The sequence below is a fragment of the Lontra canadensis genome, unplaced genomic scaffold (genome assembly GCF_010015895.1).
Source record: "Lontra canadensis isolate GAN:19392208 unplaced genomic scaffold, GSC_riverotter_1.0 scaffold3, whole genome shotgun sequence".
NCBI lineage: Eukaryota > Metazoa > Chordata > Mammalia > Carnivora > Mustelidae > Lontra > Lontra canadensis.
In genome coordinates, this window is record NW_022630997.1 from 44,570,053 (window position 1) to 44,691,948 (window position 121,896).

The 121,896-nt window shown below is 50.1% G+C and overlaps 2 protein-coding genes across 7 annotated transcripts; one reads left to right on the forward strand and one right to left on the reverse strand.

The window, feature by feature from the left end:
- The first annotated feature begins 49,904 nt into the window (after positions 1-49,904).
- On the forward strand, positions 49,905-53,904 carry PCBD1 (pterin-4 alpha-carbinolamine dehydratase 1). Its single transcript, XM_032841087.1, has 4 exons — positions 49,905-49,959; positions 52,630-52,761; positions 52,980-53,060; positions 53,604-53,904. Exons 1-4 carry the CDS (start codon positions 49,957-49,959, stop codon positions 53,700-53,702), a joined length of 315 nt encoding a protein of 104 aa, XP_032696978.1. The 5' UTR covers positions 49,905-49,956; the 3' UTR covers positions 53,703-53,904.
- A 4,317-nt stretch (positions 53,905-58,221) lies between these two features.
- On the reverse strand, positions 58,222-118,161 carry SGPL1 (sphingosine-1-phosphate lyase 1). Of its 6 annotated transcripts, none has more exons than XM_032841131.1 (15): positions 118,078-118,115; positions 108,114-108,175; positions 87,275-87,440; positions 81,350-81,417; positions 78,122-78,269; positions 75,656-75,732; positions 74,113-74,241; positions 66,792-66,880; positions 65,324-65,429; positions 63,835-63,933; positions 63,141-63,290; positions 61,700-61,938; positions 60,440-60,586; positions 59,382-59,502; positions 58,222-58,878 (listed from the first exon to the last, which is right to left on the reverse strand). In XM_032841131.1, exons 2-15 carry the CDS (start codon positions 108,138-108,140, stop codon positions 58,738-58,740), a joined length of 1,707 nt encoding a protein of 568 aa, XP_032697022.1. In that variant the 5' UTR covers positions 108,141-108,175; positions 118,078-118,115; the 3' UTR covers positions 58,222-58,737. The 6 variants fall into 6 exon arrangements, with proteins under 6 accessions (XP_032697022.1, XP_032696990.1, XP_032697005.1 ...); XM_032841099.1 differs by lacking the exon at positions 118,078-118,115 and adding an exon at positions 110,620-110,694; XM_032841114.1 differs by lacking the exon at positions 118,078-118,115 and adding an exon at positions 108,936-109,021.
- Between the last annotated feature and the right edge of the window lie 3,735 nt (positions 118,162-121,896).

Genomic DNA, 121,896 nt, shown 5'->3' on the forward strand with positions numbered 1-121,896 from the left:
AAATAAATAAAATCTTTAAAAAAAAAAAATGGGAGAGAGAGAGAAGGAGAAAGAAGTTCTCTCTGCTTGGTTCCTAAAGCCAATTCTGTGGGCGCTCTCCTCATATGCACTCCCCCCGCTTACCATTTCAGAGCTCACTGGCCCAATGGCCAGATGACATCATCTTCTTTTCTATGCCTAAGGATTTTCTCTGATTACTGACTGTGTAGGGAAGACCAGAAATGTCAGAGTTAACAGCCTCGGGAACAGCCTTCAACCGATGACATATGGGCGCTGGCTCATACACAGCCCAGCTCCCTTGCTCCTTGGGTGGTCCAAAAGTGGGGCATGGTCCATTCCAGGTCTCAGAGCTCCCCAGCAGGGCAGGGCCCCATTCACCCACCATGTTAATGGGCTCAATAATGGCCTACTATCTTTCTTTCCCTGCTGGTGTCCCAACAATGAAACAGGTGTCTCAGGGTGGGCTTCTGGAGGAATCCAAACTGACCCCCTTGCTCCACACTCTCAGCAGTGTCCTCAGCACCCAGAGCAGGAAAGCAGTGGGGGAGGGGGAGGATCTGATTAATGTGTAGGTACCATTCTTCTTCCCAAATCCCCTGATGGTTCCCTAGTACCCTCCCGCTGGGGTCCAGAGTCTCTAAGCTGGCATGGTCGGGCCTCCCACCCACCTCACCTTTAGATACCCCTCTTCCCAAGAGGCTTCAGCCCTAATGTATTTTCACACCTGCGTGGCTCCGCCCACACAGCTCTCCCCGCTCCCCTGCCCCACCCAGAGCTGGACTTCACAGAGCCCCCCTTCCCACCTGCTGAACACCTGCTCATCTATCAAGACTCCACACAAACCTTGCTTCCTCTAGTCACTTGGGCCCCAGAGAAGTGATCCTTCCTGCCAGGGAGCCCCCAGCAGACCTGAGCCTGCCTCTATCCCAGCCTCCGTGATCCAGCGAGGGACATATCTGTGTATGAGGCCGACTGTCCCTGCTCCAGCATCCTCACAGCTGGGCCCAGTTAGTCCCATGGCCCTGTGGCTCTGTCCCCCTTCCCCCTAGCCCTTGCCTGCCCTGCTCCATCAACCAACTTCTAAACTGGGGTCTCCGTACCCGCTGCATCCCTCTGATCAATGGAGAGGGCCTGATACTCTGAAAAGAGCACCAACTTAGATTTAAGCCCACCTGGAACCTTCAGCAAGTTACTTGGTTTCTGTTTAACACACTGAGCCTCAGTTTCCCCAACTGTAACAAGGGGAATAATACAACCATCCCCCTTCCAGGGGCGACATAAGCATTCAAGACAAGACTGCAGATGTCTGCCGGCCTCCCAGGATACCCTAGACTCTGTGCAAGGCTTTGGGGGTACCCAGAGCTAACCCAGTCACTGTCTACACTCCACGATGCTCAGGGTCAGGGCAAAGAAGCAGGCTGGCAAAGATGGACCTGCTTGCCTGAGAGCAAACACCCCTCAAGGCGAACCCCAGACACACGGGAGTGTAGGCAGCAGCAGTGTGACCCCCTCCGGGGCTCACAGCCCATTCTCCGTCTGGGTGTCACAACCCCACTAACAGATTCAAAGGGCCTAGCAACAAACTCTGGGTCCCCCAGGGAATGTCTGCAATGGGACCAACTTGCAGAGAGGGGCCCACTTCTGGAGAAGGAAGTTGGGGGCACTGTCCACTCCCTTCCCCCAGCCTTCTCCTTCCCTCCTTCCCTTCACCCTTCTCCCCCCTCCCCCGAAGCCCCAGCTCCTGCCCCTCCCCCTCTCCAAGAGTCCTATTAATAACTTGTGATACCATTAGCTTTTGCTGTCACCAGCACTGACAACTCAGAAGCCCCTGAGAGCTGTCTGCAAAGACACAATAAATGAGAACTCTTAATTAACACCTTCCTTAACTAAATAAATTAATTTTATGCGGTCATGATGTCAGCGATGTGACTTGCTGATGACAGAGGCAACTTGGAGAGACTCTGCAAGAGCTGTAGGGCAGGAGCAGCTTGTTAACCTCTGCAGGCCTCGGAGGGCAGCAAGACCATGGGCTGAGGGCCTGGCACCAGGGCAGGGGACCCGAGCCTGGGTGACAGCCAGGGGAGTCAGTGGCAGTGAAGCCAATGAGAAGACAGAGAACTTCCCAGGTCTCCCTCCTCCCGAGCAGCCTCGGCAAGCTGCTTAGTTTCTCTGGGCCTCTGTGCTCCTCATCTGTGAAATGGGCATCATCTCTTGTCAGGTCTCTTTCTTGGGACCATGGAGAAGACTAAAAGGTGCTGGAGAGAAGGGTTTTATAAACTGTAAAGGGCTGTGCACGTGTGAAAATGATAGCATGCCTTCCACCGCTGGAGAGCTAGGGCTAGTGGGGTCATTCTCCTGCACTTCCCTCACTGCACTCACACTCAGGAAGAAACGCTCCCTAGGCAGCCCTGAGCCTCCCTGAAGACACCCTAGGACAAGGAGGACACCTCCAAGAACAACACTCTCAGAAAGCCTCCGGTGTCCCCCAACTCAGCTGAGTGCTTAGAGCCGATGAGACCAGGATGGCGGTGCTTGCTCCCGGCCCCCATCAGAGAGAAGATCTCCCCGTGCCCCCTGGCTGACCCTGCCCCCATCTGCAGGAACCTCTCATCCAGCCCCAGGTCAAAGACCAGGAATCAGCCCCAGCCTCTGACTTCAAACAGACCTGGAAAACTCAGCCCTGGCTCTGCCCCAGCCCCTGACCAGTCTTCATCTGGGATCCAGCACGAGACCCCGGCCGTTGCTGGAGGCGGGCCCTGACTGCAACCCCTGGCCAAGCCCCCAACCAGCCCACGCTGATGCCCCTCTGTTTCAGGGCCAGTCTGTGCCCTGGCTGGGTGCCAGGCCCAGGACACTGTCTACCCGGTCCTCAGGACCATACTCTGTTCTAACCCATGTCAGCCTCACCCTGGGGGAGACCAAGAGGCCCCCCTTCCCCTGTGGTTCCCACTGCTGGCACCTTCTCCCCTCCTGCCCACTCTTTCCCTCCAACACTTGCATGTCATTAGCCACTCTCCACAGGTAGTGCTATTCCCAGGGATCTGAGCACAGAGACAGAAGGCAATTCACCAAGGACCACACAGCATCGCTGGGCAGAGCAAGGACTGAGAGTCACCTAGAGATTTCCCTGTCTGCCTCTGAGAAGGAGGCAGAGTTCACAATCCTCACTTCCCTGAGCCTGGAGAGCAGGAATTCCAATCCATTCATTCATTCATTCATTCAAACGTTTACTGAGTATCCTCTACTGGCCAGGCACATGGGGCAGGGGATGGGGTGGTCCAGGCAAGCACCTGCTTTCCCGTAGCTCACAGGCAGGGCAAAGATAAGACTTGTTCCCAGGAAACCAAACCAAATGTTTCACAATTGCTACTTCACTTCCTTCCAACACACACACAAACCCATACACACACACCCCTAGGCGGAGGAAGTGAGGACACACCTTCAGAGAAGTGTGAGGGAGAAGCTGACCTCAGGGAGGCCCTCCAGCCACTGCACTGGGCACAAGGGTCGGAGGGAGGTGGCAGGATCTCTTCCCATCACTGATACCACTGGGACAGAGGCCCTCATTGGTGGCTGTGGGGACACAGAGTGCTGTGTTAGTAATTGACCGCAGGTGGGGAGGTAACAAGCAACGATGTCATCACGTCTCCAGACCCAGGGCTGACACTCAGTGACCTGGTGCAGAGGAGTTGAAGCTGGGAGCAGAAGCTGGGCCAGCACAGCAGAAGAACGGCCACCAGCCTCTCCCATGTGTGGCCCTCTGAGCCAGGCAGAATCAGAGAGGCCGAGGCCAGAGCCTTGTGGTCTGCCTTGTGGATGGCAGAATCGGACTGCCTGGGCTTCTTGGCCTCATGGAGATTTCCCCTGACTCCAGTTCCCCTGACCTCCCAGGAGCCTCCGTGAGCCTGAAGTGATCAGAGCCCAGACCCTTCTGTCTGGGAAGGAGCAGAGCCCAGCTGGAGTCCCGGCTGCATGTGACCAGCTGTGTGACATCAGTGTCAGTGTTCATGTACTTCGGTGTCCCCCATCTAAGAAACGGGACTACTAGTGCTCTCCTTGCAAGGCTGTGGCATTAGAGGGGACACTGCTCTTGACTCAGGGCTGGGAACACAATGAGCGCCTAGCCGTTGGGAGTCACCCCATCTTTCCACCCCTTGCCTGCCGCAAAGCTGGCCTTCCAGCCCCAGAGCCCCAGGGACCAACCCCCAAAGAGGGAAGGGCCCTCGGGGTGCCTGATGTCCCTTTGCCCAAAGTCCTTCCACAGCCTCCCTTCAGGTGGCTCTTGGCTTCAGCTTGTATGCCCCAAAGGATGCAGCACTCACTGCAGGGCAGACATTGGGAGGGAGCTCAGCGAGAGGGAGGGTTCTCCTACTAAGTTGGAACGTGACCCCTTGGAACACCCACAGGTCCCCAGTAGCCTGTACCTGCCCCACTCCCGGTGAGCCCTGCACCTGCGGCCATGACCAGAGTCTATGCCTGAGTTCCGCTTCTCTGGTCTTTCAATCAGGGCTCCTTGGAGAAAGTCAACCCGAGGACCAAGACAAGCCAGAGTGTCACTCCCCTTCCCTTCACCCTGATATCATTCCACCTGGTCCCCAGTCATCACACTGAGCTCTCCCAATGCCCCAGGGTCTCCAGTGCCTCCAGTCACATGGAACTGGAGCATTACGGCGTTAATAAGTGTTCTTTCTCCTGTGATTCCATTTTGGAAGCTGGGACTGTTGACCTAATTCATCCAAAGGAATGACTTCCTAATGGTGGAATTATGGATGTCAGGGCATGTTGGTGGGAGGGAGATTTGCAGATAAGAGCCTTCTTCTTCTTCTCCTTTTTTAAAAAGATTTTATTTATTTATTTTGTTTTAGAGAGAGAGCGTGAGTGGGGGCAGCGTCAGAGGGAGGAGAGCATCTCAAGGAGACTCCACACCGAGCCTGGAGCCTGATGCGGGGCTTGATCTCACGACCCTGAGAGTCAGATGCTTAACCAACTGAGCCACCCAGGCGCCCTCATGAGACCCTCCTTAGTGCCCCTCCAGTCATTGGCTGGTAACCCAATGGGCTGCCATACTTCCCTTCCGGGTAAGATTTTTCCTACACAGAGCCTTAGGCATGCTTTGGAGCCTGAAGCCTACCCTTCAGCAGGAGGTCTCAGCCAAAGCAGCTGGGACAGCTGCGGCTTTAAGAATAACTTCTGAGCCCGCAGAAGGGAGGAGAGGAGGGCATTGATTTTGGGGCCTCTTGGAGACTGGGATCTGAAATCAATCTGGCAATTAATAGGCCAGGTGTGAAGTGGCTGCTGGATTCCAGGCTCTCCCATCCCCCGTCCCTAGGTTCCTCTCCTTTTCTGAAGGAGGGGCTCTGCTGCTCCTGGTGGTGCCTCTGCTCCCTGCCTCCTGGTGACAGCTGCTGAGGAGTCCCGCTGGCTGGACTTCTTTCAGGACGATGTCACTTGTGCAGGGCCATAGGGTGGGCTGGGAGGAGGGGGAGCCCCCTCAGGCCCACAACACAGAGGTTGGGGCAGCCTGGGCTCCCGGGATCACCCTGGCCAGATCCAGGCAGCCGCTAGGGACCCTTTCCAGCCCCACCACCTCCACGTCCACATCCTAGGTAGGGATGAGAGCAGAGCAGAGCAGGGGTTTCCAGGGACTGAATTTCCGGAGGGCCAGTGCAGGGGGAGCAGAGAGATGTCTGTCCTACATTCTCCACATGCCCACCTGACCAAGACTGGGGGCTGCTAGCAATTGAAACAATTTGGCTCGGCATCCCCCTAACGAACCCCCACTCCAGCCCTCCCACACCTGGAGAAGAGAGTGGCTTGTCAGGATTGCCTAAAATGGGGGAGGGATGGGGTTTCAGAGAAGTAGGGGCTGTCCTGGGAGATCCACAGCACTGCCTTGGAAAAGCTCAGGATACTGGAGGCTCTGTTTTCCCTTTCTGCCCCTCTCCTGTGCTGTGTGAACTTGGATGATTCCCCTCCCCTCTCTGAGCCTCCAGGCCCCACCTATACCAGGAGGGTGGGACCAGAGGATCTGTGGGGGGGAGGTAGGCTCTCAGGGCTTGGACCACGACCCTAGGGTTTTCCACAGTGGGCAGCAAGCAGGGGGCCTTACCAAACTCAGCACCCCAGAGGCCCCCAGAACAAGTAGGCTGGTTGCAGCCAGGTCCCTGTAGGTCAGGATTCATTTGAGTTCTTGCACCCCAGATCCTGGACGCCAGCTCTCTCCCCTCCCTCCTGAGCCTGGGTTGGGGTAGGAGGCTAGTATCTGGAAGGGCTCAGCTCGACCCTGGGCTGCTGCGCACCAGCACCCAGGGCCACCACAGTGAGCGGTAATGGAGCTTTGCGAATTTGGAGGCTGCTGGAGTCTCCAGAGCCGGGTCTTTCAATCAGGAGAATATCCTATTTCCCAAGAACTTCACGGGCCTCTCCTCAGGTCTGGTGGCAGCAGTCCCCACCCTTAAGCAGGAGCCCGAGAGCCCAGAAATCCAATCACAGGCCCCCACTGCCTCTCCTGATCCCAGATGGACTCCCCGAACCACGCCCCCACACATGATCTGAGGAAGTTCTGGCTGAGAGCCTCCCCTGCTGATTCCGCCTCCTGACCCCTGCTTCCAGAGCCCAGTCACCTCCTGGCAGAGGCCAATGGTGAGAGCCAAGGGGTTCTTGCTCTGGGAGGACTCGGGAAGGGTGTCTTCTTCTTCTTTAAGGACCTAGTAGCTCAGGTATGAGCCAGAAGTGTCTCATTCCTCCTCTCTTGTCCCTTATATCTTCCCTGTCTCCTCCTCATCCTCTCTGTCCTCCCCCCCAGTGAAAGATAGAATCATTCTAACGTAATTAACTATGGCCTTTGTCAGATGGCACACAGGTGGCCAGAGAGAAGAGATCCATCTACTCACCTACCTGCATTTTACACATCCATCCATCCACCCATCCATCTACTCCCCCATCAATCCATCCAACATACATCCACCCATCCATCTATGAATCCATCCATTTTTTCCATCCATCCATCCATCCACTCACCCACTCATCCATCCACCCATCCACCTACCCACTCATCCATCCATCCATCCATCCATCCATCCATCCATCCATCCATCCACACACACATCCATCCATATACACACCCATCCACCCATCCACCCATCCAACCATCCAGCATGCCCTCTGCCTCTAGTGTCAGACCAGGGGCCAGGCAGACCAAAAAGGAATCCAAAAGCCTCTGTAACCAGGAAACTCCAGGCCAACTGCCTTGGGGCAAAGCTGGGTGGGCAAGGCCCCAAGGCACCCAGGTACCCAGCAAACTATTCTTCCCAAAGAGACAAGGATAAAGCCAACCAGTCACCAGGGAGTGACTCAGGCATCCCTAATACCCACCACTCAAGGGGTTATAGAGTAGCTGAGAAGAAGAACAATCAGCCATATCCCATCCCCATTGGACAGGAGAAAAGCATTATGCCGAGCGAATTGTTTGAGTGGAGGTGAGGAGTAGTTCGGTAAGTAAGTCAGAGTACAGTGCCTGAGGACAGAACGGGGGGCAGAATGGCCCAGCTAGAGAGCTGGCATGCAGGGAGACTGGCAGAGAGTGTGTAGGATGGGGTCACCCCCTTTGTTACCACCCACATTCCATCACCAGCTCCTCTCTGTCCCGCACACATGCAGGGCGACCCCAGACCCTCTGATGTGCATCTCTTCTGCTCTGTCCAGGAGGCCCCCCTCTTGGGCCAGTTGGCTGGCAGTCGATAGAAGCAGTCACAACCCCCATTACATCTCCATTGCCCACATTTCTTTCCCTCATTTTTCTTGCTAAGAGACAGTTTTTAAAAATGAGTCCCTGAGCTCAGCCCTTTCCAGCCTCGTTAATTTCGTGCCCCACCTCATTTGTTCGGGGGACCTACTTTCCCCTCGCCCGCTGCCGCCTTCCTCCCGCCAGCTATATCGGGATCGCTGTTCCGTCCTCAGTAACCTTGTGTGCTGCTCAGAGTTCTGCGGCTGTTTTTCCCTGCCAAAGAGCTCTGGACTCGAAGGGACCGCAGAGGTCATCTGTTCACCTCCAACCCCCTCCCCATGCCCGAAACTGGAATCCCTTTTCCAGCATCCCTGCCCAAGGTTATCCTGTCCCAGGTGCATTCCTCCAAGGACGGGCTGCATACTGTCCACAAGACAGCCTCACTGCTGCAAGACAGCCTTCCCCAGGCCCGGTTGCTTCCAGAAAGGTGGAACCCACCTGGGGGTGACTCCTTGCCCTGGTTTCCTCTGTGTGTTCTGTCTGCATCAAGTTCCCCACACGCTCCCATCAGCCTCCAAGAGCAGGGCTCATGGCATGCATGTCTTGGACGTCCCTCGGACCACACATTCTTTGGGTACCTTGGATGTGCAGGACATGTCCTTTGCTTGCAGTCCTGCCAGGGATGGGGCCCTCGCTCCTGCCCCTGTGCCTCCAGCAGCCACTGGGGTCAGTGCTAACCTAGAAACTTCTTCCCCATTTCAGCTGAAAATTGCCTCTTTCTCCACCCCATTTCTGGAGCTAGCTCTGCCTTCAGGAGTCCCCCAGAGCAAGCAGAATTCCTCTTCTGTGGGGCAGACCTTCAGGTGTTTAAGAACAACCATCACCTTCTTTCCAAGTTCAATGCCAGAATTCCTTCAGTCATCCTACCTCTGGTCTGGGTTGTGTGGCCCAGGCACCTACGCTCCTCCTCAGTTTACCACTGTCGGTCCATGGGTGTGGTCCCTCTGGCCGTGGTGTGAGCAGAGCTGACGGATGTCACCTGTCACAGCTGCAGGAGCTTGCCTGCAGCCTCTCCCTGATGGCTCCGGATACTGTCTCCCCAGGAGAGCCAGGCTCAGAACAACTTCACCCACTCTGCGTCTCAGGTGGACAAAGCATGCAGGGATAGGGCCCCTTCTCACCCGTGAACCCCCAAGAGGTCTATGCCTGGCATCTCCGTACCTGAGTTTTCTCTCCCTCCTCATACCTGCTATCGGGCCTTGCCCATATACACCTGCTCCAAGCAGGTCTTCAGCCTCCGGACTCTTACCCTGGGCCCCGTACAGTGGCTGATGCTGCCGGCCACCTCTCTTTGCTTTTATGACACCAGCCCTGTTCCAGTCCTCCAGCTCTCAAGGGACTCTTGTCCCAGTCGGGTGCTCAGCCTCCCACTCCACCCCTGCAGTGCAGACCATCAGTGGATTTGTACCCTCAGCCCACCCCTCCTTACCCTGCACTGGCTCTGACTCCTGCCTGCTTGCAAAGACCCTCTGGGCGAGCTGTCCCCAGTCTACCTCGTGGCACCCACGGAGCTTTGAACAGGGCTTTCGCCACTTTCTGAAGCCCTACTTCTTCTTCAAGATCAAGCCCTGACTCGTGTCTTCCAGAAAGCATTGTGCGATGTCCCCATGTTACTCAGGGTCCCTGCCATACCCATGTCCCCTTCTAGCTACAGTGTTCATGCCCAGAGGATCCTGCCTGCTTCCAAAAAGCAGGATCCTGCCCACTTCCAGATGGCACTGATTGGACAGGGTGAAAACGTGGCCCTCGAGGGCAGCCTGGAGCAGATCGTACGACCTGGCACACGGACCTCGGCTCAGTGGGGGTGGAGACCAGCTCACAGGGCTCCTTGGGGTTTGGGCTGAGGATATGGCAGACTGGAACAAGGGTCCAGAACAGGGAGGATGAGCAGGCAAGCAGAGGGAGAGGCGGTCCCAGGAAATAGGGGAGGGGAGGAGGACAGAGAGACCACTGAGAGAAGCACCCCAGAGCTTCTGGCCCCCGGGTCCCCCTCACTTTCTGGCCAGGGAACCCCTTGGATGAACTTCTGGACTTCATGACAATGTTCTGCTGCCCCGGCAGATGGAAGCCCTTCGCTCTGCAGGCTCCTAGGCAACCTTTTTGTGTCAGGGTCCTTAACACAGAGAGGTTCAGGCTCCTGAGCTGCCAGGGGGCTGATTTCTTCCACTCACAGAGGGCCATCTGAGCAGCCCCAGGGCACTTTTGTGGGGAAAGAGAGCCAAGGAGACAGACAACCTGAAAACACCAGACAGGGGCACAGAGGGGATCACAAGGAGTTACAAGGTCATGTGCCCTCTCGGAGGACCCATCAGGATTACCCGCTGTGGCACTGAATTCAGGCTCCCTGTCCCCAGGAGCTCCTCCCACCCCACACCAAGTACCATATAGGAGACCTAGCAGCGGGGCACCCATCACAGCTGGGGTGAGGCTGAGGCTCTCTTGGGGGTGTCGAGGCAGGAAAAAGACTGAGAAGCATGGCCTGACCAGCCTCTGTGGTGGATTAAGGAGGAAACTAAGGCCCAGGGAGAGTGGTTAAGGCCAGGGATGGAGAAGGCCAGCCAGGCAGGGCAGGCACAAACTCTGGCTCCCAACAGAGGCTCGATGTTTCGAGCACATCTCGCAGCCTCTCTGGGGAGATCTGGTTTCCTTCCTGGTTTCTGCACGACCTTGGGCCAGTCACCTCCACTCCCCCCACCCGGTTGCCTCCTGCATCTTAAAGAGGCCTGAAGCTCCATGTCAGGTGTGGAGTTGGAGTCCCTAGCTGCTGCTTGGAACCAGGCTGTACTGGGGGGACTAGACCCCATGACCTTCCAGAGCCAACACCCCCTGCACCCCTGCAGGGACCCTCGGACAAGATGGCGCCAGGGGTCTGGGCCGGAGGAGTCCGCTCAGACTCCTCACCTACAGGGCGTGTGCCCGGCGGAGGCCTCCCTGGTCTCCTGCTCCCCAGGGTCTCGGGCCCCCCCGGGGCTCTCCAGCAACCATTCATCTGGGCCCATCGTCTCTGTTGCTCCATCCTAGTCGGGGGGCGGGGCTATAAGTGTGTGTGCGTGATGATGAGAACGGGTGCTGGTGTGCACACTTTTGTGAGGAAACCACGAGGGAATGTGTCTGTTGTCAGGACGCACCCCACAAAGAGCAAACCAGGGATTCAGCTCCTGAAAAATCGACCACCGCGTCTATCCCAGGTGTCTGAGCCTCACAGCAGATGACAGGAAGGAAGAGCGCTGGGGAGGACTCCAAGGATCTGAGAGGGGCAGTGGTTGGCCCGAGGTCCGTGTTGAGGTCACCACGGGGCCTGAGCTGTCTGGATCCCAGGTTGGCGCAGCCCCTTCCTCAGACCATCTGCTCCCCATCCCCCAGCCCTGCTGAGCAGCATGCAGCACCCTGGGCCCAGCTACAGTGAGCTCTGGGGCCCTGGCCCTGCCCCGCTGAGGACTGATGCCTGGAAGGGCCGCCCGGGGCTTCGCGCTCAGGCTGCCTCTCACTGTGCAGAGTGGCTTTGCCCAGACAGAGGCTCCACCCGGGGCCTCCCCACTCACCAGGCCTCTCCACCTTCTCCTTCCAAGGCATGAAGCCAGGACCTGAGGAATGGAGTCAAGGTTCTCATCCCAGCCCTCTCTCTGTGTCACCCCCAACCCTCCTGTCCCCATGTGCAGCAAGAAGGCGGCTGAAAGTCTGGCCAGGAGGACAAAGCAGAGGCTGATGTTTGAATGTCAGGGGACGGTGGATAACAAGGGCTGTGATGTCTTCAGCCGCCCATCCACACCCCTCCCCATTTTACAGAAAGAGAAAGAGAGGCCCAGAGGAGGGAAGCAAGCGGGCAGGGCCTCTAGCTGGCCTGGCCGATCATCATGGAGAATTCCTGGTCCAGAGGGTTCTCTGTCTGCTCTTCCTAACTAGTCAGGCTTACGTCAGGGAAGGAGGAGGTCCGGACCATTTCTGCCAGCCTCCGTGTTCATCGTGAGGACCAGAGCCATGCTAGCTTGGGAGGGGGATCCCCCAAGATACTCCCGTCCCAGAGTCCCCAGGATTCCCCAGGTTTTAGCAATGCAAGTTCCACATCCCTGGAAACCCCATAGTCCCAGGCAAACTGGGACAGTTGGTCCCCCTATTCTATCTAACCAACAGGGGACATCTCCCAGTGCGTCCCTATATTGTGGGGCTGGACTGGAGTCACAGAGGGTGGGGGAGAGTCATAGAAGCCATCAGCTTCACTGGCCTGCCTCTCAGCTCATCCTTACCCACCTCTGCTTGAATGCCCCCAGATCCCAGGAGCTCACCACCACAGTAGGCACCTTCATTTGTTATGGAGCCTCTCCAAGTGCCAGAAAGTTCTTCTTCCAGCAGGCTGACAGCTGCCTTCCTATGGCTTCTCCCACTCCCCTTCCCCATCTTCCTCCCACTCCTGAGAACATCCAGAAGACACATGCCTTCTTCTAGGTCCTCACCCTTCAGACACTTGAAAGCTGTGATCACACTCCCTGGGGTATCTCGGGCACGTCTTCTCCAGTGAGTGAGTTCCAGGCTCCCTTGCTTCATCCGGCCTTGATGTGTTGAAGATGAACAGACAGCAGTCACTGGGGTCCACCCCCTCACCCCACTCCCACCGTACTGTCCTCATGACCCGTCCCAGTTTCATGCCTTCCTGGGGCCTCTCTTCCATCGGCAAATCCCACTGGGCTCCAGCTGCTCCCCACTGTAATCTCACACATTAATTGAGCACCTACTGCATACCAACCCTGTCCAGGATGCTGGGGATAGGCCACCGAAGGGGACAAATACCATTCCTGACCTCACCAGAGCTGCCAGTCTCCTGCACATAGAATACAACCCTACGAACTGGGGTTTAGGATATAAGGGCAGGTCTGGGGAGCCGAGATGGGCCCCCAGGAATGGGGCCCTGAGCTGTGTCAGGTTTCCATGTCATCCTGAACCAGGTGAATGAAGGAAAGAGGGTTCCAAAGAGAGAGGGAAATTCATAGCTTAGAGAGCAGGGTTGGGTGGGGAGGGCACCCTAAGGGCAACAGGAGCCTTTGTGAGCAGTGGGACCTGGTCTCTGGGAAAATACTCGTTCTGGCTACCGTATGGAAACAGACAATATTGGGAGGGAGGGATGGAAGAAGGACACGGGAACTTGTGCTCTCACCCATCCAGCTCTGCCTTCATAGGCCCCCCGCCCTGGAGGCCCAGGCATAGGCAGGGTAGGCATGCAGCCCCTAGGGGAGGGGACAGGGCTGTCCTCCCCTAGCTTCACCTGCTAGTCTGTCACACTCCTGCCCGAGATCTAAACGGAGTCATCCCTCTCCCTCCTGCCCTGCATCCCCATCTCCTCCATACCATAAACTTGTCTCGTAAAAGCCGATGAAAGGCCTGGCCGTCAGCCACAAAAGCCTTCTCAGGGCCTTCTCTCTGGTCGTGTGTGGCTCCTGGAGAGAGCAGGAGGGGGCAGAGGCTGGCATTCAGCTGCTCCGTAAATCTATCGAAGCTAGTTTCTATCGCTTCCTGACATTCCTCTGTAAGAAGGCACTTGGCTGCGTTTACAAATTACAGAATTCATTTGATGTCAGGGACCTGGCTAATGGCCTGGGTAAATCTAGCAGAAGCCAGCGGGGCCCCTCCCAGCTCGGCTCTTGTCTGGCCATCCAACCCTGGCCACGGAGTCATGGTGTCTCAGCCTCTGGCTCCTTGTCTCTAGGATGGGGATGTAGGTGGCTGTGAGGCTCAGTGAAATCATAGATGCATGTGCCCGATTTGGGGGGGAGCACAGAGCAGGGCCCTAGTAAAGGACAGGGGTGATGGTGTGTATTGAAGCCTGCCTGAGGCCAAGGATTGGGGAAAGGCGATGGGGGCAGAACCCAAGCTCTGGAGTGGCTAGCCCCTGACTGGCATCTCTTTGCCAGGCGGGCCCTCCTGCATCACAGGGCACTCTCTGGGTGAGGGTACGCTAGAAACCACCAGGCTTACGCATGTAGAGAAATTCTCCTCCTCCTCCTCTTCCTCTTCTTCTCCTAGAAGAACCTTAGATCAAACCTTAGATCTTCTCCCCATATGGACTCTTCAAGCCTCCCCACATCAAGATTATTCTAGCCCTTAGAAGTTCATCTTAGAAGTTCAAGCAATCTGTGAACTTGATTGGGTGAGGATCCTGAGTTAAGAAGGATTCTGAGGCTGCTTCCTGCTGATGAGTGATGTATGCCATTGGCCTTGGACAGCATGATTTGACTCCAGGTACGGTCCCATGCTTTGCCATCCTTTCAAGTTCCAACGCCCTTGTCCTGCAGATGAGGCAGCAGATATATAAGGGCCTGGGGAATGAAGAAGGGGTGTGATATTCCCTAAGCACCACTGTGTGTTACATGCCAGCCCACATCCAGACCCCGTCCCATCGGACCCTCCAACAACCCCGACCATTTGACAGAGCTCTGAGGTTAGAGAAGTCACTCAGCCAGAGGGCAGAGTCGTGCCTGCTGGGAGCCATCGCACTGGATTCCGGGGTCTCAAAGAACACAGGACAGCCAAAGACCCGGTCCTCGGAGCAGAGGGGGACAGACGCGTGATGTGCGGATGGAATGGCGCTGCTGGAGGCCGCAGGGACCTCCCAGAGAGGGGATGAATCGTGGATCATGGCAGGCGGGAAGCTTTCCCTGACCGGACTTTCTTATTTATCACTTGAGCTGTGAAACAGAGTAAATTAGTAGGAGCGCTGGAAAAGCCGATCATCCTCCAGCTGGAGCGACGCCGGAAACTCAGGGGGGAGCTTCCACATCCCTGATGGTGCTGGAGCTGTGGAGAGACCCTGCAACGTGGAGAGCGGGGCTCAGCCTGTCGTGTCTCATCGAGGAGGAAGTGAGGCTCGGGGAGGCGATGTGACATACACCCCTAACTTGTTGGGCCACAGTGTCAGGAGTGTGTTCCCGCGCTGCTTAGCTTATCTTCTGGAGGAAGGGCATCCCATCCCCCCATTCTTCCTCCTCTTCCCCCGTCCCTCTTACCCGTGAAGGCCCTGTGTCGCCGGGCTTGACACACACCATCTCTAATTTTCACAAGGCCACCTGCAGAGGGAGCGCTCATCAGCCCCATTGCACAGATGAGGAGACTGAGGCTCAGAGCAGTTGCGGTGTAAAGGCCAACATGGCGACTCCGAAACCCATCTGGCATTGGGCGAGTGGAGAAGCCAGCAGGGCCCCAGAGGAGGATGGCACGCCGTGGCTGCCGCAGTCCACGCGTCCAAAAGAAGAAACACTGTGTTCTCTCAGCTACAAGCCTGTTGTCTTCTGCCATCCTGCTGCCTGTCTCAAGCTAAGGAAGCTTCTGCCGGGGCTCCATCCTGGTCCAGGAACTCATGGGGCAGAGACCGTCAGCAGCCAGAGGGGGTGAGGCTCAAACATGTCCCTTCTGGGGTCACTGAGTGAAATCAGGCCGCGGGTAGGAAAGCGAGCCTGACACAGGTAAGCAGCAGCATCCTTTCGTCGTCCTTGCTGCTGAGCGAGCACAGGGCGCTGATAAGCATGGGACCCAGCGAATGAATGACCGAAGGAAGGAACGCAGCGCCTGGCCCTCTGCTCCCTCATCGGGAAGATGGGACGGTAACATCGACCCCACGAAAGCTGTTGGAAGGCTCGGGAGCCCCATCCAAGCACTTCCCACAGAGGCCACGCTGAGCGCTCCATAAACAGAAGCTGTTATTTTAAGGGAAGACCTCGACCCTCTCAATGATCACAAGCTAATCGCCTTCCCCTCGTCGGCCTTCACCCCCCTCCTCCCGGAGGAACCGCAGGTCGGCCCAGAGCCCCTGAAACTCAGTCACTTCTGCTGAAGCCCAGGGCTTCAGGCTTCGGTGTAGCCACCACGTGCCCCCCCCCCCAAGCTCCCCAGACCCACGCACATCGGGAGCAGATGTCATAGAAAATCAAGGTGGCCTGGATTTGAACGGCTCAGCCTATATTTCTGAGTTTTGTCTCAGAAGATGAAGTCATCGTGTGTGACACAGATCGGCACAAGCATCAGTGTCCGCTGGGCTGGCCAGCCCACGGTGTGAAGGAGGTGACGGTGGTGTCAGCCACTGTCCCACCCCAGGAAGATCAGGGACGCTGGGGAAGGGGAGGGGCTCTCCCATATGCTCTGGCCCAGTTGCCTTCTGTAGCCTCGTGAGAAAGGAGCTGGGGTGGGGGACGTCCGGTCTGATCCCTTCCTGGGACCTCCAGGCTGGCCTGCTGCACCATGGAGACCCTCTGTGTTCTGGGCAGAAGTGGGCTTGGGGATGCATTTCTCTTTCCAGGTCTGGGCCATACTCCCTGTGGGAGCTCCATGTCCCCAGAGTCCCTTTGGTGTGGCTCACCACCTGCTCTGTGCCAGACAGAGGGGACCAGCCATGCCGGCCATCCTGCCCTGTGGGGACTCGTCACCACCCCTATGGGCTCCTGGTACCAGAAGGGCATTGAACAGGGACCTGGCCTCATCGGGCGGCGTGGCATAGCTGAGACAGAGGAGTCCAGGTGACAGGGAGGTGGACAGAGTCAGGTAAAGTTCAGGACATGGAAGAGAACAAGACACATTCAAGAAAAGGAAAGGAAGTCATGTGCTGGGGTGCAAAGCCAGCTATAAGACCCGTGCTGGGGGCAGGGGCTGAATCCCATCCCAGGTTCCCAGCTCCTGGACCCCCTTACCCCATCTCTGACCACCCAAAACACCAGATGCAACCCCTTGCTGATCAATTTATGCAAATCAAGTTACCGGTGCCTGATGCTGCTCTTGACCTCACCATCCAGCAGGTGCACTGGGACTTGGAGTCCCGGTGTAGACTTACCTGGGACCTGCACAGGAGAGCGTCCTGGCTACCACCGCTGCCTGCCTCCAGGACACCGAGCAGCCGCGGTCAGGAGCCAGCACCTAGGACTCAAAGCAACACGGCATGAACACACTGACATCTCCAAAGCCACGGACGCTTGGCTCACTAGCAACTTACCGAACTTGGCAGTAGACAAGGACTAGGTTAGGGGAAGGCATCAGGCGCTGAACGTTGGTGCCTCCTATTTCACCCCAGCAAAGAGACGAGGAAGGTCCTGGAGGCCTGTGACTTCCGATCCACCCCAGCTCCTTTTGAAACCAGAGCAGGGCCAGCTGGGCTCCTGGCCCACGCTCTCTGCAGCCCGACCTGAGTCTCCATCACCGCCTCCTCCAGGCAGGCTGACCTCCTCCCTCCACGTCCCTGGTCGCCTTTGTCCCCATGAAAGGCTGAGCCATGAACTTCACTAATCCTCAAGGGTCTGGGGGCCTGGACTGAGGGGGCCCCACCCTGCTCCCTAGGAAACTGGCCCAGGGGAGATTCACGCTGAACAATTCAAAATGAGCCCGAAGGCCATCACCTCCGGGGAGCTGTCCAGCCTCTTGCTTCTCTGTTTGAGAAACGGAGCCAGAGAAAGACAGGGGGTGGGGTGGCAGTGGGGACAAAGAGATAAAGAGGGAAGCAGGGAGAGAGATAAACGCGGCATCGTTGCTCACTACTTACACTCTGTATCCCTTAATGGGTATCCTGTCTGTCTTGCACGGCCCGGCACCTGGCACAGAGAGACCCAGAGCAGGGGGTTATGAATGTTTGTTAAATGAAGGAAGGAGAAAGATCAGAAAGCAAAGATAGCAGACTGAGAGGAAAAGGCAAGGAGCAGTAGCAGGCTGAGAGAGTTGCTGGGTGCCTCCGTCCTGTTACGTTTGTACATTTTTGCTAAGGACAGAGGCTGACAGTGCGACAGGCCCTGCCCTTCTACTCAGGACATCAGGTGTCAATAGTGAAAGGGAAGCCCAACGCCGAGCTCCTGGCCCTTCCCTCCCGAGCCACCCAGCTACCCCAGCACCCACAGGCCCAGCCACCCTCCGCCTGGCCGGGGCCAGACCTCTGAGTGACTTGGCACCCCCCATGTGCAGAGCAAACAAAGCGGCCACGTGGGCATGTATGACTTATGGCTTTAATCTCCCTGATAGAAGGCCTTTAAAGATTATTTCAGGGATGAAAAAAAAATAATCCTGGGTAATGAATCACGGCCTTAAGAAGCTGATAAGCAGCAGGGAAGCTGGCGGGGCCTGAGTTCCTGATTTAATTAAAGTCTTATGGGTACTCCCTGAAACAAAATCCATTGTAGCCATCAAGGTGATAAAAAGACTGCAGGTTACTTTAAACTAACTCACCTGCCTCGTGAATTTTCTTCCCGGTGGAGGGGACAGCTGAAGGAGCCGTGTTGTGAGGACCCAGGGCAGAGATCCCCGGGGATAGAAAGAAGCTCACGGATCCCAGGAGCTGAAGTAGATCAGAGCCTGGAGGAGGTAGGATAATCCACTCGGACAGGGAGTGGGGCCGCTGTGTGTCCTTAGGTCACTCGCTGGCCCTCTCTGGGATTCAGTTTCTAATCTAACATCCAGGGAGGAAGAGATGGGTCCAGCTGGTCTTTGAGAGGCATCCCCGAACTGACCTTCAGGGTCCTAAGTCCCACCATGTGTCCCCCCCCACCCGAACCCCCACCCATGGAGGTGAGGAGAAATGGGTGGTGTCCCACTGGGAAGGTCTTTCTCTCTGGATCCTGCCCCCAGCGCCAGCCTCTCCCAGCCCCTGCTCCCTCTTCCCTGCCCTTCTGGGTCCTACTCACACACACAACTACCTGGCAAAAGTACAATTGCCAGCCCTCTTGGAGATATTCTTCTGGTTCAGGGAGGGGGCGAGTGGGTGCATGTGTCCAGCCCAAAGGCACCATGGAAAGCTGGGCCTTCCGAGCAGGCAGGAGCCCGTGCACTCTTTCCCACTCCACCACCAGGCTCTGCCAAGGCTCCGGGGAGAAGCCGAGTTGGCTGGACCTGGAAGGACAGAAATAGAGCCCAGGAGAACGTGACGACAGCGCCCAGTGGTCCGTACATCCTTCGAGACCAGCCGGTCCACAGGGAGTGAAAACGGCAGCTGGCTGGGTGGCTGGGGGCGCGCACGGATGGATGGATGGGTGGAGAGACAGGTAGGTGGACGGATGAGCGAATGGCTGGACAGACAGATGGACACACAGATGAAAAGCATGCAGGGGAAAGGACTGACAGCTGAAGCTGGGTTTGGTCCCCTGGTGCCAACTCCCTCTCTGAAGCTCAAAGCCCTGGCAGCCGGGGCCAGTGCCCTGTGATCGGTGCAAATGCGTGGGTGACCCCGGGCCCTGTCACCCATGATGGCCAATGCCATGGGATCGGGGTTGCCAGATAAATGTAGATTTTAGATTAATTAAGAATAATTTCCAGCAAGATTTCGTCCCAAATACTGTGTCTAGTTGCTCCATAGGACAACCCTACACAGAGTGTCCCCTGGGCCCCATGCCCAGCAAAGGGTGTCCCAGAGAGAGGCCCCCATGGCGGGGGGTGTGCATGATGAATTTCTCAGCCATGACCTCCCCCTGGTCCCCCAGGCCCCAGAAGCCTCTGGCTGGTGAGTAAGGAGAGAAGATTCCACCCAGAAACTGCAGGCTGAGGGGTGGCAGTGCCAAGCCCGGCACCCTCCCCTGAAAAGTCCTTCGGGCCTATCTTGGCTACAGGTGGGGCTGCTGGGGACTGACTGCCACCTAGCGGCCAGTGTCAGAACAGCAGGCTGCATTGCCCCAGGGAAGATGGGAGGCTAACCGCCCCCACAAAACAGCCTCCTTATGCAAGGTTAAGATTATTATGCACTTGACAGAGAATGACACTGAAGTCTAAGGTCACTTAAAATGTAAACTCATATCTAGACTCTAGCATGGGTGTAGACTAGTCTCCAGACCACCCCTTCTAATCACAGCCACTGAGTGGGTCCCCAGGGCCCACCCCATCACTGGCACCTCCTGCTCACCAGCCTTCATCAGTAGCTCCCTGTTTTTGACACAATAAAGCAAGGCCTCTCCTTGCCGATGTTCAGAGCCTCTTCAACCCGTCCAAATCCCCTATCCCTGAGTTTTCCTCTGCCTTCTAAATCCTCCTGTGTTCTGCCACTTGGAAACTTCCCCAGCCCTCCCCACCCTCCTTCTCTCTTGGCCCCTCACCTGTGAGGCTGCTGTGCCCCTTCCCCTTCGTCTGCCCTGAGGCTGTTCCCCATCTCCACATGGCCCTCGCCTCCTCATGCCCTTAATAAACCCATCTAATTCCACACCTTCAAGTTCCATCCACGGACAACTCCAAAATGTCTCTCCCCTTGAACTCCAGACTCACACTGTGCACCGTCTACCTCCTGGGAGACCTCCCCTAGGAACCCAGCAGGCTACTCCCACTGAAACTGTCACAGTCCCAGGCCTCCCTCTGAAACCCACTCACCCTTAGCCTTTCCCATCCCAGTGGTGCCTCCTCCTCTCCAATTAGGCCAGATTTCTTTTGCATACACCCCGCGTCCACTCTGTCCACCACGCCTGTTGGTGCTGCTTCCAATATCAGTCTGAAATCTGACACTTCTCACCCACCTCCACCCAAGGAGGCCAGCCATGCACACACACCATGCAGGGGCACACGGCCAAGGGCAGCCTCCTGGGCCCACCTGGACCACCACAGAGGCCCCCTGGCTGGCCTCCTCACTTCCTCACCCACCATTCCCTGCAGTCTCGGCTCCCATTCATTCATTCACTCAAGGATGGGCAAGGCCCCCACCATCATGAAGCTTCCAGAGGGCGTGGGGAGGGGATAGGAAGGTGGTTCAGGAGGCAGAGTAAAAAGCCAATGAGACACAGCTATTACTTCATTGCGATCAAGATCACTGCTACAAAGCAGAAGTCGGGGGGTGGGTCACAAGGCAAAGAACAGGCAGAACCCGTGTGGACTGAGGCACAGAAAAGGTTTTCCCGAGGAAGGGCATTAAATCTGTGTTCTCAAAGACGGGTCTGTGTTTCGTGGATGAAGAGAAGGGAGGGCAGGGAGGTGGAGGGGAACGACGCACTGGTGTCAGAGCTGGGGCACAGGGGATCCTGTGACCCTCAGTGGCCCCACCCACCAACCAGATAGTTGATCCTCCTTCCACCAAGCCATGGTGGGTAGGGGGTGACACTGGCAGATGCAGAGCTATACATGCATGCCAGGCTTTCTTGGCGGGGGGCGAGGTTCTTGTGGAGGCTGGGGGTGAAGCCAAGAATTTCTTGATGTGCCTGCCTTTCTTCAACAGGAAGAATCAGGAAGGACAGGGAGCCCTCCTATGGTCTGGCCTCCTCCCCAGAATGCACAATGACCCCACTGTCCCTCAATTGCCCAGCCCAGCCCTGCCTCACCTGGGCAAAAGCGGGCTGTGTTTTCCTCTGCCCCCACAAGCTCAGGAGGAACCTGGCTTTGGACTCCTAAGGCCATCCTAGGGGCCCGCTGCTGAAGGAACTCCAAGGTCTTGGGCACTGGTTGGGCTCAGGAGAAGGAAAACTGAGGACAGCTTTCCTATCACTGACAATCTAAGAAGGCGCGCGGACTGAAGCTCTGTTCCTGGTTCTTGTCTCCAGGAGAGGAAGAGGGAGAACCCCCCTCCCCCAACCCAGGTCTCAAAGATTAGCTTGGAACAGGTACCGAGCGTAGCCAGAGTCTACAACTTATCTCTGAACCTGTAGCTTAGCCCCAGGCTAGCCTAGAACTAGCTCCTAGGTCAGCCCAGTCCCATACATGAATCCAGAGACACATGATATCCTAGAACACTTGGGTTGGTTTGGAGCACCTGTTCGCCCGGGATAGCCCGGGACTCAGAGGTCAGTTCAGAGCACACAAGTCAGGCTAGTTAGTTAGGTTAGTTAGTTAGTCAGGCAGGTTAGTCCCTGACACATGGGTGTTCTTGGCACACCCAGGAGAGATGACAAATAAGTTGGTCCAAAAGAGTAATTTTTCAAGGTGCCTGGCGGGCTCCTCTGCAGACACCCTGGGACTCGGCTGCTCTCAACGCTGAGGAACCCAGGTCTGAGACGCAGAGGTTGGCCCAAATCTGGGGGTTACAAGGCAGTTCCAGGCTTTCAGAGCCTGAAGGCAAGCCAGAAAAATGTATCCTGATCCCCGGCAAGTGTGGGGCAAGGGGAACGTGAAGTCAGTGGGGGAGACCTGGCCCCAAGAATTGCCTGTGTGACTTTGACCAAGTCCCCTCTGGCCTCTGCGTCTCAGGCTCCCCATCTGTACAAATGAGGGCCGTGGGGCCCCATTCTGGCCTCTGGAAGTCAGGTGAGCTTGCCTTGGTCACTTCCTTTCTCTGCCCCCTTAGCACCCCGCCCCGACAGAGCCCCAGGCACTGGGTCACTGTCCCTCCACCCCCAAACACCTGTCCTCAGCCGGCTGGCATCCGATGGAGTGTGCGGACCTGGACACAGGTCCCCTTTGTCAGAGGCGGGTCCCACATATGCCTGCACAGCCCTGCGCAGCTGGCTGGATCCACGTGGGGTTCCTGGAGGAGCCGCCCGTGGGTGGCCCCTCCCAAGCAGCCCAGAGCATCAGGAGAGCCCAATCTAGGCTTTTATTTTTCAGCTGAAAAAAAAGGTAAATTATGAAGTAGTCTGAACACTCAGAAAAGGACATCTAGCCACCACCCAGACTGAGATGCTAAGATTCAGCCAGCCTTCCAGGATTGGGACTTGCCTCTCCCCCTCAGAGCACGCTCAGTGTCCCACCTGGGGCCCCCTCCGTTCTCACGCAAGTGCAGGCGTGGGGGTGTGTCTGACACCTCTCTTCCAAGCGGGAGCTCACGGGGGAAAGAGTGGCTTCTCTGTGCATCGGGCTATGTTCTGTCACACTCACACCCCTCTCATGTCTCGTTTACCCTCTTAACCCCCGGTGAGGCATGGGAGAAGAAAGACTTATTCTCTCCACTTCACAGAAGAAACTGAGGCATAGAGGGTAAGGGAGTTACCTGAGAGCACACAGTACTTGGTGGCAGGTCAGCACTAGACCCAGGTCCATCCCTGAGACGAGTGGCCTCATCCCCATCCGCCTCTGGGGGGCCTCGCCCGCTCCCCGCCCCTCGGGTCCTCCAGGCGGGGCTGCAAATAAGCAAGCTCCGACCATGGGTCTCCATGGGGACTGTCCCAGGCAAACTGGGCCATACCCAACCCTACCTTTGAAAACCTACGCCAGGAGTTGGTAGAGAGCCAGCATTGCGTGAGGTACAGGACAGCTAAAACAGAGAGAAGACACCGTCCCGCCCCAGGGGTGCACACAGACACCCAGACGCACGCTTTTATGGTAGCCATTGGGCTGTGCACGCAGAGCATCCCAAACACAGAGATGGCAGCCACGGAGCAGGGAGCGGGAATGGACTGACGTTCTAGGGGAAGCGATTTGATTTAGGTCTTAGAAAGCAAGCCCGGCGAGACGGAGGAGAGGGTGATCTCACCTGGCAGAGGGCCTTCCACATTCCAGTGCTCAGTGGCGGGAACCTGCACCACTCAGGGAGGCCGAGTGAGGTGTGTGAGAGGATGGGAAACTGATGGATGAAGATAGAGAAGCACATCGCCTAGCTACATCCACAGATGAATCAAATCCAGAATATGTAAAATAAAAAAAGGAAGAAAGGAGAAAAAAAGAAAAAAGGAAAAACTCCAAATTAAGAAAAGAACCCAGCCCAATTAAAAACAGCACTGGCCAAGTCCTGGAACGGGTGCAGCTCCGTGAGCACGTGTCCAGCTGTCCAGGAGCACGTGAAAATTCCCCAATGCCATCACTCGCGGGGGAAATGCAGATTAAAGCTACAATGGGATCCCATTATACTCCCACCCCAGTGGCTAAAATTAAAAAGGAATGCTAGCTCCCCAAGTCGGCAGGAACGTGGGCCTCCCAGAACTCTCACATGCCGCTGGTGGGAGTGTTAATTAACCGCTTGGGCAACGGCCTGGCAGGATTTACGGAAACTAAACACATGCCTCGGTTACGATCTGGCAATGCCCCTTGCAAGTATTTGCCCAAGAGAAATGAAAGCAGATGAGCGCCCAAGGATGTGAACAAAAACGGCCATCACGGCTTTCCGCTGCGAGAGCCAAGAACAGAGAAGCGCTCTCTCGCCTACGGACTGTGGGGTGGACACAGAGCGAGGGCCCGGCCAGTCCATGGAATACTACACGGCGATGAAAAAGCTAATTGCGAGGCAGGTCAGTGTAGGTTGGTCCTCACAGCCGTGAGGCGGAATGGAAGAAGGCAGACAGAAGGGCCCAGGCGCTGTGTGGGTCTATTTGAATAACCCCGGGGGTAGAGGCAACAACTTGGGGGCTTAAGGTCTGAAGAGCAGTTACCTCTGGGAGATTACAGACTGGAAAGGGGCCCGGGGGAACACTCCTGGGCCGTTGGAGCTTGCTGTATCTTGATCAATGAGGCATTTACACTGAGTCTACACATGTAGAAATCCATCGAACCATGCCCTCTCAAGATGTGAGAGTTTTATACTAAGAAATATCCCCAATAAAGTGGTTTTTCTAAATCCCTCTAGATAAAGTTCGAGTCAGGCGGAGAGGGTGAGGGAGGGCAGGACGAGCACTGGGGAGGCTTTTGCAACACCCCAGGTGTGAGAGAATGAGCGAGGTAGCAGGAAACAGGTGCCAGGCGTGGGCTCAGCCGGTCAAGCTGCAGGAAGCTGAGGAAGATGTCAGCAGTGTGGGCAGCTTGAGGTCTGCCCTCAAGCTGTGGGCCCGATGTGGGCAGCGGTGGGGGGCACCTCAAGCTGAGGAAGATGTCAGCAGTGTGGGCAGCTAGGGGAGGCTTCTGGAAGGAGAAAGAGGGACTCGACCAGCAGGCAGAGGCAAGGACTCCTGGTCAACACGCCCAGACGTCATTTAGAAGAGGCACCCCTGCCACCCATCTTGGAGGGGTGAGCCCCCCAACATTGGCAGGCTCGACAGGTATAGTCAGCTCCATGTGCTGGGCCCTTCTGACATCGGTGGGGCCCTGCGGAGAGCTTTATGGGAACGTTCTCATCAAGCCCAGGAAGGAGGCCTTATCCTTCCTATTTCACAGATGGGCACACTGAGGCTCAGAGCGCTGAGCAGTGGCACCAGAACCCGCATCGGTTAGCCCTCCTTGGTAACGATGGCCACACACCAGAGTTGGATGGCCCTCTGGCAGGGAGGGCCTGACAGGGTTGCCGCATCAGTGGGGCAGCCGGGCAAGAGCGAGGTAAGGGAAAAGGCCTGGGATCTGCAGCTCCTCGGACTGCCCAGGAGTCCTGGGCACGACCAGGTCTGGGAATGGATGGGGATGCGTGACAGTGACAGTAATTCTGAGCCTGGGCAAGGAGCAGAGAAGGCTAAGAAAGTCGCCAGGCACTGTCCTTGGACATCTGCCTTCACGGTGGCCCTCTGAGGCGTGTGCTATTACCCCCACCTTACAGATGAGGAGTTGGAAGCCCAGAGCAGTTAGCCAGGGAACCCTCCTGCTATGCGGTCCCCCTGCCCAGCCTGCCACGCTAGCCTGTCACACCTCCCCCTGGATCCTGGGGGCTGGCACTGCCCAGTGGATGGGGCAGAGATGACAAATTCTGAGACACTCAGAGAATGAGAGGAAGGAGAAAGAACAGAGACCCCCAAGGAACTGAGAAAAGCCGCAGACAGGGCCGGTGGGGCAGGGAAGCAGCTGGTACCGAGGTGGGAGACGGAGCAGATGTTCCCAGCAGCTGTGAACTCACGAGACAGATGCTGCTGACACCAGCTTGCGGTGCCGGTCCCCACTCCTGCCTGTCCCCTGCACCCACAGAGCGGCCACCCTGGTCCAGGCGGCGAGGGGTGCAAGTCCGGGGAGGATCAGCAGAAGGCCAGGCCAGACTCTCCCAGGAAGCCCCCCACCCAGACTGTGTGCCCCGGGCCTCAGTGTTCCCATCTGGGCAATGGGCCTCAAAGACCCTGCCAGCACTGTCAGGCTCAGAGTCACACTCCTGCCAAGAGGACACCTGACAATCCTCGGTCCCCTCACCCAGGCTCCTGGCTCCCTGCAGCAAGTGTAGCCCACTCAGCTCGGTCACTCCAGCCTCCTCTTCAAAGGATGGGGTGTGCTCACTTCCGGCCACACACACACCGACACTGAAATGGGACGGGGAAGAGGAACATGGCCCCTGCCGCAGGGATGACATGCAAAGTCTTGAATGTTGCATGTTTAAAAAACGCAAAAACAAAAAACAAAAGTTGAGGCCAAAGACTGCCTAAAGCATCTCTGTCCTCCCCCTGCCCCCCAGGCAGGCCCTTGCAGCATGTGCAGGGCGGGAGGGGCCTTGGAGCTGACCCGAGGAGCCAATGTGACAGTAGCGGGGGGGAGGAGGCCAGGAGGACTCCGTCAACCCCATTGCCACCACCACCCAACCCCCAGAACTCCTTGGGCTCAAACCAAGCTTTGCCACCTAACAACTGTGTGACCTGAGGCAGGTAACTCAACCTCTCTGAGTTGCACATCGATAAGGTACTGATGAGCTCACCCACTTGGAAGAGGTGAAGTGAGAACTGGCCGACCCCGCAGCGGTGGGGGGCACCTACCCAGTGCCCCGCAATCCTTGGTGTAAGGACAGTTCCCAGGCATGAGAGAAAAGACAACCCTGGAACTAAGGAGGACTTCAAACTTCGCTGACCCCAGGCCTACCGAGCACCCACATAGGGCAGATGGAAAGCAGGCCACATAGCCCTTATGGTTCAGATGGCACGGAGCCCAAGTTTCTGGCTCCCAGGCCAGTGCTCCCTGGTCACCCGAAGTCATTCCTACCTCTTCTGCAGACGTAACAAATGCCTGCCCCATGATGGCATCTGGGGATGCCGGGTGAGCTTGGGCATGGGGAAGCACACCGCCGGCCTCTGGAATGCTGCTCTGTTGTTGAGGGTGAGAGAACCGTGCTCCCCGGGCCCCGAGTGGGGCACCTGCCCGAGCAGGCGTGGCCAGGGTGGGATTCAGGCTACTGGGGCTGTGCTCCCTCTGCCTGCTGTCCACTGGGTTCCCCCTTTCCCTGGTAGAAGCTCCAGGCTTGATGAACCGGGGACTATTGCTTGCAGTGTCACTTCAAATAGAGTCCAAAGGGGACAAAGGGACATAGGGGACAGGAACCACAGGTCCCTGAAACAGGCTGAACTTGATGTCAGCGGCCTCCTTGGGTCTTTAATGGCAGTCAGCTGCCCTGCGAATGCTCAGCCCAGCCCCTGCCCAACCTCACATGGAGGAGGGGGACACTCTACAGCCCCTTATTAATTTAACCAATAAACTACCAATGCAAATCAGGCCAAGGGCCAGCTCTTCACAGTGCTCCATGCTGAGGGAGGACTCCATGAACCACTGCAGCAGAAGAACAAGAAGAAGGGAGGGGAGACAGAGGAGGAAAAGAAGGAAGAGAAAGGCCAGCCAGGGAGGGGGCTCAGAAGCAGGCTGAAGGTCCTGGCCCCCAGATCTCCTCTCTGGACCACATCATGACCCATATCTGCAGCATCAGCATCCCCTGGGGTCCCATTCTCGCCTTCAGCCTCTCCTTCCCACTTCCTGCCAAAATGGCTTCAGGAAAAGTCCTCTATCAGTCATTGACACTATAGAAAGAATTTGAAGCTGGCCAAGACTGCAGGAATGCCCTGATCCCACTTCACTGGGGGGATGAGGCTGCTGAAGCTAGGAGGGCTAAATGTCCCCAGGCATCAGTGACCAATCTGAAAACTTCAGAGCACTAGGCCTCTACCTCTGTCTTCGTACCACACAACCGTCCCACACCAAGGTCTTGCTTGGGTGGAGAGTCAGTGTCTAACTTGGTGGAAAGTAAAGGTATAGACTAGTGCTGGCCAAGGCTGGCTACCACAGCAGGAGTCCCACAGGGACCCTTTCTTCAGTGTCTTTGGGTCTGGGCAGTGTGGGACCCTGGCAAAGGCCCAGGCAAGCAGCCCTGCTCACCCTCTATTCTGGATTCTCAGGGGGCCTGGCTGTCAGGAAGCCTGTCCATTAGGAGAGGCTGTGTGGCCTGGGGCCAGCCCTTGTCCTTTCTGGGCCTCATTTTCTCTGTCTGATCACAAGGGACTCAGAATTAACCACCTGTAAGTGACTGTAGCTCAGACAGTCTTCATCAGGGTCCATAAAGGGACAACTTCTTCGACAAGAGTGGGGTCTGGCCTGAACAGAGAGCTTATGTTCGGAGCCAGAGCCATTCTAGCCACTACCAGACTGCTGGATGGGCCCTGGGGTTCAAACACGAATCCCAAGCACCCTTCATCTCTCCATCTATAAAATAGGATCTCACAGGTGGGAGGATATGCACTAATGAATGCTTTCAGAGCCTCAGAAGAGAAAAAAAAGAGTCTGCATGGGGACCTAGGGGCTCCTGAGGCCAGGACCCTGGGCCCTGTCCCACTGATCCAAGAAACACCAGCAACCCAGAAACCTCCAGCCTACTAGAAAGATTTTCCCGGCATTCACTTCCTCTGGGACCTCGAGGAAAAGCTTCTGCACATCATGTCCCCTACAGCCCTCCTCTATAGATGGTTCTGAAGCCCTCTGACCCAGGTTCTCAGCTCTAGGGAAAGTGGCTGCATTGTCCTCATGCCCCCCTCTCTGGCTGGGGTTTGCCAAGTCTTCACACATCTACCACTACGAGAGACACGGGGGATACGTGGGAAAGGGCCAGCCATAAGAGGCTATGTCTCCCCTGGTAGACAGAGGGTAAAGCAATGAGAGAGGCAGAATGTCACTATGTGTGAAATGTTAGAATATAGCCACGTGGCCCAGATGCCTCAGCACAGAAAGCAAGCCTAAGGCCCTGCGGTCTTCTAGTTCCTAACCCTGGCAGACATCTCCAATCGGTCCCACAGCTCTTTCCAGCTGGGCCCAGATCCAGCCTCCCTGGTCTTTCTGTTAGGGTGCTCCCAGGCAGCCCCTGGCCTGATCACTGGAGTCAGCTGGCAAAATGGGGCTCCCCTGTCCCCAGAGGTCTAGGATTATAGCTGAGCCGGCTACAGGAGACTTCCTGGGGGGAGGAGTCTTCACCTTAGCCTTGAAAGAATCTGGATAGTTGATGGGAACAGAGAGATGTTCTAGGGTGTGTAGCAGTGTCCGTGGAGATCTGGAGGGAAAAATCTGCAGGACAGATTCAAGGACAGTGAGACTGGGGGGCCAGAGGGGAGAGATGCCCGGGAGAGCAGAGAGAGACAGAGCGGGAGTGGGCTGGGGTGCGCAAAGTCAGGCCAGTCCCAGCCCTCTCCAGTCTGGTTGATTGAACCTGAAGGCCCATCGCCTTCTGTACACACTCCCTAGCCTGGAGAGAGGCCCTGGAGGGGGGGCCTGTGGGGAGAAGGATGTGCTGGGTGACAAGGGAATTTACAGCCTCCTTAGAGTGACATGTCACCGCCCATCCGGAGTTGCAGGGCAGGAGACTGAGATGCAAAAACGTTCTCCTCCAGCTCCGCTCCGTGGCTGATTTACAGCCGCAACCACCCAGTCTGGTCACTGGTCTGGGGACAGCGCACACCCCAGGGAGTGGGGTCCTCCATCACTGCACACCGGGGGCCAAGTGCAGAACGGCCAACTCAGACACCAGAGCTTCTAGGGCTCAAGGACGCAAGGAAGGGGCACACCGGCCAAGGACAGGTGTACAATGCAACACCTCCTTAGAAGACAATTCACCCACACTTTCCTGTAGAACCTCTCTTACTTTTCACCTCTAACAGGGAACCCCTAAGTCTTGCAGGATTTAGCTGCAAGACCTACCCAACTGCACAGAATGGCAGGAAACCTGTTTATAGGTCCGACCCAATCCTAACGTGCTAAGGGATTCGGGCAAGCCATCTCTACCTGGGACTCAGTTTCTCCATCTGTCACCAAGGGAGTCAAACAAGAGAGCCCCCAGGCCTCCAGCAATAGCTCTCCAGAGCATCGTTTCTGTCTGGAGGAGGCCAGTTGCCGGGCTGGCCCAGGGCTACGGGGTCATCTGGAGTCCAGACACCTTGTCCTGCTCCCCTCAGAGCCTAGCCTGGGTGTTGACCAGCAACCTGAGGGGTTCAAAAGCCCAGGACCTTGGACTTCCATAGCTGGAGGGGTCTTCAAAGACCCTATGGTCCAAGCTCTGCCTTTCCCAGATGGGCCATGGAGGTCCAGAGAGGGCAATGACTTGCCTGAGGCTGCACAGCAAGCCACCCACAGCCAGAACTTGTACCTTAGCTGAGATCTTGGTGATGTGACTCATGGGAATGGAAGATGTGCTAACTGTCTCATCACTGCCACTCATAGGGAGTCCCCTGGGACAAGGGGGGTCACCCTCACCTGCCAAGAGTCCACAATCAAGACAAGAGGAAGAGATTCTAGCGGGGAACAGGAGCCAGAGAGTGTGCTGTGCCCTCCCCCATCATCTCCCCACTGCCTGTCATTCCTCCGTAAGTGAACTGTCGCTTTGGGTTAAACACTGCCCTCTTTATAGAGGAAATTAACAAAGTCATGTCCTAGCATCGCAGTATAAATGAATTTGTCAGAAGTCCTTCCCTGGGGCAACAGGTGCCTGAGATCAAATAAAGGATCCAAAGAGAAAGACCCCTGCTTCCTCTGGGGAGCAGACAGAAGTGCCTAGAATTCTCTGCCCACGGGCAGCCCTATGGTCTCATACACTGGTTTATAGCTTGTCCCAGCACATGCGCACGCACACACCACACCACACACACACACACACACACACACACACACACAGGCGCACACATCCCATGGCCAAGGCCAGAGAGAAAGCATCAGCCTAGCAAAGACCTTCTCAGTGTCAGAGCAGGCTTTCTCAGGGGTGGGGAGCTGCCCGACCCTGGAGGCATCCAAGCTGAGGCAGTAGAATGACAAGGGGACTCTTTCATCCCAGGGAGACTCAGACACTTGCCACTCCCCGCTTCCCCTCCTCCTCCATGAGCCTCCCAGTTCTGCCAGTCTGCGTGCAAGTCCACGAACGTCCTCCCTGCCCTTCCTTTGCCATGCTACCAGGGCCCTGGAATTCGAGGGAGTTCTCTGAGTGGCCAGTGCTGGGGTGACCCTTCACAGGAGCTGGTAGCCCCCTTGTCATGGAGCTCCAGGGCCCCCAGAGCCCCCACCAACCAGGCCATAGCCCACTCCTTAGTTGCTGGCCCCGGGCTGCAGGACTGCTCATCAGCACTCATGGGGGCACGAGGAGCCATGGGAAATGACAGCCCCCAAAGGCCCTGGCTCACAGGCAATCTCCCATGTGCCTGTGGGGACTCAAGGCAGGGCGGGCATTGCGGGGGAGACCTGGCCTTCAGCTCTCCTCCCTCTACTGCTCTCCACTGCTCATGGCTCTCCACTCTGCCAGCCTTTCCCTCCCCTCGGGCTCTTCTGTGTGTCCCATTGCCTCTCTGTCTCTATCCCTCTTTGTCTCTGTGCCTTCTGCCCCTCATCCCCCCCCCCACCCCAAGCCTCCCGCCCTCCCCCTCTCTGTGCCGGCCCCAGCCCTGCAGGGCTACATGCTGAAGCCACTGCTGACCAGTGTTTCTGAGCCCCTGTGAGCTAAGGGTACCTCTCCCTTCTCCCCAGCACAGCCCGCCCCCTGCCCCTGTGCCCTCCTCCTTGCCCTCCCCACACCATCTCCTGGGTGACCAACCCTGCGCCAGGCCAGAAGGCAGGCAGGGGAGGGGAGAGACAGCCACATGCTGGCGCAGGCACTTCCCTCAAATATCCAAGGTGGATTTTATGTACAAGGACACAGAAACACAGAGACATAAGGAGACCACCCAGCCAAGCTGCAGTTCAAACCCAGATCTGCCCGACTCCAAAGCCCAGGCGCTTTCTTATATCCACATCCAGGAGCGCAGATAGCTGGGCTCATGGGACAGCCAGGATTTGAACCTCCAGCCCTCCAGGCACACAGGGACTAGCTCTGAGCCCAGAGATGCTCACGGAGAGGTCAGGTACCTCGGGGCCCGCTGCTGGGGGCCATGCCGTCCCAGGCCCCAAACAGGAAGTCGAGGCTGAGTCCTCGGGGAGGTCAGGAGGCAGGGAAGACTTCGCAGGCGTGGCTGAGCCACAGCCAGGTGATGGGGGGGCTGGAGCTCTGCAGGCAGGAGGAATGTGGTGAGGAAAGGCTGGAGGGGAGCCCTGGAGAGCCAGGCAGCGCCGGCTGGGGCTGGGCTGGGGGGACCCCAGTGGTGTCGGACAGAAGAGTCTGGGGCTGTTTATTGCACTGCCCTCCCCAACTGCCCCAGAGCAGGACCCCACCTTCCTAGGCCTGCCGCATGCTTCAGGCGGGTGTTTCCACGGGCCCTAGCAGGAGCCCCCAACCTACCAGAGTCCCAGACCCTCATCGAAGCATACCACAAGGTGGGCTGTGGTCTCTGGCCATCCCCCCCTCCCCCAGGTGCACGATTCCTTGTGGTGCATCTGAGACAGCCTCCCACCTGGGGGGCAGCCAGCTGTGGGGTGTGGGGACAGGCACTGAGAACACCCCTAGTTGGATCCAGGTCCCGAGGGCTTGGAAATCCCTCTCCTTCTATTCTAGGGTTCTGTTCTCCTCCCTGCGGACCTCTCCCTCAGGCCGGCATTCCGTGCAGTGGGCCACATGTCCCCGCAGCTCCAGGTTGACATCCCATCAAGGGGAAAGATCCTCCTTCCCAGTCCAGCAAAGACCTAGGACGGGCATCCACGGGCGAGGCCTGGTCACACGCATGGTCTGAAGCCAGATGGGGCCCACAAGCAGAACAGGGACAGGGATGAGGCAGGTGGGTGAGGAGGAGGAAGGGGCATCCCCACGTTGGAAGCCAAAAAGGCGGAGGGCACTGGGAAGTCCTCCCCGCAGCTGCCAGATTTCCCAGCCGATGCCAGCAGCCAAAGGCAGGGAGCGAGTGGTGCCCACAGGCTTGTCCAGCAAGGTGAGGAGACCAGGAAAGGTCAATGTCTCAGACACTGAGAAAAGATCAGGTTCCCAGAAGGAGGAGAGGGAGGGCGTGGTCACCATGGCCGCAGTGGCCACAAAATGTCCACTAGATTGGCCACCAGCAGTCACAAGAGACGGGGGCAAGATTGGGCATTACTCAAATGGCTGTCACATGGGGGCACCATTCAGGACAGGGGTGGGGCGGGAAGAGGCAGCAGGGAGTGGGGAGATGAGGGACCCTGGGGGAAGAGCAGGAGGCAAGGAGGGGATGAACGCAGCAGGGGAGGAAGGATGGTGGGATGGGGGAGCAGGGGGGTGAGGGGTGGGGGAGGGCAGAGCAGGGAGGACCCAGGAGGGAAAGACAAAGGGAAGGAGACAGGAAAAACCGCTGCCACAGAGCCCTTCCTCCCCTCCCCTGACGCCGAAAGTTAAAAATAGGTTGTGTGGTGAAAGAGAGACAGAATGAGAGCAGGCATCTGAAGCAAGAGGTACGGAGGCCGGACGAGGAGGAGTGTCCCCGCAGGTCCCCTCCAGGACAAGCCAGTGGCTGTGTCTCCCTCTCCTGCCCCGGCCCCATCCGGGGGCTGAAGACATCCTTCCACCCAGAAATAACCCACCCGTGCAGCGTTCAGTGGGCTCAGAGCCAGGCTCTGGGCACCCAGACCAGGCAGGGTAGCCATTACAACCCCACTGTACAGATGGAGACACTGAGGCTCAGAGAGCCGCATGACAGGCTGACTCCTGGGTACCACCACAAGGACTGGGCCACAGAGAGGACGGACACCCTGTGGGATTCCCTGGGCTCAGAATTAAAGATGAAGCCCGCCACCCACCCCCCCAACCAACTCCAAGTGCTGTCCCTGGGCCAGCACAAAGCATCGAGGATGACAGAGAGGAAAGTTTGAGGGGCGAAATCCCAGGAGATCTGGCCACCCGTGCCATGATGCCCCACCGCCTTTCTGTGTTGGCATCTCTGGGGGAGAAGAGAGGCCCAGAGAGGACGAGCCGTTCGCCCAGAGGATCACCACGGTGGCAGAAGTAGTCGCTGAGAACCGGGAGAGCTTTCTGTTCCCAGCCTGGCCCTGCCCCTAAGCAGCTGGGTGGCCAGGTTAGACCCCTCCCTCCAGGAGCTTGAGCTCCCTCATAACCCCATGCCCTTCCTGCCTACCTCCTGGGCACGCCTGTGGAGGAGCTAATTAGTGGTTAGTTTGCAGAGGCAAAGCCCCACATGAAGACAGAGGGTTATTAGCCCTTGGAGCCTGAGAGGGAGGCCGACTAGGAGCTGCCGTGCTGACGGGGCTAGTTTCTCTGCCCAAGTTTAGGGCGTCATTACTTTTGTTAGCAGACAGTGTGATTATTGGATGTTGTTAATAATCTCTTAGGTTTATAAACAGCCTTTCTTCCAAGGATCTTAGAGCTCTTCCACATTTAGCTTCCCATGTTGCCAGCAGGTCAATACCACAGCACGGAGAAGCCCAGATCTGCCTGATAAAAGGCACAGAGAGGTTAGGCCTCTTGCCCAAAGCCACACGGCAAATCCGTGACAGAGCTGGAGTCGGTGGTCACAGTCTTCTGGAGCCTGGGAAGAACCTCTTCCATAGACTCATGGATTCTCCCGGTCTCTCTCTAGTTGTGTCAGGACAAGCCCACCCCTCACACTTGTCTGGGGCTTTCTATCAGAAGCGATCCCGGGTGATCAAGGCAGGGCTAGTGGAATCATTGTTACCATTGCGCAGGTGAGGCTCAGAGAAGTGAAGTGACTTACTAAAGATCCCACGGCTGTGGGCAGGTCTCTGGACTCCCCCTCCAGTGCTCTAGCCAGCTGAGCTGGGGAGGCTCAGGGGAGCAGGGAGGTGCGTTCTACAATGATGACAGGGGAGGAAGACCTTGCCCTGTTAGTCTTTCCCGCAGGGTGCAGGGGAGGGGGCTGAGCGGGGTCAGCCCTTGGCCATCTCCCTTCCTTGGCTCACAGTTGGTCCTGAGGGAGGAAAATGAGAGGAAGGAAGGTAGCGCAGATGGAGAGGAGACCCCGAGTGGCTGACTGAAGGTGGTGAGCTCCCCTGTTTGTGCCTCCATTTCCACAGCTGCCATATGAGGAAGGGACCGGGCAAGGTGAGCCCTTCTGTTCCTTCTGGTTTGGAGGCTGCTGAGGTCTCAGAGAGCCAAAGGTCTGAACCCCAAGTCCAGCCCACCAGAGCCCCTCCAGCCTGTCGAGGTGGAGGTGGGGAAAGGCCTACGGCCCCGACCTGTCTAGAGGGCCTACAGCAGAGGTGAGAACCCAGCCAGTAAGGCAGGAGGCCTGGCCTTCTTTCACAGCTGACAATGACCTTGAGCAGGTCCCTGACCCTCCAGGTATCTGTCTCCTCCTCTATCCAGTAAGGAACCACCACAAGGTCCCTTCTAGCCTCTGAGGCTCCTAGGGGGAGCAGGCACAGTTGGCTGGTTTGGGGATGCAGGAGTCTAATTCAGACATGGATAAACACCAGTCACACAGCTTCCCCAGGGCCACCAAAGGCTACAGAGAGACACCAAGGAGGCCCTGCTCATCTTCCTTCAAAGCCACAGTCCCCAGAGCTCTTGCCCAGGGCGGCCAGCTCTGAATAGCACTAGGGGCCCAAGTCCCTGGTTACCGAAGACAGATGGGCTCGTCTGGGCTGCAGGGGCAGGGGAGGTAGGAAGTGAGCAGGGCTAGGGCTAGGGGAGTGGTCAGAGGGGCAGGGGCTAGAGGGGAGAAGTGATTCCTAATGAGCTAAGATGAGGAGGGGGAGAGTCGCCGGGCCTCCTCCCAAGAAACTGCCCCAAGGCCCTACGGGTTTCCTGCTTTCTAGGCTCTCGGGGTAGGTGCGGCCCCATCCCCTGTGCCCTTCTGACTCTGGGGAGGGAAGCAACAGCAGGTTTGATCTCAGCCCACAGGTCCAGAAGCAATGGGGGAACAAAGCTGGCCATGACCCCCTCATCAACCAGGCACAGCGCTTCCGTTGGTCAGGATTTGCCAGGACAATCTCCCTGGAGTGGCCTGGAGACAAGTCCTCCCACCTCATTTCATAGCCAGAGAAACTGAAGCCCAGAAAGGGCTGGAGTCTCTTACCGCATCTCCCAGGATGGGCGTGAGCTTGACTTAGGGAATTGGGAAAGGGACGGCTCCTTCCCCCATAACTCACATGCCAGAGGCTCCCCCTACACCCCTGCACCTGAGCTCAACCCCACCTCCCACCCCCCCCCACCTCCCCACCCTCAGGCTTGGCACTCAGTTGCAGGGAGAGCTGCAGCGAGGCAGGGCTTGGGGAATGGTACAGTTCAGTGCCTCCAAGCTGTAGTCTCCTGACCTTGAATGAGAGTAACAATACCTCCCTCGTGGGCTTTGTGAGATTAAGACAACACAGTGCAGTGTCTGGCACCCAGATGGCTCTCCACCACCCCTCCCTTCACCGCTGTCCCTTAGCCAGGTTCACGTACTCACTGCCTCACCTCAGCCTCTCAAAAGGGTCTCCTGGCTGATGCCCTGACGCCAGCCCCTTGCCCGCCCCACCCCACCCCCCATCTCCTGTGCATATCCAGCCACAGTGAGCTTCTGGAAATGCTAACCCAATTCCCACCATTTCTGGGCTTAAAAATCTGTCAGTCCTGGGTATGAGATAAAAGTGAAGAATGCCTGTTAACTTTGTTCAGGTGTGCTCACGGTAGTGCGGTTGTGTTTTGCTTTTAAAGAGCCCCTAAGTTTTAGAGATCCAAGAATAATTTATATATGAAATGATATGTGATTTGCCTCAAACTAATCTGAGGGTTGGGTACAGCGGGAATGAGCCCAGCAAGCTGCTCATCGCTGAGCTAGGCGGGCAGTCGGTCTACGAGGTTCATTATACCAGCTCCCTGCTTTGGTGCGTGTTTGAAATTCCCTATAAGTTTTTCAGACGTGGAGGGACAACGGATGAGAACGTGGGAGAATGTGATCATCGTTGGCAGGCATAGGGAAGTCATTATACTACATGTTTGGTGTGTATTTGTACTTTTTCAGGATGAAAAGTTGTTCTGATGTTGTGTTCCTAAAGGCAAGTCTGTCTGCTCCTCCTTGCTGTCCCAGGATGGAGCACAGGTCCTCCAGGAGCTGCGCCCACAACCCCAGCGCCCTTGTCACTGTCCCAGCCCCCTGTCCCCCACACTTGCCTACACCTCATGCACTGGAATCCAGGACCACGCTCAACCTCCAGACATTCCTGTCCGTGTCCCGCCCACACGCACCTTGCCCTGTCCCTTCGGTGCACATCTCGAAACCCCGTCTGCCAAGAGGTCTCGGTTGAGCCCCCAAATGGCCTTCTCTAGGGAGCAGATCCGATGCTTCCTCTGGCCTCCACCCTGGTGGAAGTGATTGCTGCTTCCTTGCAGCCCCTACGACCCCTGTGGCCAGGGACAGGGAGCAGGGTGTGTCTTTGTCTTCATGCGTCCAGAGCCTAGCACCAAGCCTGAAGCTCAGTCATTGTCCCCTGAGTATCCTGAGGCCTCATGAAACAGCAGACATCCTCTGGCTGCCCAAATCTCAGAAAACCAGGATCATTTCCTGAGGTCGCCCTGCCCCCTGTTGGTGGAAAGCAGCTTTGCAGGGATGAGTGGACACAACGCGGGGTTCCTAGCACCTTCATAGCCCATAGCTGTGGTTCAGCGGAGATGGGGAAAGCAGGCCACAGAGGCATGCAGAGTCCATCTCCATCAGCCCCCTCACACCCCTTAGGGCTCCCATGTCGGCCCACTAAAGACTGTCCTTAGGGACAGGCCACACCTTCCCTTGCCACCTGATTCTGGCCAGGAGCTCCCCAAAGCATACATACCTTGTCTCTGCCTGGCCCGCTCCTGGTACATCTTCATGGCATACACTGAACATCCCTGCATGCGGGCACTTCATTGCCCCCGACATGTAGAGTTACTCTGTGTCCCTCTATGACAGCCCCACCACAGCCCTCGAGGATAGCACTTGTTGCCTGTATTACTGGGGTACCTGACTCCTTGCCCAGACCTTGAAAGAGGCCACTTGATCTCAGCATGGCAGAGACCCACTAAGAACCGAACTCGTGGGTCTGGTTTCTACCACCCCTGCCAGAGCTCCCCGCTGTCCTTGGGAAGGAAGGCTGAGTCATGAGACAGGAGCAGGTGGCAGTTTTTGTCTCCCTTGGGAAGAAATGAAGACTTTCTATTTCTAATGTCTAGAACAGTCCTGTCCTGTATGACAGCCCCTGGTCACCTGTGGCTCTCAGAAGGCTGCTGACCTACCCTTCCCTCATCAGCAAGAACTTCTGCCCAGATGGCAGATGTTCTGGGATGGGAGCCATCCCAGAACGGAGAGTATCATTAAGGGAGTGAGTGCCCCAAAACCGGGGGCATTCAGGACACCCCGGGGACACCTCATTCTAAAAACTAGTGGCCACCTCCAAGGGTGCTCAGGACTCTTGGGCTGCTCCGAAGCTGTCTTTCAGATCTCATTTCACCCAACAACATTTAGTGAGGGCTTGTCTGAGCCAGGCGCTAAGCTGAGCACCAGCAATATGATGGGGAGGGACCACATGATCTCTGGGGGACAAAATCGTCACCGTTGCCACCACCCTGATTGAGAACCATTGTCCCAGACCCTTCTGGTAGGTAAGCATGGTCCCTGTGAGAGATGGGTGGGAAAGAGGCATCTGTGTTAGGGGTGGGGGAGGGAGCAGCCCCCCTGCTGGGGTCTCCATGGGCTGAGGAAGGAGGGCAAAGGCGGCAGGTTTCAGGATATCCGCCAGGCAGAGCCTGCGGTCCTTGCCTCTCCCCCCCTCCCCCGTTCCGAGGCTGTGCGCCCTTTAGGAACTGCTGAGAGGGTCCCTGAGGAGCAGCCTCGGCTGCTGGGGGCAAGGACACCTGCACTTTTGCCTCGGAGAAGGCTGGTTGCTGGAACAGAAGCACGGATCAGCAGCAGAGCAGGGGCCCAGGGCTGGACAGCAGCGCCCTCTGTGGCAAACGTTGAGGCAAGCAACCTGGAAAAGCAAGACTGCTCCCGGGGAATAGAAGCTTTACTTTGGGAAGATGCAAGCCCCTGGGGTTTGTGCCTGGGGCTAGGGACATGCCTAGGGACATGTGGTGGAGGAGGAGCCCCCGGAAAATATATTGCACTTCGAGCCATTTGGGGGTGTGGGTCTCTACCATGCACTGATTGAAGAATATTTTAAGGGACACCACTTGCATCCTAAGGGTGGGAAGCATTTATACCTTCAACTATCATCTCAATATCCCTTTCCGCTCCCTCCCGCCCCTTGTTGCAGAGCTCAGCATGTAGAAATCCAAAAATAACAGAAGAAGAAGGAAAGGAAGATGGGAGAGAAGGGACCTCGCCCTTGATGATCCTGTGCTCAGGAAGATGGCTGAAAACAGACACGACGACCAGAATCACGAACTCAGGGAAGCTCACATCTGGAAGGGATCTAGGGCCGGAGGTGGAGAGCTCTGCCCCATGCAGCTGTCCCTACAGTAGCCCTAACCGGGTCAGCATTTAGCTGCTGCCAGCCAGGTACAACAGAGCCCTCTGCTCTTGAGGGAGGAAGCCCTTGTCCCCTGTGGGACAGGCACGGCTAGTTTAGAGTTCAGCTAACCCACAGGAAAACATTAGAACTCCATAGAGCAGCAGTGTGACTGCAGACAAGGTACCATCAAAAATTCACACCCCACCTGCCCACCCAACAATAGCCAATTAGAAATGTAATGGGAAAAATATCCCATGCACAATGGCCAACCGAGACTATAAAATACCTAAGAGTAAACTTAATGAGAAATGTCCAAGTCCTACACAAGGAACACAATAAAACTTTACTGAAGACATAAAGAAGGCTGAAGAAATGGAGAGATATATCATATGCTCCAGATGGGAAGACTCGATAATATGAAGATGTCAATTCTTCCCAAATTAAATCTATAAATTCAATGCATTTCCAATCAGAACCTGAAAGGGATTTTTATAAGAACTTCACAGGCTGGTTGTTAAGCTCATCTGAGAGAGTAAACAAGTAAGCAGCACCAAGAGCCTTTTGAAAAAAGAAGAAAAATGAGATGAGACTTGACCTACCAGATACGAAAACACGTCGTAAAGCCAGAGTAATTACAACAGAGCAGAGTTGATGCATCAAAGGAACAGAATGAAGACTCAGAAGCTGCGCTACGGGGATCATGGGAACTGGGTAAAATGTGAGAGCAGCATTCAGATTGGGGGTGGGGGGTCAAGATGGGCCAGTTGAGATATGAACAAAGTGTGTGGGATTTTCCCTTATCCACTTGGAAACAGGAACAGTAAGTATTGCTCTCCGGTTTTTGTTGTTGTTGTTGTTAGTATTCGTATATCTGACATGATGCCCAAAAGAAAATTCCAGAGAGATTAATAATCTGAGCACTTTTTACCAGCTGTCTAATATTTGTTCATTCTCAGTATGAGGAAGTCCTTTCTAAGCTAGACCTGAAATCCAGAAGTCACAAAGGAAAAGTCAGATAGATCTGCCTGTCTAAAAACTTAACATTTCAGGGTGCCTGGATGGCTCAGTCCATGAAGCATCTGACCCTTGACTTCCCCTCAGGTCATGGTCTCAGGGTTGTGAGATTGAGCCCTGCGTCAGGGTCTGTGCTGGGTGTGGAGTCTGCTGAAGATTCTGCCCCTCCCCTACCCCCCTCCTCAACACCTCCCCCCAAAATTTAACATTTCGCTGTGTCACTAAGCTAAAAAGCAAACGAGATTCAGAGAAATATTTACAACATCTGTAATAAATGAGGGACTATTATCCTACAAATCAACAAGAAAAGGACCATCTGGAAATATGAAAAACAAAGACTGCAGGCCGGTGGGTTGGTGGGTGGGGGGTGGGGAGGAAATCCAGGGCATGGGCTTTGAAGAGCAGGCAATGGGCTGAACCTGATAGGGACCCCTGAGGGACCATGTAGAACACACATGAGGATTGCTCCCCCAAGCAACAAGGGAGAGGATTTGACCCACAAAGCCCTGGTCCCCACTGGTGGAGAGTGGGGCATCACCCTCCCACTCTAAATGTCTAGATAGCTTGTTCTAGGGATGGAGAATGTCCTCAGGTGGAAGGAAGCAGAGAGCAGCAGCGGGCAGACAGACGGTGCATGTGACCTTCACCTGGGGTTGGGAGGGCACAGGCACGGTGCTGGGCACTTGCCACAGATTATCTCATTTAGTCATTGCAAAAAACCCTACAAGGCAACTATTATCATCATCATTATTATTATTACTCCCATTGTACAGTTGAGTAAACTGAGGCTCCAAAATGTTCAGTAACTTGTCCAAGATCCACCATTAGGCCAGCGGAGGAGCGTGACCTCAGAGCAAATGCCACTCCAGTTCCTGCGGCGGCCCCCACGTGGTGACCCTCAGTGAGCACAAGGCGGCATGGAAAGGTGATTTTTACCTTTCTCCTTATTATGCCCAGCCATATCGTCAACGCTCTTCTTGTTAATTTTTGTTGTGTGTGTGTGTGTGTGTGTGTGTGTTTTTACTATAAGCATGTGTTCCTTCCATAATTAAAAAAAAAGTTTGTGTGACTTATCCAATCACAATGTGTAAACCTGAAACTAAGTTATCATTGGATGTCAATTATACTTCTTTATACAATAGAATTAAAACATTTTTTCCTCAAGGTTGTGTATTTTTTGTGTTGTGTTTTTTGCTTTAACTTTTTAGATCCTTAGCCTAGGATCTGGCAAAAAAAAAAAAAATTAACGGTAGGGAAATGTGAGTCTGAGCGGTGTCCCTTGTAGATCCTACTTCTTGAATACGGTTGGTATGTCGCTCGGTAGCCATTCCAGCCAGCAAACAGACATGAATGTGGATTTGGGAAGCATTTGTTGAAAGCATCTTAAGCAGAGGGCAGAGTGCCAGACACCGTGGGGAATTCAGAGATGCCATGCTGCATCCTGCAGAGCAAGGGGAGGAAAGGAAATGTACCAAGGACACAGATGCAATAAAGCGTGGTCAGGAAGTGGGAGGGGCCCATGGGAAAGGCCCTGGGCAGGGGTGGATTTACTGGAGCAAACAGATTCTGAGCCTCAGAGCCCTGCACCTGAATGGGACCCAACCAGGAAGCAACCTGCTCATATCCTTTTGTGAAATTGGCAAAAGAAAGATATTTTGATATTTTAAATACAATGCGCTGAGTCCCTTGTCTTCTGTCTCTCCAACACCATGCTGAGGTTGCTCACCTCAGGCTGGGTTGTGTTCGGCCAGATGCTGGTTGGGTTTGGGGATCCGGCTAAGGGCAAGCTGAGTTGGGGATATGCTTAATTTGGCTTCAGAAGGAAGGGTACATGGATGTGATTCTCAGTCATTTCCATGTCTAGATGAGCTGCTGCTGGCCATTCTGGTTGTAGGAACGCCTTCCAGAAATATTCCCGCCTCCTGCTATGCTGAATCCTCAGGTAAGTGACAAAAAGGTGTAAGGCAAGACACTGTAAGTGACATGAATGCATCCCTTGGACCCTGGCAAAGGGCACATGGGTAAAGCAGGAGAGAAAAGTCTCTTTATGTACAGAGCCAGCATCTAACCTCTAGAACATTCTCCAGTTGTCAGTTGGGTAATATTTGTAAGTAGGCATCTTCATTTTCGTCAACACCTGGTAAAAAAAAAAAAAAAGAAAAAAAAAAAAAAAAAAAAAAAAAAGAAAAGACATCTCAGGGCACCTGGGTGGCTCAGTCGGTTAAGCATCTGACTCTTGATTTTGGCTCAGGTCATGAGGTCGAGCCCCGCATTGGGCTCCACACCAGGCATGGAGTCTGCTTGATAGTCTCTCTCTCCCTCTGCTCCTCCTCTCTTTCTAATAAATAAATAAATCTTTAAAAAAAAAAAAGACATCTTCTCCCTTGTTAGCAAAATTCTCAATAATGTAACATATTCAATTATAAATACAGTTATTTTTTTCTTTGTGTATTTCACAGATAGAATATATCAAAATTTCATTGTTGGTCAGATCCAACTAGCAAGTCTGCATATGTGTGAGGTCAGTTTGTGCATCTAAATTATCAACAAAATAATTAGTCTTTCTTCTAGCATAATGATCACAATTTATCTTCCTATTCTCTCTCTAAAAATGCTAATGGAACTATCATCATATGAAGCAATCAAAATGTAGAAGAAATTGTAGGAAATAAAAACTATTATAGGTGCGTGTCAGCCACCTAATTAAAATATTTTATTATCTCTATGAACTCTGTGATGTTTATGGCAGTTCTTTTAAATTTGCAATTTGTTGTGACTGCCTTTCTCCTTCTAAATAAATATTCACATTTGAGCTTAAATTTGTGTGGAGAGATTTTTTTTTCTATAATTTGTGTTATTTTGCTTAAAGAAGGCCTCCCCAATTGCATACACATTAAAGTTATACAAAAATTCTGGATCTGCCCCTACTTCTTGGAATAGGTCATTAATAAGTCATTTTATTTCTTTTTAAATTTTTACTTATTTGAGAGAGAGAGAGAGAGAGCACTAGCAGAGGGATGGGCAGAGGGAGAAGCAGACTCTCCACTGAGCAGGAAGACCAATACCAGGCCAGTCCCAGGACTCTAGGACTGTGACCTGAGCCAAAGGTAGATACTTAATCAACTAAGCCTCCCAGGTGCCCCTATTAAGTCATTTTCATGGAGGGGTGAAATTCTGGGACTATGTAGAATGGGAAGATCAGAAGATGGTCCAAACAAATCCAGACATTATGAACCTCTGGCCTCAACTAGGGAACCTCAGAAGTTTCCCTGGGCCGGACCATGCCCCTGGAGCCTCAGACATGCCTGACCCACTGTCTCATGCTATGGAGCCTGAAGGACAGCCTCCCTTTCCACCTAGGCCAGCATCCACCCTCTCAAGGTGCTCCATCATGGGGATAGTGGACTCTGGTCCTTCATGTAAGTCATCAGATACTTCCAGCATCACTTCCCAGGCATACGGTAGAATTGCACTTCCCCACTCCCTCCAAAGCTAGGCACAGCCATGTGAGCTGAAACTGAGGGGTCAGAACTAACCCATTCCATCCCCATCCCACCCTTGTAGTGATTAGTGATTGTGGAAATATGGAACACAAGAGACCTCCATTGGCCTAGGTCCCCATGTGAATACAATGGGTAGAATCCACCTGTCACCCTGCACTGGGCACATTGTGATAGGAGGGAGCTTTGGCTCTGTTAAGCCACCAGGAGTTGGGGTGCTATTTGTTATTGCAGCATAACCCACCCCATACTGACAGAGGCATGAAACGGAGGAGTCGAGGCTGCTCAGCCCAGCATGAGGCCCCAGACTGCTTGTTCATTCATCTGTTCACATTCCATCCCCTGAGAACATGGCTCATGAGTCAACACATACCCTGCTGGGGCAGAAGGGGCTAGAAGGGACATGACCCTTCCTGTAAGAAGATGACAAGGCATTTTCACCAGAACATCACCCTACTTCAAACTTTCCCCAAACATGCAATAGCAGGGATAGGATGACTGGATAAACACTCCTGCTCAAAAAGGGGAAGGAGAGGGAGGTACATAGCAGTCAGTGGGCCTTAGCAAGTCTGAAATCCAGCAGGGCATGTTCCTCGTAAGATCCTGGGTCGTAGCCCAGTCCTGCCCCTGGGAGTGAATCTTCATAGCTCTCGGCTTAGAGCACTGAGTTCTTGCCTCTGAAATGGGGCTTACTTTTTCTTCTTGATAAGAAATGCTCCTGTTTGTGCAGTCTGAATTCTGTCTGAATTCTACTCCTAGAAGGCAGGAAGTACATTGGACTCTTTGCCTTTTCAATTGTCTCTGTCTTTTTCAATCCAAGTTGTTAGTGCTATTACCAATACAATTCTCTTAAAAATTTGGTGAGGTTCCTATGAACATTATGGAGGTTTATTCTATCAGATAAAAATTCCAGCCACAAATCTCAAGAGAGGCCCCTCTCTGCCTTGGGCTGCGAGTCAGGGCAGGGCAGGATCCTGTCCTTCAGATTTTTAACAGCCCTCCTGCCTGACAAAGTTGGTCTAAGAATCACATCCTAAAGATTCTTCTAGAAGACCTATTGTCTACCTGAAAGTATGACACACAGCCTTAAATCTCTCTAAGGTCATAACAAAGAGTCTTAACAACTGCACCCCTGACTTGACCTTTACTGTGAAGTCATTTCTTTCTTTGAGAATCTTCTGCAACCTGGAAAGACTGTCCTGGGACCTCTCTGTTTCCTATAAATTCTGCTAAAAAACCCAAACAGGTCAGGGTTCCTGGCTGGCTGAGTCTGTAGAGCATGCAACTCTTGATCTTGAGGTTGTGATTTCAAGGCCCACAGTGGGTATAGAGATTACTTAAAAAACAAACAAACAAACAAACCACCAATCAGCTCACCATTCCCACTTTTCTTGATGTTATCACAGGCAGCTAGAAAGCTCAGTACAAGTTTATTAGATAACCCCTCTCCCCTCCAGGTGACTTGAAGAAATAGTCTTCCTAATTGCTCCTGAGTCCTCTTTTTTCCAAAAATTTATTCACTGTGCCTTTTAAAATAATTTATTGACATATACATATAAAACAGTTCATAACTCATAGAGGTATGGCTTAAAGAATTTTCACTAACTGACATACCCACATAACCCACACAAGGATTCAGGAACAAAACATTACTAGAAGCCCACTCACAATCTCTCCAACATTAACTATCACTGGGAAATGATTGTCCTGAGATTTCATACTCCAGGCTCATTTTTCTAATTCAAGTTTATTGAGATATAATTTACATACTCATACTTCTTGGCAGAAACACCTAGTCATGGGACACCACAATCAAAATATAATAAAATATTATAATTGCCCCCCCCCAAATTCCCTTGTGCCCCTCGGTAGTCAGGTCCCCCCACCAGCCCCTTGCAGTCAATCAGGAATGTTTGCTGATAGTAGTGTGGGTTTCAGAATGTTATATACATGGAATTATGTAATGTGTCATAAAATATGGTATGTAGACATCTGAAATGCTGTCCCTTAGCATAACGTGTTTGGGACTCACCCACTACACTGACCAGGTCCACGGTCCACTTCTTTCCCCTGCTGAGTACTATTCCACTGTCTGGATGGACCACCTGTGTTTATCCATTCATCTGCTGATGGACACTTGGATTATTTCCAAATACAGCTGCTATACACATTTGCATGGAGGTCTTTGCATGGACATGTTTTCACTTCTCTTGGGGTAGGATTGGTGATTTATAAGGTAAGGGGTGTTTAACTTCATAAAGAACGGCCAAAGCATTTTCCCGAGTGACTGACTTGTTTTGTATTTCCAGCAGTGCCGTGTGAGGTGCAGCGACCTGGGTTGTTCCTCCTGCTAGAAATGAAGCCACAGTGGGTCTTTACAAGGGCCCTGGGCGTGCTTGGTATGTGGCCCCTCTCCTAGTGACTTAGGCTTTTGCTCCTTTGCAACAAGGATCTGCAAGAGGAGGGAGGGGTTGGCCCTTTCCCCACAGCAGCTGCCAATCCCCTCCCACCCCTTCTCCATGGCTGGATCTTCCTCCCATCTTCCACCCTGCACCTGCCAGAGTTCCTCTACGCAAACTGTCCTGGTGTCTGCAGCCCCAGCTCTTCAGGCGGGCATGCCAGCACACACCTGGCTCCCAACTATTTGATAAGACTTGAGCTGATTTCCGGGGCCCCTGGGTGGCTCAGTCAGTTAGGTGTCTGCCTTCAGCTCAGGTCATGATCTCGGGGTCTTGGGATCAAGCCAGGGTCAGAATGTCTGCTTAGTGGGGAGTCTGCTTTGCCCTCCCCCTCTGTTCCTCCCTCATCCCTGCTCTTGTGCTCTCTTTCTCTCTCAAAAAATAAATAAATAAAATCTTCTTTAAACAAAAAAAAAAGATTTCACTGATTTCTTCCTCTCCCTGTATATGGAGGCTGTGTGTGTCCCCCTCCCTCCCCAAGGGCCATCACAGATGAGTCTGTCTGTGCTCCTCCCTTGGAATTCAGGCTCCTTGGCTGCCCTGTGAGCTCAGTTTCCTGGTGAACAGAAGAAAAGTGCTGATTTTGTAGTATATCCAGGCTTCCCCATGTTAGTGTGGGAGCAACACTCTGCAGCTTTCTACATCTGGGGTGGAAGCAAACCTTCTCGTCTTTGCAGCCTTCCTTCTACCTTCTTCCCACCACCGCTCCCAGGCAGCTTGTTTTCAGCAGTTCACTTCCAGGCGCCGAGTTTTGTTCGGGAATCTATGCGTCCTGTTCTCCGTTGCTGTGTGACAAGCCACCCCCCAAATCTGGTGGCTTACTAGTTCTCATGGTTCCATGGGTTGACTGGTCTCCGCTGAGGTCTCACATGGGACTGCTGGGGCTGAAGTCATCTGACAGTCTGGACAGCCGTGGAGCCCCCGTCCCACGCTGGAGGATGATTAGCGGAAGCCACAGGCAAGAAGATGGACAGTCAAGGTCCACTGGAGAACACTAAGAGCACTACATATAAAAGGGGACCTTTCACATTTAAGTCTTATGTTTATCTAACCATAAAGTTAACAGGAGAAAAGGAAGATTATTATTGTGGCAGGAAAATCATCAGATAAATCCTGAAAAGCACAATGTTGTAAGGCCAAGAAAAAAAAGAGAGAAGTCCCATACGCCAACATATAAAATTTCTACCAGCAAAGGACACTATGGAAGAAGTTAATATACCGATGGGAGGAGATATTTGCAATACTGAAAATGGACAAGTAATTAATGTCTAGATATAAACTCCTGAAAATCAACTTAAAAAAACAGAACACTGTATACTTAAAAAAAAAAATGGAAAGACTATTAAAAGGCAATTTATAAGCAATAAGCCCCAGGGGCTAACAAGCAGATGAAGAGGTGCTCAGAACCATTAGTCATCAGAAAAACAAAGTAAAAACAGTGCACTATCATTTTATACCTATTAACGTGTTAAAAATTAAAAAGCAAGATAATGCCAAGGATGAGTATCATGTGCGAGCAATACAGGGGAATAGAAACCCTCCCCTACACGATGCACATGACGTGAGGACCAGAGCAGCCCCTGCCCACAGCGTCTGAAACTATTTTGAGATACACACCCATGAGGGAATTGCAGGATTTATAGGGGATATATATATATGTGTGTGTGTGTGTGTGTGTGTGTGTGTTTATATTTACATATTCATATATATTTGTATATTTATATTTAAGCTGCATAAAAAACCGTCCACAGGCTGGAGAGCTACTGAGTTGAAAGAGATGTTCACTGGAGCAGCATCTTTGTTGCTCTCTTCTGCGTGTGGTGCACACTCACAGGCTGGGGGTGGTGGCGGAGGCAGGTTGTCGGAAGCGAGCTGAGCATCCACCACTGGAAGAATGAGAACTTATGCTGGTTGCTCCCCACGGAGCAGCAGTTAGAAGCTACGCACGAAGTGTATATACAAAAATGGCAAAAATAGGTGAAAGAAACAATGAGACACAGCACACGGATCTATTTACAAAAAATAAAGGGCACAGAGATGAAACAACAGCACCTGTTGCAAAAAACAGATACAAACAACACTACATATCAACACGTTAGATTTTGCAGAATAACGCACTGGGAGGAGAGGAGTAAAAGTGGACGATAGGGATGAAGGTTAATGGGAAGGAAAAACGTTTTTGACTGTTAGAGGACTTGTATTACCTGACTCCAAGACTTACATGGCTCCAGGAATCAAGATGTACAGCATTAGCATCAAGAGGGACAAACAGGTCAATGAGCAGGCTAGAGTCCACACATATATGTCCAATTATAAGGAAACTACACATATACCTTAAACTGAATTTTCACAAAGGTGTAAAAGCATTTCAGTGGAGAGAGGAAGAACTGGATATTCATATGAAAAAAGTGAATTTGGATCCATAATGCAATGCATAGGAAAAATTAACTCAAAATGGGTCATAGACCTAATTGGAAAACCAATAACTATAAAACACAGGGAAAAAAGTCACAAAAAGGAAACATAACAGAAAAATCTTCATGACAGTAGGGTAGGGAAAGATTGTTTTAGTTGCAACACCAAAACACTAATCCATAAAAGTAACATCAGATAAATTGGATTTCATCAAAATTAAGGGTGTCTGCTCTTTGGAAGACAGTGAGAAACACAAAGAAATAACTGGCAAACCATGTCTCTGGTAAAGTGCCCATATCCAGAATAAAGAACTCAAAAGCCAGTAAGAACCCAACTCAAAAGCGGGGGTGGGGGGGGCAGGACATTCGAAGGCAATTATCAGATTTACCAGTGAAAATAAACACCTGAAAAAGTGTTCAATATCATTAGCCATTAAGGAAACTGAAAGGAAAACCACAATGAGATACCGCTACACACCAGTGAGAATGACTGAAATGAAAAAGATTGACCGTAGCAAATATTGGTGCATCTTTGAGGATGTAGGGAAACTGGAACTCTCATACATTGCTGGTGGGCACCTAAAATAGTACAACCACTTTGGGAAGCGTCTGGCAGTTTCCTAACAAGTTATAAACACACATGTGCCGCATGAGGTAGCCATTCCACTCCTAGACCTTTACCCAAGAGAAATGAAAGCAGATATCTAAGTTGACTTGATGGGAAAGCACACAGCATCTTTATTTGTAATAGTGAAAAACTGCAAATAATCTAAATGCCTATCAACAAGTGAACAGATCAACAAATTGTGGTATAGCCATACACTGTAACACTATAAAATAAATTTTACTTAGCCATAGAAAGGAAGACACTATTGATACACGCAGCCACAGGGGCAAACCGCAAAGTGACAATGCCGAGTCCTAAAAAGCCAGACACAAGAGCGTACACTGCATGCTCTGCATTTACATAAAATTCTAGGAAATACAACCTAACATATTGTGCCCGGAAGCGGATGAGTGGTTGTCAGAGAAAGAAGGACACTTGTAGGGACGCCGGCTATGATATGTTTATGAGCGTGACTGTAGTGATGCTCGCAGGAGAGCTAACAGACGTCAAAAGGCATCATACAGTACATTTTAGTTCTGTGCGGTTTCTTCTAGGCCAATACCTCCATCTGTTGCCTTTAAAAAAGAAAAGCGTAATCTCGCGTCCAGGGTTACACGGCGGGTAAGCGGCAGAGGGCGATTCAAACGCAGAAGGCTGCACCTGGAGCCTGTCCTTCTCAGCCCCTGAGCTCCGGGTAACAGCAGCCCGGAAGAAGGTGCTGGAAGGGGGCAGAGGCCGAATGCGCGGGTCGCGGCCGAGTTAACGATTACCGGTGGGCGGGTCCTCTCGGCCCCTCCCCGCCCGCGTCCCCAAACGCCCGGCGCAGTCCTCCCGAGCCGCCGCCACCTGCTGCTCGCTCGCGTCCGCACCTGCGCCGGGTCAGCACCTGCGCCGCGCCCGCACCTGCGCCGCGCCCGCCATGGTGAGGGGGTCGCTCGTCGCCGCCCGCAGGGCCCCGGCGCGCGGGAGGGCGGAGGAGAGGAAGGGGCCGATCCCGGCGGCGGCGAGGGTGGGGGACGGTCCTTGCGAGCCCCCCCCGCTCGCCGGGCTCTTGCTAGGCTTGGAGAGCCAGGGCTAGGCTTGGAGAGCCGGGGTCTCCGCCCAGCTGCCACCCGCACCCCCTGGGGCGCGCAAGGGAGCTGAAGCCGGAGAGGGGCGGTGGTGCGGCCGAGGCCTGGCCCTGCCCCCAGGCCCTTGTCCCCGGGGCGCCTCGCAAGCGGGTCGTGGGCGGTGGGCCCAGGGCACGGGTAGGGGAGGCAGCTGGTGAGCCTGTAGATATCGCCTCCTCTCAGTGGCGGGTTCTAGTCCACATTGGGGTTGGGGGGCGTCCGTGTGTCAGAGCGTGAGTAGGAGGGAGGCTAGGAGTCTGTTTACCACCCTTCTGGCTTGCACTTCCGGCAGGGTCTGGCCAGGCCCTCGCGCACCCGGCGCTGCCCGGCCTCGTAGCCAGGCCCTGGTGCCTCGCTTGAGGCCTGCGCCCAGCAGTGGGGACCGATTGCTCAGGATCAGGCCTCCTCCAGGCTGGGTGTTCCCCCAGGAGGGCCTGGGCCCTGTGGTCAGCCCTGCTTCATCACCTCCACCCTCTGGCAGTGAAGGGGAGCCCTGGCTGGGGAGAAGTGTGTAGACCCAGGAGCTTTACTAAACAGCCCCTTTCTGATCCCAAAGCCTGAGGACCAGTAGAGACTGCGGTGACAGCTGAGAAGGCACTTGGAAAGCAGTGGCTTGGAGGGAGAGGAGGGGGTAGTGAGGCGGCTTGTGTGGTGCTCTGAGGCCCCAGACGTGGGGGGGCAGGGCTAGTAATCAGTAACAGGAGCGTATACTCCCCCAGAAGGCTCGGCCAGGCCTGGCCTGTGATTTACTAAGCAAACAGTGCCCCTGCCCCCGTCTGACCCCAGCTCTCAGGGGGGCTTGTTCTTTCAGCCCCAGGCTGTGAAACTTGGGGGATCCCAGAAGACACTAAGGGGCACGGGGTGCCTCCTAGGAGCTCCCTGTATCCCCCTACTTCTTTCTGGGCCAGAGAGCGAAGCAGTGGGTTCTGATCCCTGGGCTGACATCATTCCTCCAGTTGCCTGGATACATGACCAGGCTTATCAGCCCCAGAGAAAGGGCCAGCTCTGGAATGGAGCAGGGTTTGGGGGTGGGATGCAGGCTCTCAGAGCTGAGGAACCAGACCAAGCCAGATCAGTCCAGAGAAAACAAGTGTTTTCAGAAGGGAGGGAAAGATTGACTTAGAGGAGACTGTACTGCTTTTCTAGTGCGACCCCCACACAGGACCCCACACATGCAGGACCTAACAAGCCCTTTACAAATGCAGATGGCAGGCCCTTAATAAGGATGGACTTACTCATAGGTCCCATAGGCTCCTCTCGCTGATCTGAAATGGAAGTTCTGGGCCCCTTTTACCTTTCAAGCCAAGGGAGGGGACCATCCTGCTGGACAACACTAGAACTGGGGCTTGACCCAGTCCTGCCAATGCCCCCATGGCTGCCAGGCTGTGCGCTGCCTCATGAAGCTGAATTAGCCTCCCTCACATTCTCTCCCCAGACCTTACTGGTTCATTTTTCCTTCAACACTCTTATAGTTCTGTTGGAGAAATCACAGTTCTGGGATCCCTTCCGTGCCTAGGCCTGGATCCAACCCCCCAGAGAATGGAACCAGCCTTTGCTTCCATCTCTGAAGGTTCCACTCAACCCCTGAACTGTGCCAGCTCTGGCTGCCTGGAGGGCACTTTGCACAATAGGCAAACAGGCCGAGGGGCTAGGTTTGCCAGTCGCCCTTGGCCAAGTTACTTCCACTTTGGCCTGAGCTCTGTGGCTCAGCTCAGGCTTCCCAGGCTGATGGAGTAGACAAGAAGGTGGGAATCTGAAACCCCCAGGCCTAGCAGCTGGTACTCAGGGGCTGCGTGGTGGCATGATGAATACCCAGTGGGAGGTAGTACCAGTGGGGATCAGTTCTGGTAGGATCGCCTGGAAGGTGTTGTAAGCACTTGCTCCTTTTCCCTGGGCCCAGGATGCATATTCAGACCCCTTTGAGAACAATGTCTGTGCTCTGAGGACAGAGGGGGACATGAGGGGGACATGAAGGGAGAACCATGGTCATGTTCCCTTTCTAGGCCTCAGTTTCTTTGTGTGGGTGTGGGGGTGAACTGGATACAGTCCGTAACAGAAAAAGGAAGGTTCAACAGTCATGGGTAGTCTTTTTCTGAAAAGTTGTGTAGTAACACATTCGCATCTGGGTTTGATCTTGCTTTTACTCCCTCATTAACATAAGAGACCTATGGTGGTGGGGGGGCTCTGTCAGGCTTTGGGGACAAGGGTGGGGGCAGAGTGTTGCTCAGTCCCAGTGACTTGTGTCATGGCTCAGTATTTTCTGTTCTCTGAGCAAAGTGTCAGAATCTAAGAACCTATCAGTGCGTGAGCCAGGGCCCCACCCCCAGGGCCGGGTGTCCCCCTGAACGGCTCCCTGTCCGTTGCTTTAGACCACACCACCAGAGCCCCTGTGGAGGCCGGCCAACGTCCCCTCATGACTGGGGCCCTCTCCTGGGTCCTGGAGGGAGAAATGCCCGTGGGCCTCTGCTGATTTCCTGTCTTAGGCCGGCAAAGCACACAGGCTGAGTGCTGAGGAGCGGGACCAGCTACTGCCAAACCTGAGGGCTGTGGGGTGGAATGAGCTGGAAGGCCGAGACGCCATCTTCAAGCAGTTCCATTTCAAAGACTTCAATCGGGTATGTCGCCGGGTGGGACAGAGTTTCTGACACTCCAGAACTTATTCTCTCCCTTGAAGGCCTTGCCACCGAAGCCCCTCGGCCACTACCCTTGTCGGGCTGGAGTGTCCTCCTTGGGGACAGGAGTGGGGGGGATGGGTCTTGGGGTCCCCACACCTGAACTCTTCGAGCAGCCCTCTCTCTCAGAGCGCTCACCTGGGTCTCACTTCACTTCGCAGGCTTTTGGCTTCATGACGAGAGTGGCCTTGCAGGCCGAGAAACTGGACCACCACCCCGAATGGTTTAACGTGTACAACAAGGTGAGTGAGGCGTGCCTGCTGCGCCGGGCCGGCCGAGCTCTGAAGGCCCTTCCCTGGCCTTCCCTAGGGGCCTCCCCACCTAGAATCAGCACCATTACCCCTGCGGCAGTCAGGCTCGCTACAAACTAGAAAAGTGCAAATTAAAACACTCATGAGCAAACATGCGGTCAAGGCGGTCAGTCGGCATTAGAAAAGCCGAACCACAGAAGGCCAGGCCACGGGCACTGGCCGTATTCATGGCTCATAGCTCTGTGGCCCAAATCCTCCTGGAGGTGTGGTGTGGAGGGATGAAAAAGTAGTCACCGGAGCTGAGAACACACGTGCACAGCAGACAGGTCGGACCGCAGGCCGTCGGAGGGTGGTCATGCGACCCCTGCCACGGGCCACGGCGGGAGGGTTGGCAGTGTTGCTGGAGACAGTCAGGAAGGCTGTCCCCGGGCGAGAGCATGGTGACCAGCTACCACCCCGGAGCGCTCCATGTCGCCGAGCCGCACGGCCCTGACCCTCTCCCGCTCTGGGCCCGAACCTCTGGTTTTGTTCCAGGTCCACATCACCTTGAGCACCCATGAGTGTGCCGGCCTTTCGGAACGGGACATAAACCTGGCCAGCTTCATCGAACAAGTAGCAGTGTCCATGACCTAGGCCCTGCCCTTCCTCTGCAAATTCTTCAGGGGAAGGGGGTGACTGAATCAGGAATCTGGTGTGGGGGGGAATCCGGGGAGCCAAGATGTTGCTGCAACTAGAAGGGCCAAGTGGACTCTGCTGCCACCAGCTAGGGGAGAGTCCTTGCTGTGGACAGAGATGCCGGCATCAACGCCGACCTTTCCCCAAACCCCACTTCATCCTTGGCACCCTGTTACTTGTACACTAATTGAGTCCAATCTTCTCTCTCTGGAAGACTTCCCGCCAATAGTATTGGTCTTTTTGCCAGGCTGTGTCCTGCTCCCTTTCTCATTCATTTCCCAGGAAGCTATGACAAAGAGGTACCAAGTCTTCATCTCAGAAACCAGGACCCTAAAGTCAACCTTATCGTATGTAACACAAACACCTGTGCTTTTACGTCTTAAATAAAACTAGTGTTTCACTATGTCTCAGGCTTTAGAAACTTCCTTTCCACAGGTCAATCCAAATTGGAGTCAACAGGCATTTAAATAAGCACTCTGTGGGAAGCCCTGTTCAAGGCTCCAGGGTCAGGGGACCAGACCATTCTGTCTTCATGTAGCGGAATTAAGTAGGAAGCAGTTCACTACCACAAGGCAGGATGGATGAAGTCAACGCTAGAGGCAAGGGTAAAGCAATGAGTTAAGGGAACATGAAGTGATTGACAAGGGTGAGTCTGAAGGCTTCACTGACTTGTGCCTTGAAAACCTGAAAGGGATTCTTGAGGCAGGGGTGGTCAAAGGGGTACCATGACTAACACGTAAAGGTATGCAGGACACCTGTACTTGCGCGTGGTGGCGTCTGGGACGAGGAAGGCCGTCTGCAGCTGTTGTCACATCCCAGCCTACAGTGGCGTCCCAGGTTGGGGAGACTGCTAATCCTGGTAGGGTCTTGCAGTTTCTTAGAGACTTAGCCCGTCTCGAGGCTTGTGCACTTTTACTGCGTGAGGGAGAGGGCAGAAATTCTAGCTTAGGAGGTGCTGGGCTACTTTCCATCCAAGCAGTTAGGGACCGGATTCCTACATATAAGTCCTCCAACCTAGTGACTCTAGGATACTGTTCCCACTAATGCGCTGTGACTGGGAGAGGAGGTGAGGCACAGAGCTCGGTCTCCTCTCCCCCCAGTGCACATGATGTGCATAGCAGTCCACGTGTGCCATGACGCAGGACTGCGGGAGGCCCTTCTCCTGACGGGTTCTCATCTGCGATCCCCGAGCTGGATGCAGGCAGCTTCTGCATTCTAAGCTGACTTGCAAACGCCAGGGTTCCCTGGAGAAGACATTTAGCAATATCACAACCCAGGATGAGTGGGTCCCATAACCGGGGCCAGAAAAGAGGCAGAGGTCGGTGTCTGACAAAGAAGCATGTTGTTGTGAGAGGTACCGGCAGGATCTGAGGATTGACAACACCTACGTCAACAGTAGGTTCTCAGAAAACTTATTCTGATGGTGGCCCCCATCTACTCCACTTCTAACTTCCCTTTTCCTAAGTGTGCTTCGATCTGATGACTGTGGCTTAGGGAACAGAAGCCACCAGACACAGAGGTATGGAGCAGGTGTTATGTCACCTTCCTGCCTCTGCTCACCGAGGGATCAGGAGCTGAAAGATGCCAACCTAGAAGACACTACAGTTCTGTGACAGACTTTGCTACGGGACAAAGACATAAACGATACTTTTTCAAAAACAAATGTTTATTCTACAATTCGTGCAAATAACTGAAGTTACAGGGGAAGATGTTAAGGAGAGATGGTGAAAAAAAAAAAAAAGCCCAAGAAAAAGAATACCATTTAAGACTCCCAACTTGAGAAAAGGCTCGGACCCAGGCTGTAGCTGGCAGCTGTCAAGTCAGGCCTCTGAGGAGACATAATGGTGTCTCCACTGCTGGGTCTGGCTACGGGTGGCTCACTGCTACCAAGAACCCTCAGAGAAGGCAGAGGGGTTCACGGTGCTAAGTAGCAGGTATAAGCATCCAAACACCAATTCTTGGATTGGTGGGGTGGGGGGAGGGCAGGCCTCATCCTCTAGGATTAACCCCAAAGCAAGCAGGTGCTCAAGAAACCAAGTCATTTAGCAGAAAACTAGCAAAGACAGGCATTCCTTGGCTTGACTCTGACAAAGTCCAAATGGGCTGAAGCTCTGGTTACCGAGTGACAGGCTCCAGGACCTGTGGAAGGAATTCTCACTTCTTACTTGTAATGGAACAAGACGCCCAGCGGTTACATGTGCAGAGATATTCTGAGGGGTTCCATCGGCTCCCAAACCAAATGCAGGGCTTGAAGCCAGTGCCCAGCTGGCTGGAGCCCACCCCGGGGGCTCCATCCATCATTAAGGTATAGGCAGAAGATGGTGGTGAAGAGGACAGAAAACACAAGGCCGACCCGGGCCCTGGGGAACTAAAGGCCGGAGTTCCAGACCTTCCCGGTGAAGCCACCACCCTGAATCTGTGTGGCCACACACAACCATTTCACCACAAGGGGGCGAGCTCCCACCAGCAGCCAGGTCTCCGGCAGCCACCACCCCACCAGGGATCTCCCGCCTGCCCCTCCAGAAGCGAATGAATGCAACCACATCGGTGACGATTTCGGTCATTTAATTACTGAATTGCTCTTTAAGATATTATTGCTGCAATCAGGAAGGGAGCACTGAGCTGGGAAGAAGGAGGTTAAATACAGAAAAGATTTAAAAGAGGCCAAGTACCATTTTGCAAGTATAAAACCAGTAATATTAAAAGTGACATGGCAGTATATAGTCTGGCGGCTGCTCCCTCCGTATAGAACCCAGACACTACCGTTTCTGCAGAGGCCAATGAGACATCTGCTAGCAACACGACATCTGAAGACATTCTGCCTGCCTCTGCCAAGCTAGGTGCTCTAGGGTGCAGGTATGCATAGAATGGAAAGCCCGCAAGTGTCAAACTAAGGCTCATGATATAAAGTGGCTACTGTAGATCCCTTTGAAAAAACACCACTGCCTCCAGGGCAGCAGTGCCGTCAGAGCAGAGGAAGGGCCCGCAGACACCGGAAGCAATAGCACGCCCATTGCTCTATCGGGCACAGGCTTCTCCATTTTCGCTGCCGACAAACCAGAGTGGTGCCGGGGTGGTTCTGGGTCCTGGGTCCTCCTCCAACACCATGAACGCACCAGAGACCCAGGAGCACTGGTGCACAGCTCTGGCCACAGCAACTCTCGGGAGGTGCCCCCCACTTCAGCGACAGAAAGGAACTCGGCTACCGTGTCCAAAAGATCTTAGCATCTCCCTCTAATGAGCATGCGCAGACACACACACACACACACACACACACACACACACGCCCCACCCACCCCCACTCCTGGAACCCACAAGGCACAGGAGGAACACACACTCCAGCCCGGCAATGACACGGCCAGCTAGTCACAGTTATTGTGGCGGAAGCACAATGCCAAAGGCCACTTCAGACACGTGCTATGGAGCCCCAGGAAGGCCTAGTCGTCCTGGCTCTCCCGGCCAGCATTTCCAGTGAGGGCGGCCGGAGGACAGCAGCCTGCAGAGGCTGAATGGTTCAGGGGTCCCTGAGAAGGGGAATGAACAGAGGACATTTTCTCCTGACTTTATCCTAAAGTCCTCCCCCACCCAAATAAAAGCTCGAAGACTGACCCATTTCCCCTACGGCCTGGGTCAGGAGTAGCCCTTCGCCGCTCAGTGCTGAGGAAAAAGGCACACGGTAGGTCGTCTTCAGAGGAAGACTGTGGCTCCACCTAGGTCAGGGCCCTGTGTAGGGGTGAAGAGGGCAGGGAGTGGGTGCAGGGTTTGGTTCTGTCCCTGCACCACCCTGAGCAACTAGTCTTAGGAAGGAATCCCAGGCCCCAGGCCCCAACTGACAGTTGCCATCATGCTTCCCTAGTCCAGAGTTAGCCAGGGCTGAGAAGTGTCCAGTACCTGAGGCTAAACTGCCATAGTACCTGGGGAGCCAAAGAGACAGAAAAAGGGAGGAGGGATACATGAATGGGGAAAAGTTTCCTTGCCTTGGAGGCTCTCTCATGCCCCCTTGCACCCATCTAGGGTAGGTCAAGGCAACCTGTGAAGGTGCTCTGAGCTGTTCCTTCAAGCAAACATACTCGCAGACGAGAGGGCTTATAGCAGCGGGGGAGGGGAGGACCACCACCAACTCTGGGACATGCAGTTGAATGTGACAGAGAACCTGAGAAAAGGCTCTGGTTTCCGATTCTTAGCAGCCCAGGAGAGGGTCCAGGTGTGCTCTGAACACTGCCCGTGCAGACAGGCAGCACCAGGGCCAGAAAGGCGTGGGCTCTCTGGAAACCGCGATCTCTTCCTAATCCAGGGCAGCGACAACAAACCAATGGGAGCCCAATTTCAAGCACAAATCTCCACAGATGGGGCCACCAAGTATCAAATGGGGACAGCAGAGGGCCACTCCACAGCCTCCTTGACAGACTGAGCAGATAAGCTAGGCCACTCTAATCCCACAAAACAGAAGCTGTGGCCTATCCATCTGCGTCCTGGGAAAAGAAACTGAGCCGCACTACCAGTGACTTTCCGAGACAGACAACTCCCTACCCAGAGAGGAGGCGGAGAAGGCCTCACGCTTAGAGGGCACCTAACTCCCACCCGGGAAAACATCTTCCGATCTGCCTTGCCAGTCTGCCTGAGAGAACAGAGAAGCTTCTTTATCACGTAAACCACCCCAGCCTCTGTAAGGACTCAGGTCAGAGCCGCAGCACAATGATTAAGTGAGGTTGAAAGCTAGAAGGTTAGAGAGGGAAATAGCTAAAACAATTCCTAGGGCAACATCTGAGAACAAGGGCAAAATAATTATGTAATAGACTCCTTCAGGGTCTCCACATAAAGACCACAGGAGGAGGACAAGAGGAGGAACAAGAATCCCGAGGATCAAGCTGTCTCACGGTCTGTCTCGTCGTGCTCCACGGAGCAAGACCAGATGCTGACCCTGCGCATGGCCCGTTCCACACCCCGAGCACGTCTGGAGGCCAGGAGCCCCTCAGGGCCAGAGGGTCCAGGCTCAGCGCGGCTTCGGAGAACCATTCATCTGGCTGCTCTGAGTTACAGTGTCAGTGCTGAAAAGGCTGTCCAAGAAGACTGAGGACAATTCTGCGACCAGGTTCCTGTCAACGGTCGTCTGGGCCATGCCGTAGATCGCACCCTACAAATCCAGTCAGAGTGTTAGTGGCGATGGCGTATGGGGGTGGAGACGAAGCTGTGGCTCCGATACCACCCCCCACCCTGCAATCCCCGCCTTCCACGTCCGCTCCCCACTCTGGCTCCATACCCACCCAGGCAGCTCTTCACAGGTACTTGCTGGTCTGCCTTTCTGGCCAAAGGAACTGACCCATGGAATTTGCCAAAGAAAATTCCAGAGAAAACACGCTTATTGTCTTTCCTGTGTCAAAATTTTCCATTCAAAGGGACACGACCATCACCTGCCTCTGTAGGACACGTTCAAATATATAAGGTGCATTATCTACAGCACGCCTCACTTGAGACCAAAGAGCCTGGAAACGGGTGAGGCAGAGGTCATGAGCTCCAAGGAATAAGGTTTGCAGAGATAGAACAGAGGCAGGAAGAGACCTGAGGTCACCTGGTTCTTCCAAACCCCCCACGACACCTAAACTTCCATAGGAAGATAAAAGTCCCCAACATCCCTACCATTCCTGTGGTCTTTGCTTTAGGATTCTTCATGATTTGAGTGACAGACTCCCGGATGTCCCTTAGGAACTGTACGGCTACACGCTTCCGGGTGTGTACTAGCGTAATGCAGAAATGAATACTGTGGGAGAAGAGAGAGACAGGCGGAGATGAACCTTGAGGAAAGAAAACCAAGTTCTAAAATAAAGCAGCCCCACAGACTGTAATTTATCACTCCCTTCTTCATGTTATTTGTGACAAGTGTTCCCAGTCCTGGGACTCAGGGCTCTCAAATACACGGGCTGTCAAGCCTGGGCCGGCACGAGGGTGTCACGCCTCCACGCGAGCAGCAATATCCCAACAAAAGGGAGTACAGGCTGCCTGTTCTGTCCCACCTCTCCCCTCAGAAACTGCCAACTGCTCTGCCTTGAGTCACGGGGCTACCAAGGGGATGCTCTCCTCGCAGATGATAACCCCCCACACGCTCAGGGCCACAGGGGTCTTGAAGGACTTCAAAGCACAGAAGAAATGCTCACACCCCCTGGAGGGAGACCGAGGCCCAGAGGGATCATGAAGAAGAAGAAGCTGAGTCCAGGTGGGACTGGCAAGGGCACCACCAGGTGAAAGGATCAGGGTGCACCGAGGATGCCTGGCGGTGGGGGGTTATGCCCTCGGGGAGCGGTGTTTGTTTACAGGCACCATGCGGGATGAGATGACAGAAGCATGTTACAGGACAGGGAGGGCAGTGGGCCTGAATGATGAGAAGCCTGTGGAAGGTTCTGAGCGAAGTATGACTCAGGTCATGAGTGCGTCCAAGGACAATCTGATGGTGGTTACGAGATGGGGCGCAGAGTACACAGCCCAGGAAGAGGGTAGGGTCTGCTGTAAAGGGGTTCCTGACCGACCAATGGTCCCCAGAGTTTGAGTAATGCCAGGTGGAGAGTGAAATCACACAGATAGTCCGTCGGCCCCAGGGCGCTGGCCTCGCTGTCAAGTCTCTAGGCTTCGGGTGGCCCCGCTACTCAAGCTGCTGGGAAGTCACAGAGCACAGCGAGGGCGGGAAGCTCCCCGGGTCTTACCTGGGCGGGAACTGCAGCTGGTTCAGATTCCAGCCCTTAGCAGTCATCAGGTTGAACAGCCGGTAGATGTCAAAATCTCGGGAGCCCAGAGCAATGACTGACAACTGGGGATTCCCAAAAACAAAGATGCCTTTGACGTTTTCCAGTCTTAAACAAACAAAAAAAGGAACAGAAAGGAAATTTCAGCCACATATACTGCTTGGGCCATCATCTCTTTCGTCATGCAACATCTCCCCTGTAACACAGTCTCATCTTTTAAGGCTTCAGCTTGCTCACCTTCTAAAATCAGGTGGCAAGACTGAGATCAGTGGTTCCCAAACATTACAAACATTCAAAGGCCCAAACTCCACTGAGCTCGGATGAGTCAGAGTCACTGGCTCCTACCCTGTCTGCCCAACTCCCAAATTATTATGTGCCCAGGGGCATATGAGGCATAAAAGACATACTTAAGAAAATAATCCTGGAAAATAACCCTTCCGTGTCTGCAATTTAAAAAGTCATGTATGTAATCCCTAAAGCAAGAAATGGCAGAGCAGTTCGCAAACAGATGGGTGTATTGGCTGCGTATACGTAGGCTTTGTTCAAATGAGACATGCCTCCTGGCCGCTTTCACTCACCCTCCAGATTCTGAAAAAGCCTCCCCGGGGCAGGTGAGCCACAGAGATTGGGGGGGGGGTGCGGATATACATGAACAGGTGTGTCAGACAAATGTGCTACCTCGTTCTAGCTTCATCCCCGCCCTGGGTTTCCCAGCCCGCCCTTCCCCCACTCCCTCTGCCTCATCTACCAGTGACTCTAGTCCTGCAGCTTCCGTATCCACTGGGAGCATCCCAGAAATGCCGGTCCACAGACTCCCATTCCAAATGGACGGAATGAGAAGCCTGGGGGGGCCCAGCAACGTGTGTCGTGACTGGCCCTCCCAATGATGACGACACACAGTCACGTGTGAGAACCGCAGTCTGCAGCATTCACGGAGCACAGCATCTGGGCAGTGGGTAAGAGCGGCCAGTCATGAAGACATCCTCTGAGACACAAGGGCCTACACATGAAGCCTGGATCGGACCCTCCAAGTCCCAGCAGCGCCAGGGGGCTTCTCCTCCTCCCAGGCCAGCACCACACCCCTGAGCTGCTGTCCTAAACCCCTGGCCACTAAAGGATGCTGACTGGGCTGGGGGCACAGGTGCTGGGCCCAGCACATGCCTCAAGTCTAGGAGCAGACAAAGCAAGAGACGAGGCAGAAGCCCAATCTAACACACATACTCTGACTTGAGGAAGCGAGTAGTTTTGATGATCTGTTTGGTGGCCTCAACATAGCCGCTCTCACCGAAGTGCATCAGGGCAGCCCAACAGGCCGCGCTAATGCCTCCGGGCCGGGAGCCTGCGATGGTCGGGGACGCGTAGATGCCACCCTGCCAGTCTGTTGCCACGAAGAACTGATGGCTCCTATACTTCTTGTCACTGTAGAGCAGCACAGAAGAGCCTTTGGGGGCGTAGCCATACTGAGGGGAGAAGCGCACAGGTGAGTGCCCGCCCCATGAGCTCCTCCCGCACGTCTCCTCCTCCTACGCCCCTTCTACACGGGCAATTCGGGGGATTCGGAGAATTCGCACTCAGACGTGAAGGGTGGAGGGCGCACAGGGCCAGGGCTACTGAGAGGCCGAGCCCCCCCCCAACCCAGCATGTGGCTTCTCTTCTGTAAACAGGACCCCAGGGCAGGGGTCAGGACGGAAACAAAGATAAGCTCCCACTGGAAACCGGGGAAAAGGGTGGAATTCACGTGAAGCAACTAAAATCCCGGCTGACTCCTTCCCATCCCTCTCGCTCAGTGTTACACTTCCTTTTTAGGAACATCAGGGTGTTTAGAATCTTGAAGCGACTGAATCCCCTTTTAAAAAACAACCTACTACTTGGTTTCCTTACAGCAGCCTGCCCTCCGAGTGAACTCCCGCCGCAGCGAGCACGGACGCGGCTTGGCTCCCTGACCCACACGGCGAGAGACGGTGAGGACAAGGGCACAAGGGGTGGCCTCGGGGCTGAGGCCACCCCAAATCAGGTCCCGACAGGAGGTCCGCGTGCATCACGCAGGGTTTGAAACACAGGTCTCCACCGTACTTGGGATGAGAACAAGCTCCGTGAGTGAGCACACATTCCTGCAGCTGCCCCGACTTCCCCCACAACCGCGTGGAGCTTCAGAGCATTCCCGACCAACTCAGACGTTGTTCAGGCCACCGGGGGCGGCGTCCAAACCTTCTCGAGCACGCAGTTCTCCCCTTTTGCCAAAAGGCTTCCCTTAGCTGGCTCCTGTCACTCTGGGCAGCAGCCCCGGCTGCGTGGGAGCTACAGCACCAACGTCCATTCTCTCAGGAATTCCGCTATCAGCTTCATCACTAGCCTCCACCCCACGGAATCTCAGCGCTTCAGGAACATTGTTCTATGGGCCCCTGTCCTGGCATGTCCCAGCTACATACGGCCGGTGGATGCAGAACTTCTCTTAGCCATATGCCACAAAGATAACGGGTCCCTTTTCACAATTACCGGTCACCTCTAGCACCATACTTTGTCACCTGAACCAGCTACGGGGGGGGAGATCAAAGAGCTGGATTTAATTTTACATTCTGAGTGGAGGTTATTGCTTTAACCAATTTATTTTGTTGACAGTAGTGGAGATAATCAACCGCCTACAGTCGCTTCCCTGTCTCACCTTGTGGGTATCCACTGAAATGCTGGTCACACCTTTCACCCGGAAATCAAAAGGCTGCTCCAACGGGTATCCTGCCTTCTCCATGAAGACGATGAGGAAGCCCCCCAGACAAGCGTCTACATGAAGAGGTATTTTGTATCTGACAGCCAGCTAGTCCCAAAAGACAAAGACCACAAGAGAATTGCATTATAGCCATATAACAAAAACTTGCAAGACGCAGGTGGAAAGGTGTACTGTGACCACAGGCCACTATATACCACGTCTTTCAGGCTTTAAAAAATATTTTAATACACAGGGCCTCAACCTCACTCTAAAATCAAGCAGGACAGAGCAGCCCTCTGACGCTGGACACAAGGTCCTGCTGTAGTAACTGCCGGGTGGGGAGGAAGGGCGACCCGCGGGGCCGCTGCTGGATGCCACCCTCGGGCAGCAGACTCCAAATGCAGCTCATTTTCCCAGCTGAATCTAAACGCCAGTACTCTCCCAGAATATCCAGTTTCAACAGTCTTCTTCCCACAGCAGAAGCCAGTAGCTTTCTGAGGCTCCAAACAGAGCAGCAGGGCTTCCTACGGGGCTCAAGAAATGTGCGCACGTGTCCAAGTTGAGACTTGCTTCTCCCTGCCGAGTACTACACCATTACATTCTATTCTCAAATCTCAGCCTGAGTGCCTGGCGGCCCATTTCTCCCATGTACCTTGGCCACTTCAGGGACAGGATCAATGACACCATGAGGAAACTGGGGTGTAGAACAGACAAGCATGGCCGTGTTCCTGGAGATGGCTCTCCTCATTGCCTAGGGGTTTAAAGTTGAAAGGAAAATGAGAAGCCACATCAGAATCCCTCTTCTGTGCTACTGCCAAGAGCACTCCAGGCCACCGGCTCAGGGTCTGCGCTCCTCTGCCTCTCCAACCCGGGAGAGGACAGCCCCCCGCCACAGTGGCAGCACGCAAACGCGGCCAGAGGGCTCCATCTGGGGAAAAGTCTGAGGCCACAACTTGGCAGGAAAAAGGGCACTGGGCCAAGAGGCAGAGAAACCTGTGCAAGTCCCAGCCCTGCTCACTAGTGTGGAACCCTGGGGCAAACGACTTAACTCCATACAAACTGTTTCCTCACCTGTGCGCTGTCCAAGGACAGACAGTTTCTACAGCCCCCGCCCCTGCCCCCCACCCGGGCTGTCACAAGACTCAGATGCAATTCTTACAGCACCCAGGAACAAGAGAGTTCTCCACAAGGCACAACATAGAAACAGTGGCTAAAGGACTACCACAGGGTCTTTAAAAAAGCAAGCCTGCCACCTGTGACGACATGGATGAACCTGGAGGACACTCTGCTGAGTGAAGTAAGCCAGAGACAGAGAGACAAAGGCTGCGTGACCTCACATACATGGTGCCCATGACAGGCAAACTTGGGAGCAAAGAGCAGGATGGTGGCTGCCAGGGGCTGGAGGATGAGGGGCACCAAGTTTCAGTGTTGCCTGTCCGGACGTTCTGGACCGCTCGTGGACAGCCGTGTGGCCAGGCTGCACAATACTGCACTGTGTGCCTGAAACCAGCTGGCGGTCCAGAGAGCAGCCCCGTGCATTCTAACCCAGAAACAAGGGAGAAGAAGGATGGTGTTAACTATGTAAGATGGGATACGCTCCACAGTGCGGCTGTAGTAAGGAGCTGGCTGTGTGGACACGCGTCAGAACATCCAGCCAGCACCTTAGATACGCACAATTTTTATCTGTCAATTAACTAATTAGTCAACATATCAATAAAGATGGCAGGCAGAAATAATGCTAGTGCTACGAAACTGGGCAGTTTAGTTCTGAAAAGATACAGTTCCTATTTTATTGGCGAGGATATGGATTCGGGCTCCTGAAAACCACAGGGAGAGTCCTGGGCCAAGTCAGTGCGTGTTCATCTTAGAGGGAGGAGAAAGTGAAGCTGCAGAAGTGAAGCCCAGGTCTGCCAAGTCTCAACCCAGGGACTGGACCATCCTGCTTTCTCAGAGCTCACGACTTTATGCAAACCCCGAGCCGCACTCTGTCCCCACAGCGGCGGCAGCTTGGCAGCCCCGTTGCCCACAGTCAGAGGCCACTGGAGCCTCTCTGCGCACAACACTGGAGAACGTCTGTCAGTCGGGCGTGTCCCTGCTCCTCACGGTCCATGGCACAACATGGGCCCTTCAGGGGAACTCACCCGAACATCCACCTCCATCATTTTGTTCAGCGGAACCCGTATAATCTTCATCCCAAAATAATTGGCTGCTTTGTCAAATGCAGCATGGGCACTTTGGGGGGCCACACTAAGTGAGAGAGAAGAGAGTAATGAAATTCAGATAGAAACAGGGCTCAAGAGAGAGCCGAGTTAGTGGCTGGTTATTCTTCCTCATTTTTACAAGTGTTTATACTGTTTTACCCTTTCAAGCACAAAGAAAAAGAGGTCAACTGATTTTCTATAGAAATCTCCCTATGGTTTAGGAAATCCAAAGCATAAATTAGGGCTGACAGGGAGAACACGAGGGCCTGGGAATTTAGAGATCGGCATCCGGCAGAGCCTTCTTGCGTCAACCATCCAAAGCCAGGAAGCCGTGGGGGGTGGTGGGGTCACAGCCAAGCAAGAACCCAAGACTGCTTCTATGAGGTCAGTGGTTCCTTCCAGCTCTGAGAGCCCACGAGCCTGTGAGAAACTGTAATTCCCATTGTTCCTACACACTTGGAAGCAGCACTTCCAACAGTACTGAAATGGGGGTGCCTGGCGGCTCGATCAGTAGAGCCTGCGACTCTTGATCTTGGGGTCCTGAGTACAAGGCCCACGCTGGGCACAGAGCGTGGACAAATCGCACTGAAAAGGGGACCGAGTCATGGTTAAATATTTGCTTTTAGACTTCTCTCAGTTACTGCACTCTCAAAACCAAACGCTCCCTTTACGGAAGGAAAGACTCTACTACTGAGTACCAAGCACCAAGATTTATATACAGAGGCAGATGGCAGCCTGATGGATTCTCTCAGGCCAAGGGCGAAGCACAGCATGAGACCACGTGCAACCCTTGGGTCACTGATACTTGTGGGGAAATGGAAACCCAGAGGATGTAGCATAAACACTCTGGGCAAAGAGAGTGTCTAGAGAAAAAAATGCAGCCAAATATCAAAGTTATGCCCGTGGGGCGGCATTATCGATATACCTCAAAAAGATTTTTAAAAGTTCTCCTCCCAGAAAATAGCCTGCAGGCTGATTTTCTTAGGAAGCACCCTGAGACAGCCTATCATATTTAAGTAACGAGCACTGAACTTAAGGGAATTAGAGAGTTTTTCCTTAGGCTCCAGATTATTTATAATAAATATCACAGAATCCAAAGATGTAGTCCTGTTACTCGATCACTTTTAGAAAAAGGATTTTATTTTATTTTTTAAAGGATTTCATTCTTGCTTTCAGTATTTACCATGTATAAACTTGGGGGTTGGGAAATGAATGACCTTTAAAATTAGCTTTCTGATCCATGTAGGATTCTGTGGAATGTGAGGGGCTAAGGATCGAGGGTGCAGGACAGGATGAAAGAGGACTGGAACTGCCAGAGGAAGAAGGAAGAGAAGGAGAAAACAGATGGTCAGGTTGTTTCCAACCGCGGTACTTCAAACAGATAAATCCCAAAGCCACTCATACATACATTTCTGGAGTTTTGATCCCGTTCTCAAAGGCCAGGTCCCTGTAAGCTTTGCAGGCCATCAGTATGCTTTCTGTCCCCCCAGAGGTCACCTGTAATAAAGAAGAGATGTCATCCTCAGAGTGCAGTGAAGGACAGCTATCGGCATGCACGTCCCACCCTATCTTGGTGGTGTCTGATACAGGAGCAGGTCAGGTCAGGTCTGGCATGCACTCTGCAGAGCGGACACTGCTGTGTCTTCCGGAAGGAAATGTGGCTTTATCAGTTAAGCTCAATCTTGGTTCAGAAGAGTAAAAACCTATGAAATAAGAATCTCTGCACTGTATGGGAAAATGCACCAGCTCCCCAGACGTCGGCAGCGCACGGGCTTAAACTTACACTTCTGCTACTCACCCAGCTGCAGACAGGACAGCACGTTTTACACCACTCAAAAGGGTCAGGATTACAGACTTTGATCTGTATTCCCAGTGCCCACTGCAGAATACGCTGCAGTCACAAAGTCCACTAAACTACATGATATCTCAGCAGATCAAGAAGAAAAGTTAAGATGTTCCGAAGTGAACTGTGGTTTCTCTTTGAAAAAGAAAAGCAGAAGCCTCTACTTAGAAGCTGGTTATCTCACTTACCTGAAGTCAAAACAAAAATCCTAGTGTTTTTAAACAAAGTAAAATGTTTTCCTGAAGCTAGGCCTAGCCCTCTGTTATTGGTGAATTGCTTTATCAGAGTTGAAACGTAAATATTCAAGGGTCATGCCATGTGTCCAATTTCCCTCACGAGACCATAAAGTCATGAAGGTGGGGACCGATCCACTCGAGACAATATTCCAAGCACCTAGCCTAAAGGCTGACACCTAACAGAACCTCACCTAACTTTCTCAAAGCCTGATCTGACACTCAGTAAACCATGACCAACACAGGCACATCATACCCATCAGGTTAGCTTTTGATGACATCTAAGAATGGATCATTTCAGGGGAGTCAGGGTGGCTCAGTTGGTTAAGAATCCAACTCTTGATTTCAGCTCAGATCAGGATCTCAGGGTTGTGAGATCAAGCCCCACATCAAGCTCCGAGCTCAGTTGGAGGTCTCCCTCTCTCGCCCTCTGCCCCTCTCCCCGACTTCTTCTTTCTCTCTCAAATGAATAACTAAATATTAAAAAAAAAAAAAAATCACTTAAAAAAAACACACAAAAAAACAAAAAAAGCCAAAGCACTGAGCTAGGTGGCTATTTTCTTAGATTTCTCATCTCCAAAAATTCATACAAGCTTAGATAACTTTTTCATTGTATGGGTGAGAAAACTGAGCCCTAAGAAGACTAAAATAATCCACCCAATGCCATCTATTAGCATCAGTTGATAAAAAGTAAAACTTTGCTGCAGCACCTTCTTGCTAGACATGTCTTAAAGGCAAGGGAAGCTAGGGCAAAAATGAACTATTGGGACTTCATCAAGATAAAAAACTTTGCACACCAAAGGAAACAGACAATAAAACCGAAAGACAACTCACAGAATGGGAGAAGATATTTGCCAATGACATATCAAATAAAGGGCTAGTATCCAAAATCTATAAAGAACTTATCAAACTCAACACCCAAAGAACAAATAATCCAATCAAGAAATGGGCAGAAGACATGAACAGACATTTCTGCAAAGAAGACATCCAGATGGCCAACAGACACATGAAAAAGTCCTCCACATCACTCAGCATCAGGGAAATACAAATCAAAACCACAGTAAGATACCACCTCACACCAGTCAGAATGGCTAAAATTAACAAGTCAGGAAATGACAGAAGCTGGCGAGGATGCGGAGAAAGGGGAAAGCTCCTGTACTGTGGTGGGAATGCAAGCTGGTGCAGCCACTCTAGAAAACAGCATGAAGGTTCCTCAGAAAATTGAAAATAGAGCTACCCTATAACCCAGCAATTGCATTGCTGGGTATTTACCCTAAAGATACAAATGTAGTGATCCAAAGGGGCACATGCACCCCAATGTTTATAGCAGCAATGTCCACAATAGCCAAACTATGGAAAGAGCCTAGATGTCCATCAACAGATAAATGGATAAAGAAGATGTGAGATACACACACACACACACACACACACACACACACACACATACACATTGGAATACTATGTAGTCATCAAAACTCTCAAAATCTTGACATTTGCAACGACATGGATGGAACTAGAGGGTATTATGCTATGCAAAATAAGTCAATCAGACAAAGGCAATTATCATATGATCTCTCTGATATGAGGAATTTGAGAAACGAGACTGAGGATCATAGAGGGAGGGAGGGAAAAATGAAACAAGATAAAACCAGAGAGGGAAACAAACCATAAGAGACTCTTAATCTCAGGAAACAAACTGAGGGCTGCTGGGGTTGGTGGGGAGGGAGGGATGGGGTGGTTGGGTGACAGACACTGGGGAGGGTATGTGCTATGGGAGTGCTGTGAATTGTGTAAGACTGATGAATCACAAACCTATATCCCTGAAACAAATAGTACATTTTATGTTAATTAATTGAATTTAAATTTTTTTTAAAAAAGGAAAACTTTCTACATTTGTTTATTTGGTGAAGCTTAACATGAGATGGAATAAGAGAGGGGATCTCTGGAATTCATATAATACCCCTACAGAGGACAAAAACACCATCGGCTACAAAATCCCAGTGGTCAGGAGTTACATGGAAAATTAGCTGAGAGAAGTCAGTCATACTGTGATTCAGGAAGTTTTCACCAAACACGTGCCCATCACCCACTAAGTAATGCACTGAATTTGGGCACAGGACGCCCGCCTGTTTGTAGCCTCTGCACTTTTCTGCCAGAGGAGATGAAAATGCTTATAGTGGAGGTCAGCTCTGCAAATCAGCAGCTTGCCCTGTGGTCTAGCACAAAACCTCAGACTGTCACATGAGGACCCAAACGAGCTGTGAAGCAAGTCAGGAAAGGACCGGCAATGTCCAAGTCTCCAGTGTGTCAGCCTCTTACTAAGGTTCAGTAATGACCTATGCAAAAGGATTTCCAAACCCCTAGTCACCCAGCACACACGCCCTATTTTTAGTCCAATAACTAATCAGATCAACATCATTATTTGTTGGGCAAACAGCAGTGTACTTCTGACTGTAAAAGCAGGAATACCTAAATTCTACTTCTAATTTTTATTTCTAATCCCCAAATTCTGTGTCTAAACATGCTATTAACCTCCCATTGCCTTCAACACTCTATGCCCAAAGAAAATTGGAAATTGTGTAATCAGAAGATGAAAGCTTCAATAACTACTAATGTTAGTCAGCTTCTTCCGACATTTAGAAAAACTCTTGCTATAATATAAGAGAAGTATGTCAGAGAATAAGAGGAGAACATGGCCTGTTGAGAGAATTTTCTTTCAGATGCTGTTTGGACCCAGAGGCCTTTGCACAAGCCAAGACTGTTTCCCAGGGCAACAGAAGTTCTTTCCGTATATGAAATCACTTCTCATCCATTACTAACAGAGCCAAATGAAGTTAGTAACAGAAAAGATGGTTTAGACTGAAGAACAAAGAACCTGAAAAGAGCTTAAGAGCTTCAGAGCTTGGCCATGCGGCTCTGTCTCGGTTCCCACCTCCGAACTTTCTTCACTGAAAGCAACTCATCAAGAGAGAGACAAAGAGATGGAGACAGATACTGAGAAGAGTGAGAGAAACAGAGAAACTCAAAGTACCCCAGAGGTAATTAGTTCTCTTATAAAAGTCTAAGTATTAGAAAAGACTAAGGGATCTCAGACTCCATCCTTCTCCCGAGCCCGGATACCATAGCAATGCAAAAATGCCCCTGGGGTTGGACTTGGGCATTAAGATGAAACACTGAACCCACCTCACAGCTACTTCCTCTCCCCTGGTACCTAAAAGTAGGGAAAAAACAGCTGCAGAAAACTATAATCGCAACCACCAAAGAAAAGAGAGAGAATACAATGCAATAAACTTCAAATACTGGCAATGAAAATGACAGACAAGTTACTAAAGTTCAGCAGAGAGCAAAACACAGTTCCTAATCCCTCTTCCAAGCCCTTCAAATTGTCCAACGAGCCAGCAAAATCCTGAGGATTCTCATTAATACCCCTCCAAATCTTCAGAGAAGCAAGTGGATGAGGGTTCCTCATCTTCTGCTCTGTGAGTGGTAGACAAGGCAGCTAGGGAGAAACGGGCAAAATGGGGAAAGAGAACACTGGGACCAACCCCTCAAAGTCACGGCTTCAAGGATATAGAATGGGTTAAAGAAATAATCAAAGCCCAAAGGGTATTACTTTCTTCCAACTAGGCAGAGTGAACTCTAACAGGCAACTTTTAACAAAATCTCAGAAGAGACCCAGATATTCTAACACAGGTGTGGCCTGATATTCTAATACAAGAGGCCCTCAACCTAATGCTCTCCGATGAGAAATCAGCCAGCATGTGTCAGAACAAAATAGAATATTCTGATCAGCATGAGCCACAGTGAAAGAAAATGGCATGGTCACTAACTCAAAAGATAAAAGTCTGAGGAGGAGAAGGGAATTCCTCACCACTGTTTCTCACTATAGGACAACATGACAAGACGATGAATTCAAGAAAGTAAGAGCTGAAAGACTGGACACCCAACTAAGAGAATGAGACCTCAGACCTAAAACACAGAGTACCAAACGACCCTGATACAGGAGTAGTAAGGACACGAGAACAGAATAAACACTGCTGAGAATACAGATCAGAGCTTGGAGGAAAGGTTTAAGGCAAGTTTAGTGAACCCAGATTAAAAAAAAAAAAAAAAAAGACAGAGACTGAAAGATCACTGTCTCTCCACACTTGTATCCCTCTGGCTGGACACACATAACCAAAAGGTGTTTGGAGAAGAAACACAGGCATGGTCACCAATCTGCGAAATTGTATTCTCTAAGAATAGCTGAGGAATTAAATTTTATTTATTTATACTGAACTCGAACAGAGCAGAATCAAGAATCCTAGCAGACAAGTGAGTGCCAAAGCTGGTTTCAACTCTGAGGGCTGCTACCACCCTCTGAGACCCCCGACCCCCACCGTGACAAACGAACAGGAGGTAAACTGCGGGCCTGTCCAAGGTCGAGAGTCTAACAGGAGACAGCTGGAGAACCTGGGACTTACACCCACATCTCGGGGGAACAAGAAATTAAAGCCCCACTGGTGCAGAAGAAGACAGCTCGAAAAACTGCTTTCTCCCCGACCCGATGCTCTGGTAAAGAACAATAAAATGCTCTGGTAAAGAAGCATTGATGTTCTGGTAAAGAAAAATAAGGCTCTCTCTCAAGAACGACTCACGAGACAGCTCTCCCGTGGGTCTGCAGCGTGAACTCAGGCGCCCTCTGGAGGATGAGACTGCACCCTGAGCATCAGACTCAAATGGGTTCCAATGTGACAGCACCTCCCAGCAAGTCCCCGGCAACTGCCAGAAGTAACTACACATGTGCCCTGCGAGAACTTCACTTCAATCTGGAGACTAAAGTTCCCAGGAAGATGTAAAAAAAAAAAAGTCACAAATATAAGGATACAAGATGATTATGAGTGAAACCAGCAGAAACAGAGAGTTAAGACTCATGAGTAACAATCCTGTCTGATAATTCTATCAGACGCAGAATATAAAATACTTACATGCAACATATTTAAATGAACAAAACATAAGCCAAGGAAAGAAACGATAAAGAACCACTGTGCAGGGACACCTGGCTGGCTCAGTCAGCAGAGGTTGCAACACTTGACCTCAGTGTTGTGAGTTCGAGCCCCACATAAGGCATAACACTTAAATAATAACAGAAATAAATAAATAAATAAAATGAGCAAAAACCTAGTTTAAAAACAAAAGAATCCCCAGGTAGATTAAGACAAAATTCTCAAAAATGAAGAATACAGTAAATGAGGCTAAAAAAAAAAAAAAGCAAAAAAAACAAGGGCGCTTGCGTGGCTCAGTGGGTTAAGCCTCTCTGCCTTCGGCTCAGGTCATGATCTCAGGGTCCTGGGATCGAGGTCCGCATCAGGCTCTCTGCTCAGCAGGGAGCCTGCTTCCTCCTCTCTCTTTCTCTGCCTGTCTCTCTGCCTACTAGTGATCTCTGCCTGTCAAATAAATAAATAAAATCTTAAAAAAAAAAAAACACCTCAATAGGAGAACTCCTATGCAGAGGAGACACGGCTGAAGAGGGAATCCATGAAACCCCTGTACTCATCTCCTGGCTCCAACAATGAGCACCTCACAGCCTGTCTTTCCTCCACCTGCAAACGCCCCCGCCGCTGCGGCTGATAACACCTGCTCTTTCAACACTAATTACACCCCAACCAGGTGCGTGGCAGCCCTTCTTGCTCCAGCCCTCATGTCTCTCCAACCTCCTTTGTGCTGCTTGTCCCTCTGGATGTTTTTCCGGCTAATTTTGTATAAGTCTTATTCTATAAATTGGGTTAGGAGCCATGTAAGTATTTTACACCATTCTGAATGAAACAGGGCTCTTCAGACAAATGGCTGGCTTGGTGTCTGGAAATGCATAAAGCAACCCTGGAACATTTCAGCAAATAAAAATATTTTGTCAAAAAAAAAGGAAGGAAAGAAAAGAAGCTTTCAAAGACCACTTGAGTCATACAAAAGGACCTAGAGGCCAAAAATAAGTAGCTCCCACTGGTCAAAATGGGCTAATCTGAGCATCACTCAGAGCAGCAGCTCGGATAGACTGAAACACAGGGAGCAGTCTGTAATTTCCCCCACTGCTGACTGACATTTGAATTACTTGCAGTTTCCAAAATCACGGACAATGCTGCTAGAATATCCATCTATCCTGACATACATGTGCCAGTTTTCCGGGGGCATGTACCCTAAGTAGTTAAATTTCTGGGTCGTGAGATACATGTTTCTTCCACTTCTTCAGATGAGGCCAAACCGTTTTGGGCTTGCTTAACTGATGGTCTCTTCAGAGTTCAGAGAGTCGATGGCACAGGAGGAGGCCTACCTGCTGGGAGTATACTGGATGGGTCAAAGAGGGAGGGGGAGAAAGAAAGGAGCAGACACAGCAGATGTGCAAAATATTTACAGTAACGGAATCCACGGTGCTGTCTTTCTAGTAACTTCAGGTTTAAAATTTTTCAAAATATAAAACTGAAGGGAAAAAAAATCTTAAAAAATACACAATAAAATGCTGATGCTCTAAAAATTCCAGAAGTTAGCATTTTTACATTGCTGTTAATCTGATCTTCCTACCAATAATCACATTACTTGTGTAACAAAATGTTTCCAACAAACTCTTCTATTTTAGGATAAAAACATAAGGTTATTGGAGGCCACCTGCATATACTCACACAGCCACAGGAATCCGGCCCCCCATTGAACAGGGAACAAGCTATCCTCACAATCTCGGCCTCGATCTTGCGCAGTCCCGGGAAGATGTCTGGATGCAGTGGATTACTCCATGCAAAATCTCCGTAAGCCTGCAAACCGATGCACGCAGATATGAAGCAGGAGGGATAAATACACGGTATGGGACAGGAAATCATGCACTAGACAAAGGTTTCTAGACACCAGGCACAACCCTAGAAACTGGAAAAATGGGAAGACATGTGTTGCCCTCCAAAGAAGCTCAAAATACAGTGGAGGAGAAAGACTTGCAAATAAGCTATTTTACAACATGGTGAGAGAGGAGATCTGAATGTGGCTCAAAGCACACACTGAAACACCAAACAGACCCAATTTGCAATCTTAGCTTTGCCTATTATTTCTTGCTGTGTCATGTGAGGTCAAAACACCTCTCTGAGGTTCAGTGCCCTCATGTGCTCAAGGAGACAATCATGGACCCTGCCTGATAGGGTTCTAGGTAAATAACATTAGGTATGCAAAGCCCTTAGGAGAGCATCTGGCAAAAAGCAGCCAGGTGTGTGATAGCAGAAGTATGCAAGTGATGAAAGGAGCCCTAACGAGGGAATAACAAACAGCCTGAGGGGTCTGAGGTGTCTGTACAGGCAGAACCTTGACAGATCAATAGGAATTCGTCATTTTGAACAGGTAGGATGAAGGAGGGGAGGAAAACATGATAAGAGCAAGGTACACTCAGTGAAGAGGAAAGGTGGAAGTTCAAATTTACATGGGAAAGTAACAGAGGTAGTTGAAAAACACAGGTGGGAGCCGGCTGAGGCTGGGCTTGCATTTTCTGCTATGTAAGCAGCTTGGGTTTTATCCCATAGATAGCGGGAAGCTACCTTTCAGTGGAAATCTTTCAGTGGAAAGATTTTTAAGCTAAGAAGTAAGCTCAGAGCATTATGTCAAGGTATAGCCGAGCCAAACTTATAGTATTTAGTAAGGTAGGAGCTGTTTCATAGTTACCATAAGACCTTAAACACTGTTGAGTCCAATGCCAATGCCAAAGTGGGGTTTAGGAAATAAACTGGATTAGGAGAGGAAGAAGCTATAGGCAACCCTAAAGTCAACCAAAAAAAATGAGAATTATTTCAATTATGAGTGAGCCTATTGCTTATTCTCAAAATCATTTGATCTGAGACTCAGGTGGTACAGGGAATGAGGGACAAGTGTCTGTTCCTCCTCTCTTCTCATCAAAGTATGTCTTGTCATTAATAACCTCAAGTGATGGGGAAACAGACAACCTTCCCCAGTAATCTGCCTTCTACATGGGGCACCGATAAAGCATGGAAACGTAAGTAATATTGTCCTTTTTTATGGACTGAAGATGTCTCTGACAATATTATCCATATTCACCTATGTATGGGTAAAGAGAAACTTTTCAACTATCCTTAAGTAATTTTTTTTTTCTTATTACAAAAGGAAGGAGAAAAACTGAGGTAGTATGAAGGCCACAGACCACACACGCTCCCTTGGGGTGCCAGCATTCACCTTCACCAGGAGTTCGGTGAGCTCCTCTGCCCCACTGTACACTGCTCCAGAGGCTTTCCCTTCCTGCCAGAAGATGTCTGTAGAGAAAGGTAAGACCACTGGGTCAATAAGCAGGAACCTCCCCAAAATATAAAGAAACACCTCTGGGTACAAAAGAAGAAAAAAAAAAACTTTTGAGTAGAAACCCGAAGGTGTTCTTATGTTAAATCAAGAAAAAGAATTCCAATAAAGACTTATTATCATAGCAAAATAAAGATGAAAGTGTGAAACTACCAACAATAATGTGAAAAAGAACGTAGGAGCATCCAGGTATAATACAGTCCAATAATGATGTTGTCATCATCCCCAGCGGCCTTCTACCAGTACCAAATTGTTCCTTTATCTATACTCATTTTCTAGTCTCTGTATGGCTAACTTGACTTTTTTCTCCCCTTCCTATCTAGTCAAAGGAAGTGTGAGAACTGTGATAAGCAGAGTTGGCAGGAAAATGCAAGGCGAAGTGTGAAATTTCAGTACACTATCATCAAAGGTGGAACCAGGGAACTGACTCCCTGACCAGACAAACCACGATGATGAACACACCATCAGCACCCTGGTCTCAGCGGCCCTGGCCTCACACGAACCCAAAACCCACCCACAATTCCACCTCCGGTGTGAGGTGCTTCTCCAAAGACAGTCTACGTTGTATCAGCGATTCTGCTGATGTGTGTAGCAGGTACCTCTGATACAACACCGTTGTGCCCTACTGAGAGTGGGCAGTGACAAAGCTATCAGAGACACACTAACTGAAAACTGTCGCCACGGGCCCCACAAATCCACGCTCTTCAGCTCCAGCAAGAGAGCAAAAGAATGAGTAGCAAACATCCAGACAGACAACCTTCAAAAATAGAATATGTGGTTTCATTTCCTGTTATTTTACCGGTGCTACTGACAATGACTCAGAAAAGGGAAGGCAAGGCAATATGGCGACAGGAATGTGCCTTCAAGATCAATGAAATCTTTAATATCCAGGTCTCAATTGGCTGATCCCCGCTTTATATCACCTATAAATCCTGGGCTGCTCTAATTTTATACTATCCAATGTCAAAATCTCAACATATGTCAATTAGAAATTTTTAAGTGTATTTGCTGAAATGCAATGTGGCATCCTGGATTGGAGCTTAGAACATTAAAAAGGACATTGGTGGAAAAACTGACAAAATAGGAATAGAATTTGCAGTTTAGTCAACTACTATTTTGACAAATGAATCACAGTCACTTTAGATGTTAACTTCAGGAGAAGCCAGGTGTATGGGAAATCTCTGTATGTATGAATTTGCAAATTCTCTGCAAATCTAAAATTATGACAAACTAAAAAGCCTGTTTTCTAAGAGTACTTGCAATATGATCTTACTCTGTAACAAACCTGCGTTTGTGTTAATAGTCAACATTTTGGGGCGCCTGGGTGGCTCAGCCAGTTAAGAATCTGTCTTTGGCTCAGATCATGATCTCAGGGTCCTGGGATTAAGCTCTGCATCTGGCTCTCCGCTCAGTGGGGAGTCTGCTTCTTCCTCTCCCCGCTGCTAGTGCTTTATCTCTCTCTCTCAAATAAATTTTTTTTAAAAAAGAGTCAACATTTATTGAGCACTTACTACATGCCAGGTATTATACATTTACATGTATGATTTTATTTAATCTTTGTAATCATCTTTTCAAGTAATCCCCATCATAGAAAGACAGAGACCATGACATAAGTTAAGTAATTCACCCAAAGTCACACTTTAGGTGGCCCAACCATGATGTGAATCCAGGCTGATTCCACGGGCGACACTCTGTTTTAAAAGACCTTTGCATTTTTTTAAAGTAATCTCCATATCCAAGGTGGGGTTTGAATTCACAGCCCTGAGATCATGAGTCATGTGCTCCCCCAACTCAGCCAGCCAACGCTACACTCTTAAACATTAAGCTACTTGGTATATTTATCCTTCCCTTACATGCATGCATATATATGTATCTATCTGTGTGTGTATGTTTATTACACAAAAACACTATTAAAATTCATATATATACACATACATATATATACACACACACGTGTGTAGGTGTGTGTGTGTGTGTATCTCATCTGTGTTTATCTTGTGATGATGGGATTTTCTTTTGTGCCTTTGTGCAGATTTCACAATTTCTGTAATGAATCTGCATTTTATTTTATTTACATATATATTCTCTCTTTCAAAACAAACTATGTTTTATTCAGGCTCACAAAAGGAAATGGGACCAAGTTCCAGTTCCACTGTCTCTGAGATTTGTTTGCTTTATGGATGAAGGATGAATTTAAGCATAATTTTTATAGTAAGAAATTCAGCCTCTGAGACAGGATGAACATGTAAGTTCCAAGGATGAAGCATTCTTAACCTATGACATTAAACAAGGACCAAACCGGCCATGCTGGGAAAGCAAGCAGCGTGCGTTTGACCAGAATCATACCCATAGAGCTGTACTCCTTGAGCTTCTCCAGGACTGCAGCCGCGCTCAGACCTTGCGAGGGCAGAGCTCTTACATACTCTTTGTCCACTTTCAGGAATGACATGTTCTTGCTTATATCATCCTTGGTCTTGTTCACCTTCTCTTGGATCTCCAAAGGGAAGAAAGGCAAAGTTAAAAAGGATATGGAAAAATACAGGCCAGGGAGCAGAAGAACCAGTTATGACTCCGAGTCAACCACTCCGGGCTGGGCGCCACACGGGTGCGACAGAACAGGGATGGTATTTTTTTTCAACAGATACGGGGAGGTGCTGGCTGCTCAGCTCTTTGCTGGCATGTGAGACAGGCTCTTAAGAGTCTGAAAAGTCAACTTTCTTTCTGAAAGTCAAACATGCATTCAGTTTCCCTCCCCCACCCCCTTCCTCTGGGATGCCCGACATCAGCCCTGCTTTACTGGGTTCGCATGAGCCAGTGCCGGCACCTGTGAGCATGGTATCTGGACCATATCCGCGTCCTGGCAGCGGCCAGTGTGTGTGCTGAAGAAACAAAGGTGGAGCCACGAACGGCAGCCAGAAAATAGGCCACATGCAGAAGGGATGCTGGTGCCTGCGCCAGTGATGGGCTCCGTCATCAGACATGCATGGAGCACACCCAGAACGCGGAGGCCCTGTGCAACTCCCCAAATGCGTGCACAAGACCGCCGGGGGCACAGGGAGAGCGCATTCCACCTCCTGGGGCAGTCTGCTGCCTGTACTCCCTGAGGCTTCGGTGCTAGGGGAGTGGCGGTCCTCTCCGTGTGGTTCATCAGCTATGGCTTGTTTCTCCTCGGCCCTCATCCTCACTACAACAGCCCGTGCTTTCCCTTCGCCGTTGCCCAACGACCCCTGTGGGCCCGGGAGACACAGCGACCAGAACACACCAGAACACCAGAACACAGCAGTATGAGTGAGAACAACTTCTGTTCTCACGGCAATTCCCTGTAGCAGCAGACACAGAGAGTGAAAGTCAGGTGGTAGAAAGTGCTGGGGGAGGACAGAGCAGAGTTTTAAAAACACACCAAGCCAGCAGGGGCTGCTATCTGTGCTAAGGGACCCCTGAGGGTCAGGCCTGAAAGAGCGGCTACAAGCCACGATCTGTGAGCATTACAGCAAGACCATTTCAGCGACCTGTTTGTGAATGTCCGAGGCCCAAGATCTGACCCCAAATGTTGCAACTTTCCCATCTCTAGCTGTAGAGGATTAGAACAGGAGAGGCGCCTCCTAGATGAGGCCCCCAGCGAAACCGCAGGGAAAGCAGGGCCTGGGAACCAAGCCCACCAGGCTAGCAGGCAGGCAGAGGCCGGCAGCGGAGGCCACGCCCAGGGTAGCAGGGAGACCTGTGATGGGCATGAAAGCATTTTTAAAGTTGTACGTGGACTGTACTGCCTAAATGGCAAGCGCACAACAGGACCAAGCCATGGGAGCCAAGCTTCCACGCCTAGACTGCCGCTGTAATAAAGCAGAAGAGACACGAAACGATGATGATCATCTTAGAAACCACAGCATATACCTTTCCCCTAGTGCCTGCCTCAGACCCTCAATCACATTCTAATTTCCTCACTGCATTTATTTCAAAAGGAAATTCTTGTGTATTTGTTCATGTATCTATTTTCTGCTTTTCCCAGGAAAATTGCACAGATTGGGGACTTAGTCCCCAGCACCCAGAGCAGTACCTGATGCTGAGCACGGGCCCGCAAACCGTCAGCTGAGTAAGTGAATGTAGTGAAATGAACTAGGCAGGGACACATCATGCACACTCGCTCAAAACAAAGAACTATCTCTGAGCCTCAAAATCTGCTTCTAAAAAATGAAAGGTGTCTGCTTAGTTTCTAAGTGCCTTCCAATTCTGTTATTTTATAAATTTAAGAACGGGTTCTGGAACCCTAGCACTTATTTGTCCCAAAATCTGAAACTGAAGGAGAAATGTGTGAAGAAAAAGAGCAAAAAAATACGGGGAATGGAAAGGGGAAATGCTAGTATCCTTTGAAATCCAGTCCACTCTCTACGGTTGCCCTCTCCCTATCTTTTAACTCTAGAACGACTCAAGGAGATTTCATTTTAGGGCTTAAGATGATTTAGGGTCAAATAAAAGCCTATCTATTCCCATTCCCCTTTTCTACCCCAATGACTATTTCTGCTTCCCTATCAGGAAGTGAACCTGAAAATAAGTACACGGTTACTGGAGAGTTAGTTAGCGCAGGGGTCTGAATGGATTTTGGTCAAAGGTTAAAGATGACTGACATCTCTTCTGATTTGGCCAGGAAAGGGGAAAAGGGAGAGGGAACTGAAAGCCAAAAGCGAAAGAGGGACAGGCAGGGCACGTAGGGAGACGAAGACATCAGGGCCCATGTGCCTTCCTTAGGGCTCGCATGGGGCCTTCCTATTTATCTTCTGCGATAAAGAGCCGGTGGGAAGGGTAAGAGGTGACGGTCTCATCCTCAGCATGGGTAAGGGGACAGAGGACGCAGGGAAGAGAACATAACACTACAGACAGGTACAAAGAGCAAGAGAACAGAGCTCTCTAAGTTCAAGACCTGGGACCCACAGACCACAGCTGGGATCTGGCCCCTGGCTGTTCAGGGAAACACAGCCAGGCTCATCCCTTTACGTACCCAATGGCCTGTGCTGCTTTCCTGCTCCAGGGGCAGATGCGAACAGTTCTGACAGATACGGTATGGCCTGCAAAGCCTAGAATGTTTCCTATCTGGTCCTTCACGGAGAAAGTCTGTCAACCCTGCCCTAACCATGGAAGTACCCGACCCAGACACACATCTCAAGTTAGCACAGCCAAACACTGCTCAAAAGCATCATGCCATTTTGGTCAGCTTTCCTAATTGTAAATTCTGCCTCAACAGATGTCACCTGTCTCCTTTGGTCAAATAGGTTGGAGAGAGGGTTCAGTTGGGTTTCTTAATCTTGGCACTTCCGATATTCTGAGCCAGGTAATTGTCTGCTGGGCCCCACAGGATTTTAGCAGCACCCCTGGCTGCGTTCCACTGAGAGCCAGCAGCACCCCACTCCAGTTGTGACAAACAAAGGCATCCTCAAACATTGTCAGATGTTCCCCGGTGGGTAGGGGGACAAAAATCACCCCTCGCCCTGGGGAATTCACACTAGGTTCAGTAAACAGAAAGAAGACGTCATGATCATGGGGGTGGTGGGAGGGCAGGGAGATCTAGCAGATTCCACTTACCTTGCGACCGATAATAGGCATCTTCCTGACGAGCTTAAAACATCTCTTTTTGAACCTCGACCACAAACCTAAAAGAAACAGAGGGTTCCGTTACCCGAATAAATTCCTATGGATAAGGTATGAACTCCTCAATGGGCCTCCTACAACCTCACCCACATACTGATCACAAAGGTATTCTCTCTGTTTTAAAAAACCTTTAAATTTAAACTGCCAAAGTACTACATTTACATGGTTCAAAATTTTTAAAAAATCGGGGCGCCTGGGTGGCCCAGTCAAGTTAAGCATCTGACACCTGGTTTCGGCTCCAGTCACCATCTTAGGCTCCTGGGATCAAGTCCAGAGTTGGACTCCATGCTGAGCACAGCGTCTGCTTCAGATTCTCTCCCCCTCCTCCTCTGCTTCTCCCCCTGCTCATGTGTACACATGCACTCTCTTTCTCTTTTTTTCTCTCTCAAATATGTAATAAATAAGGTCTTTAAAAACTTTTTTTAAATAAATACACACAGAGTTAAAAGTTTCTCTCTTGGGCGCCTGGCTGGCTCAATCATTAAGCGGCTGCCTTCAGCTCAGGTCATGATCCCAGGGTCCTGGGATCGAGCCCCACATCGGGCTCCCTGCTCAACAGAAAGCCTGCGTCTCTTTCTCCCACTCCCCCTGTTGTGTTCCCTCTCTTGCTGTGTCTATCAAATAAATAAATACAATCTTTAAAAAAAAAAAAAAAAGTTTTTCTCTCATTGATTCCCCAGGCTTTCATCCTACCCTCAGGTAAACACTACTACTCTTCATTTCTAGAATAGCCATCTAGAATTTCTTTATGCTTATACAAGCAATAATAAAGATAGAATCTTATTTGCCCCACCTTTTAAACAAAAGGTAGCATACAATAGCACTATACTAGACCTTGATTTTCTATTTAGGCATGTTCTCTTAAAGCTCAGTGCTTCCTCATTCATCTTTTTTTTTTTTTTTTTTAAGATTTTATGTATTTGAGGGGTGCCTGGGTGGCTCAGTGGGTTAAAGCCTCTGCCTTTGGCTCAGGTCATGATCCCAGGGTTCTGGGATCGAGCCCTGCATCGGGCTCTCTGCTCAGCAGGGAGCCTGCTTCCCCCCCAACCTCTCTCTGCCTGCCTTTCCACCTACTTGTGATCTCTGTCAAAAATTATATATAAAATCTTTAAAAAAAAAAAGATTTTATTTATTTGAGAGACAGAGAGAGCACAAGAAGGGGAAGGACAGAGGGAGAGAGAGAGAAACAGACTTGCCGCTGAGCAGGAAGCCAGACACGGGGCTCAATTCCAGGACCCTGGGATCATGACCTGACCAGAAGGCAGACATTTAACCGACTGAGCCACCCAGGCGCCCTCGCATTCACCTTTTTAGCTCTAAAGTAATCCATGATATGGATGTATCATAACTAATTTAACCAGCCCCTTCGTGATGGACACTTAGGTTATTTCCAGTACTTCCTATTATCAACAACAGTGGAACAATAACCTTGAAGCAGGTACGGCCACCTGACCGCGTGCCTACAGCATGAATTCCCAGGAACAGAACACTAGGTCAAATGACATATGTATTGCAGAGCTGTTGACCTTCCCAAAATTCCAGATGTCTAACACCTCTCTTCCCTCCATGAAAAAAATGACCAAGCCATGCTTTTCTTCAGGATCTATGCTCTAGTCTCTCTTCAACTTACCCCCTGACAACTTTTCAACACTTACGGACTTAAAGAGGCCTTCAGTATCACGGACACCAATCAGACTCCCTTCTGTCAGGCAGTACACAGGACAAATATGGAATTCTGATCCTATCCACTGCAAGAATTATAAATACATGGCATCCAAAGAGACCATCATAACTTTTAATAAATCCACATTCAATATAGGAGACTCCTAAAGATCAAACATTAATAATTTGCTGAAGGCCACAGGTCACAACAGTGACGCAGCAGGGATTTAACTGAAGTCTTAATTTTCCTAGCCCTAGAACCCCAGGACTCTACGCTGCTTCAAACACAGAACAGAAATTCTCGGTTATCCCGAATGAGTCCATGAGGAATCTAGACCTAGCTTCTGTGCAGGCAGGAAATGAATGTGACCTTTTACTACATTTCTAGGAGATGGAGACACTCCAACTCCCCTAGCCAGTGAAGCACTCTCCAACGAGCATGGACTGTCTGTACCTCCTTGGTACTGATGACACAACGCCTTGCATCTTTACTGCTTGTTTTTATGTGCGCTGCAGCCCTGCCTTTCCCCCTTGCCCACAGTGCCTAACACCAGAGTCAACACTCCATAACATCTGGGACAAAACCAGGGACCTGAGACCAAGAATGAATAAAAAGACAAAGGGACTGAAATCACTTGTTTGTAGGTTACTTTTTTGTTTAAATTTTGGAGTATTTCCTTTCAGACTTATGTTCTACATACAGCTGCGATCTTACGGTATGTACAACCCCGTGTCCTCTTGTCACAGCCTTTTCTACATTAAAAATTCTTCCTAAACAGAGTTTTTAAAATATTACCATAATAGGCCATCAAATGAGTATAACTTAGCATTGGATATCTAAGCTGCTTATTATCTGACCATTTCTAACAATGTTGAAGTTGTAAAGAGTCATAACAACTTCCTTATTTAGTAGATGAGGTAATTAACTAATGAGGAAGAAAGAGGTCAAAAACTCAGTAAATGGGAGTCACTTATCCAGTAGTAGTCATGTGGCTAGGTGAAGGAGGTGAGAACAGATTGAGTGTGTGCAAGCTGTGAGATTAAACAGGACAGGTAAAAAGAAGAGAATATAAGATCAGAGACAGTGAAATTAGAAATGAAGAGATCATGTGATCATAACATAAAAAGATGATCTCAGAAGTCCCCAGAAGTACGGAAAGAGAAGTAATGATAGTGTTTATTGTAGTGTTTTAAGGTAATAAAATAGGAAATGCAGTGTAAGGACACAAAAGCATGGGTCTTTACAGGTGACAAATTCCTTTCACACAAACGAGGCCTCCTCAATACTGACATTACCCTATGAGTAAGTAAGGCGGGTGACAATTGGGCCCACTTTACTATGAGGAAACGGGCTAAGAGAGCTTAAGGGCGTTGCTCAAGGCACCATGGCTAGAAACAGGCAGAGTGTATCACCTCCTCCTGCCACATAATTCTGATTTCTGTTCATGAACTATGGACAATCCCACAGTTAAATCAATGTCAAAGAATAATGATATGCGCTGATATCGCACAGCAGAATTAGGGATGAGATAACACGCCTGAGAGCAGCTGACCCCTGCCCACGCTCTCACACCCATCCTCTTGCCACTTCTAGTTCTTATCTGCCCCAGTGTCCATCCTGTGTTCCAGAATTATCCTCTCCTCTTAGACGTGTATTCAGAGTTTGAAAATCAGCAAAATTTATCACTAGTCTAGACTTTAAGACTCCTCTGGGGCAATGGGCTGAAAATAACTCAATTGTTCAGTGATAAGGACAACACCTCTCCAGGAGCAAGGTACTGAAATGGCAATGCCGCCAATGTCATCTCCAATCTCTAGAGGGAAGACATTTTGATCAGTGTCTAAAATTCAAGTTAGAAGTTACAAAATAAAAAGCGTAGGGTGTGTATATGTGTTAAACTATAAGAAATTGCTGATATTCAAAAATGCTGACCTAGGGCGCCTGGGTGGCTCAGTGGGTTAAGCCTCTGCCTTTGGCTCGGGTCATGATCCCAGGGTCCTGGGATCGAGCCCCGCATCGGGCTCTCTGCTCGGCAGGGAGCCTGTTTCCCTTCCTCTCTCTCTCTGCCTACCTCTCTGTTTGCTTGTGAACTCTGTCAAATAAATAAATAACATTAAAAAAAAAATGCTGACCTATAGAAACAATAGTTTTTATGTCTGGTTCGACTGGATTCAGATACAGAGAAAAGATACCTGTGTGTAAACAGTGGTTGGCTCTAGGTAGCAAGATTTTCATTTAGTTCTTATGGATTATTGGCATTGCCTAATTATCCGCAATGAACCTGTACTACTTTTATAATAAGAAAAAAATGTATTTAAAAGGACTTAAATAGCTGGGGGTTGGGCTTACAAAGATTTCCATGGCACATACCATCAATACACTGCTACAGGTAATTTTCTTAGGGAATGCATGGAGGCCAGTATATTCTGTTTGGAACAAGGCAGGTACGTAAGTACCAGGGTCTAAGGTAGCTGTGGGCAAAATGCACACAGGCACTGTGGCCTGTAGAACTAAAAACAGAAGTCAATACCTAAAGCAAACACTAATCATAGCGAAGAAATATAAACTCAAGATCTGTAACCTTACGTTGGTTTTAACAAATGCACCACCTTAAAAGGAAAGGTACACAAACTGATGGCCAGCAGGAGCTGGGGGGTGGGGGTCACAGGGAGTTATCATTCAGTGGGTACTGGGTTTCAGTGTGGGATGCTGAGAAAGTTCTAGAGATGGACAGTAGGGATGGCTGTGCAACAATGAGAATGTACTTAAAAACAGATAAAAGAATAAATGTTATGTACAAATATTTTATCACAATAAAAAAGAAAGGAAGAAAAGTCTATTTATTGCTACTCCTTAGAGTCCTCTGGCATAAGTTACTTCACCTGGAAGGACAAGATGGTGGGCTTCCCCGAGCAGAAAGATACAGGTTGTGTCCATTTCCCAACCACGGAGCAGATGAGGCAGAAGGGTTAGTCATGGGAGTTTATGAGGAAACCTTGCAAGGACTAGGAGCAGAAACTGAGGACAGGGTTTTTATAGCTGGAATGGATTAAAATGTAGACAGGGCAAGCAGGTCTCATTTCCACCTTCATTAAGCACAATGTTTACTTCACCTTAACAGCAACAGTTACTAGAACGGCTCAGTGGCTATCTGCAGGGTAAACAGGTAAAAAAGAAACTGGCTTCTAAGTTAACCTTCCTGGGGGAGAGAAGAAAAGCAGAAAAAGTATAGTTTAAGAGCCCCTTCAAACAGATGTTATTAGGAAAGTGAACAGTCATGGACATTTTAAACAAATGAGATATGACACGCAATTCTCTTCAGCGGTGTTGGTTTTTCATCCCAAGGAAGTTAACTCAGGTGCACTCTACTAAGGGTGGGGAAGGGGTGCAGAGGAGAGGTCTAAAACACCCAGCGCCACTCCTGTTTTACTTGTTAAGCACAACCTGCAGGGGGAAACGATTCACAAGGAGGGAACAGGCAACCAGGTTGGGAAGGATGGAGGACTTACAAACCCGTCACTAATAGACTTCTCACCTTCCTCTGCACTCCCTGAGAAGTGGCCTCCTCTTCCCCGTGTCAGTTTGGCTCCCTGAGTAGTAGTGCACTACCCTGCTGCCCGGAAGTTCAAAGTACACTGTCCCCTGACATCCGTGTTTAACTCCAAGAGGACAGGGACCCTGTACGACTTGTGCAGACATCCCCAGAGCCCAGCACAGTGCCTGGCACACAGCACATACTCGTAGGGTCACTGCAGGAGTACTGTTTCATTTTCCCATAATCTATACTGAAAAGATGGCCTAAAATGAACGCAATAAATTCCTGCTTGGGGAACTCCAGGGTATGCAATTATGTTCTACACAAGAAACTAAAAATGAGAAAGTTAATTTAAGCCATGCTCTGAGATACCTGCGGATCCTTACAGTAACTACTTTCTCAGGAGTTTTTGTGCAAGCTGCAAATCCAGAAGGATCAACAAGAGCAGTAACAGACACATGAGAGTAGCTATTATAACTTTACGTATGGAGTCCTACTATAGCTTCATGGTCAGAAGATAATGTCCCACTTCCCATTTAAATAGATTTAAAAAATCAGAACCAAATCAAAAGGCAAGAAATTCGTCCAATCCATCAGCCATGAGTTCTAAGGATGGTGAGACTCCACTGTACCTTTCCAGGAGAGGGGGCGGTGTACTTACTCTCTGGCTGGAAGACAAAATCGTAGGCCCAGACTACGAGCAGGGTGCACAGGACACTCCAGGCAATGAGCTGCCAGGGCTCATACTTGGTGCAATGTCCGTTTACATAATTCTTGGCCTTTGTGCAATAGACTTCCAAAATCTCAAAGTAGGGCTCAAAAGCCTTCTAGAAATACAAGAAGAAAAAAAAAAAAGAAACATGACATTCAGAAAGAGAAAGTCTGTTCTTCTTCTGTTCCTCAGCTCTCATTTTTCAAGGGCAAGGCCATTCAGGATCTGGCCCCACCCCAGCAATAATCTTATCTTCCTCCACGGTCCTCCAGGCTTCTGCTCCAGGCGCTCCAGGGTACACTGCCCCTCACGAGTCAGGTGGACTTTGACAAGGTTTTTTGTTTTGGTTTTTTTTTTTAAGATTTTATTTATTATTTATTTGACAGAGATCACAAGTAGGCAGAGAGGCAGGCAGAGAGAGGAAGGGAAGCAAGCTCCCCACTGAGCAGAGAGCCCGATGGGATCCCGATGCAGGGCTCCATCCCAGGATGCTGGGATCACGACCTGAGCCAAAGGCAGAGGCCTTAACCCACTGAGCCACCCAGGCGCCCCATTTGACAAGGTTTTTGATCCTCTGCCTGGTCTATAAAACAGAAGGTTCTGCGGGATTATCATCTCCATCTTGAAGCTTCACTGTGACTACAGTATCCATCGTCCCACTCTCCTAGCTCCCCCGAGCCCGTCTTCCCCTCCTGCTCTGCTTTATTTGGATCTTTCTCATCCTCTAACCCAGGGGTCAGCAGATTGTTTCTGAAAAGGCCAGAGAGGAAAGGTCTCAGGCATCCCAGGCTGGCTGGTCTCTGTCACAAGGACTCGGCTCTGCTGCTCTGGCAGCAGCCCCTGACAGCACCCCAGACAACGGGAAGCCAATGACCATGGCCGTGTTCCAACAAGTTCATTACAGATGCTCAAATCTGCATTCCACAGAATTGCCCATATCACAAAATATTCTTTTTATAAAAACCATTTTCACAATGTAAAATATCATGCTTAGCTCATGGGCTGTACAGAAAGAGGCAGCAGATGCCGCCAATCTCCATTCTCACATCCAGCTTGGCTAACGCACTCTTAGAGCAGAGACAGAAGCTTACCGCTACGTGCGTCCCTTGCAACAGCCAGCATGAGCAAGAAAAAAGTCCTTGCCCTGATCAGCTACCAGACTACCCCACCCACGAGAATGAATCTCTCCCGCTCAACTCTCCTCAAGTCTCCCCTGGTGCCGCCCCACAGAGCCTAGCTCCAGGTGGCCTGCACTTGGCCTACTCCTCTGTTTTTATCTTCCTCACTGTGCCTGAGGCCTGAGTCCTTCAATGCCCATCAGATATGTGTCATCTCCCCAAGCCCCAAAACTGGTTCAGCTGACAGTTTGTTCCTCACTGGCTTATTCCATGTTTACTAAGCATCCCCAGTGCTGGAGCCTTAAGATAAACACCACAAGTTTTTGCCCTCACTGAGCTTACAGTCTAATGGGAAACGGGGGTGTGTGTGTACACGTGTGTGTGCGTGTGTACACGTGTGTGTGCGTGTGTGCACCCGCACAGGCATACACATGAAAACATACACTGGCAGACATATACATGTAAACTCTTCAGGATAAAAAGTATTTAAGGGGGCGCGTGGGTGGCTCAGTCATTAAGCATCTGCCTTCGGCTCAGGTCATGATCCCAGGGTCCTGGGATCGAGCCCCACATCCACCTCCCTGCTCAGGGGAGACCATGTTTCTCCCTCTCCCTCTGCCTGCCCCTCTCCCCCATGCTCGCTGGCGCATGCCCCAGAGAGAGAGTCTCTCTCTCCCCTAAATAAAAGAAATAATTTTTTTAAAGTATTGAAGTAAAGTGCTAAAAGAGACCACTAAGAAAAAAGGCCTGTCCAACTCTACCTAACAGGAGACAGGGAAGATATTATTAAAAGGGTAAAAGAACTACCAAAGAAAATTCTCTTGGCAGAAAAGTTAAAAGAAAAAAGTCATAACCGGGAAGAGAAGAGGAACTGCAAATGCATAAGGAAAGTCTAGGAACAGCAAAAAAGATCTGCATAGTGCGAGCAGCGGTGAGGACAGGGAGCTACGTGTGTCATCAGTGCTAGGCCCCCAGCACACAGCACGTGCTCCACGAACACTTGGAGGGTGGCTGGCGGCGACCCAGCATGAGTGTCAACACGTCAGTCGGAGAAGAGGCTGGCAGAAGTACACTAGGTCCAGATTAGAAATGATCTTAAAAAAAAACATGGAAAGTGGGAATATAATTTGAAAGGCACTTTTTATAAAGTAATTTGTTAGTATCTATTGATGTTTTCAATGTACATTCATTTTGACCCAGATATTCCACTTTTTGGTATCTACATGCTTTTCAGTGTGCACAGAGACAGGCTCAAGGATAGTCATTTCAGGCTTCTCTGTAACAGTGAAATATAAATACCACAAATGTCCATTCGAGAACGAATGGTTAAACAATCTATAATACACACCTAATGTATTCGTACTATGCAGCATTTAAAAGAAAAATCTAAATGAACTACATAGAAAAATTTCTAGAACATAATGTTGAGTGTAAAAAAAAAAAATCGCAGAACCACAAGAGCAAACAAAAGGTTGTTAATCAGGAGAGTACTTTTTTTTTTTTTTTTTTTTTTTTTTAAAAGATAACTTGATGGGAGATGATGGAGAAGACAGAGGTCAGAAACACAAATCCCAGTTAAGAGGACTGCTGAAACAGTTCAGGGGGAAAACAAACTAGGTTTGACCTTAAGCAGTATGACACTGGGGCTGAAAAGCAGCACAGATTAAAAACCCCTTTTGGAGATGGCACAAACAGGGTTTGCTAACTTCACAGATACAGGAAGTATGGAGTGGGAAGCATACACGTAATTCCAAATGTTCAAGTTTAAGTCTGAGAGAGCAGGTGAGTGGTGTCAGCACTAAGCCCAGCAGACTAGAAGAGAAAGGGAAACTGAAGAAGGTAAAGGAGATTTTGCAATAAAGATAATGATACTGGTTTGAGTTATGTTCCTGTTGGATATCTACCTGCAGTGTTCTAGTAAGAGCATGAAAGCCAAGGAGGACAGGTACTCAACAAATATTTACTGAAAACATTTCTATCCTTAGCAATTAGGCTGCAGTGTAAGGTCATTAACATCGGGCAAGTGCTAGGTTCCCTAGAGGGCTAGCCATGGAAACTCAGCTGATCTGCAACCCCCCTCATAGTTCTTGGCCACTCCCCAGAGTCCACTGTTGCTATCAACAGCCTCAATCCTGCCCAGTGGTGACAGTGTCGGTCAGGACCTGGGGAAGACCAGAAGAGCCTACCCATCATCAGAGGTGTGTCCTTATTTCCATCATTATGAAGAAATCTTCTAGTGTTAAGGCTAGGACCAAACCAAATGGTTAAATAGTATATATGGGGTATCTGTTTGGCTCGGTCAGCAGAGCATGCGACTCTGATCTCAGGGTCATGAGTTCAAACCCCACACTGGGCATGGAGACTACCTTAAATAATAATAAATACATGAAATGAATAATGTATACAAATGGAATGACAGAAGAAATAATCATGCAGATCAGCTTTTCCTCCGGCGATCCTAGTTCCTAATTTACCCAGAAAATAGAGCTTACCTAGGTCAAAAGGTGCCTGTAGATATTAATTTTTCACAGCACATAACAAAAAGTAATATAACTAGTATCAGGGAGAGAGCAAAGAATCAGCAAATGTAATCTGTTAAGTTTCACAAAGCCTATTAAGATATGAACGCATTCCTTTCTAACATTTATAAAATTACATTCAGTGAGAACGTATTTTCTTGGTAATTGCTGTAAGAGGATAATGGGAGTCCTTAAATTCCAAGTCCTTAAATATATCTCCTTAGGAAGAGATCTGTTTCTATATTCTCCTCCAAAGACAGAATGCTGCTGGCCTTGGAAAGGTCCTAGTAAGCTGACTGAGTAGACAACTAGATGGTCACAGAAATCACGTCCTGGCCTCAGCCCAAGGTCCTTCTGGTTACCACAAACAACCTAGGTTCCATCCCCAGTGAATAAACACCCCCTGGCACTAAGAGCTCATGGCTTTATAGGGCTCTGGGGCTAATGCACACCATCTCCTTGGAAAAAAGGATGAGGCAGCTCCTTAGGGCCTTGCATGTGGCACAAGCCCCAGGTCGGGGCCTGATGCAACACGGCAGCCCTAGAGAAGCATACAATCCCAACGCTGAAGGGAACCCTAGAGATCAAGGCCACGTTTGCAGTACACAAACAGAGGCCCCGCGGTGAGACAGCCATGCTAAGCCTAGCCACAGAAGCTGTGTCCAAGCCCGGGCCTCCGGCTCAGGGATCGGGGTTCTTTCCACCCTTCTTCATTCAAAGTGTCCATAAGCAGAGGGTCACTTAACACATTACCATCCAGTGCCATCCCAAGAGCTTCCTTCTCACAAGTTATGTTTTTGGCAGAACCTACCCTGGATATATGTACAGTTCAGAAAAACTAAAACTGCAGAAGTAGGTCATGACTACAGATATAAACACACTTAGAAATAGCACAAGAACATAATATCATTACAACTACTACTTCCCACCATGTCTTCCCTACAGAAATACATTTTTGGGGGTCAATATACATCTGCATGTGTGTTAATAGTCAATATTTGGGCTTTTATTTCAACCTAATCCACACATTGTCTCTGGAAACACAAGAACCACAAGTGGACATCTGTGAAGGCCACTGGCTTGTCGTGCCCTCCAGGTAAGTATTTCACCAATATGTGCCTCCGCCCTTCACCTAGAGGAAGGGACACAGGGTAACAGTCACACAAGAAAGAAATTGTGTTTGTGTAGATGTGCATCTGTGTGTGTGGGGGGGGGGTACATGTGGGCATGTACCTCCAACCCTGAACAGAGCAGTTTTGGTAAAATTTCTACAAGGAAAGCATTCCTTCCTTTGCAGTTTGTTATCAGATTGGGAATGTATTCCCCTGGAGAAAACCAAAATAAAACACTTTGCTCACTAGCATATTTAAAATGACGACAAAGAGTACCGTAAATCTTTTTTAAAATACAATATTAAAATAGAAAGATAAACCTCAGTAATATAGATTCAAAAGAGTAACTACTTTAAGGAGCTACTGTCAAAGATGAATAAACTAACTGGCCCTTCTCTTCTTAATTCTTTCCAATTTCCCATCTAATGATTAAGTTTTAGCTGATGCCTACAAGCCATCAAAATAGTACTCAATAATCCTGATCATTATCAGACAAAAGGCGGCCACTAGGATTTATGGGAACTTAGTGGCCCTCTTAGTCCCAATCATACTGCACTCTTCCAACCTCTAAATCACTTCAAAGGAGCAAGACATCTTCATATAAAAATAACACAATAGTGAAAGTCTACAATTTCTGTAAATTTAGGACATGTGCCTTTTTTTAATTTTTATTTTTTTGAGAGAGAAAGGAGGAGATGGGAAGGGGCAGAGGGAGAGAGAGAGAGAGAACTTCTCGAGCAGGCTCCACGCCAAGCTTGGAGCCCGACGTGGGCCTCGATCCCATGATCCTGAGATCATGACTTGAGCCAAAATCAAGAGTCAGATGCTTAACCAACTGAGCCACCCAGGTGCCCCTGCATGTTAATTTTTAGACCACAGGATTTCATACTTTTCCTTTTTTTTTTTTTAAAGATTTTATTTATTTATTTGGGGGGGGCACGAGCAGGGGGAGAGGGAGAGCAGACTCCCTGCTGAGCAGGGAGCCTGATGTGGGGCTCCATCCTGAGCTAAAGGCAGAGGCTTAGCTGACTGAGCTGCCCAGGCACCACCAGATCCACACTTTTCCACTCCACACCTGCAAAGTGTATTTTACAACCACCTAGCACACACAGCAACAGAACGGTAGGAAACCAAAACAAAGGTTTCCAAAATAAAACCTAACACCTGTTACTTGTGCTGCAGGTACATTTTTTTCTCTTCTTTCTTCTCTCTCTTTTTAAATGTTCAAACCACTGACTTGATTCTGCATCCCTCTGAATGGATCACAGTCTTCAGGCTTAAAAGCAGGGCCTAACTGTGAGTCTACTCCTGGCTTCTCCGAATAGAGAATACACTTGTGTAACGCAGCTGTGGGTGTTAACGTGGAGGTATGTTACACTCTCCACATTCTCAGTGGTTTTTGGACTTAAGATTTATTCTCTTCACATGTTTGTGAGTCCGGCATTATGACGTCATGAGCTAACGGTCAGTCGAAGAGATGCTAAATCCTTCCATCACAGGTTCCTCCCCTACTGGTCCCAGCCCACAGCTACTCCCAGCGACCGCTAACTCTTTCAGTCCCCACATCCCTCCAGGAGAGAAGACTCCACAGGCAAACTTCCCTCAGTGGCACTACCCACACCCTTCCCCCCAAAAAAACCCTCTTTAAGAACTAGAACTGCACTTGGCCAACTGCCAATTAGGCAGTGCTATTTCTTCCCCAGCGATTTTGACCAATGCATACTAGAAGAAACACTCTAAGAATGGATAGGACTGAAAGGAAAATCCATCTGGCAGACGGCGCTTCCTTCCTCGGAACTAATACAAATAACAACAACTCTCTCCATCGTCTTGCAGGGCGAGCCATCTGTACTCGCTTCGTTCAAGAGCTTGGGCATCTCAGCTCAGGCGGCTCCCTGCGCTGCCTCCCACACTTTACGAGCAGATCTTGGGGCGACGCTGCCTGCGCTACACACATGCCTACTGCTCTCCACGGTTTCCGCCACAGGACAATTACTGCCTGAGCACCTACTATCCCCACAGCATTATCTTATAGGGATCAGAGATCACCAGTTTGTTTTCACTTTAACTTTCTCTTCCCTTCAAAACTCCAAGACTAGATGACCCCCTGATCACAGAGGGACTAGAATGAAGATGGGGAAGACCCCAGGGGCCATGATAAACACACACAGGAAAGGGTGAAGCACTTAAAAGCATTAACTCATTTGTAAAGAATACCCAGTGATATTTGTATAACTTAAATTTTTAACCAGGTTTCACATTATTTTATGTGTACTTTATAGCCTCATGAGGTTCTCAGATTAAGAATGAATGTTTCAGGGCACCTGGGTGGCTCAGTTGGTTAAGTGACTGCCTTCAGCTCAGGTCATGATCCTGGAGTCCCGGGATCGAGTCCCATATCGGGCTCCCTGCTTGGCAGGAAGTCTGCTTCTCCCTCTGACCCTCCCCCTTCTCATTCTCTCTCTCTCTCTCTCTCTCTCTCAAATAAATAAATAAAGTCTTTAAAAAAAAAAAAAAAAAGAGTGAATGTTTCACAGGCGCCAGGGTGGCCCAGTCAGTTAGGCATCTGCCTTCGCCGTGTCATGATCCCAGGGTCCTAGGATCGAGCCCCCCATCAGGCTCCCTGCTCAGCTGGAAGTCTGCTTCTCCCTCAGCTCCCCCTCAACTTGTGCGCTCTTATACTCTCTCACTCTCTATTAAATAAGAATAAATGATTTGAGAAAAAAAAGAATGAACGGTTTCACTTCATAGGTGGCAAAAAGTGAAATCAAGATAGGGTAAGTTTGCTCTATAGCAAGTAATAAGGAGCAAAGTGAGGACTAAAACACAGGACTTCACACACTTTGAGTTGAATTCCGAGACGTCCTGAACCCACTCCCAGGGCTTCACGACACCATATGTTACTAAACATTAACTGGAGGAGCAGGACCTGAAAGAAGAGAAGTCAAGGAAACCAAAACGCTGTGAGGCTAAGCAGAGGAACCAGCAAGTTATTCCAACGTATGTTCTCCTTCCTGATCCTCCCACATCAAAGAAAATCAGGCTAAACATCAGAAATAAACATTCCCACTGTCAGAATGATTGACTCTACTAATAATTTCTGACAGAGACGTGGATTCCTCGCCAAAAAAATGTAGCAATTTTGCTCAGTTGATTATTACCCAGCACAAAGTCTACGAAGGTTTTTTGGGTCAAGGCTAAAGTGCCCACAAACTAGTTTCCCTAGTTTTCTTCGGTTCCCGTCACAACTTGGGCCCCTCCAAATGCTTGCTTGTCCAAGTGAGGGCTGCTGGCCACGACGAAGACCCAGGTTCGAGTGTAAGTCTGTCACTTGCGAGAGGGAAAATTCAGAACAGTGATTCCTAGCAATATCACTGCGGGTCACTGTGAAACTGGAATTCTGGGAAAGCTGCTTTGCTACAAAGGCTTCACCTCCCTATCCCAGCACGGTGACTGCTCTGCATTTCCGTGTGCCTCAGCTGGGGTTATTTCTCAAGAGTCAATCAGCGCCAAGCGGCATTAGCCAAACGCACTGTGGCTTAATTTGCCCCAAAGGCAGAGCCCTCAGCCCTGGTGGGGGAGAAAGACCAAGTAACTGTTTTCAGACCTGACCTCTCTATGGCACCAAGTGCTGGTAAGAATACAAACAACAGAGAAGGCATGATTTTTAGATCTCCTAGAACACCTTCAACACGGCAGAAACGCAAGATTTATTGGTTCAACTAAAGTGAAATAATTCTAATACTGCATCCACTAGGAAGATCCTGTCTCGCCTCTCCCACACCTCTCCTGGCGGCAGGGGCTCAAACCCGAGGAGGACAAGGGCAGGTATCTGTAACCACACACACACCAGCACGGTTCAGATGAACTCACAACGCACCTCACGTCATTGGCCGCCGGAGGCAGCAGGGAGTTTCAAGACTAGCACAGGGCCCTTCTCCACCCCTCAGAGATGAACACACTGCAGCAGAGGCTCACATGACTTCCCCATCCCCTGCTGTGGTAAAAGAAAAATGACTGAGACTCAGTCTCCACACTTTGTGGCTATCCGTCTTTCAGATGACTGTTTAACATCGCCAAGTGTTCCTGGAAGTGTCAGTGAGGGCCTGGCCACATCGTGCACAAGACCACACACTGCTCCTAGCTTTTATCCTTAAGCCAAATACTAATGGGAATCAAAATCTCCCACCCTGCAATGCCGCAGACAAAAAGCGACTGGTTTTCTTTTTCCTTCCACTTTCTCTATACCCGATACAACGACACACCTCACCACTCTATAGTTTTTCCCAGAGAGCCAGAAATCCGAGCTTTAAAGCAGGAATGAATGGGCTGCTAAGGAAAAGAAGACCTGTCTTACCGAGTTCACCCACCGCCTTAATGTCTCAGCATCAGAGGGTATTTAAAGCCTGGGACTCAGGTCAAGGAGTAGAGCTAAGACACCAAAGAGTTAAGGTAGTCATTCTTACTACACTTCTGCCCTAAAAACACAGAAAACAAAGCAAATTAAATCTGGTTCCCTTCCACATCACATTCCACAGAACTTCAAAGTGCAAAGTAAACAGGTAAGAAAACACTATTGTTTTTGGAACCTTAAAAGACATTAAAGTTTATCAGCAAAACCAGATCACAAGCCCAAAGGAAAAACTCCCTGGGGTCATTAAAGAAGTAAGAACTGAGCAACAAAACCAAACAGTCATCTGACTGCATTACAGAACTTTTTGAAGGGACTGAATCATCATTTCTTAGGTGGTAAAGAACCAACCATAGACTTCCTCCAAAATTCCACCACGTGTGTGGAGGTCATCGCAACGAGCATAACGGTCCATGTTTGCCCGGCCAGCCACGCCTCAAGAGTCAGAGGTACAGCTGTACTGCTCCATAACACTCACCATGTCTAACTGCTCTGCACTTAGCACCAGAGAATTCAGACATGCCCCTGACCATCACTGAGACATAATCCTGGCCTCAGAAAGGGGACAGACGTGCAGTGCTAGAAGTGTACTCATGGAAGATCAAAGCTTCTGAGCTCATAAACACTGACAACAGCCCTAAACGCGTCAAACGGGTGCATAAATTCTGCATTTGTTTACTTGTGTTGGGGCTAACGACACTGAGTGAAGACTGATGCAAATTCTGTCACTGAAGACTTGGAGCCCTTCTCTTCTGTGATGCATCAGGAAAGGCACCCTGCAAGCTTCAACCAGGAGGAAGCTAACCTGCAGGAAACCAAGTTCAGTAAGCCGGGGCACAGGCTGAGGGATGCTGAGGTAAGAGCCTTGCTGAATACATTCTCACCCAAACGTAAGGAGGGAAGATGGTGGGGGTGGGGGGAGGTCTGTTCAAACTTGACAGCTATGAACTCCCAGAGCCTCTTACGTAGTAGCTAAATGACTGTGCACGTACATAAGCTACCTTTCAAAGTACAAAAGGAGTTCACTATCCTCTGGTCAATTAATGGGAACTCCTTGGATTACAAAAAAGGAGCATCAGAAATAATCCCGTATTCTTCACACATTAAGGGGAAGTCTTGACTTCCCTGCACATATCCCAGCTGGGGAAGGAGTCACATGGCCTCTCCCTTACCGTCCTGATTTACTGATAGGATTTCTACCTTTGTCACTGAGCTCAGATGCCTACCCTTTCCATATTATAGTTCAGAAATCTCCATTACCATCATCATGCTGCTATGAGAGATAAGAAACACTGAATCTGTGCTGGGAAGCTTAACCTAAGTTAAGCCAGAAAGGCTCCTTCTCTGGAGATTCCTAACGTGTAACCTTATTCAAAAGCACAAATCAAAGACCTGTCCCTGGGTCTCTAACCAGCCATCAAGGGAATATAAACACCCACTGGAAAATCTGTTTTCAAAACCTAGTCACAAAGGAGCTACTTTTTAAAAGGGAAGAAAGGTCCAAGTTTAATAGTAACACTGGGAAAAGTTTCTGACTTTTCTGATAACCTGCTGAAAGTGCAGAAGATGTGTGCTTCCAATGGAAAATTAGACATTATCTAGGACCTCCCTTAGGTTACCTGATTTTGACTATAAGGAAGTTATTGTACAACCCTTTAAGTTGTATGTAATTACAGCAATTTAAACTATTCTTTATCTATAAACATGTAAAATCTGCCAGGTCTGGTGATGGTTCACGTGACTTCCTCTTCACTAGGGAAGAAACCAGTTTGGGTGCTGTTTACATATTCATTTTAATATCCGTGACCTATAAATGTGTCTGTTCTTTGGACCTTTCCTCTGAAACGGTTATGACTTCTGCCAGGTTTCCTCATTATAAGCAAAATAAAATTTTTAACGTGTGTTTGTTTTATATTTGTATCAGTGTCATGATTTTACCGTTTTTTGAAAATTATCTTTCAACAAAGGCTAAAACCCACAGATCCCCAAACACCCCCCCACCAAAAAATATCTGAGAACATGAAACCTGTAAATAATTACAAAGGGTTCAGAATATCCTGAAGGCCAGTCATTGGGGTCTATATTCCCCAGGTTAATAAACCCCTCTTCAAAATGAATCACAGCAATAGCTTTAATATGACAAAGTATCCTATTATACATAGAGTAAACCCAACTCCCCTATGTTGCCTGGAGGTGAGAACTATTATCCATTACTGAAAATTGGGAAAAGCCTTATGATTATAACAAAATGGAATGAAATTCTGATCCAAGCTACACAATATGGATAAACCTTCAAAACATCATGCTAAGTGAACAAAACTAATCACAAAAGACCAGACACTACAGGATTCCATTTATATGAAGTGTTCTGAATAAGAAAATCTACAGACAAAAAGCAGTTTGGGGGTCACCTAGGGCTGGGAGACTGGGAGGACATAAGGAAGTGACTGCAGAGACAAAGGGTCTCTTCTGAAAATGTCCTGAAATTGTGGTGATAGTTGCACAACTTTGTGAACACAGTGAAAAGCAATGAACTGGATGCTTTAAAAAAAAGAAACAAAAAAAGGCATTATGACCCAGCAGTTCCATTTATACTCACCACTGTTCTCTCAGCTAAGACCAACTACCTAAGATTCACAGGCTTTCTTTAAAAAACAAAACAAAACAAAGCAAAAAAAAAAAAAAAAAACCACAAACCCAAAAAGCCTAAAGGCCTTTCTGAAAAAAAGTTGTGGTATGGGCCAAAAACAGCAGAAACTCTGCAGTTCCAGAAACAGAGAGCAAAGCTTTGGACTCCAAATGAAAGCAATCCTGAGTATCTGAAGAGAACTCAGAAATCTGTAGAGCAATTATGTATAAACTAGACAAAGCAGGTCATTACTGCCTAAAGGGATGTATTTTTTAAGAGTCCATAAACAGAACTATTAACTGCTAAAAGGATGGAATAAACAAACAAACACTTTCTCCCCCGGCAAGCTCATACACGGGCGCTCCAGCCACTACCGAGGATATGAGGAAAGGACAGCCGGTTCTGGGTGCTGTTCTGAGCCGACACTCATCACCACTCCCGGAGACTCACTGAACGTCTGTGACTCGTGTCCTACAGACAGCTGCGGTGCCCTGGAAAGTCCGCACTGGCGAGCAGAGGCTTCTACTCTAATGTGAGCTCTGTGCGACCTCTGGCGTATGACTGAGCCTCTATGCAGCTGGATTTTGCTGACCTGCAAAAACAGACCCCACTGTTGTCCTTCAACCAAAAGTTCACAAGACAGACAGACACCTCACGTAGCTACTCACAGGGTGGCTGTGACTGTTCAGTGCAGCCAGGGGGTAAAAGACTGACTGCAGATAATGAACACTTCCTAAATATTTGATGAACCTGAATCTCTGATGATAAACATTTTCCTTTTCTGTTCAATGAGCAGCAAGGCAAAGTGAGCTCTGCCATGTCCCAAGCGAAGTCGCACGGGCAGAGCTGGGAGAGGCTCTAAGTGGTGTGCTTCCCCTGCCTACGTCTACTACCTTAAGTACTATCTTACAGATGCCAAGGTTTAATAAGACAGAGGTAAGTCAACTCTCAGCCTCCAACTATCTAACTCAATCAGAAGGTTGCAAGCGCCCTCTCACCTACACAACAGGATTATATTGGTTACCTACTCCTGTTTACAGACCACAAGCCTGATTTCAGGCATGGGCATAGATTGCTGTTGATTATTATTTTTATGACTCTTGGGAAAGCACTTGAAATCACAAGTTTATCAAAAAGGGCTGGGTAGCTTACTCCCAGGCCTTCATCCACCCTGGCTGCAATGCAGCTAGACAGGGAGCAGGTCCCTGGCGGCATTCTTGTTTTTGGCCTCTAGAGTCCTTCCTACTGGAGTATGAAAACAGAATTTTCTATTTGCCTCAATTGTTTCAGCACCAGTAAGACTAGAACTCACGGTGGTTTTAAAAGAGAATAAATCAGTCCTCTCTGCCAAAATGCATTTCAAAGGAATACATTTAAATGCTTTCAGAAAAGCCTCCAGGAAAAAAAAAAAAAAAAAGGTCTCCCCAGGACGGAGCACAAAGTGTAAATATACTACAACAGCTGCTTCTCAACAGAGAACCCAGGTTGCTCTCTTTCCATCAAATGTTTATTAATAGTTAGAGACGAGATAAATAAGAACACAGTAGGCTTTTACTCTCTGGGGAAATTACAGAAAAGGAAGGACATTTCACACTTTAAAAGTGCCTACCCTACTTCAGGACAGAGTTCTCAATGCTGTCTTCCTACATCTAATGTGCAGGTAACAGAATCTAAGATTCGCTGCCCAAAAGCTAAAAGCACAAGTTACTCATTAAGAAAACCCTGTGGGAGTATAAATTGGTACAACCACTTGGGAAACCCACCTGGCAGCAGGCCTCATGACCTGGCAATGCTATGTTTTTACCCAAAGACATATTCAAGAATGTAGCAGTGTCACTGAAAACAGCCAACAGCTAGAAACACAAATGTTCATCAACAATAGAAGGAATAAACTGCAGTATTTTTTTTAACTGTGGTATGTTATACATGTAAAACCACACAGCTATGATTTTTAAAAAACTATTGCTACATAAGAGCATGGCTCAATCTCACAGATTCGGCAAAAAGGACACTCGAAATCAAACATACTGTATGTTTCCATTTATATGAGGTTCAAAAATCAGCAAAACAAAGCTGAAGTGAGAAGGATAACCCTGGTGGGTCCAAATGGGAGGGAAGGAAGAACTTGCTGGGAGGCTGGAACATTCTTAGTATCTGGGCAGCGAGCACAGTGTAACCACATGCAAATATTACTGACCTGTATAATTAAGATTCCTGCCTTTACTGTACGCAAGTTCCTTCTCAAAAAAGAAAACTACCTTTTTTTTTTTTAATTCAAAAGTGATTTATCCACTGCCAGCGATAACAGGCCATATAAACAGCAGTATGCCAGAAAAACGAACCAGGATAAAGACTGTTCTGCAGTTCCTGCCTATACAACCAGCAAGACACTCATTCAATTTCATCAAACATTTATAGTTTCCCCATTTCACGACAAAAAGCTCATGCATCTGTATTATATCAAGTCAAAACGCACTATTAGGTTAAAAGTGCAACTTATTAGGTAAGCTGTGATCATTTTAAATCTGCATGCACCTAGTAACAAAATCTCAAAATACATACAACAAAATCTACCAGAACTACAAGGAGAAATAAATAATTGAGAAAGTGTTTAAGATGGGAAGAGGCACCCCACAAAACACTCCATATACAAAGAGAAGGATACTTACCCTCAGGAGTAATCAGGGAAATGCATATGGGAATCAATTAGATTTTACCCTCCCAGAATGGCAAAAAGTATAAAAAGCTTTGTAAGTACCAAGTCTGTCAAACTGCATAGAAACAAGAACTCTCACACACTGTTGCTAGGAGTATAAACTGCATCCACTTCTGCAAAGTTTGGCGTTATCAAGTGAAGGTACAATGCAGCCATTCTATTCCCAGGAGGAAATCCCAGAAAAACTTTGTCACATACAAGAAAGTTCGCTATGGTAATGTTCAAAAGAGCCCCAAACTGGAAACCACCTAAGTGCCCACCATCATGCACTGGATAAACTGTGGTAGTCATACAGTGAGGCGCTGGGCAACAGTGAAAATGAATGAACTAGAAACTCCAATAACTACATGTAACAACACAGATGAGTCTCACAAATACTGAGCAACATAAGGAAATCACCAAAAAATACATATACACAGATTTACAGCAAGTTAAAAAATGAACAAAACTAAACTTAGGGACATATATGTAAGTGGTAACTTTTTTTTTTTTTTTTTTGGTAACACAGCAAGAGATTAATTATTACAAAAATCAGGATAGTTATCCCTAGAGGGGAGGAAAGGAGATATAATCAGGGTGAGGCACATGGGACTGGGAGTAAATACTCTTATTTCTTAACCTGGGGATAGCTGTATGACTATTTTACCTTTATTCTTTAAAATACAGATATGTGCTTTTATATAGCTCTCTCTATGTATAACAAATTTCATACGAAAACATTTTTAATTAAAAAGGAGGGCAAGCCCTTCTCCTTGCCTTTGCTGTTCCTACCAAATAAAGCATGAACGGAACAGCTCAAGCTCAGGGCAGCTATCCTGGACCAGGAGGGACACACCGTGTTTGGTAGAACCTCCTCAAAGACTTAGGAACAGCCAGGGCAGCCAAGAAGGGTCTACTCTGGCTTTCTCTTACTTTAGGGAAATTCATTTCTACCTTTAAAAATCTCTATTACTTTAGTTTTTCTTTTATAGGCGGCCAAACCTAACCCTCCCGGATATGTCAGTGATCTGGACAAAGGGAACACTTTCTACAATTAAAGCTGTCCAACAATGGCAAGAACTCCATGAGAAAGCACTCTGCACACACCCCTGGCAGGGCACCATGGAAAGGATTTCCACACAGCAAGGGAAGCTGGGCTGCAGGATTTCTCAATACCCTTCAGGCAATTAAGATTCTAAGGCTACTCCTGAAAAAAAAGCAGCTCCCGCCTTGCCAAAGCTGTGGCAACATTTTGCCTCTGAATCTATCCTTCTCTTATCAGTGAGAACATTCCTCTTCTCTAACATTCTGTGTTCTATCCCTTCTTCAAAACTCTACTAACAAGCTATCTTCTCGCTTGTGTCTCTCAGAATGAACTTGACCTCAACTTGAGCATGCTGGCTATCCTCCCCTGGCTCCTCCAGATCCTCTACCCAACCTTCTCCACCCCGCTGTGCCTCACAGAACCACCCTCTATGAATTAAACCTCCCAGGCTCCTTTGCTTATCCTCTGGTTTCCAGCTGGGTTTGGCTGAGGAAAGGCTCCACCGTGAGATCAGAGGGTGGGAAAAGGAAGGGTCTGAGGTATGTATTCCCCAATTCCCTTCCTGCTACAGTACCGGTTGGCAGTGGCAGCATTCCTACAGGTTACCCTCTCCTCCAGCTAAACTTTCAAGGTTCCAGAAGCTACTCTCTCTTTGCCCACTCAGGCCTAAGAATGATGATGACTCTTAACCCTGAGGTGTTTCACCAACCCCTATGGGTCTCCTTAACTCTGCCTGGCTTTGTAAACAGTCCTTTCCTCTCCTCATTCACACTACCAGAGGGTGCCAGGAGAGAGCAGATATAGCCAACCCCCTCCTCAGCCTGCACCATCCCATCTTCCCAGACGCCTATTTCCTCTTACCCCCAGCATGGTTTTCCTCTCAGTAGTTGTGTTCTATACATTTCCACATACAGACTGAGTCACTCTAAATCAATTCCCTATGGAAAATTCTTAATCCCAAAATGATTCCCAGGTTTGCCACCAATGTGTACAAACTGTATGTTTGGGAAGAGCCTAATTAAGAAAGCAAACAGTACTAAAAATTCCTGACACACAGACTGCAAAGCCAAGCCAAATACTGGGATTTGGCATTTATCTATTATTTATCACCCTTCCTTTAGACCAATGGCTGGAGGAATTATCGAACTTGTTATTGTAGTTTTGCTTTACCAGTAAGACTGGAACAATGCCAAACATGGTGCTCATCTTACAAGGGCCATTCAAACGGTCAACAAAATTTTAAAGGTCCTACCAGCCCTAATGAATTTTCCCTTTTTTCCCTAGACAATCCTACAAACAAGACACCAGATTCAAAGTCGATCTTTTGGCTTATGGCTCAAATCCGACCTGACATTCAGAAAGAAAGCATGCCTGAGAGAGATTCAAGGCTCAAAAGATAAAAGCTCTGAGATCTGGAAAGATTCCATTTTGAACCCAAAAAACAAAACCAAGACAGGCTTACTGTTTCCAAATCAAGAGTGCTTCAGAAACGTTGTGAAGGAAAGCATTTCTCAAGATTTTACTGTATTACAGAAGACTGTGCTGTATACGGTCCAATACAGACATTCCAAAGCAGGACTTGGTCCATGGACAAAATAACCCGGAGGAGCACTGGAACAGACCCACTGAACTCTAAGAAAAGGCCCCATCTCTCACCCACCTGAATGCCAGGGCTACACAGACGCTATTACCTGTGTTAAGGAACCCTAACCAGGGTTTCTCAACCCAAGCGTTACCGACATTTTAGGCCGCATAGTTCTTGGTGGTGGAGTGCTGTGTGCACAGTAGGGCCTGTAGTTGCATTCCTGACCTCTAGCACTCAGTAGGACAACCAAAAATGCCTCCAGACATTGCCGAATGCCAAGAACCTTGGCCCCAGATAAACTAGCACTCCACCTCCACCCAGCACTGCCATGGCGTGAATGAGTCACAGGATGAGAAAAGAGAAAAGCCACCCAAAGGAGCAGACTTACTCTTTTCTTAAAAGCTCTAAGTATTTGACAACTTACAAAGTGACACCATACCCTAGCACCAGGGAGGAGGAGAACATGGGTGAAAAGAATGTGGGCAAAGTGGAGAGAAACTGCTAAAAAAAAAAAAAAAAAAAAAAAAAAACTCCGGATTTGAAATCCTTCTGAAAGCATCTCGGGTCTCAGATGAATACCCTCACCCCTTTCATTCTCTTCGAAACACAGGTGGAAAGTACTACAGTTCATGACGTAAGTGAGCAAACGGAAAAACTCAGGCAAACCTTCCTTATCAAACGAGGGCAAAGTGTAGGGCAGGAAGGCACGGCAGACGGACGGCCACAGCCCTGCGGTATGGAGCAGGACCAGGCTTATCAGCTCCGGACTCTGGTTCATCTTCATGCTTTCGTGCCACAGGATACTGTCCACATAAGCAGTTTCCAACACTATCAAACCTGCCACCCTCTTGTTAGAACAAATATTTCGTATGCCCCTTTTATGGTTCTGAAACGGAATTCAAAGACTACCTGTGCGAACATAACTTTTAAAAATCGGCATAATGCCCTAACTGCCAAGGTAGGAGAAAATAAATAAGAAGATCTGTATCATGTAGCATGTATTTTCAGACAGGACCATACTAGAAAACAAAAGCACCCCCACATGGGTTTCCAAAGTGCCCCCCTCAGGGGACAGAGCTATGCTGCCCGCCCTGCCCCACACGAACCCCTGTCCCGTCACTCGAAGAGCTCAGCAACCTGTCCCTGTGCGCAGTGTGGTCCGAGGCAGCATCACAAAGCACAACAGGGGGCGCCTGGGTGGCTCAGTGGTTAGGTGTCTGCCTTTGGCTCAAGTCATGATCCCAGGGTCCTGGGATCAAGCCCTACATCGGGCTCCCTGCTCGGTGGGAAGCCTGCTTCTCCCTCTCCCGCTCCCCCTGCTTGTGTTCTCTCTCTTGCTGTGTCTTCTATCAAATAAATAAATAAAATCTTAGAAAAAAAAAAAAAAAAGGCAGAACAGAAGGAAGGATTTGACGTCAGACTAGCTGGAGTTCAAATGGGGCTCCGCCAGCTCACGGCGGCAGTACCCTCCCTGAGCCTGGTTTTTCACCTACAAGAGGAGGATGCCGGCATATTTTTCAAAGGGTTTTTGTGAAAATTCAATGAACATGGAGAGTATCTGTTTCCGCACCTAATATGTAAGACATGCTCAATAAATGTTAGCTACCAGCCGTACGTTATTATTCCTAGGTCCACCTTGGATTGCGAACCAGCTTATGCCCATCTTATTCCCCCAGCAGAAAGGATGGATGACGGGCTATCCATTCATCAGAGATGCTCTAAAAAGATTCACATACAATCTAAGTGAGAAGTCGCATCACGCGGCCTCCAAGATTGCTTCTACTTCTGTGGCTCTACAACACGCTGCCTGGCATGGAGGCTATTTGTTTTTTTATTACCTGGGGTCCTTTCTTCCCCGTTAGATGGCCCAAAACATCTTCCACTTCACACAAAGTAGCTAAAGAATGCAGATAATGACCGTTTACTGCCCTCATCAAGAACCCGGCCCTGGCCACTGGTGCTTTACCATTTGGCCTCAAGAACACAGAACAGGCAAAGAAGGAATGACAGCTTTCCCAGAGAAAGCACCTCAAGAAACATGTGCAGTATCCTCAGAGAGTTAGGATTCTCGAGAGCCAGTCACTGTCCGTGTGAATGCATTCCTTACACCAACAAGCAAATGCACACCCTCGATACTCTAGCTTATCAAATGAGGAAATGAAAACTAATGGTGGTGGCCCGAGAAAGGCTTCAAAACAAAACGGATGCCCAAGTTAACATCCTGAATAAAAAAGCCCTGACTGGCCACACCTTTCAAGAGAGCGCACGGGCCCAAGAAGTCACAAGCTCATCTCTGGCCATGAAGGTGCAGCCTACTTACACAAGGAAATCTTAATTTCCATCAACATACTGATCTGTCTGTAAGGGGAAAAAACAAACGGCCAATCCAATCGTTACAAACCATTCTGCATTAACCCTCTAAGGTGTTTATTTCTGAGTAGTGTCATCATTGGGGGGGTTGCTTCTTTTTGCTTATGTAGAGCTCCCAATTTTTCTAATACATGGCTCCTGCGATAAGAATTTAAAATCGCATAATAAATAAGGATTATCTACTGACAATCCATGAAATTTAAAGCAAGAAGCTACTTTAAGTGAACTCTTTATCAGGATCTTTGAATAAGCCAAGTATTTACCTCCGTCTCTAAAACCATCCTTGGTCTCTGCCTCAAACCAGCACTCACCAGCACTTAATTTCCTTCTTTATCCCTCCCGCAGACCTTATAGGTTTTGCCACTACAGAAAGTCAGCACTGGGTACTTAAAAAACAAAAACAAAAAAACCTCACTGCTAGTTGTTTTTTGTTTTTGTTTTTGTTTTTGTTTTTTTTGCCCATTTCCCAGTGACAGCTACCAGCTCTCTGGGAGAGTGAGATAAAGAGAGGGAGATGAATTGTTCTGAAATCAGTGTTTTTGCACAAAGACACATCAGACTCAGAGAAGTAGCTTATTAAAAACAAAATGCTGTTTTTCGAGATAGCTATTAGAAAGCCACGGGCTCCCCACAATACCCCCCAAAAAGAGCCTCTATGGAATCATAAACGTCCCAAGAATAAAAGCTCATTTTGGGAAAACACTCGTTTTGCAATGCTATTCTCCCTGCTGGGGAGGGGTGGGGGTGGGGTGGGGAGAAAGAGGCACAGAAATCTCTAAAGGAAAAAAACAGACTCTACCAAAGCAGGGATATTCCTCAGCCCAACAGAAAAACTTAAATTCAAATTAGTTTAACTCGACAAGCCTGTGTTAAGCACTTACTATAGACAGAGCACTATGACAGCTGTTTATTCATCTTTAAACATGTAAGACATGATTATCTGTTTTCTGAGGAATCTTAAGTCTCGTCTGAGAGACAAACGTTTATCAACGAGTACACGGCAGACGCAGGCAAATCTGAATACAAGTTTTAAAACCGTTCTGGGAGTATGGAAAGGGAGAGATTAAAATCAACTACAAGAATTCTGTAAGAGTCTTCGTATTCATTAAATACAAACATATTCGTATATGTAAATCAGGCATTTATCCATCCCAACCAGCACACCCGAAAAGGGGAGCAGAAATGCTCAGCTACCAAAAGCAAGCACCAGGAGCGAGATCCACACACTCAGATCCTTTCGACTAAAAATAAAACTTAAGGGACAAGTGCCTTATAACAAGGAGGATGTTTGGGAAAAGACTCACCAACATCAGAAGGTCCGTACTCGGCATCTTCCTCCCCCAGCCCTCCTCTCGGCGCCTCCCCTCTGCAAAAGGGAACCAGGTTTGTTTACTTCTCAAGCTTTTAAACTGTCGCCTCGGCCCGCCTAGAGTCGCAGGAGCAGTCAAGAAATGGTTCTCTCCCTCCTTTGAGAGCTCCGATTTCACTCGCAGCTAGGACACTCCACCCCCCCAGCACCCAAGCCAGCGAATCACAACCCTGCTAGCACTGGGCTTCCCTCCCACAGCTGACCGAACGAATCCAGACCCAGCCTCCCACCCAGCGAACCCCCCAGGTAGACACTCGGGGAAACGCCCAGCCCGCCCCCGACCCGGCCCCGGGGCCCGGGAGCCCAGCCCACCAGCGCAGCTGGGAGGAGGGTCGGACGCCGCCGGCAGCTCAGCTCAGCCCAGCCCAGCCCAGCGTCCAGCCTCCCGAGCCCCGCTGGCCTCGCCGCCGACTCCATCGCTCCCAGCCCGGAGCCCTTCCTCTCTAAGGAAGGATCAGCAGATCCCGCCGGCCCCGGTCCGCTCCCACCTCCGCGGGACGGGGGCTCCCTCTCGCCCCCCCCCCAGCTCCCTCAGAACTAGGGGCTCGGCACGCCCACACTCAGCCCGCACCCCTCCGTCCGCCAGGCCCTCCTTCCTCCTCTTCACGCCCCTACCCTGCCCACCCTCGAGTGGTCCGCGCCAGCCCGACCCTCCCTTTTCCGGAGCCGCAGCGGCCCCCTGCACTCTCCTGCCCCGAGTCCGCCGCCCCGCTCCTTCCCTCAGCCTCTCCCTCTCGCCGGCCCCGCTCCTCCTCACCACGCGACCGACTTGCCGGCGGCGGAACGCGGGCTCCCCCTGCAGCCGCCGCCGCCGCCGCCGAGATTGGAGGGCCGACCGCCGGCGGACCCACCCCTCCCTGCCCGGAAATGGCTCCCCAGTCCCGGCGTGCGCGACCCTGGCATCGGGCGCGCGCACGTTCCGGCCTGGAGACCGCGGGGTAGCGGGGGGGGGGGGGGGGGGGGGGGGGGGGGGGCCGAGGCCCGCCTCTCCTCCGGGCCTGACGGCGCGTGTGCGCCGCCTGCTGGCCAGGCAGGGACCGGCATCTCGGCGGGCCCTGAGGGATGGTGGAACCTGGCGACAGACCATCACCAGCTTCTCCTTCAGGCCGCCTTTTGTAAAAACCAACTCACTGGTCACATTTGGTCACTTGGAGCCCTTGAGAGAGTCAGCTCGCCGAGCACTGCACCAACTAACCCAAAGCAACCACTCAAAATTGGTCCCTAGAAAGACTTTTGGGATTTTAATAGGTGTCTCAGAGGTTTGCACCCTTTCTTTCCAGGAGATTTCCTTGAGGTCAATAATGCCTGAAGAAAAGCTACATGAAAACTCCCTAAAAGGGAATTATCCTCCCTCTTCTCCCCTCCCCCTACAAACATGAAGAACAGAGACCAGGTACTGGGCAAAAAACGTTACCAATATTACTTTATTTTCATGAGCAATGTCAGGAAGCGTCTAATACCAAAGTGAAAGTCCCCACCGGGACCACAAACGTCAGCCTTCATTTCCAGATGAAGTAGCTCAATCTCAAATATGTTTTTCATGACTTGCCCAGGAAACTAACTCAGCAGGAGCAAAGATAGGGTAGTCTCAGGTAACTGACCAGTGATCAGCATGCTGGTCATATTTTTTTCAACAGATTTAAAAATGACACCTAGATGAAATCTTGAAATCTTAACAAAAATGACGCGAATGAGGGTACCCAATTCCAACCCCTCGCAAATGTTGTCAGGACACTAACCCAGAGTGTCATCGCTGCCCCTGGTACCCCTCAACCAGGGCTCTCGGGATGGAATCCCTTGTTAGAAGGGCTGCCCTCCTCTGCACTTCCCAACCTCGCCCGCCAGAGTGGTGAAAACTCTGAAAGGGTCAAGCGGGTTATCTCCCGGCTTCCTCACCGTCAGCCCCACCCCATCGGAAATCCCAGACATCTCTGCCATTCAAAGCTCCTGGATCAGTCACAGACGCTCCCAAACCCTTACCCCCTTGCTGCTACCTCCCAGCAGACATCCATTCTCAGTGTGGAAGGGCCAGGAAATGTTCTGGGCCCTTCAGCCAATGTCAAATCATCAAGAGTCACTTTGAGATTCCAGGCATGATCTCCCCACTCCCCACTTCCCACTTCCACCCCTCTTCTTTATTTCTTCTTCCATCCTAGGATCTGCTGTCCCTCACCTCCTTCTTAGCTGCTACCTCCCATCCTTTCATCTAAAATCTCTATGCCAGCTGACTGAAGGACCAGGGTCCATCTCTGATCCCTCCCAACTCTTCTGCAGTACAATTTCGCGGCTCCTTAAAATGCAGCAGGCCGCCTGTCATTCTTCCCGGATGAACCAACCAATTCAACGTTATTGACTAATCCTTATTGTGGTGGACTAAAAGTTTGTCTCCGCCCCTTCCGGCCCCTCCCCCCGACCCAGAATTCATATGTTGAAGCCCTAACCCCCAATGTGGTGGTGGGGTCTCTGGAAAGTCATTGGGTTTTGATGAGATCATGAGGGCAGAGCTCCCATAATAGGATTATTGTCCTCACAAGAAAAGGAAGGGGCCGCAGCCCTCTCTGGCTCTCTCCCTCCAGCCACGCACAAAAAGGAAGTCATGTGAGCACGCACAATGAAGTGGCCCTTTGCAAGACAGAAAGAGGATCCTCACCAAAACCCAAACCTGCCAACACCTTTATCTTATATTTTGTTGTGACAGCCCGAGCTGACTAAGAAACTAACTTTGCCAAGAACTAAACTAGGTACCTTTACAACCAAGACTCTCTTTAGGTCCTAACTTGCCCAGATCAGCTGACTCTCATTACCTCCCAACTTGTAGATCAGGACACCAAGGCCCAGAGAAGGTGAATGATCACTCCTAAGACACACAGAAGAAGGGGATAGAGTTTTTGGATAGAAAGTTAAGGCTTTAGATTTTGGAGGGAGAGCCTAAAATACGTTGGTTGATTTATTAAATTCAAAGGTTTGAGGTAGAGGAAACTTCCACTCTTGGCCAGCTCAACCCCATTGCGTATGCGTGAGGAAACCAAGGCCCAGAAAGGAACATGACTCTTGGCTGTTGCTGGCAGAGCCTAGAGGTTGTGTGTGTGTGTGTGTGTGTGTGTGTGTGTGTGTGAGAGAGAGAGAGAGACAGAGACAGAGACAGAGAGACAGAGAGATTCAGATACAGAGACAGAGAGACACTCAAGGCCCCCAGCTTCTCTGCCCCACGCTCCCTCTCCCCCTAACCACAGGATAACATCAGGGATTACACCAGAAGCGTCAAGTAGATAGTGGCCAGGGATAAAAGAAACATGGGGATTAAGGGAGATAATTTCAGCCTTCACGGGGGAATCACATTATACTAAAACAGAACAAAATCCCCACAGCCTCTTGGTCTTATGTGTCCTAGCTATATCGGTGGGCCCTTGGGAGAAAGCTAGAGAGAGGAGAACAAAGGAGATAGAAAAGAGAGAATTACAATGCAGTGCAGAGGGAAGAGGGATATGAAAAAGCAAGAAGCATTGGCTAAGGAGAGGACACAAGCAAATCTCCTTCCCCTCTCCCCCAACCAGACTCTCTCAGAGTGGGGGCTTCAGAAGGACGGGTTGAGCTGGCTGGTGGGAGGCAGAGGTGGGGTTCCCTGGAGCTTCCGAACCCAGAGTGTGGTTTCCCCAGGAGCACCACTGGCATCACTGGGACACTTGCTAGAAATGCAGGTTCTTGGAGCCCCACTCCAGATGATGAATCTGAATCAAGCCCCCCAGGTAATAGACATGCACCCTAAAGTCTGACAGGTACTTCCTGGACACCCTGCTTGCAGAGAAAGTACAGTGTTTGTTTGGGATGGTGTAGGGAGATCGATGAATATATGAGGGGCAAGGGGAACTAATGCTCCCAAGTTGGCCTTCGGTGGCATCATGGTGCCTTCCTGGATAACAAAAATACTGGGAGCCATTGGAAATACCCATGGGGAACCAGCGAGGGACTGGAATTTGTGCTGATGACAGAGGGCTTGGGGTGGCAGGGGCCACAATGAGAAGAAATATAGTCTGGGAGGTTTTTTTTTCCCTACATGGCGGCGGTGTCTTTTTTATTTTTTTAATTTTTTTAAAGATTTTATTTTTATTTAACAGACAGAGATCACAAGCAGTAAGAGAGGCAGAGAGAGAGAGAAGGAAGCAGGGTCCCTGCTGAGCAGACAGCCGGATGCACGGCTCCATCCCAGGACCCTGGGACCATGACCTGAGCAGAGGCTTAACCCACTGAGCCGCCCAGGTGCCCCGGCCCCGCCTACATGGCTTCTTTTAAAACAATTCATGCCAGCAAATCGGGCTCTGCTTAAAATGGCAGCTCTCCATGGCCAAGTTAGTGACACCCCTCCCCCCATCCAGGAGCACACACGCCCCACTCTAAAAAGCAGTAACATACTACCCACACCTCCATTCTTGTCCCTGACACCTCCCCACCCAACTGGGGGCCTTCTGTGGAAGCTCACCTCAAGATAGGGCTATGGGCAGATGTTCTTGAAGCTTCTGAACCCCTCCTGGAAAGGAATGGCCTGCAGGAAAGCCCCCACGCAGGACCTCTGATCATGGAGCCTGAAATGCCCTCTCCACGGAGAGGCGGGAAACCAGCCACCAGCAGCAGGTTGGAATGACACAACAAGACCGGCCTTGAGAAGGTAAGCTAAGGGCTGGCCAGACATGGGGTGGGGGGTGGGGGGTGGGGTAGGCAACTGACATGGGGAGCAGGTGCCCAGAGTGTGCCATCCTGGGATAGACAGGAAGGTCCACTGGGTCACTGAGCTCCATGTCCCAGGTGCCAGTTCAGCCAAAAGTCAGAATGGCCAAAACCCCCAAGAAACAAGTCATTTCCCAAGGAAGCCGGCTTTTCCTGAGGAAGCCACCCATTGCTGTCTGGGCTACGGGATCACTTTGAGCAAACCCTCACACCCCGAGTGACTGCTTATCAGAAGCCAAATAAATACACCCTTCCTTGGGCAGAAGGAAACCAGCTGAGGCCTGTGGTGACAGAACTGCTTTGAAGGCAGGCACATTGGCCTCTCCCCAGAGATCTCTGCATTGGCCTCAGACAAGTGGGTCTCATGGTCTGAGCCTGGGCTTCCTTGGTTGTAGAACAAAGGTTAATAGCCTCTACCCGAGGGCGGTGCCGGCACCTCAGGAGACAGACGCATGTACCCAGCCATGGGCCAGGAACCCTCCAGAGCATTAGTCAGATCCACTCCACACGTGTCTAGGAGTTCAGGTAGGATTCCAGGCTGCGCTCTGGGACCAGCTAAACCAAGCCCGCCCCCTGACCTTGACCAGACCTCCAGGTCTGGCTTCATTCCCCATCAGGACCTGATCGTGACAGTCGGTCAGTCTTTCTAACCTGACTTTGGCTGCAGAGGGAACCCAAGGCCTTTTCAAGGCTTGTCCAAGAGCCTCCGATCTCTCTATGGTCTTCCTACAGGTTTTGTTTATCGATCGATACATTTCAGACCAACCAGACCCAACACTCCGTTTATGTGAGTTAAAAAATCTGTTATAAACAGAGGGTGTAGCTGCCTCTATGTAGAATTCTTACAGAGCAGCACAGTGTCCTAACTTTAAAAGTGAAAGCCAGGGTAATAAAATCACACATGAAGTTGGCACATGCATGAACTTATAATAGGTGGACTATGGTTTTTTTTGTTTGTTTGTTTGCTTTTTTAAAGATTTTATTTATTTATTTGACAGAGATCACAAGTAGGCAGAGAGGCAGGCAGAGAGAGAGAGGAGGAAGCAGGTTCCCTGCTCAGCAGAGAGCCCGATGCGGGGCCCGATCCCAGGACCCTGGGATCATAACCTGAGCTGAAGGCAGAGGCTTTAACCCACTAAGCTACCCAGGCACCCCTGGGTGGACTATGTTTTTAAGAGAAAACAATAATTATTTGATTGTGGTTGTCCCTTTGTCCTTTATAATTGACATTTGAAAAAAAGCCTAAATTTGGATCATGCTATAGTGATGTACAGTCGTTATGAACTGGGAAGCTACAGCTGCAAACCAGTATGGAGGTATCGTCTGGTGACTCATTGGCTGTGTAAGCCGCGTCGTCCTAGGTGATGTGATTTTTCTGAAAGGTTGTTTGATTAAGAGTTGCCAAGTTTCAAACAAGATGAGGCAACTTACATGCAACTCTCCACATGGTAATTGCCCTCCAGGCAGTGCGTATAGAAAAACTATGTTTTTAAAGAAATGTACTTTTTGCATGAAAGTCAAATCGGGGGAACGCCTGGGTGGCATGGTTGGTTAAGCATCTGACTCTTGGCTTCGGCTCAGGTCGGGATCTCAGCGTCGTGAGATCCAGCCCCACACAGCGGGCTCCACGCTCACTGTGGAGTCTGCCTCAGACTGTCTCTCCCTCTGCCCCACCCCTCCCCTCTCTCTGCTCCCCCTTCTCCCCTCTAAAATAAATAAATAAGTCTTTTTTTTTTTTTAAGAAAGTCAAATTTTTGGCTCATGTGACTATGATCTGGTTTTTTACCTACATGAGTGTTCTGGTAAGATGTTATTAAAAAGGTGTGCAGGGGTTGCCTGGGTAGCTCAGTGGGTTAAGCCTCTGCCTTCGGCTCAGGTCATGATCCCAGGGTCCTGGGATCGAGCCCCTACATTGGGCTCTCTGCTCAGCAGGGAACCTGCTTCCCCCTCTCTCTGCCTGCCTCCCTGCCTACTTGTGATCTCTCTCTCTCTTTGTCAAATAAATTAATTAACTAATTAAAAAAAAAAGTGTGCAGGACTCAGGGGCAATTCTTCACTGTGAAGAGCTGTCCTCACAGTCTTCAGGGCAAGATCACCGAATGCCAGGGAACCAACCTCATCGCGTGACAACCGTAATTTTTAAATTTTCAGGATGCCTCCTTGGGCTCGGAGCCATCCCACTGAGACCTGTCACCGTGGATTAATAACAGAAATGTACTTGAGCATGAGCCTCACTTTAGTATCTGCAGCTGAGTATCTGTCAAGCTGGAAGGGACTTGAGCACCGGCCAGGCCCAAACTTCCCAGGTATCATTGCACGTCAGAATCTCCAAGAACCTTTTCAAAATCTGCATGTCAGGGCTTTCCTGCAGACCCAGTGCATGAGGGGTGGGCCCCAGACATCTGTATTTTGGGCACAGCCAGGTAAGAGCTGCTAAGTTCTATCCATTCTCATCAGTTTCTATGCCTTGGTCCCACACCTAGTGGAGACGAAACCAAGAATTCTTGACATTCCAGCTCCAGAAGCCCAGGCTCAGGAACTGTAGTGAAATCTGTGGGTTCTTATGCCAGCTTTGGGATTCACATGCTGTGTGGCCTTGGGTGAGCCACTGACCCTCTCTGGGTCTCAATTTCCTCACCTCAAAATTGGATAGGGAGAAGAAGCAGCTCTCCAACTGTCAGTCTAGAATTCTCGATACCTCACTTGGGTTAACACTTCCCCGAAACCTCTGTTTGGAAACTCCACTTCTCTGTCCCCAGGTTCCCGGAAAAGGCCCTAGATCACAAAGTTACTTGATTGGGGAAGGTGTTTGTCCCAGTCCTGTTCTGAGGGTGAGTGACATGACCCAAATGCCCAGGGAAGCCAGGCCCCCCTTCTCCTCCCCCACCAGTGTGGACACAGATGGGATGCAATGAAGAAGCCTGGGTAATATAAGTCCTGTGTAAACAGAGGACCAAGGGGGTAATTATGAACCTTGGCCTGTGGTTACTCCTTGCCTGGTCCTGCAGAACCAGTTCCCAGGCTGACTCACTCAGGGGAGCTTTAGATGTATTCTGAGCTCAGGGGTCAGGGGAGGAGGAGAGAGCATCTGTCTGCACAAGCAACTGAAAACCTTGGTCTTTAAAAATGGAGTTAAAGTAATTTTCTCTAGTAGGTTTTATAAAAACTAAGGACAGTCATTCTCCATGGTCAGGGGAGTTGACCCGGCGGAGGAATCAAGGACAGCTTGAGCTGAGTGCAGAGAATGAACAGGAGTTAGGCAGACAGAGAGGGTCAGGCAGAATGTTCTGGCTGAGGGCGCCATATGTGCCAAGGCCTAGTGGCAGGGACAGAAAGCAGTGTAGATCAGTAGGGATAGTTGTGCAGGGCACATGCCTTCAGGAGCCCAAGCAGGTGACGTGACTTCCTCGGGCTCATTCATTCATTCATTAAATGCTAAGTGGCAGTATCCCAGGCAAGGGGTGGATCATTGACCAAAACAAAAACCCTTCCCCAGTACTACTTGTACTCTAGTGGAAAGAGTCAGACAAATAAACACAATAAGTAAACTATATGGTAGTCCAGAAAGTGCCAAGGACTATGGAAAAAAAAAAACAAAAAACTGAGTATGGGAAATAGAAAGTGTGGGGCTCAGGGTGGGGTGTCCTGGGTGCCGTAATTGCAAACAGAATGATAGAGTAGGCCCAACATTTCAATTTCACAAGGAAAGTTATAAATCCAGACTTTGGTAAAATCTCTCGTTAAACATTGCGATGTCCTGGAAGCCTGCTGACATCAGCGACTGCGCTCTTCCTTTGGCTAGGACTGTTCGTGCTCTGTGTCGAACAATGCCAACAGGCTCAGCACCCCAAGAGACAGAGCCCACTCAAAGGGCTTGTCGCTGCCCCAAAGCAGTGACATCCAGAGACCACCAGTGATGCTTTCAGCCATGTGTGGAAAGCTTTTCCTTTCTTTCAGATGCCCAAGCTATTCTAAACTCCCTTTTTCTTAGGGCAGACACAGAGGAGCTGCCCACATCCAGCCTCTTGCCCCAGCTCTGCTGGGCAGACGGTCCCTCCAGAGGTGAACAATGTTCTATACTGACAGGCAGACACACTCCTGATCTCCTCTGGGCACTGGGAGACAGATGGAACATACAGATCACTCTTTATTCTTAGCAACAGGAAACAGCAAGCCAGCACGAATTCTGGACAAAAAGAGCTCAAAAATGTTGTAGGACTATGTTGTTTTCTTGTCACAATTTCCATAATTCATCTTGTGACCATGATGTAACTTACTGAATCGCTCCTGTTTGTTCATTCCATCTCCTCCCCTTACCCCCAAAAGAGAGAGAGAGAGAGAAATCTATAGTTGTATGGTGATTGTCAAGAGATCGACAAGGTCATAAAGGGGAACGTGACCAAGGAAATCCCAGAGCTTTGGGCAACTTACTCAATTGTTTTGAAGTTTTGTCTCTTAATTGAAATATACCCTATGTACAGGTAAGTCCACAAATCAAAGACTAAGGTTTGATGAATCTTCAGGGAGTGATCAGTGTTCATCACCCATATCAAAACCCAGAGCATTTCTGGGTGCTGGGCCGGCTCAGCTGGTGGAGTATGTGACTCTTGATCTCAGGGTTGTGAGTTTGAGCCCCAAGCTGGGTGTGCAGATGACTTAAAAATAAAATCTTTTGAAAGAAGGAAGGAAGGAAAGAAGGAAAGAGAGAGAGCGAGAGAGAAAGGAAGGAAGGGGAAGGAAGGAATGGGGGAAGGAAGGAAGGAAGGAAAGAGAGAGAGAGGGAGTGAGAGAGAAAGGAAGGAAGGGGAAGGAAGGAATGGGGGAAGGAAGGAAGGAAGGAAGGAAGGAAGGAAGGAAGGAAGGAAGGATTGCCAATTCATTTTTTTTTTTTTTTTTTTTTTAGTTAAAGCAACTGAGACTGGCTGCAAATGTTAAGCTTCCTGTCTGAGACCACAGGGCCCTGTGGGATATAATATTTTTATCTTAATCCAAATATCAGCCAGCAGCCATTGAAGTCATTTTAATTGTACCATATTTGGGTCTTCATACACTCCCCCTGCTACTAAGGAGAGTGGCTAGATGCAGACTAGCTACAAGGCTTTCGCACTCCTCTAGGGGAAGAGTGGAGGGCGCTGGTTCTAGGAAAGAACAATGGCATCAACGGGGAAGACTCATACCTGGACAGATGAGGTCATTCTGGAGTAGGGTGGGCCCCTCAGCCAATATAACCAAGATCTTTCAGAAAGGGGAGATTTGCACATGGACATGCGCACAGGGAGAGTGCCCTGAGAAGATAAAGACAGAAGTTGAGACGATGCTTTTCCAAGCCAAAGAACACCAAAAGATGGCCTCTAGGGGACAGGCATGGACAGGTTCTCCCTCACGGCACTCAGAAGGAATCAGTCCCACTAACAGATTGATCTCAGGTTTCTAGTCTCCAGAACTGTGAGATAATACATTTCTGTTGTTGATGCCACCCAGTTTATGGCCCTTTCTTACAACAGCTCTGGTAAATTCATATGTTGAGATTCCCAAACTCATTCCAACCTTTAGTAGGTTGACGCAGGAGGAATGGGAGAGGCAGGGTGAACTGTCCATTCCAAGGAGCCTCGTGTCCACTTGAGCCAGGTGTCCGAGCAATGACTGAAGTGCGAGAGCCCCCAGTACCCCGGGGACCAGGGCTAATCCTGAAGCTAATCCTTGAGGTGACCACTACATTTAGTTTTGGACTTGCCACCTTGTGCTGCAGGAACCACTGCCAAAGAAACCACTCACCCAGACATAGTTCAAACACCCTCCCTTACCATTCATTTTCATGTATTTCAAGAATTGCAAATATGTAAACTCTTTACATTGGCTTCCCATTCAAACATCTAACTCAAGGCTTCCTGGTTATTGCATCATTGTAGACCCAATTAAACTCATTTCGTTTGAAGATTCTTTCAAGCTTCTCCAATACACAAATCACTCCCCTCCTTTAAAGCAAGTTGTTTATAGCTAATAGGCCTACTCCCCACCCGAGCTAGCCCCCTCCAGGGAAGCCTTATAAAGTTTCTAGTTGGGAAAAGAAGGCCCTGAGGGGATTGCCCAATGTTGTCTCAGGACACAACCTCACAACCATAAAAACAAGTCAACACTGAGGTCTACTGGCAGAGAATCAGTTATAGAATGTGCATGAACAAGGGTCAGCAGAGGTAGCCTGGGCCATACCCCAGACTATGTAGAAAGCACTTACCTGGTTAACTCATCCATAAATGGCAACCCACAGCAATAATCATCTTACAGTAGATATACTGACCTATCTGTGAATTAGATTACTTCTGGAGAAGATGACCTCCAAGGAAAGACACCATACAAAGTTCAGTTAACAGAAGGCTCTTCTTGAACTTGGCCCACAGGCCCCTTCTGATTAGCCTCTGCCTCTCTCTGCCTTCACCTCCCGCATGTCTATCTCACACCGAGGCTTTATTTCCCAGGCATAGAGCGACCATATAGTTTATCATCCAATATGAGATGCTTTTGAGACAATCCTATTCAGTTTCCCAGGACAAAAGGTGTAACGAGGACTGTTTTACCCAATCTGGGACTTCTGGTCTCCTTAGCCATTTGGAGCTACTTAGAGCTCCCATAACATGTCATGGGCTCTTGAATCCCCAGACTTTTGCTCTCCTCTTCTGGTCTACTTGGAGCACATTCTATAATCCACTCTTCTGTGGAGCCTTCCTCAAGACTCATAAGTGGGCTTGGGCTCTCCTTTCCCTGTGTCTTCTGTCCCCAGCATATACCACATTCTGTCTCCATTTCCCTGGCTCCCCACAAGACCTGTAACCTCTTGAGGACAGGTATTGTATCTTTTCATCATTGTGTTCTCTAGTCTATTCCATGTTGTAGGTACTCAACACGTGTCTAATCAATGATTTTATAATTAGCCTGTGAGTTTGAAGAAGGTAGTTTGAAGGTAGTTTGAAGAAGCCTGAAGAGTAGAAGAGGTAGCTGTGTCCACTAGTTTCCATCATCTAAAGGGTTGTGATCACAAAGAGGACCTAGACTTGACTTATGAGACCACAAGGGAAGAACAAGAATACTAACGGGAAGCCTCAAGGAGATATATTAAGAACTTTCTAGCAGCAGGACTACACAAAATCAGTGGACAGCTTTGAACAGTAGAGAGCTCCCTGCCACTAGGGCTGTTTTGTTGACAAATACTAACCTATAGTAGGAATTTTGAGGGAAGGATTAGGGCATGTAGTGGGTGAATGGCCTGGATACATTACCTTATACTTCGTGATTCATCCATTCATTCATTCAGTGAATATTTACTGAGCACCCGGCATTGCACCAGGAGCTCAATGAATTAGCACCGCAGGGACACACCCATGTAACCACCACGCAAAGCAAGGGCGTATGCTGGCTGATGCATGAGGCAGATTTGGCCTCCGACCTGTTGGAGCTTCTAGGTTTGCAGAAGAGATACATACAATCGTGTGAGGGGACTACTAGGGGTGGGAGCCAGAGAGATATTAAACTTGAACAAGGATGAATGTAGGAAGCTTGTGGGGTTCCATGACCTTAGATCTTTCTAGAGAACTGAGGATTCTTCTCTCTTCTGTGATGCCTGCTCTTCCAGTTGGGTGACCTTCCTGAAGGCTGGCTTAGACCAGTCTCTGCCTGTCATGTCAGTTTCAGAGCTATGAGTTCTGCTCAGCTGACAGGTAACCCAGTAACTTTGATCATTCCAGGGGAGCCACGTGTGGTCTTTAGTCATGCCGTTTCTTTCCTTCCCTTGTCTCTAAAAGACCACCAGAAAAGTCACACTGAGCTTGGGACAATAGAGACACCAGCAATCCATGGTGGGTGAACCCCCAGAGCCTGGCAGACTCTCCACTTTTAGAACAGCCATCAAAGCACCAGTGGTACTGGCCACAATCCAGAACTCCGTGTCCAAAGCAGAAAAGACATAGCAGGTGAGCCAAGAGGCGTGTGATCACAGGACTTTCTCCTGCCCTGATGGGGGACAGCACTAGGATAACACACAGCTATTCATGAAATGTTTGCATGATTTGGGTAAACAATGTTAATAATAAAAGAAAAATGCCATGCCTCAAAGCCTTTGCTATGGGCCAGGCACTGTGCTGGGGTGACTATATACGCATTATCTTCCTTAAGCATCAAACAGCCCCATAGGGGCAGAATTATTATCCTTGCTTTACAGAAGAGGAAACAGAGGCCCAGAAATTGTCAAAACTTATCTGAGATCAAGTAGATAGGGACGGGCAGGCCCAAGGGTCTCCAGAGCCTGTGCTTCTGGCCTCCGTTCTGTTGACCTTTTATGGGGATAAATGAAAGCCCACCAAAGCAGAATGGGTCAAAATGAGCTCTCCTGTGTGAACTCCAAAAGTAGGTGAGTAAGCCCTCAGCAGACTGGCCATTGAGCAGGAGAGGGGATCTCAAACTGAGTTCACAGCATATGCAAAGTCAAAGAAAAATAATGAACAAGAAAAAATGTCTTCTGACTCATGTTACAAAGGGATAACGACTCTAATATACATATATTCATGTAAGAAGGACAACAAACAAATAGAAAAAGTGGGTAAGAGATATGAAAGGAATTAGCAAGAAATATACACAAGTAGCTCTTAAGCATAGGACAAAAGATGCTCAATCTGACTGAAGAAATGCAAATTAAAGTGGCATTGATCCCCTACAAACTGGAAGGCCACGTGGGATGCAGCTGTGATGGCCTCAAACGTAGACTATACGTAGACTATATTTGAAAAGAAGGAAGCAGAAAGTCAATGAGCTAAGTATCCCTATCGAGAAATTGTAAAAAGAACACAAAGTAGACCCCAAGAAAGTAGAAGAAATTAAATAAAGAGGACCGAAAACCTAAACATTGGTTCTTTGAGGGGAAAAAACTGATTAAAAAAGAAAAAAAAAAAGAATAATCTTTGGCAGGATTTATCAAGGAAGAGAGAGGGAGAGAGAGAGATCAAATC

Coding starts and splice junctions, on each gene's coding strand:
- PCBD1 (XM_032841087.1), top strand. Junction 52,762..52,979: donor ATTTCAAAGACTTCAATCGG/GTATGTCGCCGG, acceptor TTCACTTCGCAG/GCTTTTGGCTTCATGACGAG. Junction 53,061..53,603: donor GGTTTAACGTGTACAACAAG/GTGAGTGAGGCG, acceptor GTTTTGTTCCAG/GTCCACATCACCTTGAGCAC.
- SGPL1 (XM_032841099.1), bottom strand. CDS start 110,653: ATGACTTTCCAGAGACCCCACCACCACATTGGGG. Junction 66,881..74,112: donor GGCCGGATTCCTGTGGCTGT/GTGAGTATATGC, acceptor TCTTTATTACAG/GTGACCTCTGGGGGGACAGA. Junction 65,430..66,791: donor GGGATCAAAACTCCAGAAAT/GTATGTATGAGT, acceptor TCTCTCACTTAG/TGTGGCCCCCCAAAGTGCCC.